We start from the raw sequence: 134281 nt of genomic DNA on the forward strand, positions 1-134281 counted from the left end.
CTTCTCTTTTGTACATTTCAGGTTCAATTCTTCTGCGAGAGCAGAGCTTATGAATGACTGGTCGGCTCCTGTGTCGAAGAGGATCTCCACTTCTTTCCAGTCATCACGCGCTTCATCCCGTACCCGCGCTACTCCTGTCAGTAACAATACCTTATTGTCCAGGGCGTCTACCGTACTATTCTGAAGGATAGATGTATCTTGCGGTGAGTGCTGCGCAGTATCCGTTATGTCCGGGTAGGTCGCGCTGCTGTCGGTAGTCTGCACTGGTTGTGCCGTCGCTACCGCAGTTTTCACATGTCGTTTCGTATTCCGAGGTACATTGGGTACCGGCGGTCTGTTCTGTGGAGTATTAGTGTTTGTCCTTGCCCTTGGTGGGGTTTGGTCTGTGGTCTCTCCCAAGTTGTGCCTCTGGGGGCAGAGGGTATGATGATGCTTCATCCCCGTGCAATACCTGCATCCTTTACTTGTGCAGTCTTTCACAAAGTGGCCTTCTTTCCCACAGTTGAGGCATCTCCTATGTTGTTGCATATAAGTACGTCGCTGGTGGATGCTTGGAATCCTTGTGCAATCAGCTGATTTGTGTTGCGTTGATCCGCAAAACATACATGCATTCGGGTCAGGCTTTGTCGTCGCATTCTTCATGAGGAATTTCTTCGATCTGTTGTTGTTATGAGAATCTCTGCTGCGATCATCACACTTGTTGGGAATGCTATCGATCATTTCACTGATCTGTTCTTGTGTGGTTATCAGATCGTCCAGCTCAGAGAGCACATCCCGCATAATCCAATCGGTTTCTTTCTTATTTTGCAAGAGGCAGCGTTCCAGAACTTGACGCTGCAATGTGTAAGAAAACTTGGAGAGAAGCTTCTTTGTAGGATACGAGCCATTCAGTGTTATTCCCAACTCTTCCAACTGAGTTACTATGGGAAGAATTTGTTCGAGAAGGCGACGTTGAGCGTAGATAGATTTGTTGTCTGCCTTCGTCATTTCAAGGCGCGATTGTAAGTCCGCGATGAGCTTAGATTCGTCCCCATACTTGTCCCTCAAAAGTTGAATGGCGTGCGTATAGTTGGCTTCGGTTATTGGATATCGTTTAATCAGTTCTCGGGGTTCTCCTCGCAAAGCGGTTAATAAATAGTTAAACTTCTGTAGATTGGTGAGTGGTTGTCTGTCGACGTTGGATTCGAAAAGTGTCCAAAAGTTGGTGTATTCCTGAAGCTTTCCCGTAAATATGGGTATGGGTATTGGCGGAAGTTTTGGTCTCATCATCTCTGTCCATCCTCTCTCGTCATTTTCCTCCCGGTCCCCAATGTTTTTTGCGTCGAGTTCAATCGCCATCAGACGAGCGCGCTCAATCAACGAAAGCGATGAGTCAATGTAGTCGTTCGCCTGCTTGTCTTGTTCTTCGGGTAGTTCATCGATCTCGTCCAGCGCTGCCGTGAAAGCATTCAAGGCATCTGCCGCTAGCTTTGCCGTGGCGTCGAGTTCAAACAGCGATGCTTTGATGCGTGGAGGAGATGTTGCGTCATCGCTACTAGCTTGCGCGGCGGTGTGAGCAGAATCGATTCTCTCGATTACCCGAGACAAATTATTGCAGTATCGTGTCAGTAAGGCCTTTTTTGTTCTTAGTGATGCTGGACCAACCATTTTTCACCAACTGAGAAGACCAAACCGGGCATGCGTATCGCACAAAACAAAAAAAATCTTCAATGAAGATGAACTGAGAAGAAAATAGCTCTGATACGGTACGGATGAGGCTAATGCTACTTTTGTTTCAGGCAGAATCTTGTGCCTTTTCTAGGTCCAGAAAATCGGGAGAATAGAGAGCGCTGTTTGTCTGGCGTCGCCCAAAATGGAGAACGCGAAATTATTTCAAAGGCGCAAAAAAAAAAAAAAACGGGGATTCCCGGAAAGAGAAGAGTGCAATCCAAGTGTGAAAGGAAAAAATGCGGACTGCAGCTGTTCGTTGAAAGTCCTGGCACTACAGCGTAAGAGGTGAGAAGGGAGGAAAGTGATGGCCTGTTTGTTCCTAGCCAAATCCGTGGGGTGTTAAAATTCCAAAATGTGTGAATGATTGGAAAAATCAGCGTTTTTTTTTTTTTTTTTGCGTCGTCCAAAGGGGAAAGCGAGGTTTTGCTCCAAAAGTGAAGGAAGAAGGATTGTGTGAAGTAGTGTGAGAGCGATCCAAAACGTAAAATCCACAACAAGAAGCGACAAAATCCGAACTTTCGTTAGCCGAAAATCCCTATCGTACCTGTGTCCGTGCGTCCGAGATCGAAATAGCCATGCACCATAAAGTAGCGGTTAAGCTCGTGCCTTGTGCCACGCGGTTACGAAAACGACACTCAACCACCCAACGCAATCAACCATTCATTACCTCAAACTTGGGTAATTAAACCTCATAAAAATCAACCAAAAAATGTACAAGAGAGAAAAGAACAAAAATGGAATTATTATATAAAAAAAAGACAATGAAACAAAGAAGCCTCACTGGAGGCTTAAGAAGGTCTGCAGGGCGGGTGCGCAGCACTGTTTTTTAGATGAGAGAGGAGATAAGCTGCGCACCCGTCCTGCTCACATACCATCGCGCGGCGAGCAATCGCGATGATCCGCGATACCCAAGATCTAAAAAAGTGGAAATTAACAATAATTTTCTTCTTTCTTTTTTCTTTTCTTTTTTTTTAATGTTTTTCTAAAGAACTGAGGTGGAAGTGCTCCACGGATTTAGTCTTCCTTTGAATGCAGAGAATGGGAATGAAAACGCGTCCTGCAAAAACCTTTTGCTGTTTAACAATATCTATGTCCCCCTTCTTGAAGCCTCTGCACAATGAAGTGGATTTATGTTTTCTTCTCGCACCAACGAGGTTTTGATGAAATATTGTTGGTGGGCTGGCGTGATGATGCCTTTCGTGACAATCTGTAAAAACGTGTAAAAAACGTGTAAAACGTAGTTCACCAGCCCCACTTGTGGAGAAACTGGCCATTCTTTCAGAACTTTCCATTTTTGGGCCCAACCCATATTGCACCATGTTGTAGTTGTAGAACATTCTCAAAGCTTCTCCACAGTGGGTGTATATAGCCGGGGGCTTGCTTAACTTTAATGTCAATCACGCAAAAGTAACTTCGATCTTTCATCTTCTGTGAATGGCGTGGCGTCATTGGAGCAACGGCAGCAGCCCGCAACATCAAAAGCAGATTGGGCGAGGGCGCCACTACCATCAGGACTCTCAAGCGCCGGTTTGTTCGGTTCGGAAGCGGAGACACGGTCGGGACGCCCTCACACTGTCGAAGTCTCCGCCATTCTCGACGCTGTCAAAGAGGATCGGGAGACCAACACCCGCAGTCTTGCGAGGAAATTCGGGTGTACCCATTCAACAGTCGTCAGTCGCGTCCAGGCCCTTGGTTGCAGAAAAGTGCTGGCCCGATGGATCCTTCACAAATTTACGGATGGTGCCCGGTTTACTCGGGTATCCATCTATCAATCTCTCCTTCTTCGCCCGGCATCGAAAAGAGTTTCTCAAAAATCTTATTACTGAAGATGCGAGTTGGGTCCCACGACTCTAACGCGCAACGCGCATTGTGGAGACCGAGGAGAAGACCCGCCGACTCAAGCCGAATCAGACCTCCACTCCTAGAAGTGTCTCTTTTGTTGGTTCTGGGATTTGAGGGGAATGCTGTGTTTTATGAGCTGCTCTCACAAGGCCACATCGTCACCGGTCCCATATACGCTAGTCAGCTTCAGATGTTAGCATCGGCGGTTCGAGAAAAACGAAAAGAGACGAGCTTCGGTGCACCTCCTCCACGATAACGCTGGGCCCCATGTAGCTAAGGAGACCCATGAAAAATTGGAAAGGTTAGGCTGGGACACGGTGCCCCATCCTACCTATTCTCCCGATCTTGCCTCCTCGACTTCTGGGAGAAAAGGATCGCTGGCCCTCCCATCAGGCGAGACACTGTTGTAGTTAATCATGGTGATTATATTATTGATTAATTTCTACTGTAAGGTGAGTAAAAAATTCCAGCCTCATATTTATCTATTTTCCTGGGGTGGCAGACATGTCGAACAGGTATGCCCTACTTTTTTTCAAGGTTTAGGGCATCTACCCTGTTTACTTGCTCCTTCTCTTACATTTTGCCGTGGGCTCTTTATTGCGGCAAAAGAGCCGAGAGGTCAACCGCTCAATGAAAGTCACGCCTCTTTGCAACCATAAGCAAGTTTGTTTTAATCGATTGGTGATCTCCCGATCAATCTACTCCAACTGTAGCTGCACGAATGAGACGTTGTACCTAGAAAATCATGCTCAGTCATTCTCGAAAACAAAACAAAAAAAGCCATGGAAATGATTTCCATGTGGCGATCATGAGTAAAACTAAGAGTGAATCGATCAGCGGCAGTTGATCTAAAGCAGTTGAACCAACAGGCTATAAGTTGCAAGCGCCCGTGTCTTTCACTGAGCAGTTTACCTCTTGGCTGCTCTGCTGCAATAAGTAGGCAACGATAAAATGTGGTGTAGAAAATAAGGAAAACAGTGACCAAGAATTGCCTTACATCTTGAGAGAAATAGAGCTATCTGTTCAAGATGCCACGCTCCCGAATTTTTTCTGGATCTACTAACCTCCTCTGTAAAGAATGGCGCAAAAACTTCCGTGAAAGGTTTTTCCGTGAATTGACTTTTCTCTTCTGGTGTGAAGTTTAGGGAAAGAGCTTCCAGTGTTGCTACAGCACGCAGAATCTGAAATCAGTGTTTGTACGTATAGTAGTTATTTAAAAAATAAAATATGTTTATAGTAGTTATCTAAAAAATAACTACTATACTAACACTAAAATACGTTGTTTTGTTTTCTACAAATTACGAATTATTTGATTCAAACACATATCACTTTAAATTCACCTCTACTATGGTTCCCAGAGAAACATTCTCAAACATGTGTACAGGTTTTGTATTGTCGAAGTGCTCCATGATCAAATATCCCTTGAGAGGATTATTTTTCGAGAATTTCCTGGCGTAATAAAGCTGAAATCGGCTTTCCCAATTATAATTGAAATTAATTAATTACACTGCCTATTTTTCTGGAAATTGTATATTGAAGTATATCAAATATGTTATTGTTCGAAGATATCCTACAAAACTGGAGATTTTAAGAAGAAAAACCTCTTCATTTCTATTAGGTTTATTAAAATTGGAGTGAAAAAATGCTTCTGCACTCCATTTTCTACACTCCGTAACTATTGGAGGAAGCGAACTGTTGTTTTCGGTTATTGGGACAAGCACCATTGAGGTAGAGCCTTATTTAAATAATAATAGCTCTGGAAGTTCCTGTCAGGGGTGGGCCGTGGAGCAGCTTTAGACGATCTTCTCAAAAACCATTTCTTTTTACAAGTACCTTCAATTGCTTGTACTACAATATAAGTAACGAAATATGAAATTTCTGGTTTTTTTTCAGCCACGTTATAGATAAAAATAAAGACTTTTAATATAATACTCTGGAGGAGGGTGAAAAAGAGTAAGCAAGTAAGTGTATGTATTTCGTGGGCTTTTATAGCTTTTAATGCATTCTACAAATTACAAATTATTTGATTCAAGCACAGGGTCAAATAATTTGTCATTTGTAGAATGACGTTAAAATCAATGGTTTTCTCAGAAGAATCAAGTAATCAAGGATTTTTTGCATCATTGTCATTGTCCAATTCCAACTTACAAACAAACGTGTTTGTCCTTCGCCGATTTCCTGGAAGTTGCAGAAGATTGTGTCTGAAAACAAACCTTTGGGCAAGGAATTTCTCCCAGAGGAAGTTTCTTCAGGTGGTCGTATACGGTTACTTCTGCATTATGAACCTAAAAGATTTCTTTCTCGGTCTAAGGAGGTAATCAAAATTTGCAACAGCGTGTTTCTGATGGGATTTTATTGGATTCGAAGTTTTTTCGACTCTCTTTGTAATCAATTTTTCTAATTATATTTCCATAAACCATTCATTAAACGTTACCCGCTTCTGAACGTCTTCCCAGGAGTCCTTGAATTCAGATGAATCGAAAAAGTTCTCTACGTCCGCTCCTTCTGGTAGTTCTGAGGTGAATTTCTGCATTGCGAGTTGACATGCAATCTAAATTTTTGAAGCAACCATTCATTTTAGTAAAAAAAGGCAAAGAAATTGGCATTAGCTGTTCAAAAAATCAATAAGAGACGTAGGATGACCTTGACAACGAATTTTTCAGGAAGTTCCTTATCTTTTTGCTGCCAATCTGGTTTAATAAGTCCAATTCTTGACATGTAACCCTAAAACAACACATCTTTCATAAAATTAATTTCAATATTCTTCAAGCGCTCGATGGTATAAATTCTTCCACGCTGAAAATAACAATAATTTTAATATATGCAACAATGATTAGCAAATAAACACTAAAAATGATGGAAATGAGTTATATGAAAATGAAAATAAATAATAACAATAAAATGATGATGATGAATGCGTAAATAAATAACAGTATAACAATTTATAATAATAATATGCTAAGCTTACGTTGCCTTCTCCAATATTCGTTGCACTTTTATTGGGACCAAAGAAAGCATCAGTTCCTAATTCCCTTTGCATATCTTCTTCGATGTCTTTCCACGTGACATGAGTCTCAAGCAGTCCATTGGATGGTGTGTACAGGTTCATAACAATCCTAGGAGTTGAGTTCAGTGATTACTGTAAGTATACTACATCAGGTGATCCAGGGTAGGCAGAGAACAGTCTCGTGACTCGATCAAAATGTAAAAATGATCCGATTAGTGAACCGATCCCCTTCAATCGTCAATTACTGATGAATACATTTTTGATTGGCGTCAAAGTAGATTTAGTTCGGTTATATCGAATTTTTCCATTTTCTCGAACTTCAGTACTAGTCACCATGTTATCTGAAGTGTTAACTACTCATAAAATATGGTTGATTTTTATCTTTTCTGCTATTTATTTTCTTAACGGCAGCATTCCACGAATCTGACGTGAAGTGAGAATTCGCAGGAAAAGTTAGAAATGGGGTTGTAGATTGCGCGATCAGAGGTGGTTCCACTCACCTCTCCTTGATCGTCTCACGCTACGGTTCCCTCAGCTGCTTGTTCAATGGTTTTACCTGAATAGGCAGTCAAGGAGACTTCAGTGGCTTTCGACCGCTCGCACTTGGATGCGGCGCGTCTGCAAGTGCGGGACGTTGCAACTGAAATGGTTCTCAAAAAGACGTCTCCTACGCCGTTTTTTTTACGATGATTAGAGAGAGAAGAGCGGAACCACTACGGATCCCGCCATCTACAACCAAATCTCTAGCTTTTACCATGGATTCACTAATCGCGTCAGATTTGTGGTATTATGCGTTTAAAGCGAATTCACTCCAGGTCATCGATTACCCCAACCACCTTGCGGAAAAATGACGAATTCATGTTCATGACAAGAATTAACGACTGCGAAATTTTGCGCTTTCAATGAAAAGTCGGTGAATTTTAGAAGGTATTTGTATATTTTAGGCCTTTTAAAATAAGACTGTGAGAAGTTCGGAGTATGCGAAATTTGCTATGTTTGTGAAAACTGCTTATTGTTCAGGAAATCTGAGCAAAAGGATGTGTCTTACAGCAGATTGTCGGTTTTAAACGGACAAAATTTAGAGTCGTTCAAGATCCTGAATATTTCAGGAAAACATCCAATATTCAAGGATACTAAAGTGACATCCATTTGGAAGGAACTAAGGAAATCAAATCATTTGATGTGTACTTTCCAAGCATGAATAGAGACAATGGTAAGGTGAGGATAGTGAACAGAACCGCCCTCAACTCTTATCAGCAATCGGACTGAACAATAAATCAGTAATTTTCCTTCACGCTTGTCAAAAGACGTATCAACAGAAAAGAAACACAAAAAATCGATGAGAGAACCGAATGAATGGAACAGAAGTCATGGAGAAATACTTTTTGTTAGAAAACTATTTTTTGTTCCTTCTAGAATATTGAAAAATGAGATTTCAATGGTAAAATTATATAATAAGTATACGATAGACGACTGGTTAAAGCAAAAAAAAAGGTCAAAGTGGTTCAGTGAGAAGCAGAACTTAAAGCTAAGCTAATGTCAGTCTACATTATAACAACACGAGTTTGTCACCAGAATTATTAATAATTAAATTATTGTATTACCAGAATTTTTTTCCAGTTGCAGAATATCAAGAAGAATTCCATCTACATGTTTGCATGTGATTCACCACATGTTTTCTTCATTATAGTGAGGGTTTAGGGAACCCAGTCTTTACTGATGTTAATTGTGGTCTTACGGTGAATGATATGGTTCTGCAAAACAAGAAAATATCGAACTTTTATTTTCAACTTTTTTCTTTGTTGACTAAACGAGAGAATTCTGCAGTTTGTGCGTTCCACTGGTTCGAAGTTCCAGAACGAAGCATGTGATTACAAAAACATATACAAAAAAACAGCCTCAGTGATGACCTTCCCTTGAGGTCATCACTGAGGCGATGTTCAGAGCCTTTCCTCTTAATTATGTAGTTCGAAAAGTAGAATTTCCTAGAATTTTTATGGTGAGAAAAATGAGGTTTGAAGATTGATGATGTAGCACACACTCAGTTTCACGTTCCTCAAGCCCTATCGATAGCAAAGTTGCCAAAATATTGACTCGGATCAAAGGCATCACCCCACGAATCTGAGGTGGTGCAGATTTCAGGTGGAGCATTCTTATAAAGAATAGTGGATTGTGGAGATGAGGGTGATTCCATCCATCTCTTCCTAATTGCCGTAAAAAATGGCACAAGGCTGGCGCGCTCCAGTCGAACTCCCTGTAGAAAATAGTGCGCCAGAACGCCCGAAGCCGTATCTTCCGGGCCGTTTTTTACGGGAATTAGGAAGAAATGGACGAAATCACCCTTCTCTCCATAATCTACGATCCCGTATACGAATACTCCACCCGAAATCCGTACAACGAATTCGTGGGGTGATGCCTTTAAACAGTGTATCAATTGTATGCCTACCTCATAAGAAACAAATCCGAGAAAAAATGTAGATAAGGTCACCACTGGTTAAGTTATCAGGACAAGAATATAGATCAGCTATTGCCCGCGTAAATTATTCAAATATCCCACTATTTATTCAAATCCCGTCAATCGGAGCGATGTTATTGCATGATCAATAAAATACTAAAAAAAAAGAATTGACCCGAGTCACCAACATTTCAAAGGTGTGTCTTTTTGAGTAGGACTTTCGGCTAAGAGAGCTTTGTATCCATTCTCATATTCACTCCTTTTTATGAATTCTCGTAACGCTTCAAGCCTGTCTTTTTTCGTCTTTGTGTCTATGAAGAATTCAGTTTCATTACTTCATCACAGTTCCTTCCACATCTTCAATAATTTGTCCTCTTTCGTGAATTAATTCTTTTATTAATTTCAGATGGAGTAAATTCGTTGTGGTCTTTTCTGTTGTGAAGGATTTCCTTTCTGGTCTCTCCTTGGAAATTGCTGGTGTCTATTCAATTGTGACCATCTTTTGTGAACTGTCATAAAAGCAGCAAGCTTTCGCCCATGGGGGGATGTTAGCCGAGATGACCGCGCAACCGTCACGCGTTCCATAAACGTCTCAGGGAACATTCGCGTCATCAGTGAGCATGCATTGTTACGCGACTTTATTTTACTTATTTTTTAGCTCGACTTTAATTTTGCTCAACTTGAACTCTTTCATAAGTGTCAACTTTTCCTTTCTTTTTTGATTCAAATTAGGATATTGAATATTTGAATATTTGCTGTTAATAGCCCAATAGCAATCAATATCATTTTGAGGAAAATGTAGGGGGGGGGGGGCGGGTGGGGGAGGACACTCAGTGACGCCCTTATTTCTCAAGGTAAATAATTAAATCAATCGGGCACTAAGGCCTAAGCATTGGTCTTAGAGTATCTTTGACAGCTTAAGTTACTAAGAGAAAAAAGTAAGAGCGTCGAGAAATAAGGGCCCCACTCAGTGCCCTCCACTACATTTTCCCCAAAATAATATTGACTGATATTAGGCTATTGAATAGCAAGTGTTCAATATCGTAATGTCGATCAAACAAAAAAGGAAAATTTGACACTGATGAAAGAGTTCAAAACAAACAAAATTAAAGTCGAGCGAAAAAATAAGTAAAAGAAAGTCGCATCACTGCGAGAACCGAGGCTCACTCTTCTATCTGCGAGCTCCCCGAAAGGAACGATGAGACTCAGAGAAGGATTCACAACACCCTGGAACCAAGTAAACTCTCAACGGAGAGGCTGGCGGGAAAATCTGTATTCTTTCTTACTTCCAATTTTATTTTTTTCGTAATGTCCTATGTACCGTCCGTGTCGACTCAATCGTATTCTATCGTTTTTTTTTGTAAAGCCTCAGTTTGGTGCTTAATTACCCGATATTCAAATAAATGTTGAATCATCGAAGAAATTTTTTACTCAATTAAATTAGAGGACCAGGTTCTGAAATACCTGGTCCTTCCAGATATATGACATTTGGTGCAAACAAATTGTGAGAAAAGTGAAGTCGTAGTTGAATGTTCTTAATGTAGGCTTGTCCTAAACATTTTGGTACTTCAGTCATATGTATACTAGAGAGTTTTAGACGGAAATGGCACATTTCAAGTTGATTTTGATACTGTACTTCCCAGTTAGAAAGGACTTAACACAAAATTTCACCAGGGAACTGATAAGGTTACCATCTCTAATGTTTCTTCCTGAAGAATACGTGACTTTTAAATACACAACTTTGCAGTTTTTCATTATTTACCCGAATTTTTGAGCAGCCGTCAGCGAAGTGTGCTAAATGTTTCAATCCAGAAACTTGGTACTTTTTTCTGTCTCACTCTTCCCTAAAATGCGACATTTGAATCAACAAACTGTCGAATGTCAAACGAATTCATACAGAGTTGAGAGGTGGATTTCAGGAAGCCAACGTGAGGAAAAACTCCTCTTGTTTTCAATAAAGCCTGGTTTCCGTGGTTTTCACGGAACATTCCCATATTTGAAGCAGTCAGTTTTACTAGCGACGAAATTATCCATTAAATGATATCCAACTCATTTGGATCTGTGAAGTTCGAGATAATAACTTCATTTGTATAAGTCAGAAAAGCGGAAAGGACCTGTATGTGTACGTTTTATTTTCCGCTTGCTCTTATATGTTTATATTTACGTTGACTTAGTTTTTTTCAACTTCACGTTTCGCTCGTGGAGGTCCAGTAGGTCATCCAGGAGGCATTCGATCTTTTCTTTTGCGATGTCCAAAAACTGAAATATGTCCATAAGGTTTTCATGTAGTTTTTGTGCACATTTTCACGTTCGTACCTTCTCTTTTTCAGAATCCCTACATTGCGATTCGAACAGAGTTCCAACAAAAGGCACTATCATAAACGCAAATAATGGGAACGCTCGTCGATAAGACTCTTTGAGCTGAAGATAAGCTAGCTTTTGTTTAACGTAAACTTACTTCTTTGCTGATATATAGAGGTACCTGTTCAAGTGTGTAAGGCATCTTTTTGTCCCCAATCCTCTCTTTTAAGAATTCATAAAATTCCTCGGCAAGTTCCTCCCAGTGTTCTCGTCGGTCTTTCCCACTTAAACAGGAAGCGAACAAACGTGCGAGGTCGGTCGCTGCGCAACCCATATGGCTAGCCTGAGACCAAATGAAATATTAACTTATGCTTCGATTGAGACAAGAACGTGGATGGATCTAGGACCCTTCAGTTCCACGTACAAGCTCTCGTCTTACTACACATATGTAACCACCACAGAAGAACTACATAGCTTACAGAATGATATACCAAATTCGTAGGTGTACTTTGCCTGATTATTTTGGCTCTAGAAAATTTACAGAAGGAAATCTTTTTTCTTGGTACTTCATCCAAACGTCTTCCCTTTCCTACATGACCGTCCTCCTGAAGATGGAGTTCCATTTCATATTCAAATATGAAATTTCTGCATGCTTTGAGCAGCTACTACTTTCTGGTGAACGAGCGTAAAATGTTGTTTAAAACTTCGTTTTTTTTTCTTTTTCAGCACCCTATGTGTGTTGATTCCATCTGCTGCAACACATGTATTGCTACCTTTGTTCAATAAAGTTACCTTATATAGAAAGCACAGGATAAGTTATCGTTGAAAGCAGTGCAACAACAGGAAAAACTTACTGAACTTGGTGGAATTGTAAACTTAACAAAAAGTGAACTTTTGATGGATGAATTCCCAGCACATTCAGTTATTGTTCCAACCGTCCTCTGAGGATTTCATTTAACAAAAATCTTCTAAATCGAAAACAGAGCAGTGCACTCTGTTTTAAAATAGAATAACTTAATGTAGATGTTGACTTAGTTTAGTCTGAAAGCATTAATTTGGTTCGGAAATATTGCACCGAAACTTTTTTCGATCAAGATTTCAGAAGGCGTGTTTTTTATTCTCAAGCACCGTGACCAGTCAAGTCTACGCTTCTCAAAAAAAAAAGAGAAAAAAAAACTTCTGCAAAAACAGGCAAATGTATTGTTTCTGAAAGAAAAGAAAATTGGCCGTGTTGCTCTAATTCACGACAGTGCCCGAGCTCACGTGGTAGAGCTTACTCGCCAGAGAATTGCCGACCTGGTTGTTGAAGTTCCACCATACCCTGCTTATTCTCCCTACAGGGACTAAACAGTACCTACGAGAGAAAAACTTATGATCAGAAAGACCTGGGAAACGAAATTCCCGTCAACCGCTAGAGTTCTGGACTTCTGGAATTGATAGTCTAATGAAGCGCGGTCATACGTAGTGGATCATGATTATCTTAATTTTGTGGATTGATACCCGTGAACAATAAAGTTATAAATGTTTGAAAACAGTGAAATTTGGTGTAAGAGCAACCTAGTGCATAAGACCTCCCTATAATCTAATGTGCTTTGAAGCTTTCTATAGATCCTCTCTGGGGAACCTGTCGATCTCCTTCACGTTCGTGTAAAAGGCGAGAAATCGGTTCTATACCTGAAAGTCTATCACTGCAGCCACGTTCAGGTCCTTTCCACTTTCCCTCCAGAGAATATTCATTGACCACATGTCTCCATGACACAGCACTCGTTCCATTCCTGAAAATGAATGCGAAATGTTAAAGGAAGAGGAGTAAAATACAGATCTTGTAATTTCATCGATTATTTCCTTACCGATATTAGTAAACGAAGTGAACGGTAGATGATCTTCCCAATCATAACACATGTCCAGCGCGATTTTGCGTAAGAACAAAATAAGTATGTAGTATTTTATGCCGGTGTTTTCTTGAGTTAGACGTCGTCTTTCCTTTCTTAACTTTCTCTTGGCCTTCTTTCTGGATGGTCTTCCATTGTGCTGTATGGAAAACCAGATTGCTGTCTGGACCAGATTTATTATTGGTTTCGACTAGTTCATTGTAGTCAGTGTTCTAAAAGTGACTCTTCACTTGTTATCTGCGAGAAATTCGTGTCCTATCTGTGGCCTACACTTCGCTTAAAGCCATCAGTCCACGAGTGTGAGATTTTACGGATTTCAGGTGGAGTATTCGTATACGTGATCGTAGATTATGGAGAGGTGGGTGATTCCGTCCACTTTTTTTGCTAATTGGCGTAAAAAACTTCCCGGAAGATGCGGCGTGTGCACACTACTGGCGCGCTCCAATCGAACTCCTTGTAGGAAATAGGGCGCCGGAACGCTCGAAGCCGTATCTTCCGAGCTTTTTTTTAAGGCAATTAGGAAGAGATGGACGGAATCACCCCCCTCTCCTTAATCTACAATCCCCTATACGAATACTCCACCTAAAATCCGTACCACCTCAGAGTCGTGGGGTGATGCCTTTAACAATATATGGTGTATAAAATCGGTTCAAGTGCGCTTTTTTCATGTATAACTCACTTCTTAATGGTTAAGCTGGAGGCTTTGAGGGTTTTTCTAATTGGATTTTCCGTCTTTTATGCCAAGGTATAACATTTTACAGTGTATAACACTTTCCAATTGGTGCTGGTAGACGATTTTGTGCTGTGAACGATTGACTGATCGCTCTGACTGAATAGGTGGTCGCTACAATTCGGCGACCCCTAAGCGATCGATAAGCGCTCCTTTACTCATTTACGTACTACGAAGTCAGTATTTCTCCCAGTAATGTGTAACTCGTTACAGTCCATTCCCTCGTACTACATTTCCGCACAGTAACCTACAACCTTCTGCTAAGAATGTAACCTGCAGTACTGTGCATTTTTATCGTAGATTTTTTAAATTGTAAGTTTCTGACCAACCTAATATTGATCCTTCTATAATTTCTCCTATTTTACGTGCCACTCAAAACTTACCCTACTTTCTATATGTTTGACAGTTAACAGTAACAGTAACAGTGTTTCAGTACCCATCTCATCAGGTAGTTGATCCATTGCAGATAGATCCATCAAATCCGGTATGATCTCTTGTAGTTTGTCAACTTTTTCCGCAAATGTTCCGTCTTCGAAATCTCGAAACATCTTCATGAAGCTTTCTGTTACCTAGAAATGATTCATTTAATACAATTTCTCTGAATTCTTTTTTTTGTTTAAGAAACAAAGGTTTTTACGGAAAACGCCTAAAGAATTGTTGCATAAGGCGTTGGAAACGCAGCTTTACTTTAACGAAAAGGTGTATCCTACGATTTTCCATGGAAAATTGTTGTCCTCATGGGAATTTTCACGAGGAGGTTAGAATAAAGTGTGTTTTCAACAAGCTTTTAATTATTTTCCCAAATTCTTGAGTATTTTCTTGGATTTTCGAGTAAAAATACAGCTACCAGGATTCTTGAGTCCACTAACCTCATCTGTATAGAAATGCGCGAACATTTCTGTGAAAGGAGTTGTTGTGAAACGATTCTTCTCTTCCGGTGTAAAATTAAGTGAAAGAGCTTGCAGAGAAGCTACTGCACGGAGGATCTGAAATCCGTACTATAAGATATAACATATGTCCAAGAATAGATTTTATGCTAAAGTGGATTTTCCAAATAAGTTCAACTCAGTAACCTCACAAATGACTTCAAGTCTACCTGCTTTATAGCCTTCAGAGGAACATTCTCGAAGAGATGCACTGGTTTTGTGTTGTCTAAGTACTCCATGCCCAGATATCCTTTGAGAGGATTATTTTCCGAGAATTTTCTGGCAAAGTAAAACTGAAATCAATCTTCCTTATTGCACATGTAGACACGTCCGGACGAAGTTTCCCAGAAGGAGTAGATAAATTAAATATTCTTTCGTTAGTACCAGTTCAACAAGGGAGATCACATTATATTTTACATTTATTTACATTTTTCATCTCTACTTAAGAACTCACAACGCACCTCTCCGCACGGAATTTCTCCCTTCGGAAGTTTTTTCAAGTAGTCGTATATGGTTACTTCTGCATTGTGAAGCTGAAAAACTAGATAGAAGATTTATTTACTAGGAATAGAGAGGTAGAAGAAAATTTTCATGGCTTTTGTGACGAATTTTTTAGGACCTCTCGGTGACTTCCACCTACTTACAATACCAGCTCTAGGGGTTATAGAGGTTCCAAAAAGTTTTGCTTAAAATTCTTATACCCACAATTTTTGAACGATTTTGTGAAATCGAAAAAACCTCTATTTTTATTTGGCAAGCTGCACAGCTTCCATCCATACATACGCAAGTACGCGACAAAATGTGGAAGGCTCGGAAGCCCGAAACATTCTAAGCAAGGACCGCAACAAAGCTGTAGTGAGACTAAGGGAAAGACTGAAGAATTTTCTGGATACGATGTGAAAGAATGGGGGAGGGGTGGACGTGGGTGAACTTGCAGGTATTAGAGCAAATAAAGTGAAAAATTGGAACTTTTCTGCTCATTGTTATGAGTACATAAGGCGTATGCAAAACTTTACTGAAGCCCAGAATTCCTATTTTCATTAGGGATGTCCTTGATATTACTATAATCATAGTATTATTACCCTCTTCTGAACGTTCTCCCATGTAATCGCGAACTTCGATGAACCGAAACAATCCTCAACGTTTGTTCCTTCTGTTAGTTCTGCTGTGAATTTCTTCATCGCAAGTTGACATACAATCTAAATTTTGAAAGGAACCATTAGTGATTAATGAAGACAACGGAAGAAGAAGAAGTTGACTTTAAACTAAACTTGACGACGAATCTTTCAGGGAGTTCCCTGTCTTTTTGTTGCCAGTCTGGTTCAATAAGGACAATTCTTGACAGATAACCCTAAAAACAATGGATTGATTTCCTCTATGAAATTAATTTCCACCTTCTTTAAAGGCATCACCTCACGAATCTGAGGTGGTGCGGATTTCAGGTGAAGTATTCGTGTACGGGATCGTAGATTATGGAGAGGAAGGTGATTCCGTCCATTTCTTCCTAATTGCCGTAAAAAAAACGGCCAGGAAGATGCGGTGCGTGCACAAGACTGGCGCGCTCCAATCGAACTCCTTGTGGAAAATAGTGCGCCAGAACGCCCGAGGCCGTATCCTCCAAGCCGTTTTTACGGCAATTAGGAAGGAATGGACGGGACCACAATTCTCTCCATTACCTACGATCCCGTATACGAATACTCCACCTGAAATCTGTACCACCTCAAATTCGTGGTATGCTTCCTTTAAGCACTCGACGGTATAAATTATTTTATACTAATAATAATAATTTTAATACACTACAACAGTGATAAATAAAAAATGCTAAAAATCATGAAAAGGAATGATATGGAAATAAAAATAAGTAATAGAAATAAAACGATAGTTGTGAATACATAAATAAATCATAGTATAGCAATTTATGATAATTTTATGATAAGCTTACGTTGCCCTCTCCTATGTTCGTTGCACTTTTACAGGGACCAAAGAATGCTTCAGTTTCGAATGCCCGTTGCATATCTTCTTCAACATCTTTCCATGTGACATGGGTTTCAAACAGTCCATTGGATGGTGTGTATAGGTTCATAGGAATCCTAGAGGTTGAATTGTCATTACTGTTAAATATACTACACGGAGGGATGTAGGGTAGGCAGAGAACTACCTCATTCACATGCCTATAATTAAATTTGTTAACTAGAACAAGCGTTGAACAGTGAAACGTAAGAATATTTTGATTTCAAGAAGTTTTTAACATTTGATTATTGAGAAAATCCTTTTGTTTGATCAGAATTCCCTTGGTTGACGGGAAAATGACGGACCAGGACGGAGATAGTTCAATGAGAGAAACGGTGTGAAGGTTAGGGAACTATGAGGTCAGAATTTTATCCTGCTTCCAAAATCTGTTGCAAAATTATTGATATACAATAAAAACGTGTAACTACAAAAAAAAAAATTGGGAAATTTCCAACTATATAGGAGAATTGCGTTCAGGTAATGTTGCACCACATTGCACAACAGCGATAGCGCGTCCATTCGATTACGATTACGATTAGTTGTCAGGCAGCCGTGAACGGGAGAGCACAGTTCAGTGTTATCATAGTTCACGTGTGTATGTGTGTGTGTGTGTGCACCCTAAACAATTACTCTCGCTACATTTGGGTAAAGTGAAGTTGGGAGGGGATTAACGAGCGGGGACACTCTACACTGCTCTGATTGAACTGTACTTTTGAGGGCAGGAACCATTCTTAAACGCAGAATACTGCGAATCTGACATGGTGAAGGAATCAGCGGGAAAATCTAGAGTTAAGGTTGTAGATTCCGGGATCTGGGGTGGTTCCACTCATCTCTCCTTGATCATCGTAAAAAACGGCGTAGAAGACGACGATTTTTACGATGATCAGGGAGAAGATTTCAGTTTCCTTGTGGACGCACCATATCCAAATGTGATCGGCCAAAGATCACTCTCACCAGACTTCTCACCAACTTATTCAAGTAAAAGCAATGTATAGGTGCTAAGGGGACCGGAACATGTGCATAGAGGGACGTTCTAACTTAACTCGTAATAACCAAAGTGGTTCCCACGCCGATTCTTATGACGATCAGGGAAAGATGAGTGGAACCACCTTTGATCTCGCAGTCTGCAACCCAATTTCCAGCTATTCCCGCGGATTCCCTCACTACGTCAGATTCGCAGTATGCTGCTTCTAATTGACAAATACCCCTCGTATTTGATAAATGTTTGAAGTGATAGTCCATCAATCGACAGGTTATCACTGGAAAAGAACAGCCACGCTAGTCGGGGCCCTAAAACCTGAACATTAGTCCTCGAGAACCCATGACATGTAGCTTGAGGCTACTAAGGGAAAAAAGGAAGGTAGAGATGGAACTAGTAATGCTTTAACTTCACCAAACCATCCAAATAGGCTTACTGGAAATCAGTAGCTAAGTCATATAGTGTATTACTTTTAACGAAACGGGAAATGGTCTGAGAGATGGTTTCTTCACAATCCGTGTTTGACAGATAAGAACGACTGCGCTGTGCTCCTGAGACGATTTTTCGCGCTCCAAATGCGGTTCGTAGCATAGTTCAATCAGAGCAGTGTTGAGCGTCTCTCTCCCAAACACATTTTATCTGTTATAATTTAAATTTAGTAGCACTTTAGCGTTATAATGATGGTTTGATGAGGTTTCGATGCTGTTTCTAGTGTTCCAGTGTTATCTAGAATCCGAATTCAGCTTGGGAGTTTGTTCGTGCAAAATATAGATCTCTTGGACAAAAGAAAAAGAATAGTACATTAGTTTAAAAAAATCATTTGTGGATGTATTGCTACCTTCTTACTGTAACCTTCAAACGCTTCATGTCTTGCAAAAATTATTTCCTTACAGAACAAGGTTCTGATATGGACTTTCGCAACATCTTTATTGTTTGTAAACTGTGCTATGATCGATAAACCACAGAAGAAAAACAATAATTAATGGCAACCATGGACACATTAAAAATGCTTTTGTTTTTTTTTTTTTGAAAAAGAACTTTAAACAAAACCCTTTCGCCATCATCTCTCCGTTAATTGAGGATTCGCACGGCAGTTCAACACTCCGGAACGGCAAAAGGAGGCCAGTAGGTGGATACCTGTCCTCCCTGTCTCCGTCACTTTGCCGTACTGTGCTACCTACACTAAACACTCAAATAATGTTGTTATATTAAAAATGAATACTGTGCTAGGCGATAAGCTCGTCTAGAACAAATCCCAACCAGCTTCTGACAAACGAACAACATCCTAGCCAACTTCTGAACATCGGGAATCGCAACGACGAAGGAAATCAGATTAGGTGACTTACTGTAGCGATGCAGTTGTGTACTACGACAATGGCCAACGATGCAACGAAACGAACATTTTAACAGTTTTCAATGGTATGTTTCTCCTTTTTCCGTTAAGATGCTTTTTCTGAGTTCAGCTATGACAACTAACCCAAATGCTTAGTATCTAATTTGAGATGAGGCTGGTTTCGTTCGTATTTTTCCCATCACGAGCAGAATCGCTTTGTTTTTTTACTTAGATAATTGGTTGTAGAATTTCGGTGTAAAACTGTTTGGAACCCCGAAATCCGTGTTTCCTTTTCTTTGGAGCAACATATGAGTGGGGAAAGTGGTCGAAACTTTTCCCTTCTATAAAGGTTCTCATTGACATTGACATTATCATTGGTGGCATGACTCAACACTGCTTTTGCGAAGATGCGTTCGTTATCGGTTTAGAAGAGGGGAGTAAAGATCATGGTGAAAAGAAAAAAAAACGTTACGTGGTACGAAAAAATCCCGCTGACTTTTTTCTGTAAAAAAGCGAACTTATTTATATACTATGAAGATATGCTTTAGACAAGGAGTATTTTATAAGTTTAGTCTAGTTTTCGGCTCACATGCGTCACTTTTTTCTTCACCCGATAACTGTGATATCGCGGACGGTCCAAGTTTCTGCCTCAAGAGCAATTTCAGTGGAAATTTCTCTTTTCTTTCTCATAGAAATGATATGTTTTTGTGAGTCTGGAAAGTTCCAGTTATTTCTTTGGTGTATGATCTTTTTTTTATTATTAGCATTATCAGTTGAGCGAATCAGCAAAATCTAAGTGCTATTTTTGCGCAGGGTTAGTTGTTTTGGGAATGATTTCCTAAGAACGTTAGTGAGTCACTAAATTTTGTCCGCCCTATATGTTACTGCGATAGCGCCGCCTATCTTTATTGTGCATTATTGTGCAATCGTGTCATTGTTTACACCCTTTTTCTCGCTCAACGTTTCATTCACGTTCCCTACTTATTGTGCCTTTTTCACTTCACTGAACTAGCTTTTCTTTCATCTTAAAACGATCACTGTTTTTACATATCTTATGGTCCGTCGTGATTCACTCGTTTTTTTTTTAGTCGCAAATGAATCAAATTCACTATTTTATTTCTCATTCCATTCTGTATAGTCTGTATTCAACTTGAAAGCTGGTTTTTTTTTCTCGATTGAAACACCTTTGGTTGAGTGACATGTAGGCTTCCTGTCCTCGTTTAAAGTGGGATAATGTGACAGATAACCGCACATATAACTGACATACACGGTCGATAAGCGCTTCATTGCAGTGCTGGTATTATTGTTCGATTTTATTCATTTTTACAAATGTACTCTTTCAACAGTTAGGCTTTTTATCTTTTATGCACTCGTAATGCTAATGAAATTTTGCTTCTTAATAAAGTTTCAGCATTGTTTTGCAATGATCACGCATTCCTTATCTACCTCTCCACTTCTTTTAGTGCAATTAAATCATGCAGTTTTGTAGTGGTTTTTCGAACAGAGGACCATGACTGTTATTGGTTAATACTTTAGAAGATTTAAGTAATTTGCATCGATTTTCTGTCTACTTTTGTCTGCTCATCTCAATGCTTCTATTCTCCTGATAGGAATGATATCAACGGAATTGTGCCAGTTTATAATTCATAGCTTAGTTTATAGAATTAGTTGGATTTCTTCTTCAATTACTTGCATTCTTCCGTTCCTTGGATTTTAAATTGTGTTTCAATGAAAGCTAGTTTTTTGTTCCGCCATTGCGCGAATTGTGCAATATTCTTATTCTATTCTTTCTGCAATATTCTTCTAATTTTATGCTTGTATTTAGATGGATCGAATAGAAGGAGAAAGCTCTAATATAAAGAAACAAGAGACCCCAACCAAATCGCCCAAGAAAAAGTCGCAGCCGGCGCCAGCGAGTATGAATGGCCAAGTTGTCAATGCAAAGAAAACCGCCGAAGGTTTGGCTGGACTTTACGGTGAGTTTTCATAAATGTTTATCAGAAATTACCTTATTTTGCCTTTCACATTGGCTTCAGACGCACTTTTCATGTAATATTTGTATAATACTTCAGATTCCTAAATAGTAATAATATATAATATTCTTAATAAATAATAATAATACCTAATCCAAAACTAGTGGAAAAGTCTATTATGAATTTTGAATATAAATTCACTCTAGTTCCAGTTGCAATCTTTTCAAAAACTGTTTGCAGTAGCAATATGTTACGTAAATTGTGAATTCGGGTTTTACCAATTTTTTATAGCGACTTATCAGTCAGCTTATTCCAATTTCCTATTTTTGAGATTCCGAAGAAGACGAAGCCAATGTCAAAGACGGTGGGCTCGATGCATTATTTCTTGTGAGAAATAAACCAGAAGAGGTATGTTCATACTCCAAGTTGGATTTTTTCTAGGAACCAGAATGAGACTGCATTTTGAAGTTAATTTATTATTCAGATTGAACAGTACGTTATACATCTCCGCAAGATGTTATTAGAAGGTGAAGGCGAAACGGTCATTGAAATTGGTGTTCCTATAGAGCTTGAAGGGAAAGGTTTGTTAGACTTCGTGATTAAAAACGTTGCTCCGGAAAGTTTTTGTTCGCTTTTTTTTTAAATTTTCGTCAAATGTTTTCTTTAGCATCTGGTATCCCAACCAAAGATTTGGAGATAGCTGTTGATAACCATGTGAAAGCTCTCGCAACTATTCCAGCCGTCGGTATGTCTATCATATATGCTTGTGATGAATGTTTCCAACTGTTCAGTTCTGTCATGTCCATTGTTTTACACTTTTTGCTTCGCCTATGCAGAAGTCGTTCCAACTTTTTTTTTTGCAATTTTCTTATGTTATTACTACTCGATCCTCAGAATCCTAATTTTCTAGGAACTAAAATAGAGAGAAGAACAACTGGCAACAAGTCCACTGAAGTATGGCTTGTAAGAGATCCTCCAAAAGGCGAAGATTTTATTGAGGTTCGAAATGGACACATCCTTCAAATGTCTTTGCTATTGATTCAATTAAAAATCTCTGGTCAGGTGCGAGTGGCTGTTGTGGGAAATGTAGATGCAGGAAAATCCACCTTACTAGGAGTGTTAACCCATAGCGCCCTTGACGATGGAAGAGGGCTCGCGAGAACAAAGTTATTCAGGTAGGCACATCTTATTTCTACTTACAGTTCGTCACAATTCAAATCCATTCTTAGGCATAAACATGAGTTCGAGTCGGGTCGAACATCATCTGTAGGTAACGATATTCTCGGCTTCGATGTCCATGGCGAAGTGGTTAATAAACCAGATCCACACAATAATAACCTTGACTGGGTGCAGATTAGCAGAGATTGCAGTAAGGTTCGAAAAAAGCTGTTCCTACTATCAGCTCATAGTTTCATATCATGCTTTTCCAGTTGATAACCTTCATAGACTTAGCTGGACATGAGAAATATCTGAAGACTACCATATTCGGAATGACGGGACATATGCCCGATTATACGATGCTTATGGTTAGTTAATTTTCCACTTCTGTTATTGCTTCCTATTCATAATGCAGTGTATCAAATCTCTTTTTATTTATGTACAGGTTGGTGCAAATATGGGGATTATTGGTACGACGAAAGAACACTTGTCACTGGCTCTCTCACTGTCAGTCCCAGTGTTTATCGTGGTGAGTATTTTCTCCAAAGAATTTGTTTGTCTTTCACCTCAGATTTGATCTATTATCCCTGAAAATTTGATTTATACTGCGGTATATTTGGTCTATTGATGACCATATATCTTTGTTTGTTCTTGTTTTTTCGTTCCTTCGAACGTTTGAATTAACTCCATTCTTCTAGATCTTTGATAAAGTTTGGCATGAATTCTAGGTAACGAAAATAGATATGTGCCCACCTCAAATCCTTGAGGAAACCATGAAGAATATCGGGAGACTCGTGAAGAGTGAGGATGTACTTTTCGAGCTGTTTTTTCTAAGTTAAAACCATTGTTTAGGTGCAGGTGCACGAAAACTTCCTGTGATGGTACGGAATACTAATGATGTAATTCATGCTGCCGTCAATTTTCCTAGTAAACGGTAATCTTTTTTTCAATTTTGCACCTACGATTCACTTCTTCTATGGTAAACTATTGCTTCATAGCTAGAAATTTCAGCCAAACTAACTTAACTATTTATGTGACTAAAGCGTCCCTATATTTCAGTTTTTATCATTAGTTCTTCATTTTATTGTTCTACTTATCCGGTAGCTGTTTCTAGAGTATGTCCTATCTTCCAAGTATCCAACGTGGAAGGAACAAATCTTGATCTTCTGAGACAGTTCCTGAATATTGTTCCATTGAGACGAACACTTTGCGAGAATGATCCTGCTCACTTTCAGGTCGGAACATACTTTATAACGTTGCTCTGTCATCATAGATTTAGTCAAGACAGGTAGTTTCTTTTCAGATTGATGACGTCTATTGGGTAGAAGGCGTTGGCACAGTTGTATCCGGTACAGTGCTCTCTGGAACTATTAAAGTCAACGACACACTGTTGCTAGGTCCCAATTCTGTGGGAGAATTCGTTCCCTTGCCCGTGAAGTCAATCCATCGGAAGCGTATGCCAGTGTCAAGTGTACGATGTGGACAGACAGCTTCATTTGCTTTGAGGTTGGTCATACGCGCCCATAGGAAAGTGAAGGGGGTAATTTCGCAAACCGTTTAAAAGTGAAGGAGGTCCTTTCTCCAACCGTTCAAAAGTGAAGGAGGTCAGAGCATCGGCTCCGACTATCGCATCTATGTATGCGCCACTTGGAGATATGTACTTCGTTGCTTCAAACTTTGCCGACTGAATTACACTCTTCACGCATTTGTAGTAATGATTTTCCGACGAACTTTAGTCCTTCACATTTAAGTGATATTTTGGCATCATGGAAAAAGTGTAACTGAGGTCAGAGGTTTCAATTATTCAGGAAGGTCACCAAACGTGATGTCAGGAAAGGGATGGTTATGTTGGACCCACGGATGAATCCTGTGTCCAGCATGATGTTTGAAGCTGAAGTATGCAGTTTTAACATATCTCTATTTACCTTCTAATGTCTTTTCCCACTTTTTTTTTGTGGGTCCAAAGAAGAGTTTGAAATTTCGATTGCTGCAGCTGTATACTGCAATCACGCTTTGTATTTTACCTTTTGTTCTAAATTCCGTTCTACTTTTATGCTTTTTTAGTCCTCCTTTCAACATCCAAATATTTCCAGATACTGATTCTGCACCACCCTACGACGATAAAACCCAACTATCAAGCTATGCTTCATATTGGATCAATTCGACAGACTGCAACTCTAGTCAGCATGACTAAGGTCAGATTTCATTACTTCAGTCACTAATATGCACATAAGGTTATGCTGCTTACTGTGCACACAATCATAAATTCTATAAAAAGGAGCCGAAACCTCCTCAGGTGAAGGGCCTGGCTCAAGGGGTGCAGCTCAAGTAATGAGGATCTTTCCCAAACCGCAAGAGTGTGGGGGTGAGGGGTGGGGGTCCTTTCGCCAACCGTCCAAAAGTGAAGGAGCTCTTTTTGCCAACTGTGCAGAAGTGAAGATGGTCAGAACAATAGCTCCTACTATTGCATGTATGTGCCCAATAATTGTGTTTTTTTTTAATTTTATATATGTTTCGCAGCTAAATGACTAGAAATGAAAGCCTATTCAATGAAAGGTAATCTATCATCATTTTTGCAAATAACTAGTGATTTTTTTCACTATTCCATCTTTGCCAAGGGTGCCTTGACGTTCCTACTTTCTTCTTCCTCATGCTGCTTCTGTAAAACCCATTATATGGTATAGAGGAAGATTGATGAGCACTGGAGAACGTGTTATGACGTATTCGTTATCATAAATCATACGACATTTGTTCAGAGATTTGGTACCTTTAAAATGGGGTTTGATGAGGCTACTTCGTTTGAAACATCCCTGGAGTCAAAGACTAGAACTTTCAGGAAGTATTACGAACTGGAGATCGCGATCGGGTAATGTTCAGGTTCATACGTTTGCCGGAGTACATTCGACCAGGTAAACGCATTGAAAGAAGTAAACCTCTTGCTCATTTGCTTTATATGACTTATATTCCAGGAACTAGGATGGTATTCCGCGAAGGAAGAACGAAAGCGGTAGGAACGGTGATAAATGTTATTCCACAAGCGACACTAGCTCAGCAAAGAGCGAAGCTTAAGGACAAGACGAACAGAACATGTGAGTGTTTACCCTATTCCGAGCCTCTATGGTGATAGTGGAGAAATAACTGTACCACTAACTTGATAATGGATAGTCATAATTCCTGACATTTCATCAATTAATTGATCATACGTGTATTATTCGTGTAGCGAAGAAGTCTAGAAGCCTCATTTTCAGTAGAGGAAGCTTTTTTCATTTGTTATTTTTGCTAGCATTGCTTTAAAAAGAGCTTTTTTTCATTTTGTCTTTTTTTGGTTACATTTTGCTTCCATCATCGGCGCTTGCCTAATCGCATACAAGCGATAGTAGGTAGCGATAGTAGAGTCGAAAATCACTTTTAGTTCTTACTCTTTACACTTTGTGTCTGTTTTTCTTTTTATGATAATTTATTTCATGTGTTACAGTTATTAAACGCGGGCCGAAACCTCCCAATGGAAAGCCGAAAGTGGAAGCAAAGGAATGAAGTTATCGGCGTGTTCCTGTTATTATAGTTAGTTTATGAATAGAGTGCGGAATTAAAATAGTCTGAGGAAAGACCATGTGTGTTTTTGCTGGTCACTTTGACCGCCGTCACCGTCGCACTTGGGGTTTTGTCCTTAGAGCAATCTTTATCACTTCTGTTTGCCGGGTTTGCTAAGATATTTGTGGAGTAGATCTCTATGAAAACGTATTTTTAATTCATTGTTGAGCTGTACATCTACATCATCTGGAGTAGTCATCATTTCTTAGGTGGATTAAGCTGAATAATCTTAGATTCATTTACTGATACGACGTGAAAGAAGTGGTATTGGCACGTGCGCAGTTCTCCTGCTCAGTAGACTCCCAAGTCTTCAGAGCATAGGAAAGGTGTCAATCGAAACGTGAAATACTATAGTATGGAGTTGACATACAACGTATCCGATGACCTAGTCGCCTTTTGTTTTCGGTAGTTTTTGGTCTTTGTCTGGGTAAACAAGTTCTTATCGCTTTCTCGGGAGACTAGGAAAAGAATTGTTCATGTAAATTACTTGTTCTAGCAAGTGCTAAATGACGAATGAGGTCTTCGACTTTACCAAACGTATTGTGTCCCTATAAAATGTTGTAACGAGGGATAATGGTCTCTTGACTTGATTGATTTTCAATTTTTTTCCAAGCTTATTGTCATCTGTATATTTTTTTCGTTTTCTAAGAAATCTAGTGACATCAGCATCGTACTCCTCTTTTTTTTGCGTACATTGTATAGTTTTCTTAAAACTGCTGTTCTTTTTTGTTCCCTATGTTCAAGTATATAGTGCTCTTGGTTATATCTGTTCATCTTTTTAAATTTTCGCTTCTGATGTATAATATCTTAGTGCAGGTTCGAAACCAACGATATTTATTACATGGAAAGGGTAGTCATTATGTAAGCACATAACTTCTGCTGTTGCAATCTTGTATATTTCTTCTAGTTATTTTGTCTCCGTCGTAGTCTATCAGTACAGCTTTTGAATCCCAACGGTTACGTCTCCTTTTCATTTTTTGTATTAGACAGCACACAATTGTGAGTAGTTCAGATATCGTTAGGTTGTTATGGATTATTCGTACTGCCGTGTTATGCATGCAGTCGGGGACGTTTTCTCTTATAAACCCAGTCGGTTTTTTATTTTGTATGATTTCCGGACTTTTCCTTGACGTTTCAACTTATATTGGTATTGCAGTCGTTAAATGCCCCCATAGCAAGATCCGATAACAAGAATAAACTGCAAAAGTGAACCTCGTGTAATTTATTGTTGTTTGAGGTATAAAGCCTTAAATGGTGATCATAGAAGTGAGCTTATTTGCCTTAGCTGAGGTTGCATTCAAGGCTTTTTAAGCTTAATTTTATCATAAAAAAAACAACGCAGAAACGACTGTCGTTCGCTCAACAATCAACAACATCAATATATCTGGAGGACGCAGACTCCTGATTCTTCAAGAAAACCCTGCAACGGTTGTTATCATGGTAGGATGGGGCTGCAGAAGTCATTTAAGCTGCCGAAACGGAAAAGGTCTAGGAGGACGATCATTACATACAACGCACGTGCGCTGGCATCGGAAGCGGCCATTGAGGGTATGATTATGCAGGCCAGAAAGATTATGTACGACGTCAAGGAACTGACTAAGACGAGACGGAGCCACCAAGTAAACGCCGTACATGGAACTGGAGGAGAACCGTTTTTAAGAATATGCTACAGTAGAGGAGTTGATGTCCTTGTTGACACAAGTATAGAACTCTCTCGAACAACACGACCCGAATTAGTCGTCGTGACTCATCTTCTTCGCTCACATCCAAAATCAATCTACAAGGATTTGAAGCTTTCTATATGGGCATAGGAAAGTTCTACAGAAACGGCAGGGCCTTCTACAAGATCATTGTAAGTGAGTTCAACGCCAAAGTTGGCTTCAGAAGAACTCAGGAACTTTACGTCGATATTCAATGAAACGATATGGAGGGAAGGCTTTCCGAGTTTACCTTAACGAAAGAAATCATCCTTGTAAAGTCGCAATTTCAGGTTCATGATGATCGTGATTTCACCATCAGTTGTCATGGGCGGGTGCGGCAGAGTCGGTAATAAGTTCCGCTGTGACTGCGCAATCGATCGTTGGTTCGAAATCGTCCTAGTCCAAACGCTTTCATCCATACAGGGTTGATAAAATGGTACCAGAATTGTCTGGGAGAATGGAAACACTGACGTACACATTGGCTAGCTCCTACAAATTATTGTAGGGCTGTACACGCGTTCATAAACCTCAAACAGTTCTGAATTAAAAACGAATGCGCATCCCCATAGGAATTGATCAAAATCGCGCACCTCTTCCTTCATCCTTTATCATCGTTAGTAAAAGATTTTACTTGAGGGATTTCGCTGTCGCACAAATGTCCTAACGTTGTACATCAGACCACCAATCCCATGTAGAATTAATTCGTGGAAAATTTCTCATCACAGAGAAGGAGGAAAAGCAACCTAGTTTTGAGGGCAACATCGACGAGGAATGCGATCGGCTCGTTGAACCCTCATCACTGCACGAGGAAAGTTGTGTGTTTTAAAACAACCAAGAGACGCCTATTTTCAAAAACTCTTGGGCAGATACGCCAGCGTGGAGCCGCACTAGTCGCTAACAAGCAAGAACTCACGTCTAAGCTTTCCAGGCTAAGCAAAGAAGCGATAAAGAGAATACAAAGGGAGAAGTGCAGTCGGAACTTCGCCAATCGTAGAACGAAAGCGGCTACTCTCAACCAAAACGGAACAACCATAGCATTGAAGAAAGGAGTGGGGGAAATCCTTCACGACTTCTAATCTGATTTCTTTGACAGCCATGTCCACCTGCTTTCCTATCCAGGAGATCTGAAGTTGGGTATGCCATTCTAACTATCGCCCAATCTGCTTACTATCTGTCATTATACACCCTTTACAATACAACAGCACAGGAAAAATATGAATGATGCAGGAGAGCTATGCGAGCAGGAAAGTTTTCGAATGGGATTCAACACGACTGACCACAATCACCTTGCTCGAAACTCATCAAGGTATCGCTAAGGTACAAGATCGCGTTGCGTCTAACCTTCATCGATGTAAGGAAAGTGTTCGACTCAGTTGGAGTGATATGGAAGTTTGTGGAGCCTTTGGACAAGCAAGCCGTTCTTACCCAGTACATGAAGTTACTTCAAGCTTAGTAGCTAAATATAACTTCACGAAATCTCGCTAAAAATACTTACGCCCTTTTCGAGAACGTAATGCGAAAGCTTGAATGGGACGACATGGGGGTGAAGTTTCATGGTCAACAGCTACACCATCTGCGCTTTGCTGACGACATCGTTCTGACAACATCTAACACCAGCCAAACGGAACGAAAATTTGACGAAATAGGTGGAAACATCAGTCTTGGGCTGACTCTGTCAAAGAAGGCGTCTTTCGAGTATGTTCGAGTCCCATTTGTGTCCACTGGAACGAACATACTCGAAAGATCAGAAAGATCTGCTATGTTTGTCTTGGCAGGGAAATGAACATGGAGAACGACCTTACCTCCGAGTTGCACACAAGGGAACGAATAACCTGGGGAACGCATAAGAGCAGGGATGAGCGAGGATGTAGTGAAGAAAAACAGGAAAACCTGGATCCGTGCTCCCTTTTTAGTACCACCTTCTTGCTTTGATCAATACAACAGAAACTTCGCTAGCAGAAAAAAATGGGGTCAGCATCATTGAAACAAGAATCAAAATTTGAATCAAGATCGAGATCATTATATATATATATATATATATATATATATATATATATATATATATATAATCAGTTATTCCGTGCTACTTCGTATTTCTTGCATTGTTTTCATGGGACAGATCGCGCCACGAAATGTTTTTGTTCTCTATGAACTAACAATTTCTTTCAGAGGAGATTTTTATGAACGATGTTTTGTTTTATGTTTTTGCAAAATACGATCGATTACCGTATATAAACAAACGCTAAAACGATGTAGTTCGCAGTGTGTCGATGCTATTGCGGCTGACTACATCGTAACATCTTTTTCAGCTTTCTTCAACTTCAACAATATGAATGTTTCTTCAAAAGTACTTCCCCCCTTTCACTTAAGAGATCCCCAAGTTTACGATGTCCTCAGTGAAAACTTTCACTTATCATAAGGAAATGTTAATCAGTTGCACAGTATCGATCGATCTCCTTACGTTGATTTTTTGTGCTGTCTCCGTTGAGAATTTCGCTTAGATCTTTCAAATTTCTCAATTTCATCGCGTCAATTTGTTCACGATTTTTGAATTATAATAGAAAAAAATGAGCAGTTCTACATTGCTGTTTTAGCAGTAAAGCCCATAGATAATATTTAAAAGAAAACTCGTAAAACTTACTTCTAGTCACCTGTCCGCCAGTGATATGTAACGACATTTCTTTGAAAATGAGTTTCGTTCGCAGAGAATATGAATTTTTAGAGATGTGAAAGAGGAATGAGAATATCAGCTGTTTTTTTTGACTAATTAGCTCTACTGTATGCAATAAGTATATAGTTCGAAAAGTCTATTGCGAACTTTTGCATTTTTCATGCAAATGAATAATTTTCAACTGCAGTGAAGGCCGTCAAGATATAAAACTCTTCAGCATGATAGAAAAAGAAAAAGTAGAGTAGTATAGTAACTTGTGGATGGACGTGACTGGCAGATCCTAACATCGCTGTACATTATTACTTATATTCGAATCACAGTTAGCAATCTTTATGTATCAAAAGAAAATAACTACTTGAAAAGTCTATTTTTATTTTTACATAGAGAAAATGAAATGAAAGAAAGTAGAATCTCACAAATTTTACACAGTCCTTCACTAAAAGGTACAGTTCTTAACATTCCAATGAATTCATATTCACTTTCTGATGCGATGATTGTGAGAAGTGCCGTCTAGCGGTATGAGGTTGCTTTACAGTCGTGTTCTGAAAATTGGAGTAAGGGAAACAATGAACCTCTTTTTTTATACAAGGCGCCTATCTTAACTCTTGCTAATCCATTACCAACTTATGAAACCCGTCAGCGGTTTAAATACCTACATTTACAAATGAGACTCAAAACGTGCATAACCTCGGTGGTAACAAAATAACATGACTTTTCAGCAGGAGGGATAATACTAAAGACATAGTCAAAATAGTCAAAATATTCTTTTTTGACACATAGATAAATTTATGCTATGTTTCTAATAATCAGTATGTTTTACTGCCTCTTTTGTCGCTAAAAGCAAATTCCAATTCTAGTTGTGGATTTTTGACTACGTTGTGCTACATTTTGGTGTTGCTTCTCCTTATTGTCTTCCCTTACATTGAGGACGGGTGCAGCGCAGTCGGTAAGAGGCTCCGCTGGCTGCACGATCGATCGGAAGTTCGAAACCGCCCTAGTGCTCTCCAAGCCTTTCATCCATCTGGGGTCGATAAATTGGTACTTGGTTTATCTGGGAAGATTAAAAAACACTGACACATCGGCTGGCCCTCGCAAGTAACTGTACGGGCCAGTTACACGTTCGTGAACCTCAAGCGATTCTGAATTGAAGCGAATGTGGTGGCGTATCTCAATCGGATTGGTTAATGCCAGAAATTTTATCTTTTATCCTTTATAGTCTGCTACATTTTGATGGAATCAAAATCAGAAATTGACTGTCATTGAAACTACCCAGAGTGGAGAATAAGTTGCTATATAACGTTAATACTGAGAACATGCCATCCAGAGGTTACAAGTAATTTTCTTCAATTTTTTTCTTTATTTGGATTTGTTTTCCTTGCTTATTTTCAGGCTTCACTGGTGTTTTTTTAGCTCTGGTATATCAATCAACGATTTTTATTGCGTAGTCCAAGCGAGCGAGGTGAATCCTGCACGAAACTCAGAACTCGGCAACATTTTTGAGTTCTTCAATGAATAGCTGTATTATTAGTGGCTTGATTTTGCTTTCGCTCTTCTAAAAATTTATTCTTGGTTTGTTTTATGAATACCTCATGGTTTGTTGATTTTTCGTCAGCTTAACGTTAATAAGATTGATGTGTTTTTGATTTTTTCTGTCAGATATATGTGTCAGTAGTGTCAAGGATCATGTTGTTGGACGACGACAGGAACAAAAATCATGAGATGGAGCTAATCTGATGCAAAAAGTCCAGTTTGGAATAAGTTATCAAAATTCTACATTGAAGTCAGTAGGGATGACTATAGAAATGTTCTTATTTCAACCGTTTTCGAACTAGATTTTTGGGCCGATCAGTCTTAAAATCACTCGGTGACGCAAAGAAACCTAACAGTTTTCAGAGAGGACCCACCTTTTTTGCGCTGTCTTCCTCAGAGAGCTGGCTAGCCTGTCTCATTGTGTATCTACCACAGCTATCTGTCAAATTTTTCTCCTCTGACATTCGCCCACCTACTTATTTGCTCTTTCAAGCAATACATCTTTGGTTAGCTCGTTATTTTCTCGATAAACTATAGTAGTAGCGTGTAGAAATATTATGTATTTATTGATTTCTCGTTATATGTAATACGGCTAATGCTGATCAGGTGCTGATTGATCACCGGTTAGCTGAGACATAGCTCCGCCCCCTATCGGATCGCTTCTTCCTCAATCCCTGGTGCGTTGCTCTCCGCACTCTCACTCCACTCATACCTGGATCTCTCGCACACATTCACGTCGGTTATCCTTTGAAAAGATGGTGGTGAGTTTTAAAGATCGACTATCGCCAATTCTACATACTTTTATTTATATTTTTTATTTGCTGTCAGGTTATAAATTAATATCCACCAAAAAAAAAACAAATATTTTTTAGACGTTTTAAATGGTTCCATGGGGAATGCCTGAACCTGAAAACTCTTAAGTTTGCACTAATTTTTACATAATATTAACTGTATGTTTTCCTAAATATACATCACCACATTGCAGAAGCGCAGAGCTATGTGTGAGCCTGTTTAAAGCAAATGATGTCCACCGCGTTTTGTTTTACGAATGTCGAAAATGTCGAAAAATTTTTATGACGTTGTTTCTTAAGTGTTCATTTTTAGCCGGGTCGTCGCTTGCTAACAGTTGTGACATATTACTCCCATGTAATAAAAAAATGTCTTCTGTAATTTGCTTAAAGCTACTGCATTTCAAAGAAGTAACGCTGTAAGCGAAACCAAGTATTCTGATGTACCCAAACATTCTTTCTTGGTTTCTTAAAAATTATTAGGATAATTAGTTAGCCAATGAAAATTTTGAGTTTTAGCTGTTTCCTTCCTAATTAACGACTTTACTGTTTTGTACCGAAAGTCTTCACATTTTTTCTTATTTTTTCTTATTTTCTTTCTTATTTTTGTTCTTATTTAAGTGAGCATTTTTATCTAGCGGAAATATGCACGAATCCAATGGTACCAATGATTTGATCAGCGACAAAAACACCTAGCCACTTTTCTTTTTTTATAATTTAATTTATAATTTTTTATACTTGTTTTATAAATATATTATGTATTTTTGTTTTTTATATTATATATTTTTTATAATTTTATAACTAATTTTTTTTATAATAGCTTATTTCTCCGTTCTACATGCCATATGCTCTATCAATTAGCTTATCTCGACTCTAGTAATAAAACAAAAAAAAAAAAAACGAAGTGTAATATGGCAAAAAGCAGCGATTATTACAGTTTATTTTCTTCTTTTCTGCATTCTTCAAAGTCTTGGAATTAAAGATCCATCTCATTAATAAGCCTTCCTTTCACTTTTGAAGCTTTTTTTTACTTTGCTGCAATGTAGTTATTTTGAAATTTTTTTTACTCGGATCACAATATAACATTCCTGCATATTTGATAACGTGACTGCGAAAGGAAGTTTTTTTTTTTGGGGCGCGTACCTGAATCATAGCAGCTCCTCACATCTTCCTCTGCCCCGAGATCCTGGATACCGAAATTCTCTACTGAAGAGAGATTGCTTACATATTATCAGCTTTAACAGTAATGGAGCCACGAAACTTTAAATTTTCGTTTTACGTTGCCGGCTTCTAAAAGGTTTCAACCTTGGATCCGTGAAACTTTAATTTCTGCAAAAACTACTTGAAATCTGCCACGTATGTATCTTATTTCCTTGATCTTTTCAGTGATGCGTGAGATTTAATTTCTGCTCATAGTAAAGTACAGAAAATAGAATTTTATTGATACTAAAATGCATCGAATAAAATCACATGATCGCATTCTAGCGAATTAATGTCCCTTATTCCTGGAAATATCTGTTGCCGATAACACAGTTCGGAAGAGGATCCTTGTCTTGAAGTACTTGAGTCTTTTTGCTTGTCGGCCACTTCAAAAGTAATACCACTCATAAAGTCCGTTCGGAAGAACAATTTCGATTTCAATAAATTGAGATCACAGGATTGTTATGCTTGCAAATCTACATGTTGACGAACATGTGGGATTTTAGGATTTTTACGAATATTCATTACGATTTTTTGAGATTTTTTTCAAAGCTGTTGATGTATTTCATTACTGTGTGGTATGTTCAGTCTCAATCAAGAAATATTTGCTTAGAAAAATTTTATTATATGCTCCAGACTCTCTCAGCTCCCCTCCCAGTTTTTGCTAGGTGTGTTGAAATTAGTCGTACACGTTCTAAAGAAAGGGTTTTGAATTGTTCTTTCGACCGTTAAGAATGAATATTTCCAGAAATTTCCTCTTGAACAAAAAGAAACACCATGTGGTATAAGGTATATCTGTGCATATAAACATGGTAGATAGAGATGACTGTAGTCCAGTGGGACCGACTGATTCAGAACTATCTGAAACTTCATAATCATTAGATGTTTCCACTTAGGATTCTTCCCAGTAATTCAGACCAGAATGAATGCCATATCCAGTTCGATTTGATAAAAGGTGAGTTGCTTTTTTTTCTGCATTAGCAAATATCAGTGGAAATCCTCATTACTTTTTAGGTAATTATCCACGACATTGCTCTTGCAATGTCCATAATTGATTCCAGCACATAGGGTGGAATGTGATGTGAGTACTAGCAACTTCCTGTACTTCATTCAATCAAATTTATTCTGGAAAAGTGGTTTCTGGATAAGGAATAATGGAGAACGATAACGATGCAATCTTTTGGAGGCCTTTGAGGGACCTCGCCCACGATATGAAGGCCCATTTTGAGGATAAATTGTGAAACTCCTCACAAATTAGAAAAAAAAATGATGTGATCATAGACTTTTGATGATATTGTTACATAAAATTACGAAGTATAAATGAATAATGATGTTGAAATTAAGTAAAGAAAATGCTCAATATTATTTTTTAAAGAACGACTATATATTACATTAGTTACACTGTTTTTAAACACCTCAGTAGGCAAGACGGAAAAAAATGGTGTCGATAATTTCGTGCTATCTTCCGTTATGTTCCTTGCTAATGTTTTATATTTTCAAAATTCAAAAATGAAGTACGATTATTTATTTTCAATAAAATTTTATGTAAATAAATTGTGAGTTGTTGAGTTGCTAAGTCGAGCATGCACTCGTCTAAGCGATCTGGTCCTGCATTTCCGGGGGTTTACACTTTTTTCAAAAAAGACGTTACATTTCGAGAAATTTCTTCCGTTAGAACGTTTTTTTTTCTACAAGGAGTTTGAATGTACTGTCTTTGTGGGTTCTGCGCTATGTTCATTCTTAAAGGTATCACCCCACGAATCTGAGGTGGTGCAGATTTCAGGTGGAGTATTCGTATACGGGATGGGAGACTACGGAGAGGAAGGTAATTCCGTCCATTTCCTGCTAATTGCCGTAAAAAACGGCCCGGAAGATGCGGCGCCGCACAAGACTGGCGCGCTCCAATCGTACCTCTTGTACAAAATGGTGCGCCAAAACGAATGAAGCCGTATCTTCCGGGCCGTTTTTTACGGCAATTAGGAAGAAATGGACGGAATCACCCCCCTCTCCATATTCTCCCATCCTGTAAAAGAAAACTCCACCTGAAATCTGCACCACCTCAGACTCGTGGGGTGATGCCTTTAAACTGAACGTGTGAGGAGACAAATATCATAAGATCTGTAGTCGTAAAGGATGTTCAGTTTTCTTTCTTGCTTTCTTTCTTTCTTTTTTATTTTCCACCTTCACATTCTGTTAGAAAAAATGTCATCACTTGCTGAGTTCTATGAGAATTCAAAAATTCTCATAAGGAAATGACCTAACAGAAAAATTTCTGCTAAAATTCGCTCAGCTGTCGTTTCTTTTTTTCGCCATAATTCTTCGAATACACCTGAGCGCAATGTGACGCTTCGGCTGAGTCACTTAGGTCGGAAAGATGAAAAGTTAAACAGTGCCGCGCGTCCGGCTGCCACTTTTTTCTTCTTATCCGTGTTTTGTGGAACACTAAGCTGAAAATTAAGCGATGAGGATCACTTCACGTTGTTTAGTACGTATAAAAAGATTTATTTTTTAGATACAATGCCAACTATTCTATAGAAATTTTAAATCAACACTGTAGCAGTTGTGTAAAATTTGAACTTTATCTTGTGACCTCAGAAGCTGGTGTGTATCCACAATTTGCTATTTTCGTAAGCATCCTTTTTTTCATTACGGACAACTGTTTCGTTCACATTTACATGGTCATGTGGTCATGTGTCATCAACTCATCTATCCGACGGAACTGAGGATCTATTTTATAACTGAGAAATCATTTCGTATGCTTCTTTTTTAGTTTCAGACAACGTTGATAGCGATACGGGGCTGTGGAAGCTTTATAGGCTGTGGGCTACCAATACATTGCTTACAAGATTGAAGGCAGCGTATCACGAAATTGACGTAGTACGGAAACCTCAGGGAGGCTGTGCTGTTCGGGTTGTAGATTAAGATTGTAGATTAAGGACAACTTTTCCTGATCATCGTTAAAAAAACGGCGTGGAAGATGGCGGTTTTTCCTACAAAATCACTTGCAACACTTGCTCGTGCACGCACTGCGTCCACGAGCAAGCGGTGGAAGGGTAATGAAGCCTTCTTATCGGCCTATTCAACGGAAACCAATGAATAGGCTGCAGGGGGGTCCGGAGTGCGTACTAGAGAGGGTGTTCTAGCGTGCCTCGTAGGAACAAATGCCATTCCCACAGACGCTTTTTTTAACGACAATTAGGGAAAGATGAACGGACCATGCTCGTATCCGTAGTCTGCAACGCGAACTGTACGGTTTTGTTGGTGTTTCCGTACTAGGTCGATTTTGTGATACGCTGCCTTTAAAAGAATAAAGTGCAGGACGTGGATCAAACCCCATGGAGTTGCGTCAGCTAGTTCGACTTCACTTCAGAATTTGTTTGAGGTTTACGAACGCTCTCGAACCGAAGTGATCGTGCAGTCTGAAGCGAACGTCTTACCGATTTCGTTGCATCCTCCTGCGCCCTCGTAAGATTAGGATGGAATTCTTATTTCTGATGGCTATTGCTAGATGGCTGGCTGGGTGCGATTGTTTGTGATGTTCACAGCATCAGTTTTTATAACACTAGTAAAAAGCCCACGGCAAAGGAACCTGACATGAACTAGAGTAACGCTGTCCTACTGTATCAAGTAAGAAGGAGGCTTTGTTTGAACTCTCTATGTACATTCACTGTCGCATTGCTACGGTGAAAAAGTAAATAGCTAATGAAGTAAGAAAAACTCATGGGTTATATCTGACGTCTCTGACAGGATCAATAGTTTTATCTTAATTCTTTAGTTTCTTCATTGGTTTATTGTTAAAGTGTTTGCTGTTTGAATAAGATATGAAGGAGAGAAAGGGGAAAATTGGAGTCGAACTGCGCGAAGATGCCTGCATGTAACCAAACATAATCGTTTTGGACATTCTTTTGGATATTTTGAGTATTCGTAAACGATGGAAAAACCTGAGAAATTTTTGTCTCTTTTTTTTTGTGACCTTGGATGTACGAGAAAGACATTTATCACTGCACCAGGGTACTCTGAGCTGTCTTGAAATGCCTGGAGAATGATGACCCTAACGTTTTTCTTCGAACCTCACATGTATCACAGGAATCCTTTTTATTGCAATTTTACAATGCCGGAAAGAGTAGTTGCAGCTTGTTCCTGACATATTTTACTGAAAGAATATGAAATAAAATTAATTTCTCAAGATGTTCAGCACGAAGGATCAGAAGGTTCTCTTCACGAGAAGTCATAAAATAATGCATTTCTTAAGCAGGATTTACTGTTGAAAATGGTTCTCTTAAAAAATATATAATAAATAAAATATATAATAAAAATATATAAAATAAAATATATAATAATATAAAAAATGTGTGTAAATAAAATATATAATAACATGAAAAATATATAATAATATAAAAATAAAAATTATTGCAAACTTAAATCCGATGAGTTTTCCTGTTTTTGGTGAATTTTTGTCTGAGCTCACATGGTCTCTAGACTATTTTTGTGTCGGCTAACATGACTTTATGAGGTGAGTGGTAGCCATTTTGCACATAGAAAATTTTAATTCCACCTTGATATTTAATGAAGTTTTTGAAGTCCTCGGATCCTACTCTAAATGCTACGAACAAAGATTTTGAGGCAAAGTGAGAGACTGTGAGTGAATCCGTAAAATTGCTTAGGGGATATCAATTCATTATAATTTATGAAGAATTTAAATACCTAGAATTTGCATTCAATTGAAGTCCTTTACAAGAGTTTTTTTTCCTGCTCAAACGCTTTTTTCATTTGTTGGAGAATGAGCGGGCAGGGTTACGCTCTCAAATCTATCTGATGGGATGAGGATCTCAGCTGCCATGGATGAGCTTGAATCCGAACACAGCTCTTGGATTACCTTCTATGAAAGTGATCGGTATACGTCTCTTTGCGCACTCATTAGTTGTTAAGATTCTTCGATTTCTTTTTTTATTTAAGTTAAAAAAGTACTTTCTAAAATTTTTCATAGCTGGGTGCGGTGGATACGGTGTACAACATTTCATTTCTAAAAGGACAAATTAAAGAGCGAAATGTGGGCACTGAACGACAATTGACTCGAGTCTAAAATAAACGTTTACTTTGAAATATTCGAATAAAAAGGACTAAAAGTAGGAATAGACTAAAACTAATAAACCCTGTAAAGAGAACTTTCCCTCTCATTAGCGCTATCAATTTTTCCTTCGCAGCAACGCTGCTAATCTATCTCTCACTTCTATTTCGTCTTTCTGGATGCAACAAAAGAAAAGAGACAGATAAAATCCTTTGCAATGTAGGATGACGTAAGCTGTGTTTAGCTATTCACAACCGTTCAAAATCGTTTCGTTTCCATGTGGATGAACTCCATAAGTTTTTTCTTTGGTTCCATGGCAAAGTTAAAATGTTTTTTTTCCAGAGCTTCATTCGTATTTACCATCACACTCCGAGACTTTCCAAGACTTGTTGTGGACTTCCTTTAGTTTTTTTTTGCTTTGTTTTTTGCTTTTAAATAGCCCAAAAAAGAGAAACTCATAACAGCGGTGATCATCCTCATGAGTCCGCATGCCTCTGCATCCGAAATTTTCATGCAATTAATCATGACACCGGATTGATGGTGGCTATGTCATCTATATTGTTCTCAGTCATTAGAAAAAAAAGCTCTGTCAACGATGTGACTTCCTAAATTGAATTTAAGTTTCACATGCATGCGGTGAGACATAAATATGCATTTTTCTGCCAAAATTTTAAGTTATTTTTATTTTTTTATTTTATCTAAAAATCACTGGCGTATCAGTCCTCTCGGGATGCGCCAACGCGTTTTACTGCAATTCGTAATCGTTGAGGTTTTGGAACGCGTGAAGGGCCTATGCAGTGACTTACGGGGGCCAGCCGGTGATCAAGTCAGTGTTTTTATCCTTCCAGACACATCTGGTACCAATTTATCGACTTCGGAATGATGAAAGGCTTGGTTTGCACTAGGGCGGTTTCGAACCATTCGAAACACTGTGTGGCTACAGCGGACCTCTAATTGACTGCGCTACACCCGCCATATTAATTCTAGTAAATAACAAAACAAATAAATAAACATAAATTACTAAATTGAAGCGACACGTTTGAGTTGACACGTCTCTAAATAAAACAATGGGAAAACAAATCAATTTTGAACACTTTCGTTCTAATAGATTTTTTTTCTCCTCATTTCCTACAAAAGCCACTATTATTTTTGAAATTTAATCAATAACTTCTTACAAAGGATTTGTGTTGTTACACAAGCAAAATTTTTCGTGCTATGAAAAAAGTGTGCATCTTAAAATAATTATTCTAACGGATAATCTTCTGTCAGTTCTTTTCATACTCATGAATCTCCTTTTCCGTTTTTTTTTCAACCACAACCGTCATTGTCCACACACACACACATACACATATCAGTGTGTGATGCCCTGCGGTATCAACAACGCCAGTTGTTGCATGGTGGAATTTCATCGACATGAGCATATCGTTGTGCCAGAGATTGATTGTACCGCAGAGTTCGTTTGCAGAAGCTTGGCACCGGATCACGCGGTGTTCGCATACCAATCGTAACTTGGAGGGGGCGAAGGTGAGGCCGAGAGGAGGTTGCAGAGTTCCTTCGAACTGTGAATCTGGAATTTGTCCTCTTACGCTGGTGACGAACGTAAATTCAGAATTATTTTATTCCAAATTCTGACTGCGCTCGACTCATTTACATCAAATATTCTTTGCAAAGCAAAAGAAATCTTAACCTAGTTACTAAACGGAAACTATCTTGCATTTTTCTATTTAAAAATAACGGGAAAAGAGCTTTGGACACGTGCTTTCTTATTTATTATCTATTTATTATTAAAATTTATTATTGTTTATTATTTCATTAGCATGTACTTCATTATAAAATAATGACAGACAAATAGGAGATTAAGAAGGGTGACACTCTTTCCCTTCGAGAAAATTCGAGAACTTTTTCGATCATTTTGTTTTTGAAAGTTTATTGCTATGTAAACTGTAGATGACATATTTTTTGATGTTCATTCATCAGAATTTTCTGGGAAATTTAGTTTCATTTTTCTTTTCAAACAAGGGAACAGCAACTAAAAAGGTACCATGTGGATGGAGTCAAGACAATGGACCTAAGAGGCTTTGGGTGGCGCCTTTAATATGCTTTTCATGCCTTGTTCACTGCTTTTCGCTGATGTTATACGTCTCGTTTCCAAACCAAAGTGAGGAATTAACTCTTCTGATGGGGATCTAAAGAGATTATGGCCCAAAACACAACAGTTCATGTCTTATTATCCGATCCGATGACGCGTCAGAGTTCCTCCGTCGCTATGAGTGTTTTCCGAGGAATTTCTAATTGGTTATGCTATAATTTACTAACTTATGTTTTGAAGAGTTTAAAAGTTTCTAATGATCCTACTTATCCAATGTTCATATGAACCGATTATCTATGAAATTGCCTGGATATGCTATCCAATTCCACTCTATTGATTCGTGAATAATTCACTGATTATTTAAAACTATTTCAAGAAAATAGCAATAATTATTAACCACTGTATGTTAATTTCTCAATGATTAAATTACTAGCTATAGTTTTATGTGACCTTATTTCTAAGTAGAATATTTTTTTGTATATTCCAAAATGTTCTTTTTCCTGGTTTTATTTTCTTCCATGTTTTCTTTCCGTTGTTTCAGAGAGTTAAATTTGCGAAAGAACAATATGATGTTATGAAGAAGTTTGAAACTCAACATCATCCGGATATTTGGAAATGGATTATGGACAAGGCAAGTCTTGAAGGGATCTTTTTCACTCAGCACTGGGATTTATTAAGGACACAATTATTTGCTGCAGTTATTTGAATTTACAGGAAACATCTTGATACTCATCTTATCTACATTCATGTTTTTGGAGCACTTAATGAGTTTGTATTGATTTTCATTGTGAATTCTTCAAAATTTACATTTCAGGTGGGCAGAAGTGAAAATTTGGATATTTTGGATGTATCTGAAGAGGCATGCGTTTTTGCCATATCACTAGCGGAAAAACATTCGAACAACAAGTAAGTGATTTAATTGGAGAGTTGAAGGAATCTTTGAGTGGCGGCGCTTCACATATATCCATGAAGTGCACCACGTCAACTAACCAAATCCATGACAATCCATATATCGGGTTGTCGGAGGGTTATTGGCCCTAACTCAGCAGTTTCTGAGCCAACCTTTATATCCGAACAATACAAAGCACATCATTTCTCAGGCAAATATTAAATACCGGAATATTTAGAACCGTTTTTTTGGAATTTCAAATCAAAAATTTTTTATTCATTAACCAGGAGATTAAATGATATATTCACACCAAATACACTCAATAACACTTTCCCATCTAGCGGTAAGGGACAAAACCCCACATTCTTAGAATTCGAGGATCTTGGAGTCTGGGAAAGACGATAAAGAGGTCATTTTGAAATTGTTTGAGGAATGGTACTTCTTGCACATTAAAAAGATAGACAGGTGGACAAAAAAGATGATAGTCAGTTGGACTAATGTCAGGACTATATAGTGGATGATGTAAAACTTTCCAGCCCAAGTGAGCAATTTTCAAATTCTTTTTTTCTAACAGACGTTGAAACGCGCCGTTTTGTTGCCGGGCAGGTGACGAAGCCATTGATCGAGATTTCTTCTCTCGCCGAGTTCCAGTAGCCGTTTGCTCACCGTCAACTCACCATTCTCGAAGTGCTTTGCCAGTTCAGCACAAATTTGGTACGGTCCACCCTCGACCAGTCCAACTAGGACCTCTTCTTCTATGGCAGTTGACGACATTCCCCGAATCATGCTGTTAAGATCCTCGTTGCCTTCTCGAAACCTCTTGAGCTATCGATGAGCATCCCGTGTGGTGACAGTGACCTCGGGAAACCAAATATCACTTCGATCGACGGATTCTGTAGCCTTTGGCCTGACTTTGAAGTCATACAGTAAGCACATGCGAAGTTGTACACTGGACCGAAGATTCTAAGTAAAAATTCAAAAAATACAAAAGAGAAATAGAACACCAATAAATACAATAATAAGCAAAATATTAAGCAATCATAGCAAAAAAGCAAAAAAAAAACTTCAAAATTAAAAAAAAACAGCAAACAAAAACTTTAAAACCCAAAAAAGACACTAAACGTAGTTCCGCTACCTAATAGATGCCAATATTGTCTGGGAGGATAAAAACACTAACTATATGCATCGGTTAGCCCATAAAAATCCTACTTTTCCCGCTTCTTGCTTCCAATAAACATTTGCGATTCTGGAATGAGTTCGAATGTGTTGGCGTATCCCGAGGGGATTGATCAACGGCAGCCACTTTCTCCTTTTTTCTCTTGTACATATTCTCAAATATTAGAGTTTTTTCGTCATATTGTTCAGAAATTTTTCTTAAATTGAAAAACATTTACTTTGGACGTTATGTTTGTCATGCTAAGTTCCGACACATTACAAAATCCAGATATACTATTTTTAGTAGATTATTATCATTCACGTCCTTAAATATGTATTGCTTTTATACTAATTTTTTCTCCTAATTTCTCCTATTTCAGACTTACCATCGCCGCTAGAGGTGATAAGCCGAATTTCGATCTGCCCTCTAATGTAACCTATAAACAAGTGGATTTTCATAAGAATTTCACAGATATTGAAGACGTAAGTGACGGTGATTATCGTTAACCACTTTTAATATCTTACTGCTCCATTATTGTGTGAAAAGTAGGCCTTGCACAAATTTGCTGTAATTTTTTAAGCTTTTTTTTTGTCCCACAAATCAAGACTATCATCTTCATCTTTAGTTACCACATTACAAGAAAATCTGAATTAAAAATACGCGATGCTATTCATCTCACTGAAAAATTGGATGGTGCTTACAGATATTTTCCTACTTCTTCTGCTTGTTTTTTGTGCATTTCTTCAAGGATAAGATGTGATGCAAACACTGCTTGAATAACATGTGCTGGATTATTTATGTCGAAAACCAGCACAATGTTTGATTGCTCGTGTCTTGGATGACATTTCATGTAGCTACGACTCCGATATGTTGTAATTTTTTTGTGGGTAGAAGGGAGGAGAGGAACAGTTGGGGATGTTCATCCACACGTGGAGCAAGCACCCTTGAAGTCAGATCCTTAGAAAAGTCAAATAAGATAAATCCATGAAAAAGTTATCTTATTCAAGAAAAAACAACAAATGAAGTCCATGAGGTTATTAGGTTGTTTCCTCAAAGAAATAATTTTCCTACTACTTTTCGACTATCTTCCCTGGAGCTCTCAGCTGTATTTCTACGGGTTATATGAGATCTGGATAATCGAGAAAATGAGTCTCGTGAGGATCCATTTTTGCTGATCATCCAGATCTAAACTGTAGTTTTTTTATTGTAAAATTTTCATCTAGTTTTATGCGTAGGTCCATGTAATTCTACGTGTATTTGGTAATAGTAACTTTAATTATAAGAAACAGCACAGTTTGCAGTACTAACTACAAAAGCTGCTCTCCGAGGACCGTAGGCACATCTTCAGCTAAGCATTCCAGGAAACCCTACAGGAAATATGATTATTATTAGTGTTAGCGAAATGCTGTTTTTTTTTCCAGAAGTAAACCACAAGATCCATTTCAAAAAGTTCACGTTTATATGCAAGACGTGTAAGATAGCATTTTATTCTTTCAAGTAGAAGAAAAATGTTATGTGCTCAAAATAGGGGCTATCTTCTCTGAAAATCCGAAGTCGTTGCCTCTTTTCTTATCAAAAGTTAGTAGAGTCTGAAATTGATTATCCCGAAAATATGAGGCCCATTGTGCGTACGAAGGTGTGAATCTACCTAACGCCTTTCCAGGAATAATTGCTCTCCGTTTCAGTCACCGTGAATGACGAAAATGAAAGAAAAATCCATTGTTAGCGCAAGTGTAGTGGCATACGTTTAAATTTCAACCTTTCCACTAATTGTGATAACTTTTCGCAAGGGATTTCACTAAATTATGAGCAGCTTCCTGAATTATCATGGACGATTCCTTCAAAAACACCTTGTCGCTTGGTTTAGCACAGTCCTAGGGCGATGTATGTACGCACATGTACGTTCCTTACGTTATGTACCTTACCTCACAAATGGCGATTTGACAGCCATCATCTTTCTTTAGCGAATTTTTCTCACTTATTTCATAGTTTGGAAAGAAAAAATCCTCTAATACAGATGCAACTTGTACTGTACTAATCGGAGAGTCTTTCGTTCTTTTTTTCGATTAGTAACAGCTAAAACCTCCTAATTTGATTCAAAATTTGTTGGGATAGGTCTCGCTTAATTTTTCTTGTGGTGACTGTGAATGAATGCAACGAAATGATTACTTGTTTGTGTAAGCCGAACTATTCCATGGAACTTCTCTTACGAATTTCACACTTTCATTCGTGTACGTCACATTTTTGTTCTCTGAAATACTATACGAGTTTCAAGAGTTTGCGACAAGGACCTCTTGGTCTTTCCGAAGATCAACAAGGGTCAACATTGTAGAAATGTTTGCAGTAGTTTTCCTTGAATGAAAAATGAGGAATTCTGGGGATCAGCTGATCCAAACAACCAAATAATCGCCGTCTGTTTTAGATTGGGATGTTTGACTTCATTATTTTAAACGAGATGACCCACGAATTACCAGATATGGCAGCATTTTTCAAAAAATTAAAGGTTCTTTTAAAAGGTGACCGCGAGCTTATAACTCTTTGCACTTTTTATTTTACACTACTTCAAACGCATTCGTTTTTTTTTTCTTCAAGAAAATGCACCGATCGTTGTTATATCCCGACCGAAGAATCCGCCACTTCCTGTGCCGGAGTGTTGTTTGATGTTGTGGAGAAAACTGGCTCCAACAAGGGAAGAGGTGCAGGCAGCGGTTAAAGCTGTGAGTTTAAGAGAATTTCACATTCACTTTCTCAAGTTTAGTTCAATGAAAATGTTCAATGTTTAATGGAAAAGAGATGTTCCTCCCTCTTTTTGGCTTCCAACGGAAACTACGAGCGTTAATTTTTGTTCTTTGTTGTTGTTGAGCAAAGATTATTGATAGTAAATAGGTAACGAAAGGAAAAAAAAAAAAAAAAAAAAAGGTAAAAAAAAAAAAAGAATTTTTTTAAAAGTAAAATTAAAAAAAAAGAAAATAATTAAAAAAAATTTTTTAAGGTAAATTTTTTTTTTTTTTTTTGTCAAAGCTGGAAAGTAAGAACATTTGAATATATCCTCTAAATATCCAGAACAAGGCATCATCCCCTAGGATATTACACCCGGAAACAAAAACCAAAAAAAATCGTTGTGCTACTTAGTAGCCGCGTTGCCGTGATGTTAGGGACGGGAAAAAGATGACTCCGTAGATAAAGGTCTTGATACAGACCGTCGTTGGCACGGTAAGACTCTTCTTTCTATTCATTTTTTGACCTTTTGCATTTAACCAAAACGCTTCTAAAGTTTGCGAGCTATAATTTCGGGTTCGTACGATAGAATTGTGACAGCTACGCAGAAAGGAACGTTTTTATGACTTATTTTTGTTTCATCCCCTTTGTTGTTGTTGAGCAAAGATTATCGATAGTAAATAGGTAACGAAAGGAAATGACAACATAAATAAATAGGTAAAATGACAAAAGGACATTTATGAAGGTCCTTAGTAAAATCGAAATGCTCCTCATTGGTACGAACAAAAATATGTGACTGAACTCCATACGCATATCCAGCTCGCCTTTAGTTTAGAAAAAGTATATAAGCCTAAAAAATCTTCGAATATCAAACAAATATCTGCATCTTCAACCTGTTAGCTTTCTTCCTAATTTCAGGCTGAACTCACCTCAACGATGTTCTCTGCTGCCGTACCTGTCTCGATTGACCGATTTGATTGGGAGAAAATTCTGTACTCAGGTAAACTATAGATCTTGATCCTAGATACAGCTTTTATCCCATTGCAACTTTCTATCTTTGATGCCTACAAACTCCTGATGTTCTTTTTTCGAAAAGAATCATGAGGAAAAGATCGGACTTTAGTGATTTTTTGTTTTTTTTTTCTCCTCCTCATTTTCCTATAAATCGAGAAGGATGAGGGAAATATAGAAAGGAGAAATTAGCGGCAGAAATTTCTCATTTTGATAGAATTGTTGCACCATAATCAAAAAAGAAAACATACTGCAAACTGTGTGGAATATTAAAGCGGGTTAGGAACAAATCATGGTAGGTACTTCGGCCATAGCGAACTTTGGTTTTTTATGGATAAGCAAAAGCATGCTCGGGACTCCTTTGTTCTACCTTTTCCTATGATCAGTTTTTTGCAATGCGTCTCTAAGAGGACACTTAGAATGACAAAGACATAAATCCAGGCTGTAATAGACCTCGCTTATATCTGCAAGCGATGAAGACATCGTTATATTTGATTTTTATTGGCTATCCAGAGGCAGATTACGAGTGTGAGTGTATTCACGCTCGTAATTCCTCCTAATCGTTCTAGGGAACATCGTGGAAAACAACCTTTCTGACGAAACGAATTTTTCTACGAGAAACCTTATAATGCGCCAGAGACTCCTGGGGTCACAGAAAAAAGCGTTACGAGGAGCCCCGTAGGAAAATTCGGACCTGAAGATCATTTTCCGCTGCGTTTTTCAGGGTGATTCGGGTGAATTGAGTATGACTGAATCTCATACTCGTAATCTACACTCTTGTCTCTATTGTTTCGCGGAGACATAGGTGCGATGGGGAGGAGCCGGACCCTCTTAAGGTGATGGGGGTCTAGCTCATGTGGTGCAGCTCAAGTGGAGAGGGTCCCTCCGCCAACCGTCCGAAAGAGAAGAGAGTCGGAGTACCGGCTCCGAGTACTGTATATATGCGTTGAGAGATCCCAACATTTACTATTTTATGGTGAAGTGCCTTCAATAAGGCTGGTCTTCAATTGTTGTTCGGGCTCTAATTATACTATACTATCTAATTATACTTATTACTTCTAATTTCAACAATTCGTCATTCTGCAGTCTGCGGCCAGTTTTACATTCTTTATTTATGGAGCCACTGAGCTGCAGAGTCATGTGTCAGCCTTTCAGAATTAACAATGTACTGCTGAAAGTCAATACAATGGTTAATACATTTGTTAATAAATTTCCAGGTTGTTTTCCTGCAGTAAAGAACACACCAAAATGCGCAGAAAAGGAGATTAGAGATTACTGCAACAACATATCTGGCAAAGTGGCATTCGAGGAAAAACTGAACATTTTCCTTCTCAGAAATCCATCATAATGACTCGATCTGTTAATATTTTTCAGTGCCAAAACGCAGAAGAATTGTGTGATTTATTTTTTAGTGTCATTCTCACATGTATAGAATATTTATTATGTACTTTAATGCATAACGCACTACTGTTCTTCATACATTGGATTTTTTTTTCTCCTATTTATTTTCTCTAAGATTTGTGTTCTTTCAATAGAAAAATGATGATCATTCGAATAAAGAAAAATGTGCTCGAAAATGTTGAGAGGAAGTGAGTTCTGGCAGGCTATTTTCGACTTTAAAGGAAAACGCAAAGTAAGTGAAATACAATTTTTGCAAAAGATCCAAAATTATACGAATAACAAAATCGAAAACGGTCGTATGACACTGAAAAATATATCCAGGAACCACACACACTTATGTGTCGCTTATCGCTTATGTTCTGCTGACTATTAATAAAGTAAATTTCGCTTTTTTATATGACATATATAGAGGATGAAAAGTGATAGTGATATATAGAGGATTGACCACGTATGTAGATTGTGTGAAGATGCAGAATTAGATAAGATATAAAGTAAAAAATAGATAATAATAGATAGATAAAAGTAAAGTAAGATATAGATCGGAAACATGTGTCAGTTCAGCAAAACTACGTGAAATATTGCTGCTGAAAGTGAGGTAGAAATGTCTGAGTTATAGTGTCTAGAGAAATCTCTAGCATTCAGAACCTTTCCTGTGTTCTAAAAACACCGAAGAAAATAGCGCTAGACATATATGTGTCTATACTGACAATTAAATTTTGTATTGCCTCCGATGAACTATCGCTTAGACAACATGGACAGGAGTAATATTAGTCTAAACGTAAAATATGGAATTTGTGCTCCAGAAAAGAGTTGAAACTGGCCCTTACGCCTTACGAAATCACTATCACTAGAACCCCTTTTTGTTTTCATAAAGATAACGTTAAGAGAGGCATCTTTTTTCCGTGGAAGGGACTGAATGCTACTCTTATCACTGGCTAGAATGTGTTTTCTCGTTTGATGACCAGGAAGCTATCAAGATAATCACCAGCTCCTTAGGGACTTCAGCGGATAGCAGCCTTGGCGTGTAAGACGGTGAGCCTGAAGACCTTGATCCGGCAATGGTGCAGATGTGCGGAGTCTGTCGGTGATATTGTGCGTCACGGTAGATCGAGAAGCTGAAAGGCATCACCCCACGAATCTGAGGTGGTGCGGATCTCAGGCGGAAAGTTCTTATAGAGTAGATTATGGAGAGAAGGGTGATTTCTTCCATCTCTTCCTAATTGCTGTAAAACATGGCCCGGAAGATGTGGCGCGTGCACAAGGCTGGCGCGCTCCTGTCGGACTCGTCGCAGAAAATAACGCCCGAAGCCGTATCTTCCGGGCTATTTTTTACGGCAACTAGGAAGAAATAGACGGAATCATCCTTCTCTCCATAATCTACGACTCCGTGTAGGGATAACCGACCTGAAAACCAATTCGTGCCAATTCTGGGCAACATCATGAAATATGGGTCCTTCGTGTACACCATCTACGCTTATACAATATATATGACAAGAACATTACCAATGAAATTTTGAAAACCTTTTTGGATCAAAAAACGGAAATGAATCAAGAATATCAAATGATAGAATGACAGTGTTTGTCTTTAATCTTTCCCCTTGGGATGCACCAACGCACTCACATCAATTCAGAATCGTTTTAGATTCACGAACACATGCCAAGCCTATACAATGACTTGCGGAGGCTAACCGATGTGTCAGATGTTCAGTGTTTTTACATCATTAGCCCATAATAATAATAATTATCATTAGTACAAAATTGTCCCCCTTAATTAATGTCACCGGTCTATTACTAGTCTTTAATATTGTCCGGTCCACAGTATTAAAGACTACTAATAAACCGAAATGTAAAGTAGTAATATAAGTATGATGGATCGCTCAACACTGCACCAACAGCTCATTCATTTTTTTTTAAATGTGAGTTTGAGGCATAAAAGAAAAGAAAGACAACACGTGATGAGCGAATTATTGTTTGAGTACTTGAGGTATGGTCTTTTTCATGTACCATATAATTCGCAACCGTACACATTACCTTAGTTATGCAAATGCACTATATACCTCACATTTACGAGTCGACTCTTATAGCTGGGTCAATGCAGCACAAAGCACGGCGCACTTGCGTAAGCGGCTACGCTCCAAGTGGGGCGGAGGCGCCTAGCGGTTAGGATCGAGGACCCTTGATGCCACCATCCATCGTTGCCATTCGCGATGGTCCCACTTCGATACCAATCGCCGTCCCAATCGCACCGCTTCCAGCGGAGCCGCTTAAAGACATCACCCCACGGATCTGAGGTGGTACGGATTTCAGGTGGAGTATTCGTATACGGGATCGTAGATTATGGAGAGAAGGGTGATTCCGCCCATTTCTTCCTAATTGCCGTAAAAAACGGCCCGGAAGATACGGCTTCGGGCTTCCCGGCGCGTTACTTTCTACAATGAGTTCGATTGGAGCGCGCCAGCCTTGTGCTCGCGCCGCATCTTCCAAGCCGTTTTTTTACGGCAATTAGGAAGAAACGGACGGAATCACCCTCTTTCCATAGTCTAGTATCCCGTATACAAATATTCCACTTGAAATCCGTACCACCTCAGATTGGTGGGGTGATGCCTCTGAGGAACTTCACGACGCTTCATGTTGTTTTGGCCAAATTATATGTACAATTACATTTGTACGACCTTCCTTTCCAAAATCATCATGGTCACTGATGAATTCTAAACTCATTGCACTAATCTCCATAATGAAGTAGAAGTTCAGTATCCGTTCCAGCGCTACCTCAAATGGATTTCAATTATCCTCAGCAAGAGTACAGTAGAAAAAGTGCAGGACTACTAACTGTTAGTTTTTTTTTTGTTGTGGTTTGTGTGGTGGGGGGGGTGGTGGTGTTTTTGTGGGGTGGTGGGGGGTGGTGTGGTTGTGTGGTGGGGGTTGTGTGGGGGGTGGTTGGTGGTGGGTTTTTGGGTTGGGTTGGGGGGTGTGGTTTGTTTGTTTGTTGTTTTGTTTGGTGGTGTGTGTTTTTTGGGTGTTGGGTTGGTTTGGTGGGGGTGGTGGTGTTTTGGGGTTGGTTGGGTGTTGGGGGGGTTGTTTGTTTTTATTGTTGTGTGTGTTGTTGTGTTGGGTTTGTTGGGTGTGGTTGGTGGTTGGTTGGGGGTTTGTGGGGTGGGGTTGTGTTTGTGTTGTGGGGGTTTGGTGGTGTGTTGTGGGGTGTGTGGTTGTGTTGTTGGGTGTTTTGGGTTGTGTGTTTTGGTTGTTTTGTGTTTGTTGTGGTTTTTTGGGGTTGGTGGTTTTGGGTGTTGTTTGTGTTGTTTTTTGTTGTTTGTGGTGGTTTGTGTGGTTGTGGTTGGTGTGGTTGTGTGTGTTGTGGTGGTGGTGTTGTTGGGGGGTGGTGGGGGGTTGGTTTGGGGGGGGGTGGGGTGGGGGGTTGGGGTGGTGGTTGTGGGTGGTGGGGGGGGGTGGGGTCAATGTACAGTGAAAAAGGGTGAGGAACTCCGTTGCCCCTTGATAATCAGCTCAACAAACTCATTTCCAGAAATGCAATGCTACAAACGGGTTGCCCCTTAATAATCAGCTCAACAAACTCATTTCCAGAAATGCAATGCTACAAACGTAGCCGAAAATAGTAGGATTATTTTGAGGAAGTACTTCACTGATGAAGAAGTCCGATGTGATGGAACGAGACCGCAAAGCAAGCACTGATGCACAGAAATCCTGTTGCGAAGGACTGTCTGATACAAACATCCGCCGGAATTCTGCATTTACGTACGACTGACGCCTCTTATTTGACGTCTGCAACGTGCACTTTGAATTTTTACTTCTTATGTGGAGTTTTTGTTGATATTGTTTATTTCAATGTTCATACATTTATTTGTTGTAGTTAGTAATCTATTGAACATTTTAAACATATGTCATATTGCATTAGATATTTTTGCTGGAGACCAATTCTATCTTTTGCTAAGGGACAACGTACAATTCTACTACATGGTTATTTTACTTTTTCTGAGATTTTTGGCAGTTATTTTCTATCCTCCTTACTTCCTTACTACCTTAACTAATGGCACTGTTTCTGCTAAGGTTTAATTGCGTCATAGAACTATGAACCAATGTTTATGGTTAAACGTAGCTTTGATGTTCACTATTCTGTTACATCATATTCACTTTTTTGGTCGACGATCACGAAATCTGTAGACACGATTCTCGGTGACCCATTGATCCGCTAGCAATACTGTGATCGATCCATAATAGATCATATTCATCCAAAATGCGAACCACCAACATTTCGCGAACACTCCATCACCAATTGCTTCCGCAATTTGACGATTCGTCTCCTGTGTTCCATAAGTAGCATTCATATAGACATATCTACTGAAATAAATGATCCACGCTATGCAACAGCGGAAGTCTAGCACGTCTTCCCATTCGTTAGATAATGGACGTGGATAGCTCCATTCTGTGATTCTTTTCCAACCATAAGATTCGAGTTCATAGTCTGTACCGCATATCTGGCAGTTCGTATTATGTGTGATTTCAACCCATTTTTCTAAGCATGAGGAGTGAGTTTTTGCAACTGTACCCTTGCAGTTACATGGACATATCAGCTTTGAGTGTTCCTGACTGTCATCCAGGCAGATTCGACAGAGAGCCTTTCCATCCGTGGACGTTTTGCTTCCACCAGCTGTTGACTGCTTCTTCACACTTCTTGCAGTCGGTGTAGCGAATGCCGAGTCTGTTGTGACCGGATCCACTGGGAGGTTCTTGGGGGAGTTCGAGACCGGTGAGCTCAGCATGTCAAGTGAAGCTTACCACGGTTGGAGAGATGTTTTGAAAATATATCAAAATATCAAATTGTTTCTTACCAATCTTATCCGGCACGTCAACAATGACTTCTTTTTCTCTAGAACTCGAAATAAATAACCTTTTGACAGAATTCTTTTTTGTCAACACAACTTGAAATAAGAAAACAGGAGTAATTTTTGAACCCCTTGAAATCAACAATGTATGTGTCAACAATATACAGCCTAATGGGAACATCTTATTTCGTCCTATCTGGTAACCTATATCTGTGCAGTTACGGCATTGAAACGTCTGGAAGCAATTGATTTATTCATGAGAAATCCTGCAATTCTTTCAGTGATTTAGGATGATCGCTCTTACGGTTTGAACCTGCGATTCCGTTATCGTTTTGACATCTGACTCCTTGTTAATAATAGCGTTTCGGTCCTTTTTTCAGGGGTCCGGTTTCCTTTATACCGGGCAGCTTCATTGATTTTAAAACCAGTTTCCCGTCGTTTGAAATCGATCGCAGATTGTGGAACATTACTGCTTTTCCTTCCAAAACATTTCCCATTCTTCTCACTTCGATTGCTTTTTCATCGGTTTAGAAATCAGTCTAACAGTTTTGTTTTTACGTGCTATTTGGTGGTGATGTATCACTGGTAACGGTTTACATCATTATTCCCCGACTTTTCAAGTCTTTTCTCGATAGACAGCTTCCTAGCCCTCATATTCCCGCTTCTTTTTGTTATTTGCATCCACGTTATGATTTTCATAGTTATTTTTTTCCTTGAAAATAGCTTAAGAAGCGCTGAGTGATTTCATACTATTTGTGGATACGCAGCTACACTCTTTAAGCAGGGTCAGACATCGGCCCCTACTTCCTATTGCTAAACGGTATCATCCCTATTTTTAGCCGGAACTTCGTTGAAGATGGCGTTTCGGCTCGTCTTGGATTGTCTACAACAACAGGTTTCGAGACGAATATGTAGCACTATAGTTAGGAGAACGTACTGTAACGAAAAAACCTTTAAATCTCTTCTCGCTGACACTCGTGTTGTTAGTCCATTTGCGGACCCTTCGAGAAGCGTAGGTTTTTGATTGAAAAACATTTGAATTCAGTTTTCTCTTTTCTTCTTGCTATTTCTTTCACACCTGTATTTTGGTCAATGCTTAATCCATTCTGGATTCAGACTGTGGTCCCAGCGGTCACAAATGGTGCCAAATATTTTTCTGTTGCACAAGAGCAACCTAACAAAGATCATGAAAGTGCTGAAAAACGGAAGGATCTAGCACGGCCTTCTGTTTCGAAATCCGAACCAGTGGTAGAAAAGGGAAAAGAAGAGGTTGGTTACGATTTTATTTATTACCAGCTACGTAGAACTCACTTTCAACTTTGTTCGCTTTTCCTTCTATTCATTTCTTTTTGATATCATGCTCATCATCATAAATCTTCTTTTTCGTTGTTTGGTGAACTGGTGAACTTCAGTTTAGGTGCCAATTACGACTCTTCAATTTTATTTTGCTCTTGAACACTATGAATATTTAAAGTCAAGTTAGGCCTTTTAGGAGAGTGTTCACAAATTTTTTAGGTGTCAATATAAGATGCGAATTTGCATTTTGCTAGTTTTGAATTGGGATAATAATCTGATAATGATGATATTTAATTGCTACGGGGTCTAGATATATCTTTTGTGAGAAGTTGTCCTCATTTTCATGATTTCCGTTTTTTATCAGAGGATATATCTACTACTTGATTCAAATACCGGCCGTAGTTCATGTTTTTTTGTCAACTAACGAGTGTCCCTAATGCTAAAGAAAAAGACAGAACGTGAAGTCTTCGTTTAGCCAAAGAAATCAACAAAGCCAGATGAAGCAGGAAGACTATCGGCTATTGAAGAATTGAATTTACTAAAGGAGACTTTGTCGAAGGCCGAACAGCAGTCCGAATCTGGTGGATCAAAAGGAGCTGATGACGAGGTTAGAAGGAAACATATTAATTTCTTAAATCAAAATTCACTCGACTTTGAATTTTGCTTGAGTGCGAGCCGCTATGATATATTTAGTGTCTTCTTATTCTGAATGGGTGAATCTCGTTCTAAACCAATATGTTTTTTTATTACACATCTTCGTAGTTCAAAGAATCATTTTTAGCATACATTTGACGAGGAGGCAGAGAAGGAAAGGCGACGTAAGCGGTTAGAGCGTAACACGCGTATTGGTGGAGCTATACTGTTCGGAAGTAGCATTGCTGGTCTAGTTACCTTCTGTTTGTACTATGGTAAGCTTTCATGATAGTTAATATTATTTTTCTAGAACATCATTTAGGTAAATGTTGTTGTTCTCCTTTTCATGCGCAAACTTCCAGGCCGGAGTAAACGTGATGAAGCGGGGAATATTGTTCCAGACGAATTTTCTGGGTCATATCTTGCGCCTTTCTATCGCATCGCAAATAGCTTTAAACTTTGGAGAGATGTGAGTCTTAGCTCAATACTTAAACTAATTCTTCTTACTTCTTCTACCTACCATTTAAGCTTGTTTTATGTTTTGTTTGAAGAGGGAGTGCATAGTTTTTTGAATCAATTTCCATCACCTTTACTATTGCTATTATTTTTCAGTTTGTGGTTGAGCCAGCTAGAGAACAATTGCTTCCCGATCCCCTGCCTCATCCATACATTCAACCAAAATATACTTTAGTCATAGAAATGAAGAATGTTCTGGTTCATCCAGATTGGACATACAAAACTGGGTATCGGTAAGTATTCAGCTGTTCTTTTTTCTCCGGATTCTATTGATTAGAATCTTCTTTCCCTTTTGAACATTTCTCACTGTTCAAAATGAGTTTTGTTAAGATTTGCTAAACGACCAGCTTTGGAATACTTCCTTGATGTTGTCGGCTATCCTAATTTTGAGGTTGGACTTCACGAGCTTGCATGGCTCACATATTTGAAATGCTTCGAGTCCATATGCCTTCTTTAGGTTGTAATTTACACAAGCGAGGCCATGATGACGGCCCATCCTGTCGTTGACTCCTTTGACCCCAAACAACGTATAATGTACAGGTTATACAGGGATTGTACTAAGTACATGCACGGACAACATGTCAAGGTACATTTTTTGCAATATCTTTTCCTCTTTTTCTCTTTTCTTGAAGCAAGCTAGATTCTCAAAAAGAAAAGAAAGGAAAAATAGTGCAGCGTGATTGTTACTTTAAATTGTTGTTCATCAAAGTTTTCTGTGAAGTGCTCTAATATATAAGTCACGGACTTTTTCACACCATCACTTCCATTGGTACCACAGCTTTTACTGTTATTTGAAGGTTCATATTACTCAAGAGTGGAGGTTTGAACTTTTTTCCCCGCTTTATTTCAAAATGATTGTTTCAGGATTTATCAAAACTGAATCGTGACCTCTCTAAAGTTATTTTCATTGATGTGGATGCTAAGGCGGGTCAGTTAAATCCAGAAAACATTCTACTTGTGCCAGAATGGAAGGGTAACATGGACGACACTTCGCTCGTCGACCTTGCCGAACTGCTCAAGAGTAAGTTATATTCCAACTTTTCAAAACCGGGTTTCTCCACTAGATTTTCTTATTGTTTCTGTTTTTTATAATACACCTTTGTGGTACAACTAAATGCACTATCAGCTTTTGAAATTGCGCTTCTCGAAGGTCAACTACGTTGATACTACGTATTAAATGCAGTTACCACATGACGAAATATTTTGGTTTTCTAATGTATTGATTGGTAGTGAATAATCACTCAAGGTACTGCTCAAGGTCTATTCTGAAATAGTTCATCTAAGCGTTTCCTTCTTAGTTTTTATCATCATGGTGATTGCAAGATGGACAATCTATTGAAATTTAACCGAAATATATAGCGGTATATACAGTCCTTCAAATCGTGTCCATTCCGTAAGCCGTGTCTTCTGAAGTCTATTATTGCTAGTAGTAGAGTTGTCTGTTTGTGGAAGTTAAGGATCCCTTCAGTCAAATTTATTGATGTAGTTTCTTCCAATACTTCATACTTTCTCCCATTTTCAGCGATTCACTTATCTGATGTAGAAGATGTACGACCAACGCTTCAGTATTATTCTCAGTTCCCTGATCCAGCAAAAGAATTCCGGCGGAGAGCGATCTATCTAGCAGAACAGGTTTGATATTCGCGTTGTAAACAATCGTTGTATGGAATCCCATGAGTTTGATACTGTTTCCAAGTTATGCATGTAGAAGAATGAATTGTAAGGAGAATCTAAGGGTGCCGATCATTTTGTTGCAATCAGTAGTCTGAGCGAAATTCTTGTCGATTTCTTCATTTTAGGAGGAACAGATGAAACACCAAAGAGAAGAAAGTAGTCATTCGTTATTGAAGAAGTACTCCGGACGCCTATTCGGGTATAGGCGACACGCACCGACCTAAACCGATTAGAGCCAGGAAAATCCTACTAAATTCGTATCATTATCTAGTCTTAGTCACAAATGCATTGTCTCGGTGCCTAAAATTCTACCATACACCCTTTGTTATGTCATGGAGGGATGAATCGAGTGTCGTTTTGTCTTTCTTCGAAGAACTGAGTCTTCTCCCGAGCCACAGTTAAGATTCCGTCATATCTTGAGGAATTGTTCAGGTTGTTTCGCAGCAAATATTCAGGGAAATGTGGTATACAGTTTGCTGTTGGGTTTTGTAGATTTTCAATATAAATTCACGAAAACAACTTTGGAACTGTCGGGAGGTGAAAGTTATTTTTTGGTAATTTATAACATTGTAAGAATTCTATGAAGTCTTCAGCAACAGTTTGAGAGAGCGTAGTGCTCTCAGTGAATATTCAGCTACATGCCCCTGGATATATTGCTCGGCGCAACACTTCCATTTATCTCCGTCACCCTTGTGCCCATTCAGCCAGCGAATTTGTTAGGTGTTAGGTGTTTCCCATTTGTTAGACGTCGGATCGTATCCTGACCTGATTATTCTCTCATTTCGTTATGTTTCATTGCTCACTCACTCTCACTACTCGCTTGTTCCGTTGAAGCTTTCCATTTCATATGCCTTTGTTAGACCATGTATGGAATGTCATCCGAATTTGCATTGCCTAATTATGTCGTATGACAAATGCAATCGCAACCAGCCTTTTGTTAACGATGATCAATTGCTGCTGCTACTGATGGTGTCATCGTTAGAGTTTATTAGTAGTCAACACTAGAGAATACAATAAAGCGTGGACTATACCACTGCTACCCTCTGATGAAACATCTATAGTCCGATTCCTTGGTCTTTTCAAGTTTTTGTTTGTATTGATTGTTATAGCTTAGTTGTTCCGTAGTTGTTTTCTTTTAAATCCCTTCTTTTCGCGTGTTTGTTGTTGAAACTTTTGCAAATTTCTTGAATAGACGTGTAATTGGAATAGGTAATTGTTATTGTTGATGTACTCATAAAACTTATCACATCAGGAAGAAAATGTGATTCATGGTTCCAAAGTTGTGAATTTGGTTCAATGATACTTTTTCAGAGTATTTTATTTAAGTAACTGCTCGCTTGAAATGAGGCCAAAGTCGGGAGTAATCTGGCAAACCACGTTCACTGAAGAATTCAAGATTTGTGATTTGAAAACTTTTGAAAAGGGTTTCTTGTTAGGTGCGTTGTGCTTTTATTTCCTCCCCGAAGCATGGCTGGGAAGGAGCGCATTGGTAGAATGGTCATTCTGTTGTAGAGATACAGTTGTATGCATAGACTTTTGCCAATGAATTACCCATCGGCAAAAGTCTGTTTGGAAGTAACATTCTTATTCTGAACTAAAAGAAAACTTTATTGGTATAAGCACATAGGAACTTGTGGTGGATATCACTCAACGTCTCAAATACTTTTCGAATATGTCACTGCTATGGAGAAACACACATTTTTTATAGTGTATCTGGTTCTCTTAGGATCCCTGCTGCAATGCTAAGGAGATTTGTATTTTTTTCATTTGAGAGACTTGAACATCCGCTACATATCCAAAACCATCAATCTTCCCTGCGAATTTTCAAAGCGTTGGTTTTTTTTTAAAAATATTCTCTGCCACATGACAAATTTTTGAGCCAGTTCGGCGTCATGGTTGTCCAGTTTCACGAAAGTGTCAGCAAATAAATCATCTAAGCTGTCATATGTCTTTCGTGCAACTGCTGACAATTCATAACGGGTCGCTGAAGACGGTAACGATATTAGTGGGAAAAAGAGCACACATGCACATCCAAGCATGGAATTATTCTATGCTGTGCCATGAAGGCCTTTCCTTCTTGTTTCGGCTTGTTTTGTTTTGCTTCCTCTCAACACTCTCTGCGACAGTGAGGAGAAGTGTTGGATGGTAACAACAGAACAGAGCCACAGTACTTTCAGAATAAGTATAGTAAAGCGCCTATACATATATTTTTTACCTCCGCTCACCTTCATACAATTTTAGTGGATGCGACAGAAAATATGTTTATAAGAGAGTGCAGAATTGTACTTTCGCCCTAAGTTTAGTTGCGAAGGTTCGTATCTATCATCGCTTGCTTGATTCAAGAACATTAATAAGCATTATAACATAATATAACATTAATTGTATGGAAGAATATTTTAGAATTCTTTCAAGATTACATTAGATACAGAAGAATATTATAATTTGTCTAATTCATTCGGCATCTTAGCAAAATATTCTATAGACTGACAGTTCATGCATTTATAAGTTCATTTGTCTGTGGAAATTATTTATTTCCATTTATTTCATTTTTTTGGGTACTTTTAGGTTTAATTCACATACATTTATAGGTTGTTCGAAAAGTTATTGCCGTTTATCTTCGTACATTTCTTGCAACTATAAGCTGTTAGATATTCATGTACTTTTAAAATTCACTTAGAGGAATGTTTTCTGGAGCGCTCTCCGACATACGTAATGTCTATAGTTGCTTGATTTTCAATGCAGCCATCATTCTAGAAATGATCCATCAAAATATCGAATACATGATTTTTTGTTCTATGGTAACGCAGCTGAATCATATCGCATTAAAGAGGCGTCATTAGTGAAGGGTGATGCCAGAATTAGTTTTGGAATAGTTCTTAGGAGATGAAGAAAACGAAAGGTGATCAACAGTGGTTGACAACGATGAGTTGGAGGAGTAGTCGAAGATCCATACATAGCCATTTGAGAACTTATTACTTTGGAGTTGTGATGTTTTGGCTCTGACATCTATAAAGCACAATGGTTGACCACCATAATTTTGGTCTGTCCTTTTGAATACTCATTTTGTGGGAGAGGGGAAATCAAGACTCGCGAGAAGTGCAAAATTAGGAGCCAAAGTTCTTTTGCTCAAGCCTAGGCCGAATGTTTCAAGTAGGGAATCCATTCTTTGCTTAGGTGATTGTATGAGCTATTGATGAAATTGAAAAACTTTTCTGAAATCAAGCCGTTGTAGCTTTGTCTTTAAAATAAATTCTGTCCTTTGTTAAAACGGCAGCATCTTTATGAGTAACCCTACATTCAGTAACTTTGTCGTAATTTTGAAGCAGTTTTTTTTTTTCACGGCCCATAAGAAGAGATAGTAATAACTTGGAGATATCAAAAGAGATTTTTTTTCCAGTGACCTGTCTTGCGTATTGTAGAGAAAGAACAAAGTCTATGACAAGGAAGTATTCGATACAATTTTCTCCCAAATAAGAAAGTTATGTATAGAAAATAAACGTTCTTAGTACGAGAAATTTTGTGAATATGTATGATGTAATGCAGTGAACTGCATGATTTTTTCTTCTCTTAAGTTGATTTTCGAGAGTATCTCAAGCATTAATCGGTCAGACTTCCATACTGAACCTTCGTTCAAGGATCGCTACTGCGCGAACTAACCCAAGCCCAGTTTTTCCTCTCGTTAAATATTTGCTCTATGAACTCTGTGTACGTCAACCACTAGAAGTAATTTTTCACACGAATGGGATCGAAAGTAGAGCTAGTGACATTACTACAAAATGAAATTCATGTTGCAATCCAATGGCAAGAAAAGAACCGATTCAGATCAATAGAACGTACATAATCCGTTTCCACCATCGTACATTCACTATTGACAAATCGATTCGATTTTTTGAAATAGTCATGCGACAACAGTGCAATAGAACAGAATAGATATACTAAAAGTAGAACCATAGAAGAAGCTTGATTTCATGGAAATTTAAGAATGAACTGTAAGATGTAGTTTCCTCTGCCACAGAATGACTATCTGGAACTATGCTGCGTTGCATTTAGAAAGTCGTACACCCGAGCACTCATGTGGACATTTGGACGCTTTTGACTTCCAAACTGCTGAAAGCTTCGGATATAACGAATGAGAAACACTACATATTTTTATGTAATCTGCTGTCGAAACCTCCGCACTTCGTTGCGGTTTTGTCACAACGGGGTCCTTGACGTCCTCGTAATTTTTAAATTGTAATTTTTTTTTGGCACGAATTAATCTTAGGAGCAGCTCTCAGCGTTGAAGCGCCAATTTGACGTCATTTCAATCTTGAGAGTCGCAGTAAAAAAAAAGAAAACATTCTGATTGCTAGTTTAGTCTTACTTCTGTTAATGGATTCTGTTTGTAAGTCTTCAGTTGCAACATATCCAGGATTATCCGAAGTCTATTGTGGTAGTGAGATTTCGATTAGTGATTATGTAATGCGTCCCATTCGTTATACTCCAAGCTTTCAACGTATGGCTATTTTTTGTTTGTGAAATGCGGTTGCCCAGGTAGCGTTTAGCAACAGAGAACGATTAAAACTGGCAAGACTTCGTGAAATTACAGTACAGTTGCGGCGCTCCCAACATACATTGGTCATTCAATAGGTGTCACAGCCGGGTGCCGTTTCTGTGTGCGCCGAGACCGGCGATTGTGCATCCACTTCGACATCGCTACGCGTATTTGCCTGGTGGCATACGGATTATTAAATGCGAATAGGCGCTTAATCTATGCTGATTGTTTGCCGCTGGACTGGGATCGTTGGTCGCAAAAATGGTGAGTGTTGTTCTTTTTTTCGCAGTGTCTAATCGACATTGTTTTGACATGATTTATTCTCGTCTGTCATTGGTCATTGGTGATGCTTGAAGCTGTTTTCGGTTTGTTTCATTCTTTGTTTGGATATATGCAAGCAGCTACTTTGTCCGTTTTTGGTTTGTTCCTTCATCTAATAGTTGCCTACAAATAGATAGTTGTATTTATTTATTCTCGTCTCTTTTATTCGCGACCATTTCTATATATTCTTGCGTCTTCGTCTTTTAGGCAAGTAAACGTGAATTTGTTTAGAATGAACCTAAACTTACGCTTTAGCGTGACTATTGTTTCTATTTTCTATTTCACGCTAAAGTGAATTAGCTGTTGAGTATCCCGATATGTAATTTTGGTCGTGTTTCTCTTTTATTTTTTTTCGTAATACTCTCTTCGTGTTTCTAAAGGGGTAAGTTTCAAATGAGTAGGATTTCACCTTATTTGTGAAATCGGCATGTAGATGTGCGTCGCACTGACAGTGTGATCGATTGACTATGTATGCACGTAGTGAATCAGATGGATTCTCTTTTTTTATAGTTCTTTTTTCTTCGCTCTGAAACAATCCTATCTCAAAAATAGCAGTATAAGTAGAGTCCAGTAGAATATTTGGGACATACCTCTGAGCTTTTCTGCCCCAACATCTCCTTTTTTCCTAAAGTTATCGTTATTGATAACATCTTTTTTTTTATTCGATTTCTCCACTAACGTTTTCTTCTGTGAAAAACGTCTATCTTTTTTTTTTGTTGATCTTTTAGTTTTGTTACCTGTTTCTAACGTCGTTATCAGGGTGTCATTATTGTCCATGACATAACGGCCTACGTCTGAACAAAAAAAAAAATCAGACCTAAGCATTGGCGACATTCTTCCGGGTCAATGGTTCAGGAGGTTCAGTTTAGTCGAGAAGTAGTAGTAGGATTCCGATTTTAAGTTGATTAACGGATTATAGCTTACTTTCCAGCAAACGGTGCGGCCATTAACGCTGGAAACTTGTCCTGGTTGAACCAGCTTCTGTCTTCTTACCCAGTCTTTCAAAAAATCCTAGATCTAGTAGTCACCAGTGTTCCCTACTTCAACTAGTAATTCTGGATCTTCAATTACAGGGAATTTCAAAAGGATAGGCGGATCCAACGTACGCTATTAATCGTTGAAATCATTTTTTGACTCGCCGAAACATTTCATTGGCATGATTTTGTGGTAATTGGCAAGATGAGAAAGATTCAATGGCATTTATGGAATCCTCTTTAAAAAGGCGATTTATCTTTATAGAAGTGTTTGAGTAGAGGTTCTACTTCAAGGGTGTTGTGGCAAAAAACGGGTGTATGAATGGGAGGGCTTCGATGCGGTCACCTTTTCGTCCAGTTTCCACTAGTCGTGATTGTCTCGAGATATTCATGATAAAACGTATGTTAACAGCTCTTTCATGAGATTTCAGGAATGGGAATTCCTATGGAAAATCTACAGTTTCTTGCTGCGGTGTGAATTTGAGCGGATTCTTATGATTAAAGGCATCACCCCACGAATCTGGGGTGGTACGGATTTCAGGCGGGTAGTGCCTTTACGGGGTCGTAGATTAGGGGAAGAGGGAGACTCCGTTAATCTCTCCATGTATCAGTGTAAACGGACGACCCCGGAACGCTGTTTCTTATGACGTCCTCCATTGCAGCACGCCACCCTTGCGCCCCGCCCCTCTGCGATTCGTCCGAATTTTTTTTTCGACGAATCGCAGGAGGGGCAACGGTTGCGCACTGTAACAGAAGCCGTCGTAAGAAACAGCGTTGCGAGGTCGTCCGTATACACTGATACATCGGGAGATGAACGGAATAACCCTCTTCCCCCAGTCTACGACCCCATGTAGACATTACCCGCCTGAAATCCGTACCACCCCAGATTCCTAGGGTGACGCCTTTAACAGGTCCAATAAGAAGCGCAAACTTCTTGTTATGAGATGCTTTTACTCCGTGCTCGGACCTAGATCTGGTTCATCCATACTAAGGTTGCAATTATTTCCGTTTAGAAGTCTTTCTCTAGTCTCTGCACTTTCTTCCCTTACTCTTTTACCTCTACCACAATTTTCGACTTCTAATATTTCACATGTTTGCAGAAACTATTTATATTTGGGGTTTGCACAATATTAATTTACTTGATGATTTGTGAGACTTCAACTTCAGTTGAGAACGAAGAATTTAGTATATTAGAACAATACATACTGTTTAACTTGAGAGTAATGCCCAAAAACTAGTAAATACAAATGCTGATCACACATCTTTGTTTGATATTTTCAATATGGAACTTTGTTAAATTTGCGTTTTATGTTACAAACATAAAGTATGAAGCTAGTACTTAAAAGGCGGAGAAGGCGTAAAAATGTTATGTATTTTTTTATATTACGTATTTTTTACTTTTATATATATTTTTTAATTTTATTTTATAAAAAATGGTTTTTGGAGGTTTTTTCTGCGTCTGATGATTAATCATGTCTGATCTATTGCGAGTAAACGTTTAACTGTAAATGAATCACCTTAATGGACAATATGATGGTGCCGGAAATGCTAATTGCTTGCAAAGTTGTATGTCGGCAGTTGTAATTACACTTTCACATTCACTCGTTTAACTTCTCGACCGCACTGCGATCTTGGAAGGTTGATCTTTTGTTGGCAAACTTACCATCTTGCATTATTTCTGTGCAGTTTCACGAATTTTAATAACTTCTTTATTCACACAGTTTTCTTCATAGACTTGAGAAGAAACCAGTAGATCATCCTCAACATTCACTGTTTTCATTTGGACTACCAAATTTAGCAATAATTTGTGGAATTTCTGTTTGTTTTCTACCATTTCTTCATTGTCCATAATTCATAGTAAAATTTATAGAAGAATTTCGTTATTTCAATGTTGTCTTTTCGTCGTTTATCAATAGTATAACAGTCAATCTATAACAGCGGAAGCAATCTATTGAAATAGTTCCCATAAGACTTTATTGCTTGCTAGCTGCGTTAACACTCTGGCTGGCACTTACTATCGTTCGTCCTTCGCAAGAATTGCTGCTGGTTTTCAGGGTTATAGCTTGATATCTCTGTGTTTGATCGTTTTCTTTCCCTTTTGAGTGACCTTTTGCGTTCAGTGAATCGTCCTTTCCGTTTGGATTGAAATTCTTGGAGATTAAAGGTGCATTATATCGTGCGCAGCAGAGCCTTGTCAAAAATTCGACTCTTAAAGTAGAGGAGTGGAAGAAAAAGTGAGAAAGAAAAGTGGATAGAGAACAAAATGTGAATGTTTGCAAAAGTATCCTATTTTGAGTGGAGCATCGGGAGAAGTTAGATTTTATGAATAAATTGATAAGTTATTTAGGAAATGTCTAGGTGATTCTACTAACGGAGATGAGATAGGTCGCTGTCGATGTGAATAGAACGGTGAGAAAAGAATATGTGGGTTGCTGTTGTGAAGATGGAGTTTCCGATTGAGAATCAAAGTGAAAAGTTGAAGGGCCTCCATATTTTTTTTTCGAAGATGATCTGGTTTGCTTACCTAGGCTGCTTCGTTTTTTTTTCATACAATTTCGTCTATGCAATTTTATTGGTGTAATTCTTGCTTTCGAATTCGATTGAACATGATATTAGACATAATCATATGGGTTTGCAGTGATTGATGTTCAACAATAGAACATTTTTATATGTTCAAGGTGTTTATGGGTATATCTAAAGACGACACACGCATAGGAGCGATAGGGAGGAGCCGGACTCTCCTCAGGTGAAGGGGGTCTAGCTCATGTGGTGCACCGCAAGTGATGAGGATCCCTTCGCCAACCGTAAAAAAGTTTAAGGGGGTCGGAGTACCGGCTCCGAGTATCGCATTTATGGACACAGCGAATATGCGGATAGCCGCGTTAGACCGCGACGTTCAAGTGAGAAAGTAGAATATAAGAAAAATTAGGTACTAAGGCAGAGTTCCCTTCAGGACTAAGTTAATTTTAACATTCGAGAGATATTTGAGCACTCAGTTTAGTACCTTTTTACGGCGATTTTTGAAAATTTCATTCATAGAAGCTGTTTTACTATTCTTCTATCTACTCTCTATCGTTCATTTTTGAGAATTTCACTCATTATGTTGAAAATTATGCTGAATTAAAGGTTCTGTGTCAAATCGGAATTATATTACAGCTTATGTTATTGGTCCTGTGAGGTATTTATCTTTGGAGGAAGAAATTAGTACTATAATTTCTGGAATGCTCCGTTGATGAGGAACAACACTCTTCAGTTAATCTGTTCCATTTCAACCGTTTGCGATAGCCAGACGTGACGGCTGTAATGCATATGTATTGTCGCAGCTGCACCGATCCCTTGCACCACCCCATAGTGGCGGAGGCGTTTGTGTGTGCGAGAGAATCAAGAGCGAGCCAAGTTCTGTTTGCACAACGTTCGCTGAAAGTCAGGTTTCTTTGCTGGTTTACTTTTTCTCTATGATTAAATTTCGTCACGATTGTTGACTGGTCGAGGCTGGACAGAGTACGCGGACATCTGGTGCAAGTTCTGTTATCGGCCACCTTTTTCTCCATGTTCTCATGTTACGTAGATGTTGTTCTCTAAGAAAGGAGTATATGTGCGCCTGTTAAGTTATCCATCTGTCGTCACTGTCACACTATACACTGCAACAATCCCTTAACTATAACACGGACTTTTTTGTTGTTCTGGCCTTCTGATATCGTTTACGTCTCAACTCCTTCCTTGGCAGTGCCGATTCTTTCGGATTTCTCATTATTCACTCAAAATTGTGGCTGATTACTTCCATAGTTATCAGCTGTGGGTTTTCTATCATTGTTTTATTCGTAATAGTTGTTATTTATGGATGTTTTCATTAAAAAAAACCCTAGAATTAACTCACAAAATGAGTCTAAGTACTCTGATAAGCCTGTTTATCTGGTCTTATTTAGCCTGAACATGTTTAGGAATCTTCTTATGGCGTTATTAAAAGGAAAGTTTTTGACGAAGAGATAATCTCGCTGCGAAATAGAGCTATCTGGAGGAATTGGCTGTTAGTAGGGAACTAAAAAAGGAACAGAGTAAACTCTGAAAAATTGAACCCGGTTGAGGTCATAGATATCGCAACGGGTATCTTCGAATCTATGTGAAACTCTCCCTTAAGGAGTTTTCACGAAAAAAATCAGAATAATTTGAAAGGACGACTGGTCAATTCAGCAATGGTTTGACGTATTTTCGCGCACTGATTGGTCCTGGTTTTGTTGCTATTCTATATGTTGCGGTCCAATCTAACGTAAATCTTAAGTCTACCATTAATAATCCGTTTTTGTTCTCGAGACCAGTTGATTTTTTTCCACAAGGAAAAGGAGTTTTCTTAATCCCCGTAACGTTCCAACTTCATCTGTATCGTTCCACTCGTTGTTCAGGTGGATTAGCGATCCACTCTGTCATCTTAATCCGTTAGTAAGGTGAAATAGTGCATCTTAGGACAATAAAGAAAGTGTTGAGAAGTTAAGACAATTGACGGGAAATCTGTCTAAAAACTGGTAGAGGAGTGGAAATACACTAAGTATCGAGTACGTCAAGTTTTTAACGAAAACGAGCGTCACAATTCGCTTTATGTTTCTGAAGTTAAAACTAACGTTTGCAGTAACTTCCAGTGTTCATTTCTATTGGCTTACTCTTCTTTGGGTTTTTACAGGTAATGGGGTACGAAATCGTTAACTCTTAGGTAGATCAGAGGAAATTACGCAAAATACAACAGTTTGCACCCGTTTAAGTAGTGCATTTCAGTTTACGCGTTATTCTTCTGTTGATTATGTGCGTGTAGAAAGTTGCTTCGTCGGGCAAACTGATCAATGTGGTTGCTACCAATCCGTCTACGGATTTGTAGTCGTTGTGTCGTTTCATCTTTTCGTTGTGGTACTTCCAAACCACGTTTCGATTCCTGTTTACCACTGGAAAGGACATACCGTCAAATATTTTCTCAAAATTTGATTTTGACGAGTTCTTTCATAACGCTCTCTGTTATCGACTTTCATATAATAGATTCAACGTGTAAGGTCAGTCTAAGAGCATGTTGTGTCATTAACTTCTTTTATATTAGTCAACACATGGTGTGGGTTGAAATCCTGAATATGAAATCGTGAAAATAGCGGTATATTGTTGCACTCGGATGTTTTGATATTGAGATAAGCTCAGGGGGATTTTCCGTAAAATATTGGCCCTGACCGTGTGTGCTCGATCTATGGGATAAAATCCGGTTTTTTGTTTGCCTAATTTTCGTGGGCAGGTTTTTTGTTTGCTGGAACAAGTTATGGATAGTTGCATAATACTGGTCATAGCAACTAGAACTTCTGGTTGTCGACTCTTCAGCGTTATTTAAGAAGTTTGGATAAGAAGATGTTGAGATAAAAAGTGAACACTTCATGAGCGACGACTTGATGATTTATTGCCTGGGACTCTTGAGAGCTGGAATCTTAGCGTAGTTTTTCTAAAGAAAAGGATTCAGGAGAGTGGCGAAATTTGATAGCTCACACCTATCCAGATTGGGATATTTAGCGGTTTCGTTTCAGAGAGACTTTTCTTCTGGAAATGTTTTGATTTCTTAGGCTTTGACAACAGTAAAGTAACTAAGTACGTTAGGTATGTCGCTGTTACTTCTAAGTGATTCGAAGTATTCCAGGAATAATATCTCGTTTGAAAAATTCTACATTCAGTGTGTATCTGTTTTTCTCCCCCAGTGACATGATTCTGTGTGAGGATATTATCAGTGTTTATTCAGATAAACACTGATAATATCCTCACATGTATGTATTATGGGGACGTTTTTACTAGGCCTGTAGAAAGGTAACTTCTGATGGGGCGGATATTCTTGAATTGAGAGGCCTTTCAAGCATGAAATCATAAGTTTTTCCATCTCTGTCGTTTCTTTCCCTATGTCGAGAATTATGGAAATTTAATCTATTCGTAGGCCTCGAAGCCTTATGTGTTTTTTTTCCATACTTTCTCCTTCGAAATTTTACGGTCACCTTAATTTCTCATGTATAAGACTTAGTCTTCAACACGGTTGAAATTATGATCATTTCTTCATAAGTTAGCAGAGATAAAGTTTTTAAAAAACCATAAATATGGACATAGGAACAGATCTTTAATCAAAAATTTATGTCGACGGAAAATTCTGTCATTTTCACATCCAAAACTTAAAAATCTTCCTGTTGAGATCAGACAGCCTTATACACGGGAAATTATACAAATTATAGCAAAGAGCATAATTTCCGTAATTGTAAGTAACGGAAAAGTCTTCTCGTTCCTCTGCAGCGTCTGCGATAATTTATAGAAGGAAGGATAATGGGAAAAATCTAGTCAGAGGGCACTCAATCGCGCTATTTTCTGGATTTTCTATCTTCTTTTTTCTTATATAGTACCTGTAGCCCACATGCCGTAGATCCTTCAAGACTAATGCTTAGGTCTCAGGCCTGCGAATGTTTTAAGTATTTACTTCCACAATTAAGAGCGCTACTGAATCTTCCCGACTACGCTTTGCACAGGATTATGAGGATCAGAGATGGAGAAGATAAGATTTAGAATTGGTCTTATTTTAGTATGTTATTCAAAATATCGCAGCGCTTGCACTCTCACTAACACGTTTTTACTACAAAAATAATTTTCGCCTCGTTCCTTCTTGTTTTTTTTTTTTTTTTTTTTGATGAGAGGCTCACGTTCTTTAGGGTTTGTCTCATCTCGGTGTTCGTTTCGAAAGTTCTGTTGACTAAGTTCTGTTGAAAGACTACTTATGTCAGCGATGTTTATTTATCGGATATTTGTTAACGGTTCTCCTGCAAACTATTTTTTTTTCTGCTGAAAATCAGGGACAAATTCCGAAACGTGTTTCTCATTGGAATATTTTCATTTCCGTTGCGAATAGAGGAACATGGACAGATGCTTGTTGTCATCCAGCGATCACGTGGTGACGTCTAGACGTCCAGCCAATGATTTGATCTTAAAATTCGTGCAATTAATGTCTTTCGATTATTTTCCAAATACTTTTCCTTCATTGTAGCAGGTAATCGTGGCGAAAGAGCTAATCGTTATATGAAAATAGGTGAAATTGATGTTTACTTCCGTCTGGATATTATCTTACCATGTAAACAACGCTCAGTTTTTGCTTCGATTGTTTATTACGCTTATTTTCATCGAAACAGCATCCACCTTTTGAGGAGCTATGGCTATGACTTCGTTTTCATATTTCATGTTCAAAAATCATCTAAAATGTTGACTTTACTTGAATTTTGTCTTTTACATTTGGACATTCACTTCACGCTGCATTATTTTGGACTAGTTCTACGGATTTGTTTTCAAACAATATCTTGAATATCATGTTGTCCTGGATGTACTCGCTAAGCATATGTGGTGCAGAGGATGGAATTTTGTCGAGAAATTCGGCTGTAACCCTCTTGCCGATAAACAAAACATCGGAACTCGATTTGCTAACGAGATTCCCACGAATTTATGAGGTCTGCTGGGCTCTAAACAAAAAGTCATTTGCTCGTAGAATGGCTATTTGTTTAGATCTTACCCACCCAATTTCCGTCACGAGAAAATTAATCAGTGGATGAAATACATGGCGGGTTTCCTTCGTCAGTTTTTGCTTTGCTGTTCAGCGTTGGTGGTCGAAACCGTCACTTTGTACTCCTAAACTACAATGAAATAAGAACAAAGATTTATAGTAGTTCAAATCGAGCTCCAATAAAATTCCTGTTACTCGTACAATTACTCTTTTCGGTATTAGTACAATTGTTGAAGGGGTTTCAAATTTTTAATGTGAGACAGACTTGAAAAAGATTTTTTTCCTCTTCTTTCTTTTCAGATGAAAAGAACTTGTGGTCAGGAAATGTAAAAGTTAAGTGAAATTAGTAGGTAAAAACGACTTGCAATTTTTTTATTTGTTAATTCTTTCTGTTTATTCATTTTTTTTCTCGCGAAGGAGGCACATGGAATTCATTTTAAGACATTTTGGTCGAGAATTAATATAGTTCGATGTTTGATGCTATTAGGGTTCAAGAGCACATCGTCTCATCTCCGCAAAGGACGTCCCGCCTCTGCCATGATGTCACTTGATATTCTCGAATGAATTCTGTTTCTGTCTGCACCTTTGTGTTTTTAATTTCGTCCCTTCTGCTCTTTTGTGGCAGCTAATTCGAAGCTCTTATGAATATAAATAACCAGCTACTATTTTTAATATAAATAGCTACTATTTTTGCGGGGTGTTACAAAGTGGGGAAGAAGCTTTGAATAGATGGATTTTTGCCGAAGAGAAAAACATGCGAGGAGCTTATGTTTGAAGGAGAAAGAAATAAATAAGGTTATCAAAAGTGAAAAAAATTCTTAAGTTTAAGAAATTATATGATCAAAATGTGTAGAACTATTTAGCAAGGGTTGAGGAGTTTGAACTATTCCCTTCACTTATTCTGTTTTTTTTTTCTTTAGGAATCTAAACGAATTTTCGTTGATCCTTGTTAAGGAGAAATCTTTCTCTTCGATTGTTTTCTCAGCAAGGATTAATGAAGAGTTGAAAGGGATAGACTTCAGCTAGGGAAATTAGGATTTATTTTCTTTGAATGTTATCTTATCGTGCTAATTACGCTGTAATTATTGCTAATCTTCGATCACGGTCTAGTTTTGCTTGTGGTTTTCTCTAAATCCTACCTACGCTCGATACGTTTGACGTCGTTGAGCCGCTTTTATAGAAGAGATTTTGCTGACCAACGAAGCATTTTCGGTGAAATGACCGAAAATGCTTCGTTGGTCAGCAGAATCGCTTCAAACCGAACAACCGCCAATTGAAACTAATTCTCTCAGACGTGGGACTTCACTAATCGCTTCTAAACGACAGTGGCTCCTGTCTCAGTCTACTACAGTAGTTAAGGATTCGTTCATCTTCGAAGGAATTATATTCGAGTCATCTGATTAATATCTTGTGCATCGTTGCATAAATGCTGGACTGCACCTGCTCGTATAAAGACTATTATCTTCTTGTATTTAAATCTATTGTAGCTTTTACCATGAACAAAAAAAAAAACTTCTTGTTTTTCTCGGTTTCTTTCTCTTTTTCTTTTTCTTTTCTTTCTTCTCTCTATCTCGTTCTTCATTTCTCCTCATATTTTCTACATTTTCTGACTTTTGCTTTTTTTTTGTAATCATGCTTACTTCATTACACAGAGATTATTATCTCAAATTTCTGAATTGTTTCCAAACCTGAGATTTTCTCTTCGATTATGTTAAATGTCATAGTAGTTTTTTTTTTGGCTTTCTCACCGATTTCAAACATCTCCGGATCGTGCGGAATTCATTATTTTTGTGGATTTTTGCTATTCAGGAATAAATTGAGGAAAAAAAACACTGTTGAGGAATATAATTGAATGATGAATTTCTCTTTCGTTGCTTTTCTGGTGACTTCTATAATAGCGCCTTATGATTAGTGTTTTTTTTGCTTTGTTTACTTTAATTTTGTTTACTTAAACGTGTAAAGATGGGACATCCAACAGGGTCAGATTATTATCCCGTATTGTGTGCTACTTAATACCGGGGATCTTCTTCACATTTATTTACGATCTCTTGTAAAAGTTCATTGAATTATTCGTTAATCTACGCATCTCTGCAACTTTGCTGAGGATTCATCTGTGGAAATTGAATTGGATGGGTAGCGGTGGCTGTTTGGAAATTAAGATTTTCTTCTTTTCTGGCTTATTACTGCTATCCTCAGATGTTTCTCAATGTCTCCCAGAAAGTGCTGCATCCGTGGAACTCGGTTGTGGGTTCGGCTGTGAAAATTGAGAGGGGCGGTCACTGCTGGCTTTTCGAAGTGCGACGGAAGCCGCATTCGGTTGGAACAGCTGATGACTGCACTTCTGTGTGGAAATGACAACTTTCTTGTTTTCTTGCTCTTATTACAGCTCTCCTATGCTCGCATGCTTCTGTTTTTCAATGTCCAAAGAAAAAGTTGGTTGGTGAAGTTCGAGTACAGCTAATTTAGTTAAGATCTCGAATTCCTAACAATTAGTGCAGAATGTCCTAAATGTTTTTTTTTTTCGGTCAGCCGACTTTGTATTTTTGTCGTTGCATTGGGGTTGGGGTGGACGACGTGGGTGTTGTGGGACAGCTTTGTCGAGAATGACTGTGTGTGGAAATTTCTCTCACATGAAATTCATATTCAGCACAGCTCCCCAATCTGTACGCATCTAATATGTAGAATAGTTTCCCAGCGTTTCCTGATTTTTATGGTGAGCCATTTTATTAGATTCTCCTTTTTATTGTTATTAGTATTATCTTAGTTTTATTCAGTGAAATGATTGATGGCGTCAATTATTTGTTCATTTGATGAGAAAATTTTCCTTTGATTCACTTTCTTCTCACATCTCTGTACTTGTTTTGAGTGAGAAAATCTGGTATGTGAGTGTAGGAGCCAGCTGTCAAGTGATTTTCTAAAAGAAATTGTCAGAATTGATCGAAGGTTTCTATAAAAGCGAAAAAAATGCTCATAAATTTTTATGTCAAATTTTTCGTCTGGGATTTCAAGTGGATAAAATGCACTAAGTTGATTGATTCCTTTGAAATGCGCATACAAATCCTTTTAAGCAGTTATTTAATAAGAAATTTATCATATTTCTCTAATCAGGTCTCCAGATACTGTATTTGTTGGATGATGTTCTACTTATCTGTTTTAATGCTGAACATTTCCTGCATCAGATCTATTTATATTATCTACCTCATGATAATACATTTTCGTATAAATCCAGTAAAACTACCGATGAACACATTTTTATTGGTTTTTGCACCGAAACTGGTACTACTTTGGCGAACTGAATTAGTCAACTATACTTTGCGAAGATAAATTACTCAGAAAGTTGATTTTTTCAGCGTCCTTGAACCTTGTTTGCTGATAAATGCCAAGAATGAATTTACATGTAGGAAAAAATCTCTTATAATTCATGACTATTTTGAAGAAGATTGGTTTTTCCGCAAATATTTCACAAATAATTGTTGCCCTGGATACATTCGGGAAAATAAGCGTTCTCGCTAAGCTATCCTTTTTCACATTTATGGTAATTTTATAATGATTAGCGCTTACTTTTTGCTGTCAACGCAATTGAGGAGAATCATTGGTCGAGTGAGTGTCCTGAGCGAAGTCCTAATTTCACTGTCTCTTTTTGATTGACGCGTTCGAAAGAACTTTCTCTTTCTTTCTCCGTCGGTCTTCTCACTAATAGACTAACGTTCATTGTTAAGGCACCGAGACGAGACGGACGGGATCCTATATTTACAAACCACATGTGTTATTCTACCTGTGGTACATTGACCTCTCCTTCTATGTTTCACAAAATTCTTCTATTTTTTCCATGTTTTTGTTGATATGCAAACTCTTAATATTGGATGTAAAAGTGATGCATATGTTTGTTGAAATCAACCTTAAGATGTTTTAACTCGCTTCGAATTTACCATTTTTGTTTGAGTCATCAGCTTACAATCTTTTGCAATCAGTACATTTTCTTTCTATTGAGAGAAATTCCGGCAGATTCAAATTTCATAAAATCTGAGCAGGTAGTAGTCGAAATTCAAGCTGCCAAAATCGATATGCTCTTGAGACGCATTTCTTGCAGTACTCTGTGTTAAAAAGCGTTTCTCGCCAGGAATTTCCCAAGGAACCAGTAAAATGAAAATAAAATAAATTGTAAAATGGTCCAGTTAAAGAGGTGAATAAGGCAGATCCTCGCAGACAGTTTCCGTTCTCCTGCAATTTTGGTTGTGCGAGTCAAACGTTTCTATTTTTGATATTTTTTGGTCCGCTCATAATAACGTTGCAGTTTCCGATCTAATTTTTCCATTATGACCCTCTATTTTGATGGCCTGTTTGTTTACGAAAAAGTGAAGTGATGATTTCGGCGTCTGTCTTTTTTTGGCTTCGCTCGGTTTGTGTACTCTAGTCGAACGTTTTCGCCGCTTCAATTTGTGTCAAGTTGAGCAGAATGGTCTTAAAACGGTCAACGCAACTTTTTTGAATATAAGTTTGAGGTGTACTTTTGAGAAGATCGTTTCCGATTACTACCATTTCTATCTCGTGAGCATCTCCAGAACTACGACGGCCGTCAAAAACCACAAAAGGACGACAATGGCCCTCTCTAGCTTTGAGAGCTTTCGGGAATTCCATTGTCAGCGTGCTCTTGTTAACGGCTTCCTCCTCACTTCCTTACTCCTCAAAATATGATTAACTGCATCCGATTCACTGTCGCCGAATCTAATACTTGGCGTACATCTCGCTCATCCTGTTTTGGTGTTATCTTCGAGAAGTTAAAAAGAAGAAGTTTAAAAAAGCTAGAGAAGCGAAACTGGTAATGGGTTAGAGAAGGTAAATGGGTTGAATGGGAAGGGAATTATCCCCTTTTAAAAAGGAGTAGTGAATTATTAATTAATAATTATTATTTGGGGGCGGGTGTGGCACAGTCGGTTAGAGGTCCGTTGTAGCCACACGGTCGAGGGTTCGCAACCGTCTCGGGTCGATAAGTTGGTACCAGACTTGTCTGGGAGGATAAAAACACTGAATTGATCATCGGCTGACCCCTGCAAGTCATTGTATGGGCCAACACACGTTCCAAAACCTCAACGGTTACGAATTCCAGTAAAACGCGTTGGCGCATCCCAAGCGGATTGATACGCCAGTGACTTTATCCTTTTTTTATCCTTTTAATTATTATTTAGTTGGTTTCAAAATGACATACAATTTTATATAAAAGTATAGAATCATTGTAGAACATCTATATACAAGAATCAGCCATTAGAAACCTTTTTTTCCTCTTACAGTTACCTATTAGTTTGTACTGTTCTGATACCGAATTAGATGAGCTATTGAATTAAGTGGTTTGTTTACATGAAGCGAATCATGAATTTTTTTCAAAAATACAGCTCTTGGGAGTACTTTCAGACATTAATCCCGTTTCTATGCGAAAAACTCCAGCAGCGGCTCACCTTTACATCGTCTTGTGATCATAAGATCTTTCGGAATATAAACTCGATTTTTTTTTCCGCTAAAGTTTTTCTACTTCTTCTACTAAAGTATGTATGCAAATGACAGCGAATGACTGCAAATGACTTCTGAAAGCAAGTGAATTATTGATGAATTTCCACGTTAACTTCATTTTATTTGAGTAATAATGTCCTTGGTTCCGTCTTAAATAGTGATCTCCGACACACGTGCACCGTCGAGACCTTTCCACTCAAAGAGTCGTGCGTGAATTTTAATAGACATTTTCAGAGCATAATCGTTATTATTGATTCCGCACAGCGAAAATGAAAGTAGGAATATTCTACGAATGTTACTTACAGGTTTTATTGTTTTGTTTGTAACGTTACAAAGATTTGCGGGACAAAATTGTACTTCAGAGGGGAAGGGAGCCTCGTAACTATTGTTGCACAATTCGAAATTTTGTATTCACTGAAGGAATTCCTTGTAAGCATTGAGAAATTTCTGTGTTAAGTAAACAGAATTGTAGCTCTCACTTAGAAATGGACTTTTTACCTATGAATAATATTTTGGTTAGGAAAAATGTTCTTTAAAATATGCAAACACGTATGACTCTCATCGTGAGCGTTGGAACAGTTACGGAATATTATGGAATATAATTTATGTATTTCTGGTGTGGATAGGGGTTATGGTGAGAGGTTCTGCTGTAACTGCTCGATCGATGGTTTGAAACTGTTCTAGCGCCTACCAAGCCTTCAATTGGTATTCTGGATCGTCAGATAGCACTAGACTTGTGTGGGAGGATAAAACAGTGATGTGATGCTTCTGCTGTGCCCTGTCGCTAGTCATTACAGTGGCCAAACATACGTTTATAAACTTCACACGATCCTGAATAAAAGTCGGGCATCTGTGTGTGGATCAGAAGCGGATTGGGCAGCACAACACCATTTATCCTTCATCCTTTAATTTATGGACATCATGACCGTCCATGGAGCGGGTGTAGTGTAGCGATTAGAGGTTCCGCTTCCTGCTCGATTGATCGGAAGTTCGAATCCGCCCTAATGCCAACCAAGCTTTTCATCCCTCCGGGGTCGATAAATTGGTACCAGATTTGCCTGGGAGGATAAAAAACACTGACTTGACACATCGGCTAGCCCCAGCAAGTCATTGTATTGGCCAGTTACATGTTCGTGAACCTCAAACGATTTTGAATTGAAGTGAACGTGGGGGCGCATCCCAAGCGGATTGATTAACGCCAGAAACGTTATCCTTTATCCTTTGTGACCGTCCAAGCCTTATTTGAACAGCCGTGACTGATGTCACGAATTGTTCCATTTGATGACGTGTTCTATGTGTGACATAGGCTGTAGATTATTTCCAAACATTTCCAGTTTCCTTCCAAGTATGTTAGTTTTATACCTATGGATCGGGATGCGTCTCCTCAAAGTTGTTCAAAGTTCTTAGAAGTCTTTTTTTCCTTTCTTGAACGAAAAATTCTTGTTGACCCTCGTAGATTTTTACTAAAGGCAGCTTGGGACGAAATTGACGCCTTGTGCAAACCTGATGGAAAACAAGTGAGTTCGAGTGTAGATCACGAATATGAGCGTGGCTCCACTCAACTTCGCTCATCATCCTAAAAAAAGACACTTGTTCCGAGGTACGTGAAAACGCGCCACCCTTGCGCACGCACCGCGTCCACGAGCGAGCGGTCGAAGATCGATGAGGTCTCCTCACTAGCCTATGTGATTAAAACCAATGATTAGGTTGCTGAAAGGACTGGAGCGTATAAAAAGGGACGCTTCTTAACGTACCGCCTAGGAAAAAACTGTTTCTCGCCGTTTTTTAGGACGATTAGAGGGAGCTGAGTGGGGCCGCCCTCGTACTCGTAATCTACACCCGAACTCTATTTTTTCTAGCAGGTTTCTACAGTTTCGTGATACGTTTTCTTTGACAAAACTTTACCAGACTCAACAAGAATTTTTCGTAGTTATCGCAGCGACTGTCCTTCTCATTTCTTTCAGAACCAGATCTTCCTGAGCCATGAAGGACGTTGTTTTCTCTCTTTATTTATTTATTTTTTTCCTTGTAATGTTTTCTGTTTGGCGTCAACGTTTCGCTGGTTGAAAAAGCTTTTGAAAAACATCTGTCTATTTCCTAAGAATTAATCATTGCTTTCTCAATGAGAGCTGCCTATGAAGAATGAGTTTTTGTTTGTGAAGTTTTGATTTTTCATTGCTCATGACTTTCACATTAACTTTCAGTCTTCAAAGGTTGGACTGCGTTGTGCTCTCAAATTTAATCCTCCGCCTTTTTTTGTTGTTGAAAACTTTGGAAATAGCTGGGCTGCATGTTGGATTGATTTCTCCTCAGAATTCAGGACAACTATAATGAAATTCCGTGGATTCAGTTTGTCGTTGCCGACTTGTTTTCGGTCATTTTTAACATTTTGCGATTTTCCTGCTAGTTTAAGGTTTCAAGAGTTGCAAATAAGTTGTTTATTGTGTACTAGATTTTCGGTGGAATTGCGTTTCTCTTCCTAGAGTTCGATTATAGAAAGGAGCCGTATGGTTTGCCGCTGATCCATGTTGTTGTGTACTATGCTTATGTTTACTATGTTTTGTATTTTTTAGAACAACATGTTTCTCTTCATTGATTTCGTTCCTTATTTATCTTTGTTTTATTTCACAAAGTAATTTTTGCTATGGAGTGTTAGTGTTGCATTGAAATGCCGACTCTGACGTAATCCATGACTACTACCGAATTGTGTGTGGGCATTGTTTCTATCATTCCCAACGCCTCCGCACGAAAAGTAAAAGTGAAGGGGAGGATCGATTTTTTTTTCTTCTCTCCCAACATCACTCGTTTCAGTGGTCAATCGTCGAAATGCAGACATGCCTTTTGGTGATTATCTCGCTGTCGATGTCATCTATGGCGTGGGGTCAATGGAGAACTTACCAGGTTCGTGGCTGAAATAAAATTTGGGGAATTGAAGGAGTCAAATTTCCAGTCTTAGTGCTATCGAAAACCATCAGTGGATGTCATTTTGAACAATTTTCACGGATTAATTTCTATTTCCGTTTTTCTCTCAACTCAAAATGTGGCCAAATGTTTTTGAATTTGATGCGGAAAAATAGTTTAGGTGTAATGTTTCGGACAATAAGTGATTTTTGTCTGTCTAGTATGAAGCTAATTTAGCAGCTTTTATAGGTATGAACTTCTAAATTTATGAGCTATTCTCCAAAAGATTTGTTAATGATGGCTGTAAAATTTTGCGTTGTTTTTATTCTGTTCTGAGAATTGGTTCATTAATACATGGGGAAACTTCTTCCAGATTTCCGTGAATTAAAAGTTTTCGCAACATTTTTAATGAAAACCTTGCGAATTTGAATAATTTGTGTAAAAAAATAAAATGTACATTCAAATTTATCCAAATTTCAATTTCAAATTTATTCAAATTCAATTCAAGTCGATTTTTTTCAGCGATCTCACACGTTATCTCTACTACCGACAAACTCCACAATGCGATTGTGTAGAGATTTCATGAATCCGAGCAGGTTCCAAAAAATCCTCAAGCATTTCTTAGTTCCACGGGTGGTGGATACGCCTTCGCATCGACGCGTGGGAGAGGTTTGTAGTTTGTTATGTTGGAAATTTTTTTTGAAAGTGGTGATGTCCTGAGGACTAACCTTTTCGGTTTTGGTTACGTACTGTCATGACGAGCAGAGTAGAAAAGCTTCCTTGAGAATATTCCAGTAGGAAGAAAAATTTGAACGTTCCTCTTAATTGAACATGCTTTATGTTCTTTTCAGTATATCCACAATTACTTCGTTAAATTGGGATGGACAACCGAATGGGATCAATTTGAGGTGATTGGTGGTCTTTTACCATTTGTAGTCAATTGAAAAAAAAAAAAAAACTTATACTCGTTTTTCTTGTATTGTGATGAATAAGTTTTAAATTTTTAGGAAAATACACCATACGGTCGCAAAACTTTTCGCAACCTTATAGTGACAAATGGAGTGAAGGCACCGCGTCGCCTGGTACTAGCGTGTCATTATGATTCTAAGATTTTACCAGGGTTCGTATTTCAGTTTTTTTTTTTGCTTTTCTCATTGAGATTATTAAAATTTAATTTGTAAAGGAAGATTCGGCAAGACTGATTTTATTGTGGGAGAAATTCGATTTCTATAATTCCGCATATGTAAGGTATTCCTTTTCAAAAAAAAAAGCATAGGAGTCGCTCAGATAGCATATCTGGTTTTTTCGTTCATCTAAATTTTGCTTGAAAAAGAAAAAGAAATCAAGGGGATAGAAATGAATGGCTTCCTGGAGGATTCTCATTTGTTATGAAAGTTCTTAGCTTTTAATTTTATGTTCTTTTTATTATGGTTCTATTACTATTAAGAAGGAAATACGTGAATTAGTGTTATCTTACAAATCACAACCGCTGTGATTTGACCGAAATTTGAAATCGCACCGGAAGGGAAACCTCACTTCCTGTTCTGATAAAAAGAGTACTCAATCAAAAAAAAGCGGTTGCCGCAAAGAAAAGATCAGGTTTTTCTTCCGTACTAGTTGGACACTAGAAACCTACGCGGACCTTTCATGTCAAAAAGAAGACTTGTTTTCAACCAGTGAGACGGAATTGCACCGGAAACCATCTGATACATAGTAGGCGATTAAAATTCAGAGGAAAGAGTGAGTGCAAATTATTTTTCCCATACCTCCAAAGTGTGTTTTCAATTAGAGCCACTATCTGAGCCAGCTATTCACTTTCAGTGATTATAAAATGAACCTCGAAGGACACTCGAAAAAAAAAATCATTCACAGAGTCCGGTAGCCGTTATTATTCTTCCATTATGTGCCTGAATTCCATTGATAACCCTTATTATTGAGAAGAAAAGTAGAAGGAAAAAAGGGATATGTCTACATGTTAAGCTAGGTAGAAATAGAGAACTAATGGCAAGCACGATGAAGAAATGACGGGAACAATTTGTACAGATAATTGCCAAAGATGTCCTTAATATTATTAAAATAACAATTAATACCGGTTCAGATAACATTTACTTCTTTCATCATAGCACTCGTTTGGTTATGAAGAAAAAAAAAGTGAAAAAAGACGAATTCCTTAAATAGAATACGAATTAGGAAATATTAAATGTTCTTCGTAGATGTCACTGTGTCAAGTACCATATTAAACTCAGTTCCTCTTTTTCAGAGAATTAAAAAAAAATGTGTTAGAGCCTCATATTTGTTAGGTCGGTCCGAAAGTCTTGCACCTACCTTGCTTTTTCGATCCAGAATTTCAGAGACCTCGAATTAGAATTTTTGATAATTGAATTTGGTAGAACGTTCTAGAAGCTAACATCAGAGGTGTATATAAGGGCGCGCATTTCTATTCAACCATGACTTCAATAAACCAAAGTGAAATTGGAACCATCGTGTGCTACGAATTCCTGCAAGCCCACAACGCAATCGATGTCAAATCTTTGCTTCAAGAGAAATGTAGTATTCCGCTGGACTGCCGCCTATTTGTTGCAACACTTCGAGTCAGGAGATATTTCGTTTGAAGATCGATCTCGCTCTGGTCGCCCGACTGACTGGAGTGATGAAGCCCTGCGTGATGCTACCAGAGCCAGATGAAGCCCAATGTCACTTCGCGTGAACTCCCGACGACACATGGATGCGGCCGAACAACAATCATCAGGCGTCTTCAAGCTCTGGGTTACAGAAATGTGATGTCGATTTGGGTCCCCACGAATTGAGTGCCTCGCAACTGGCGACATTAGTGGGTGTGTGTCAGCCTTTGCTTCTGCGCTCACACAGGAAGGATTTCCTCCGCCAAATCATTGCAGAAAATGAGAGTTGGGTGCTGTTTCTTAATAGTACACAGCAGAAAGTTGGCTCCCGTGTCGCGAACCGAAACCTTCTTTTCGTGCTATCCTCATTTCATTTCATTTCGTGCCTCCGAAAGTGTCGAAAGGAGAATTGCAGGAAAAGAAAATTTTGCTGTGTTGTTGGTGGGATTCAAGGACGTACTATGGTCTGCTCCCATCTGGCTACGCCGTGACCGTTCAAGTCTTCTCTTTTCAGCCGCAGAAATTGGCAAACGCAGTTGGCCAGAAGCGGAAGAAAATTCCCCATGTTTCCCTTCTTCATAAAAATGCCCGACCTCACGTGGCAAAATTTGCTCGCCAGAAAATTTCCGAGCTTTCCACCGCACCCTGCTTATTTTTCCGAATTGGCCCCATCTGAGGTCAATTTGTTTCGGTGACTGAATGTTCGTCTACGAAAGAAAACATTCGATGATCAGAAAGATCTGGAAGTGAGATTTCGCGCTTCTTCGACTCACACCAGACTTTAGTGAAGCGTCTGGCATACGTAATAGATCATGACGGTCATTATTTTGTCGATTGATATCTATGAACAACAAAATTATAATTGTCTGAAAAAAGTCGGAGATTTTGTGCATGGCTTTCATACCAACATAATTTTTGGCATCTTTGCTGTGATGCTTTTATCATCGTTGTGAAAGATTTTCTCGAATGGTTGTTTTCATTTTGAAATACCATTTTTTCTTCTTTTTTTTAATCTTTGGGTTGCTATTCTCAGATTAGCCAGAATCTGCTCCTTAAAAATGATAAGATGGTAGTGCTGAAGATGAATTGGTAATTCTCTTCAGGATCTCCCAACGCGCTCCGCTTCTGGTATTTATGAACTTATTTCTTCCTTGTATCTCTGGGCAGCCAATATCGCATTCTCAAAAGGACATATCTATGAAAAAAATGCCGCCGTTGCCCATCGGTCTGCGAAACGTTGACCTTCAACAGACCGGTTACCTTAGCAGCATGACGTATCGTTTGCATTGTGCCGTAGGCTCCCAAATGATCATTTGATAATGATAAGCAACTATTCATAGAGAACAGTAGCGAAAAGATGAAAAGATGGTCATTGATTTCCGGATGAACCAATCAAAAGTGTAAGCAGGGGAAGCAAGTTGTAGATTCTTAGGTACATAGAACCCCCTGAAGCACTCTTTATTCGAAATTATGGTATTTATTTTTCAAAAGGTTTGTTTCTGATATAGAAATTACGTTCCTTCACTTAGTTTCATCTGTTTTTCTCAATGTCACTTTTACATGGAAAACATGGAGAATTTTAACGCCTGTCTATAAAATAAGTTAGAAATACGGAGTGTAGCGTTTTTTGAATAGATTTTTTAATATCAGCTGTTTTGTCGCTATTTTCTGGTGTTTGATATATTTTTTCTTTCATCCGGTTTCTATCCTAGTATTTCTTTTATGCTTGAATTCTTTTTCCAAAAGACCTCCCGTTCAGGAAGGTGATGATTGCCGCCACAGATTCAGCAGTACCATGCGCTATGATGATGGACATCGCTAGAACTCTTACCCCCTATATGTACAGGAGAGTTGCCGCTGTAAGTTTTCCTTTTGTTCGAAAAACTAGGATGAAAGCAAGTGTGAAAGTTTCCGCTGCTTTTTTTCTTCGGGAAATCTTTGGAATTGTAGATTATTTCATCGTTGAACTGACATCGTCCTTTGAAATTCAGGATGTTGCGCTACAACTCATCTTTTTCGATGGAGAAGAGGCTTTTGTTGAATGGTCAGCCACCGATTCTCTTTATGGATCTCGTCATTTGGCAAAAAAATGGGAGGCTAAATGGTATCCGACGACAACCGGTACCAATTTTGAACTGAGTCGCGAGATAGATCGAATTGTAGGTTCCTTGAGTATATTTTTAATTCTGTTTTTTTTTCTATTTTTTTTTCATTTACTCTTGTAATCCAAGTATTTTTGCTCCTTCTCTTTCTAGTTATAATTTATGCTACCTTTAAGGATGTCATGATGCTTCTCGATCTTATCGGAGCTGCAAACCCAGGCTTCCACAATGCTGCTGGGTTAGGTGCTAATCAGTTGTTCGCGTATTTACCTGCAATAGGTATGTGCGCATAATTTTATTCATTTATTGCATTTTTTTGCTTGGTTTCGTCGTCAAAATTTTAAAAGCGGTTTTTATATTTTTTGTTAGTTTTTCAGTTGCGTTTTTATTGTTACATATTGAATCACATCCTCATTAATAACAGTGGAAAATCTCACTTCTACATTTTTTTCCCTTATCTTCTGAAAAGTCCCTGCATATTTCCTGCATTCGACTAAAACCTGGTCATATCGATCGTACATTTCTTTTTCTTTTTCTTTCTTCTTTTATCTTTTTCTGAAATTCTTTAGCTTAATTATGAAGGACTAGGTGATTTCCACACTCTTGACTTTCCACAGATTCCACACTCCTGACTTCTTAAATTTGTTCTGGATGAATGCAAATCATTAGCTATTTAGAAATAAAAAGCTAGTTTTTTTTCTCCTTCCCTACGTGATGTGAGATTTCTTGTCGAACTCCTCCTAGCAATTTCTTCAATCGGTTCAAATTTCGAATAGTCTCGGTCTTTTAATATAATAATTTTTTAGAAGCCGAACTTCTGCAACTTGGCTGTCTTGGAGCTGTACGCAACGTCTTTTACCCGCAGCTATCCTATCATGCAGTTGAAGATGACCATGTTCCATTCATGACGAGGGGTAAGACCTGTTCTCGCCTCCAACAGCGTTTTTCTTTTTACCTTGACGGAACGCGATTGCATTCTATACATTTTAGGAGTTCCTATCCTTCACTTGATCTCGGTACCGTTTCCAAGAGTGTGGCACACGGATAAGGATGACGAGAGTGCTCTCCACTATCCTACGATCTATCATATTACCTCAGTTATTAGGGTATTTGTAGCGAAATACCTAGGAATTGCTCCCATATAAGAATTATTTATTTTAGTGAGGTTAGGGTAAGGTTGTAAATGATTGCGAGTACGGTAGGACAGTATGGTGTGTAAATAAATGTTGGCAGTTAGAGGGTAAGTAGTACTCACCGTAAAGAGCCAGCGGAAAACTTACTAGAAGCCCGTGATTAATTTCTCATAAAGTTGGTCGAGAACTTTCCACTTTTCTTCGAGAGCTAGTCCTCATTCGATTGGAATGAAGCCGAATTTGTTGAGAGCTTGCACATTCGAAGGAAGTTTCACTTATGATAGTCTTGAGATGCTGTCCAACCTCTTAAAATTAGAAGAAGAGCATCTAACAAATGATAGATAATTTTGGGACTAGTTCTCGCATCTCTTGCTCTGCGACTAATCGTGCATTTCTTATTTCCATGCAGTTCATTGCAGTTTATTCATTCAGTATATTTATTTCTATCTCTTCTCGTATTGTGTGTTATTTTTTTTAAAATGAATTATGGATTAATGCTTTAAAAGATTAGTACGTGATCCTTGAGCCCTCTTTCTTGCATTTGCTTTGCAATGATTTCCCAGCAAACTCCTACAAAATTGTTTGTTACTTCCTTTTTTCTTGGAATTATTTGCTCCTTTTCATCTAGTCGATGAAATTTCATCTGTATCATTTGTTCCTTATCGTATGCGGGGTCGAAAAATATGTGATAACATTGGTAATCATGTACACCTATGAAGGTGTGGTGGAATAAAGTTTGCCCAAAGAAATTGTTTCACTCAGGGTGAACTCTGCGATTACGGACATTGTTCACACTTGGGACTGCGATGATTTCCGATTTTATCGGGAGCACTCGAGCAGAAACTCCATTTCACACAATTAACTCGTTAAAATTTGAACAATCACCGTTCATTTTGATTCGGAAGCAAAGCATTTTCCACGCTTTTCATTAGGTTACATGAGCGTAAGCGACGAATGAGTAACAAAGTAAAAAACCGGATGTTACTGTAATATGGGCATGGCTAATCACCAAAACGTGGCTCCGCCCACGTCCCCGTTTATTATTGGACGACACTCCTATTGGCTAAAATCATATTTTTCATAAAACATTAAAACTGAACGTAACTTAGCATGGCGCATAATATTTCACGAAAATTACATAAAATGTTCAGTAGAATGAGGTGAATTGAAGAAAAAGAAAAAATGTGTCACTATAAACTACCGTAACCACTGTAACGTCTAATGATGCGGCCCTTTAATGTGACATTCTTTTGATTTTGCACAGATTCTGGGCGCCAACCGCTGAGCAATTATAACAGTAGCGTGAAAACTGCTGTGCGAGGGGTCATTGGGACTTGATCCATTGATGACGGGCTTGAGATCGTGGAGCACATGCACTGCGCTATGGATCTCATGGCGAACGTCTCGCCTTAATCCTGTTGTATTGGTTACTTCAAAGTTGACTAAAGTTTCTACGACTAGAGGATTCAAAAAAAAATCTATATTTTCAGAAAGAGAAATAAATGTTTGTGTCGTTTGCCATTTTACCAGCTTTCTCCCAAATTTTCATGGCCATACCTGCGACCTACTTGACCTACCTCACAATCTCCCACGCATTTCAAAGAATCGTGCGGTAAATGTTTGAACGTACTTTCGTTTTGTTAGCATTGACGCGCACGTTTCGCCGAAAGCTTTTTGGTATGTTTTCTCTTTTTTTCGTTATCTGATTCATCGTGTTCCCTTTCTCTCTGTTTATCTAAAGTAGTGCATATTACGATCGGGAGGCAGCACTGAGTCTTACTGACTTGTCTACAGAAATCAAACTGCAAACTTTTGCAGAGTTGTACCTGTGGCCAATCAAAAAAAAAAATAGAACTCTCCTTATCCATTTCCTATTTTCTTCTAACGCATTCTCTAGTAGAAATCATTTCAGGACCACTCCATATTCTATTTTGTATGTAGAAGATTAGAAATCTACCCCTTTGCTCTTTTAATTTTATTTGAATAGTGAGATTTCGCTTCGCTTCGAGGTCGAGGATAATCGTGGATGACATTTCACTTCACATTTACAAACGAATTAAAATTTATAATAATCTTATCATTGATTCATCTGTATGCATGGTTAAATCATTCAGAATCTCCAACAATTCCGCTCATTGGGATGCAAAATTTTAGTAATTAATTTTTTAGCACTTAATTTTGAGTTTGTGAGTTTCCGCTCAATTTGGAAATTGAGGATCATCGCAGAAGACGTCTTATTGTTTATATTATAATTATCTTATCGTTGGTTGGCCAGTGTACATTATTTGACCATTTAAAATTTTGAGCACTTCTGTTCTTGGATTTCTCTTTCTTTTCTTTTCTTTCATTCTTAGATTTCTTGAACCATCAATGTTCGGAAATAAAAATTCTTTGTATTTATTTGGTTCAGTCTATCTATAACATTCATTCTTTTTCGAGATACTTTCTAATCAATTCTACAGTAGTTTTTAAGCTAATTTCTGATTCCACTATTTATTTTCTTGTGTAAAAATTTCAGACTTCGCTTATTTCGAGACTGCTATCCTGCGACCAATGCAGGCTGCTTCTTTTCTAATTTTTAGTTGTTCATTTTATTTACTTGTTCATCTAATTTTTATTAGGTTACTTATCAATTTATTTAATGCACCCAAAATGTTCCACCACATTGGATGGTGACATGTAACGAACACTACGAATGAATTTTATCTCATTCCCTACCAATGCTTCTCCCAATGTACTTCCTGGATCCTGGTGGAATTCGATTACAAGCTTTTACATATTTGTCGTATTTTTGCTACTTCTACTTTAGAAGTTCTTTTAAAAAATATTCATGGTCTTTTTTAGCTGGCTAAAATTCTTCGGTTTCTTTCCCTGAGTCTTAAAGGCATCGCCCCACGAATCTGGAGTGGTGCGGGTTTCAGGTGGGTTATCCCATACGGAGTAGTAGACTGTGGGGAAGAGGGTGATTCCGTCCATTTCTTCCTAATCGCTGTAAAAAACGGCCCGGAAGATGCGGTTTCGAGCGTTCCGGAGCGCTGTTTTCTACAACGAGTTCGATTGGAGCGGGCCAGCCTTGTGCACTCGCCGCATTTTTCGGACCGTTTTTTTACGGCAGTTAGAAAGAAATGGACGGAATCACCCTCTTACCCATAATCGACGACCCCGTATAGACATAACCAACCTGAAACCCGCACCACCCCAGATTCATGGGGTGATGCCTTTAAACTGTTGCTAAAGCCATCTCTATTCCGCGAGCAGTAGTCGATATTCACGGCAGAATCGCTTTATATCGGGAACAAGTAGAGGTTCTGAAGATGACTCGTGGACTTATTTTTAATGATTGATATGAGGTGGGATCTATTGTGGTGGGCTGCTGCAGTAGCGATCAAACCTTGGCCAGGTGTCACTGCTCAAACCAAGTTATTTACTCTTCAGTTCATTATATTCTCGTTTTATTTACGTGTTAGTCATGTCAACCCTCTTAACTTTAACGTGTGTTTTCACTCCTCATTCATTCATTCACTCATTCATTCATTCATTCATTCATTCATTCATTCATTCATTCATTCATTCATTCATTCATCCATTCATTCATTCAATCAATCAATCGTTCTTTCAACCACACTATCACCAAAGGTTACATTTCTTCTACTTTCGTAACGTTTTTTTCGCTCTTAACATTCTTTTATCTGCTTTATCCGTGAACTCGAGATGCTCGAGAATTTATACTTTTACTCTCCTTCTCTCTCTCCTTTTCTCTCTTCTTCACTATTCCTACATAGGCTTGCGTTAATTCTGGTAAATTCCAGAAGTTGTGTGTTTCAAAATGTGCAGTTCCTTTGATATATGGACAATATGAAATATAAATTATAATCATACTCTTCAATTTAGTGCTATGTATAAAGAAGTAGTGGGTTTTACGGTAGTGCTGTGAAGAGTACTGTGGTAAAAATTCAAAAAATTAAAAAAAAAATTTTGGGAATAACATGAAACATAATTTCAATTAAACACCAGTTTCATTTCTATTTCATCAACATTTGGAGCAAAAAATGTAATGGTATATGGTAGTAGTCGACGAATGTTTAGTTGAAAGACTTAGAAAATAGTATAAGTGCATACACATTATATTTAATTCATTGTACTCTAAATTGTATTTATTTCATTATTTATCAGCTTTGATTTTATTTTAATGAAGCGATCTCGACGGTAAGAGGTCACAACGATGACTGACGGTTAGTACTGTATTCGTTTTAGTAGTTTAAAGGCATCATCCCCCGAATCTGAGGTGGTACGGATATCAGATGGAGTATTCGCATACGGCATAGCAGATTATGTAGAGGATGGTGATTCCGTCCATTTCTTCCCAATTGCCGTAAAAAAACGGCCCAGAAGATGTGGTGCGTGCAAAAGGCTGGCGCGCTCCAGTCGAACTCTTTGAAGAAAATGTTTGACATGTTGGACTTGTAATGCGCCGCAAAAAAAGACAGGGGAAGTCTTCTCTGACAATAGATTGGGTTCCGGTTTTAGTAAGGTTTGCAATTTTTTTTCCTTCGTAAGATTCTCTGAATCAGACAAAGTGTGTTCCATTTTTTTTTTAATCTTTCTTTTCCGGTGCACCATTGATGTATGTGAATAAATAAATGAATAAATAAATAAATAAACAGATAAATAAATAAATAAAGTAGTGCGCCAGAACGCCTTCAGCCGTATCTTCCGGGCCGTTTTGTATGGCAATTAGGCAAGAAATGGACGGAATCACCCCCCTCTCCATAGTCTCCCATCCCGTATACGAATACTCCACCTGAAATCCGTTCCACCTCAGATTCGTGGAGTGATGCTTTTAAAAATTAGGACTTGTCCTGGGGAATTAATCGATGCAACAAATTAAACATCACATTAGACGTCGGCTGTCACTTCTCGTGTTCATTGGCGTCTGCTGTACCTTCGACTGCTACCTGCTTTTTCTTTTCAAATAACAGATATCTCGGATTTCATGGTTTCTATCCCGCTTCTTCCTGTTTTTCTCCCCGAGTAATCGACTTTTAGATTGGATTTTTCCTTTGTTTCCTGCAGAACCGTAGCCAGATTTTAGTTAACCATATCTTTTTGCTTAGCTGGGAACATTTTAAAGACATTTAAGGTTTGAAAGCAGTTAATATTTTTTTCTTTGCTTCACACGATTGCAAATATGACTACAAAGTTTTGTATCTACAATAAATTATAGTTCAACATTCTCTTTATGATTATTTAGCATACTCTTCATCGACACTATTCCACAAATTCAAGGATGAATAAATAAATAAATAAATGAATAATTAATTAATTAATCACAATCAATTAATTGAGCGAATGTGTACCTAAGACTGGCAAGAGTTTATTTCATTTATTTATTCACACAACACCAATGGTGCACCGAAGAAAATGGAAACATGTTCCGTTTGATTTGGAACAAGGATAAAACAGAAAAAAAAACCGCGCTCAATTAATTGATTGTGGATTTTTTCTCTTACATTGGAATTTAGAAAGGTACATAAAGCAATGGGGATGCTCTTTTTTCTATGCAAAAAGATCCTTCAAAGGAGTATAAAAATCCCTTCCTGCAAAAAAAATCCATCATGTCAAAGTTCCATGATATACAAAAGATTTTATTGATAACGTTTCTTTTTATGGATATAACATATGTTTCGGAGAAGACAAAGTGTTTTTTCAATGTGTTTGAATGTAAATAAATTCTGGCCGCAAAAGACCTCCTCTGTAATTGAAACCTTGTGCATCCACTTTTTTTTGAGACACGTCCTTATGAACGCCGAATAAACTAACCAGATTTTACAACCCGCTCACCTGGCACCGCACAGCTGAGCGCTATGAAAAAAGAGAAATAGCGATGAAAAATAGGAGTTCAACTAAAATGTAATGACTAACTTGTGATTCTCATCTGAGTGTAAAGTAAGTTATCCACTCGGAGAGAAGGTAAGTCCTCCAGGGAGTCATTTCATTCCATTTTTCCAAGCCATTCAGGCATCCATCGGCTTTTACTGCGCTCTACGTATCTAATTTTTATTCAGGATAATTATAAATCTTAATTCTATTCATTTCTCCTTTCCTTAATCATTAAAGTAGTCTTTCAAGCTCAGAAAAGGTACTAATTAGAAAATGATACTTCAAAAACATAGGTAGCATGTTTGGGTTTTGCTCAACGACGAAGACGTTTTGTACATTTGATGTATATTGTATGTATTGTATAGTATGTACATTATACAGTACCGTAGGATTTCTGTTAAGTACTGCTTTGCAAATTTGTGATGCTCGTAGGTTGTTTTTAAGGAAGAAATCGTCACGGAAACACCCATATTATAAAATATCCTTTAAAAAAAAAGTACATCAGATTTGTTATCTGCCTTTAAGTACAGCTTTGCAAATTTGTGATGCTCTGGTTCTTTAAAGGTCGTCACGAAATTTATTTGCCTAATTTCTTGAATTAACGTCCTTCAGAGTGCTGTTGTCCAGCACGCTCCCAAAGCCCACTTCATATAGGTCAACTATCCAAAGGGACCGTGTAATCTCAGGAAACAGCTCTCCGTTCCGTTACGCTGGATATTTTTGACTTGAGGCACTCGGATCAGTCGGTATTGGTAGACAGTTCATGTGAGGTGATAAGTCTCATCCAATATGGAACAACGGGGAATGGATGGATTCTGTGCGATCTCATACTGTAGATCAAAAGGTTGGGCAGAGCCGTTTTCAAGGACGACACACCACGGCGAAGTTGCGGGTAACAGCGTTGGGCGTTGATTAATTCAAAATAAGTCAAGTCACTGCTTTTAAGGGCACAATCATATTCATGAAGAGGCGTGCAGATGAGTTTGCATGCGCTATGATGATGCAGGATCGCGGTCTGCACGTCGATGCGGCAGAAAGTTGCCATTGAACGACTGACAGAGCAGGAGAAGGGGCTTGCGGTTGCCTCCAACTAGTCATCTTCATCATTCGTCCATTCCGTCAGAGGCTGGCAAGCTACCGATGAGTTATAGTTATCATATTAGATAAGATCAACAAAGTGAGTCATGCAACAAGGAAAGAAAGTAACAAAAATAAACAGCAAACAAAAAAAGAATACCGGGGCTAAGTACTTGGGAATGTAAAGATACTTGCTAAGAAAAACTTTACGTTAATTTTCTTTCCGCGAAACTATTTTGCTTTTTCACCCTTATTCTTCTTCTTGATTTCGATCCTATCCGGAAGCTGTTGAACCATACCATGATCAACCCGTGGTGGTGAAGCAAATGACACAAAACCTGTGCTTCCTCTCCATTTATGTGATTAGGCATTTCCGACAACGACATCCACTCTGGATAGCTGTCACAAGGAGCGTTGAATCCGCTCAGAAACTCCGCAGGTAACTATGAATTATACTCCAGCAAGCTTTCTATATGTCTTTCCGTCAGTAGAGTCCTGTCGGAATTTCACTGCTTCTGACACGTGGCTTTCTTTGGGTCACGTCTCTTTCCTTGGGGAGTCACGACTAATTTAGTCCTGGAACTATTACCAATCACCAGATATGCTGGAGTGAAGCGCATATGGTCATCTGGAAGCGGTTTAAAGTCGCGTCGATCGTTCCCGCTTACCGTAGATTGCACCATAAATTCGACTGTATTTTGACGGACTGAGACAATAAAGAGTAATCTGCTGATTTCGAGGAGGAGCTCCGGATACGAATACGCCAGAAAACATGAGAATATAAAATTGGCGACGAAGAAAGAGGTCCCCAGAAATTTCCGAGCTTTGTCGTGGGAGGGTCTGCGTAGAGGCTCTCGAAAATAAGCTGATCACACTTAGTGAACGCAAGCAGCTGCAGGAGCCCCGCTGCTACCAAGGCTACCAGGAAGAAGGAGATGACTATGGTGATGATTCATACATAAAACGCACGCAAGCCTGCATTGTAGCGGAAAGGAATTGCGATGCGCTAGAACCTCTAATCAATTGTTCTGATCCAGTCAATTCTCAATTCCATCCCTCAGTTTTATCTCATAGATGTTTTTCCTGCTATTGCAATAATTTACTTTTATTTCTTTCAAAAATACCTAGAATTACATAACCAGATAAGAATTATTTTCTCGGGATTCTGATTTGACTGACTCCGAGCGCTTTCGCACAACATCCAAGCACTTGGATATTGTGCGAAAGCGCTCGGATAACTCTGAAGTTCGCTTTTGCCGGAACAATGTTTGTTAGAGACAGTATATCACAAAATTTACTATGTTCCCTCTCATGATCTTCCACGAAAGAATAGGTTTAGAGATGTAAATCTTGAAAATGAGCGAGATCACTCCTTATTATGTTGAAAGACTGCGTAAGAACGGGCTTGGGGATCGAATTTTCCTACGAGACGTCTGGCAACGTGCTATATCTCCAAGCGCGTCATTGAGCTTCGTATCTGCAAATGTGCGGAAGAGACAGCGTCAATAGCACATTGACTACCCGCTCGCTGCTGAAGCAGGCACGTTGTTAGGCGCCTCGTAGGGAAATTTGGTCGCCTTGTCGTTCTCGAAACTATTGTACAGGACATTTAAGGGAGAAATTGAGCTTGATCGCGTTCATACTCGTGATCAACACCGCTAATCCACTCTTTTCGTGGAGAGATCCCAGTTTCCTGGAATGCTGCTTTAATTGATAAGCACCGGCCACACATGTGACGTACGCGTACCTTTACGTCTGCGGGAGGTTTTTGTACCGCAAAGCGTGATAATATCGTTCCTAAAGCTCTCCTCACGCCTCACACTCACTGCGTAGGTCTTATATTCTCCGAAGATTATGTAATTTTTAAACATTTTTATGTGAAAAGGACTTTTAAAAATAAACGTAATCTCCATAGGTTTCAATTCAAAAAGGAGTTCCTCTTAAATCTTCCCAGCACCTCTCAAGCAGCAAGATGGAGGGGAAAAAAAAGGAGATGACACTTCACAATAACATCCTACACTTTCCAAAAATATTTTCCCGAAAGAATTACGAGGAAATGACTGAAATTTATTTCTGCTTATTAAAACAGAGTTCATTTCATTTGTTATTAGTTTATTTTAATTCACACAAAGATGGTTGTACGAAAACAGGACGCAAAGGTTTTGAGAAGGTTGAGAGTTCTCCACCCAATAATCGTTTACCTCTTCACATCTCTTCAAAAAAAAAAAAACGACTTTAACCAATTTGTTTATTAAAATCGCCTCTATTTTTGATTTCAACCGCTTTAAAAGCTCATTTCATAAAGTCGAAGAAATCAGTCGATATTTTTAATATATATGGTGAATCGCTTTCTCTACAAATTTTCCTCGAATCCTGTTTTCAAGGTTCATCTGTCCTGTCGACAGTGTAGAGGAAGTCTGGATTAGTTTCCCTGCATGAACTATTTTTGTGATTTGAGCTTGTAAATGTGAAGGATTGTTCGGTGAAGACTACAAGCCATATTACTTGAACAAATACAATAGTACAGGTATAATTTATAGGTTTATTTTCCACAGCTGTTATTCAAACAATGTCGTTATAAACTTGTCCACACTTTAAAATTCACTCTTTGAAATTTTAATGCAAAAGAAAGAAAATTGTCTAAATGTTGTTAGAGCACGCAGAAACTTATTGTCTTTCATTCTGTTCTTATTCTCACGAAAAGGCGGGAGTAGCACAATTGGTAAGAGGTTGCGATTTAGCCACACGATCGATTGGAGGTTCAAATCCGCCTTGGTGTTAGCTAAGCATTTCATCCTTTAGGAGTGGATAAATTGGTACCAGACCTTGTCGATAGTCTAATTTAAGCAGCAGCCAAGATTGTTAACAACTTATTTTTTACGGCTAACGTTTCGGCGTTGTCGCCTTCGTCAGAGCCTCGCCAGCGTCAGGAAAGTAAGAACATTTGCAATATATCCTCTCAAATGCCTCATCCAGAACAGGTCATCATCCCCTAGGATATTACACCCTGAAACAAAAACCGTCTGTTAACAATCTTGGCTGTTGCTTAAATTTGACTTGAAGGAAGGTCAAACTTTCGCACTTCTAGTACCAGACCTGCTTGTGAGATTAAAGACATCACCCTTTACGGGAAGGAGAGTGATTCCGTTCATTTCTTCCTAATTCCCGTAGAAAACGGGCCGGAAGATATGGCTTCGAGCGTTCCGGTGCACTATTTCCTACAAGGAGTTCGATTGGAGCGCGCCAGCCTTGCGCGGGGTCACATCTTCCGGGTCGTTTTTTACGGCAATGAGGAAGAAATGGACGGAACCACACCCCTCTCCATGATTATACGCATACTCCACCTGAAATCCGCAGCACCTCAGATTCGTGGTTCACTTCATCGTTCGGCTTCGGCTAGCCTCTGAAATTCATTTTAAGACCGCGCACGCGTTTGTAAACCTCAAGCGAAGTCTGAGTTGATGTCGAACCGTAGGCGCATCCCCATTGGGATTGATCAACGCCACACACCAAGTATCTGGAGTGTAGCTACCGCAGTCATAAATCCAGGAGAACCTGGCTTGCTTTTGAATAGTTGCTATCTGCGTCAATTCTTTTAAATCTTTTTTTTCGAAACACGAGCTTGTCTTGTCACTTCTAGCGTTCATTTGAGCGTTAAGTTCTTCTCAATGCTATTCAGTCTTCATTTTTTTTTATTCTGGTGCGCTCTATACGCTAGCATTCCCTCCATTCCATGATGGAAAGTTATTGCGTCCTCATCTTTAGCACTTTCAACTATCTTTGATTAGTTACAGTTTAGAGTTATAATCCTCCATAACCACACAAAAATAACTAATTCCAAAACAAAATTTGATGAGCGCTACCCAACTTTAATTTTTCTCTAGATATGCGGCTAAATTTCTAGTTTTCTAGAGCGCAGCGTCGTGATGTTCTACATTGAAAACTATGCTGCTGTATGTTATCAGCGCTAGAATCGGTAGATATTCATAGGATCCATGAACATCACGCTTTGAATTCTATGATTAGTTTAGGATGGGTATTCAAGTTTTTTTTTTCACTTCTAAGCTGGCCCACAATTAAAAGATCCCTCCACGTAGCATAAATATACACAAAACATTCTGCCAAAATATCTCTTACTTTTTAAGGACATATGACTACGATGCGGTTTCGATTAAAGGCATCACTCCACGAATCTGAGGTGGTACGGATTTCAGGTGGAGTATTCGTACACGGGATGGGAGACTAAGGAGAGGGGGATGATTCCGTCCATTTCTTCCTAATTTCCGTAAAAAAAACAGTCCGGAAAATGCGGCGCGTGCACAGGGCTGACGCGCTCCAATCAAACTCGTTGTAGGAAATAGCGTGGTGGATCGCTCGAAGCCGTATCGTCCGGGCCGTTTTTCACGGCAGTTAGGAAGAAATGGAAGGAATCACCTTCACTCCTTAATCTACGATCCCGTATACGAATACTCCACCTGAAATCCGTACCGCCTCAGATTCGTGGGGTGATGCCTTTAAGGCAGTGCAAAGGAGAGATGGAGTTTGTGCGCGCGTCAATCAGAGAAGGAAAGTAATTGCAGCAAAGGCGTCGCGGTCATTTGGTTGATAGCGTTGGCAAGCCAGCATGCCACGAAATTGACAATGTTGAGATCTTTCATGGACAAAACAATGTCTGAGGTTCCGAACACGGCAATGTTCACGCTTAATCCCCTTTAGTCGTTATGAAAATTAGCGTTGGAAACAACTCAGGGGCGCGGCACGCCCTCTAAGATATCCTGGAAGTTCCCACGCCGTTTTTAAGGACGACTAAGAGAATTTAGCATACGCACGTTCACATTCGTATTCTACATCTTTAGCTCTTTCTTTCGTGGAGAGCAGCAGCATCGTTGTCGTGTGATATGTTGCTTTTATAACACGCTTTTTAATATTAATAGGATCGTGGGACCAGAGAGTCATTTTTCGCATCTCTCACATATGAGCTTCCGTGGGAGTATTGTCCCTAATAGCAGAACTTTCAAATTAGTTCTTTTTTGTTGTTTTTGATATTTTTCTATCTTTTTCAATATAATAAAGCATGGATAGGGTTATGTATGTATTAGACTGGCAACTAGTTTCTGTTACACTTTAGAGATTATGCTCTACGAATTTATTTAGTTGACTTGTTGCCCATGTATTATTAAGGCATCCATCTGGGGTGATGGTGGGCGATACGGGTCGTATTATGGGGCTCATTTAGTATAAATGATTGATCTATCCTAAATAAACGCGGCCGTTTTAAATTAAAGAAATGGATAGAACCACACCCCTCCCCATAATCTACTATCTCGTATACCAGTGACTCCCCTGAATTCCTCAGTTCTTGGTGGCTTGTAATCTATCCCAAGTAACATTTTGTGCCCAGGTTTATTCGTTTCTTTCTCTATGTCGTGGAAGGAGATCCAACTCTCCGATCGGAGTCCAATAAGATCGTGTTATCTTGCTGGTGGAATGTTAAGGGAGTCTTTCATTGGGAGCTTCTGCCTCATGGTTCACCGTAACAGTGCTGAGAAATACTGCGAGCAGCCGAACCAGGTGGCTCTAAAGTGTTGAGGGAAACGGAGGAAAATCCTTTTCATGACATTCATGCATGACAAAGAGCGCCTATGTGTCGCAAATTTCATTAGAATAAACCTGTGTAGCCTCGACTAGACCATCCTTCCCTATCCGCCATACAGTCCGGACTGTCCCCTCCGATTACCATCTGCTTCTATCTCTGGCTCATCACGCAGAAAGACGACACTTCTTTGAAGAGGATGAGCTCAAGACGGTATTTCAGTCATTCTTTGATTGCAGTTTCTCGGACTTCTTTATGGAAGGAACCTACAAATTTCATGGACTTTGGCAACGTATTTTCGACAACGATGGAGGATACGGCAATGATCGAAAATAAAAAGTGCGAGTTTGCAAATGAAATGATGCAGAGTGTAACAGAAATTACTTACCGGCGTAATATAAATGAATGGAAAATGAGAAATACGAAATGAAAAAAATAAGAAATGAATAAATAGGATACATATATAAGATGAAGTGACTAGTGTCAATTAATCCGCTTGGGACGCACCACTGACTGAACCCCTAACACAATCTATCCGTGAAGAGATCCTAACGTCGTCAAATTCTTCATACACCACTTCTAGTTCTACTAATTTTATTTATCAATAGAGCTCCGTAGTCTCCTAAGAGTTTGACTCCATTCGTCTGAGACTTTCCCACTGAAATATCTCAGACGGCGATCCTGATGCAAATTTTGGGTTTGGAATGTTTATTTTCGATTTTCTGGTCTCACATCTTTTTGATTTCCATTTCAGCGAATACGTGCTGCCGCATCGTCGGGGTTTTTTTCCTTCGTTCATGATTCGCTATAAAATATCATAGTTTTAACTTTGCTATGAGCGTTTTCTGAATTCACCACTTTTCATTCAGGAGTTTTGTTATCTTTATTTTAGAAGCTAAGAGAAATTGCTATCCACTTTAAAACACATTTATTTACTGCTTTGTTTCCCGGTGTACTTGCCGATGCGCCGTTAAAAACAATGCTTTCTTGGAAATAGTAAGCACAGGAAAGATGTAGGTAAGAAATAGCGAAATTATGGATTTTTCTTGAACGTTGCTGAATTAAAACAAGTTGAGTGCGTTTTTTTGTCGTAGTTAACTTCTAACTTGCAGTTAATGTTCACTGCGGGATCCTACGGTAAGTAGAGATTGCCTTAAAGGCATCACCCCACGAATCTGAGGTGGTACGGATTTCAGGTGGAGTATTCGAATGCGGGATCGTAGATTATGGAGAGGTGGGTGATTCCATCCATTTCTTGCTAATTGGCGTAAGAAACAGCCCGGAAGATGCGGCGCGTGCACAAGGCTGGCGCGCTCCAATCGAACTCCTTGTAAAAAAATAGTGCGCCGGGACGCTAGCAGCCGCATCTTCCGGGCCGTTTTTTACGGCAATTAGGAAGAAATAGACGGAATCACCTTTATTTTCATGATCTACGATACCGCATATGAATACTCCAACTGAAATCCGTACCACCTCAGATTCATGGGGTGATGCCTTTAAACAAGAAATTTGAAAGATGGGCAAATGTCGCGGAATTCTGGAAAAAGAACTCTGATTACTTTCGTGAAAACTCTATTGACCAAAAAGAACAATGCACCAAAATTTTACATTCGTGCCGTTAGCCTGGATATATTCGCGAAAGCTGCCATTTCAACATTATTGTGGTTTTTTCCTGGAATTCTGCAGAAAAAAAACTCCGAAAAGTTTTTCTTCTCCGCTCAATGCAATAGCTATCAGGTGACACATTATGTCTCAGTTGAGCACAGTGTACAACATTAAGTGGTGTTCTTCTAATGACATTTTCGTCCGAAACTGTCACTTTCACGCAGTGATGAGGGCAATCTTCGATTTTTCTGTGTCCATCCTTTATAGAAGTGCTGAAATTCTTCCTGGAAATTTTTAACTTCTATCATTTTCCTAATTTTCTGACCAAGATTAATTTGGTTTTTCCTGGTTTCAGATTTTCCTCTATCAAAATGGAAACTTTTTTCACATTTAAAATACATGATAGAGGTAGCTGCGATGGTTTCCGATAGTGGAGTGGTCGATAAATGGAAAAAAGAAATACTGAAAAGAAAAAAGAACGCAAATAAATCCGAATAACCGATAGAATCGCTATTAAAATGCGTGATAGCGATGACTTTAAACTTTGCTCTCTCCTCTGTGGAACTCATTTCTCTTCGAGAATTCAAAATCGAGATTTCGGGGATTAAAAGTAAGTAACTTCCCTACTGTCTGCCATTCTTCCCTAGAAGAATTAATCATCAACTAAGGACTTTTCTTATCTTCCTTTATTTTCATTTGCTTTTCTTTTCCCTCCAATTCTCCGTTTCTCCACTTGTCCCTCAATCCATTCACATATCTATCTGTTCAATTATCTGTGTTTTCTGTCTGTCTGCGTGTCGGGGAACCTCGCTACCGTTTCCCGTCATGTGTGTTCCTATGACAGCACGATTTTTTCCTCACATACCTGTATCCCTTTGTGTCTGCATACCAATCGATCAGATCATCCCACACCTCGCTATTTTCGTTCATCCCTATAATTTTCCCTCATTTTTCTTACTTTCCTGTTTCTCAGCAGATTCCTTCTATCTTTTTTTATTCTGTTCATTTTTCTTATCACCCCATGTACTCGCTGTTGACCAGAAAAAATTGGTTACAGACAACCATTCAGGAAAGATAAACTAACTAGCTTATGTTACTATTTTACAAAATATTTTTAATGGTTTTCCTATTTTTTGGGGGGATAATCGTTTTATTTCAGTAACGATTCACCTCATTTCTTTGAATAAACTATTTTTTAGGTCTAAATTTTAAGAACGGAAAAGAAGGAAAGGAAAGGGAGGAAAAGGAGAAAAGAAAAGGTTTAGAGGAGAAATCAATTTTGTTTTTCTGAGATGATGCTCTCTTTTAAGTCACTCTCCCAAGGTCATGCCTCTCTATTATCAGCGTTGATTTGAAAATTTTAATTCCGAATTTAAAATGTTTTGAAGAATCGAAACGAAGTTTCTAATTGCCACAAATTTAAAATTATAACTTTAGAAAACTACTATTTTCCGTCTCTTTCTATATTATTTTCTTGTTTTTTTTTTGTAATAAGAAGTAGGAATTTGGTAAAAACCCTTCTATATAGTATTTAGTGAGACTACAATCGATTTTTAATCATCCAAATAACGACAATTTTCTTGACTGTGACTTATAAATTTGATTAAAAAAACATAATATCGAAAATTCTTATCAGCAGAAACTTTCCCCTATTTTGAAATAAACGTGCTTTTCCAGAAATTCCTTTGTATTTCTTTGACTTTGTTCATGATGTATATGATACGTGCAAGGCAGTCTTTTTCGATCAGTAACGTGAACAATTTCTTCCAATCTTTTCAATAATCTTTTTCTCTTCAATGCTGGTTTTTCTGGAGGAGAAAAGTGAACGTTTACTGATTTGGTTTGCAGAGAAGTTCCACTATCGATAATTCTCTAATCATTCCTTGACGGAAACCAGTACCGTCCAATCACAAGATGTTCCCCAGGTCTTCCTATCAGCGAAATTTTCTAGGAATGTCAAGCTGTTGTTTCTGGAGTAGCAAAAAACGCAAACAACAGCTAATTACTGCTTTTCTTCCAGCTTCATTTGCTCCTCAAAGTTATGCTTTTCTGGATGTGAAATGTCGCTGAGACTTTAAGCGAGTGGTGAATATCGGAGGTTAGGATCACGAGGAAGAAAATTTAAATTCTTTCGAATCTGTCATAGTAGCGGAGCATCACAAGAAATACAATAAATAATCATTCGAATGTGAATTCAAGCTGTATTTATCTATGTAATTTATAATCCTTTAGAAAGTAAAGCTTGGAAAATGTTCTGGAAGTTTCTCCAAGAAGGGGTGGTTGTGGCGTAATTGGAAAGAGGTTCGGCTTTGATTGCATGGTTGATGGTTCAAAATCGCCTTAGGCTAATCTGTGCTTAGTCCTCGTGAGTCGATAAGTTGGGACTATACAAGTTTGAAAGGACGAAAACACTACCTGACGCATCGGTTCATCTCCAAGACCCATTGTACAGGTTTTCCGTATACCTCAAACGATTTTGAATTAAATTTGAAAGCGTTTACGAATCGACGGACCGAGCGGATTCGATTAAAGAAAGACTTTTTATTCTTTGTTTCTTTATCCATCTGCAATAAAATTCTTCCTGCGAGTATGTGAATGAACGAAAACACACGACGTCACGAATTTCAACATCTATGAATTGTTTTTACTGCGTAATACGAGGACTGTAATTCTTGTATAAATAGATTTTCAGTGAATGTTTGCTCTTGTGCTGATTACGGACCTCGCAATTGTCGGAAATATTGCCTCTGAATGTGTACTCTATCTAGTATTTTCATTTCACACCATATTTTTTCTCAGATTTTTATTAATGGTGTGATTTTTACTTCAATCTATTCTCGAAATAGTTTATTTTGCAGCAATGTTAACATGTAGCTTTTTAAAAAAAAAATTTTGCTTTGTTTATTTAGAACAAATTACTCCTTGTTTGCTTTAGTTTTCCTGAAGAACTTGTTTTTTTTATCAGCATCCTTTTTAGTTATGCTAACTTTCACCGTCGAACTTTTTTATTTCTATTTCTAATATTTCTAAAATTCTCATTCTCTTCTTCTTTTTTTTTTGATTCTTTCGTTCAGAGGCACTCATTTATTTGAGCAAATTCACAGCGCGTTCAGCGCTGACTCTCGTTTTTCTGTGTACAAACATCGTCAACTGCATCTTTATCTTTTTGTTTATCTCTTCATGTTGTTGTTGTTGTTGTTGTTTTGAATCGATGAACCTCCTTCTAGTTCTTTTCTATTCATGCGAGTTTTTTCTCCACAAGTTCTCAACGAGGATTTAAGTGATTCATTGCGCGGTGAAGGATTTTGTTGTTGTATTCTGCACTTTACCACTTCCGTATGAAATCCTAGGCGTGTTCCTGTGTATTCCAACAATAACAAGCAGCTGCTGCATGAAAGCGTTATTGGAAAAACGATGGATGGATATTAAGCCAAGCTCATGTTTTTCACATTTTCCAGGATTTTATATCCGTTAACATTCTATAGAATATCGTTTGGGTTAGTCACTCTTCAGCTCCTGGCCTACCTCCTGGCAAATTCATCATCGTCAGCAGTGATTTGAAGGTAGTAACAATTATTAAGGTGTTTAGAGTTTCCGTAGCTTATTTTTCTCAAAAGATTTTTTTTAAAGAAAAACCATCAGAACAATAAATTATATAGGGGATTGGCAAAGAATCTTCACATATGAGAGAAAAGACTGGAATAACCCTGTTACAATTGTTAATTGTAATTATTATTTTATTTTATTAGTTTTATTATTATCCCATTTTGTTTTATTCTACTAATAATTGTTCTGCAGCTATTTAATTCTACAATATTACGCATTGAGATGAGTATCTGCGAAAACTGTTCCCTGTGAGGAACTCGAGAGGAACTCGAGTGCACAGCTTTTTAAAAAAAAAAAAAAGGTTCTTCGAGTTCAGAGGAGGAAAGAGGAAGGAACTGGTCGATTGAATAACTAATTAATATTTTGTAAGTATTGCAGTTTTTTCGGGAAAAAAATTAACAGGAACATACGCGAAAAAGCGCTACCTCATCTAATGATTGAAGAGAAAATCACTCCCTAATTGTGTTTTTAAGACCGAGGAGGCAACTGTTTCTAAAATTGGAACGTTCCGCTGAGATACCGGTTCTGCGAAGGATCCCTTATGCAAATCAGGTACCGCCCGTGCACACATTGAATGTGAAAAGAACTCTTCGGGCATTCTCACCGCACAATGGGGATTTCTTTTCGCTTTTCTCGCTGCACATTCGCTGTTCATGAAATAAATGAATAAATAAATATTTACGTGCTTTAATAAGTGAATAAACGAATTTTCACACGCATTCAAGTGACGTGTCTGACGGTTCTGTTCGTCTCCGAATTTCTTAAAAGTTGCCGTACTTTCTGTCTTTTCGTGTGTGATGCACAGTACAGTACTAACACTTGCGAGTATTTTTTGTTTGTCTGCGATTTTACGTAAGCGATTGAAAGCGCAGGCGAACAAAGGATTTTTTTTTGCCCTTTTTTCTTCACTTTTTTGCTGAGCAATGACGCAAATAGTACTTTTCCCGAATGGAGAATGGAATGAAAAAATTTTCTTCAGTTTCTTTAGCTCCTCATATTCTAAAAGTGCATGAGTATCTTGGACATCTTGGACAAGTTTATTTCCTCCGTCACAAGATTTCTATGTGGATTTTTATGTTTTTTTAGAACCTTTATAGGAAGTGTTTTTTCAAATAAAACTTCTTTTCAAACTAATATTTTAATTATTATTATATATTGATTATTATTATAATCTTCCTATATATATTTTTTTCATTATTTACTTATTATTTTTTCATTGTTTTTCTGTTTGATTTTTTTGCGCCACCGTTCATAGGGAACAATTCATGCCCGTCTACGAGTGTGGCCTTGAAAGGTTCACGATTTTTACGGGCCGTTCAACTATCGAAGCGTAGTTTTCTTCTCCTTCTTCTATTTGTTTGTCGATTTGTTTATTTACATAGCAAAAACGCGAAGCAAACATATCTTTGCAGTTCGTATGATTCACCTCTTTATCCAGAATCAATAGGTTCCTTGAGATGGACTTAATCCAGTCAAGAAAGTGCTTCAGCAATTATTTCTTCTCACAATGACCTCATTCAATCACGCTTCTATGTAGAAATCCAACATTTTCTTCAGGTTTAACCTATTATTTATTTATTTATCACTTTGATCATAATGACGTTAATAATTATAGTATTAAAAGGTATAAGTGTGGTCCATGACAGTATTTTATTCTGATACAGGCAAATTTTAGAAAAATTCTTGTAGTTTTGAGGTGACTATCAGAAAATATAGAAAATGTTTGTGTTCAAGAAAATGACATAAATCAGTTGTTTATTTGGAAAATTTATCAATAAACATGTTAAAAAGAAGGTGGTAAATTCGTTTTTAGTAAGATGTCCAGAATATGGAATACGGAAGACTAAAGTCATTTTTACGAATTACAATAATTTCATTTCTTTTCATCAAACTGGTTGCAACACATACAAAATGCGATATTTTTATCCTTTTTGTTTTCACTCATTCAACTTTCGCGAGATCCCATTCAAAAAGGCTAAAGACGGAGAAGATCCAATTATTATCCGGAGTAGAGCTTCTCCTGCAAGTTCGAGCTCTCCTCCGCTTACATCTTTCGCTGTTCTCAAGAACGATTGGGCCCGTGTTCTCCTGAGATTTCCACGAATTCGTGGAGTAATCGTATAAATTGGAGGACGTAGTGAAATGTCCAAGCGGAGCTGTTCTTCTCCCAAAAGAGTTATCCAGAATTCGATATTTTTTCATTTGAATTCTCCCTACAGAGTACTTGAAAATTAATTAATAAAAATCAGTTGTAAATGAAGTGAATCGATAATAAATAGTGATCAGTAATAACTGAGCGATTCATGGGAAAAATAACAATGATAATGAAACCAAGGTATTTTGGAAAAATGGATGAGGGGGAAATTGCCGTGACTACCCCTCTTTGTCCTTTTCTCTACAGCAAATGATGTGCACTTCAATGACGATGTCGATCGATCGATTCAGTTCCAATCCGGCTCCTCAAAAATTATTTAACTCCATGGACCGTTTTTTGTTCATATTCATACTTTTTCTTTAGAAAAAAAAATTGGTAAAATTTGGATTGGGTTCTAGTCAAGTAGTTAGGTATGGATTTTCGGATAGATTTCCGTATGGGTTTTTTCTTTGAATTTAAAATTTTGTGGTGAGAAAAAACACCGCTTTCCATATGAAGAGGATATAACGATTCTTGGATCTCGAGCCAAACGATTTGAATTCTGGTAGCGAAGTTTCTGCTGAAAACTTTGTAAAAACGGGTCAACAATAGTTCCCATCAGTCTCGGGGAATACCCAAAAAAATGCAGACAAATAAAAGTTCAATTAAATTTATTATTTAACGTCAGTCCAAATAAATCTGAAATTTAATGCTGATGTCGCATCTGAGATGCGCTGTAACTTGGAATTTGGAACTTGGAAGCACAGATACATGTACTTAGACACTCTGTGAAAAAGTCAAACTTCACTTTTTTCGATCGATTTAACTTCGTTCTAATTATAAGACTTTTTTTTGTGAATTCTCCCCAACCCAAATTTACCTTCTGATATTCGAATATTTATACGAAAATCCGATTACAACCGATGAAAACAATTCGAATTGACACTTTCACGTTTTCCTACAAATAACGGCAAGGATCAAAAAACATTGAGAGGATTATACAAATATTATTCGAAAGGCATCGTGGTATTGTAGTCATCTGGAATGTTTGAATAGCTCTCTTCGTGGAAATCGTGAATGTTTTCTTAATTAATTGATCGCTATCTATTTTCTACGTATTTCTCGAAAATATATCCAAAAATCTCTTTTAAACTTCGTTTATTTAAGTATTAAGTATTCGAGTATTTTGAGTTTCATTTTATTGATTTTTATTTTTCAGTTGTTTATTTCAATGTTTCATAATCTGGTTAAGAAAAAAAAAACAATTTCTTGGTATCTCAGCGCTATCGAACCAATCATGTGACTTTTGATAATGGTACAGAATTCCGTAATTAATTTTTATTTTTCAATTACTTCCTGCCCTGCGTCACGTTTTTTCGGGATTAATTTTCCTGTTATAGGCATGTAGGTGTTCTGTTTTCGCGTTATCTCATAAAATCATCATTTTCTCGTGCGTGCACGGGCGATGTTCCTTTTTTTCCGCCATCATAAATCTTTTACTGCCTGTTCAGGGTGGTATACCTCGTTTACTTCCAGATTAACTCAGAAAATGATTTTTTTTTCTTACGGTTACTAGAGTTTTATGCCGTCGCAAATGAATATAAACAGCGTTGAGGTCGGTCATATTTGGCGTAGTTTTACGATAAAACCTGCTCTTCACAGGTTTACTTCCTGAAAGGAAGTAAACTTTTGAAGAGCAGGTTTTATCGTATATGCGTATATATATATATATATATATATATATATATCGCCAAATATGTGAAGAGCAGATTTTATCGTTTCTTCTTATTTCAGCGTTGTCTGTCTGCTTAGGTCACCTCAGGAAAAGACAGGGAATTTTAAAATAACTTCAATCAGAGCTATTTTCTTCCATTTTTGATTTCTGGTTTCAAAAAATTGTGATTTTTCAAATCGTTAAGTAAGAGAGACGAGTAGTAAGGGAGACGAGAGAGTAAGAGAGAGAGTAATTGAGGAATTTCACCTTAGTGCCTCACTTTGTTATGCGTTAAGTACAGGTCCAGTTGTTACTGCTCTTCACTTTTATAATGTTTAGTTTTCTTTAGTTTTGTTTTTGTTTTGTTTCTAGTTTTTTGTTTGTACCCCAGTGTTTTCGTTGCAGCTTAATTTTTTTTTAGAAAAAAAGAATAGTAGAAATTTTTTTGAAAAGTAGAAGGTTGCTCTTGAGAGACAAAAAATAACATTCGTGAAAGAAAAAAGAGACAATTATGGGTTTAGGTTTAAGGTACCTGAGCCTATGCGATATGTTTAAGGGTCTTAACTTTAACTTAAAAGTTTTTAATTAAAAAAATCCTCAAGTTTGGATCAGAAATCGAGTTCGTCGTTACTGTTATTTGGTTGAAGTTCGAGTTCCAGTCCAAACAAGCTTCATGATTTTTTTCCTACTAAGCTGCCAACAACACAGCAATGCCATCAATATTCTCGTACCCGTCGATTTCCAGGAATTCCCTAAGATTTCCTTTACTGTATCACTGAGGTTAAAGTGAGGAGGGGAACTCATTCTCGCCCCGGATTTGCTTACATATGTGCAAGAAAGAAAATCGCGCTTTATAAGGCTTAGGCGAAACTCTGGTAAACTCTGTTCTTTTATGTTTTTGTTTTATGGTGCACCTATGGAAGTTTTCAAATAAATAAGCACTCTTGGTATGTTTGTTGCTATTTGAAAAGTAGAAGATTCCTAATGTCAGTTTATACGAAAAAGTACAAGGGAACAACAGTGGGAAGGGAAGTGGTTTGGCTTCACAGAAAATTATCAGGAAGTCTCTGCAAAGGATTAGGCCCGCAACCACGTGCTTCATTGAAATTCACGTTGCTTCAGCCAAATGATCTCCTACATGCACATCAAGACTTATTTGTGGTAAGGAAAAGGAGCTCAAAATCCTATTCCTTATTCTAAAATGGCGTTGAAGAGACCTAATTTATTCTTTGGTAGAGGATTGGTTATTCTCACAGCCCAATTAGCCGTCAAATATTCCTACAGAGGTGGTCTCGTCAATGAAGAAAAGTTTCATATTTATGGATACGACATTTTTTGGAATTGTGATATTTCTAAAAAAAATCATGCGGCATGTTTAGGTTTTGAGGATAAGTTCTTTGTTGTTGTTTATTTAAAAATAAGTTGATTTTGCTTTTTGTTGTTTGCTTAAGAATATGTTCTGTAAGTTAGAAATTACCAGCTTCTTCATTCACAATGCCATTCTCCGTTGGAATGCTCGGCGGATATGTAGCTTGAGTGTGAAAATAACTAATCCTCCACCAAAAAAGAAAATTACTTCTTCGGCCAAACTCCAGACTAAGGAAAGGGATTTTGTGGTTTTTTTTTCTTTTGGTCATCGTATTAATGTCTTAACGCATGTACCTAATCATTTGGCCGAAGTGGTGAGAACTTCAACGGAGAACGTGAGATTCCTAAAATTAAAATAAAATAAAAAATAAAGTTTCCGGATTCCTACGTATTTTTATAGTTCTTACAGATTTGAACGATCTCACCATACTTCAATGTTCATGAATAAATGACGAGACGAGACTAGGAGTTTTAACATTTTTTGTTGCTAACACGTGCATGCAGTACAAAAGAATTTAGTTTAGAAAAAAAAAAGAGAAAACCGTCGATTTCGCTTTGTAGGTTTAAAAAAACACTTCAGAATACAATTTCATAGCTGTTTTCGAATTTTGCAAATGTGCATAGAACATGCATATTTTCTTCTTTGTTACCTCTTGGAACCTCTTCAACGGACTCATTACAGATAGATGGAAAATCGTGGATTGAAATTTCTATTTGTCGTTGTTCTCGCTTTCTTCTTCGAAGTTCTCTGGGTTTTGCATAAATTTTCATGTAATCTCTTGCCAAAAATAATCGTTTCGCTGAAGAATAATCTTTGTGTTGTGTCGCCGGTTGCAAGTGCGTCATCCTAAAAACTTCGGACGATTCTGCAGCGTTCACCGAAACACTATTTCTTTTCATCTTTGTGCCACTTTTTATCCTTTCTTGGTCTGCAGCTAATCTTCCATGAAAATTCTGTCTGTTGTGGATTCGAGCAAATTTTAATTAGAAATTGATGTTGGCTTCGCAAGGAAAATGAAAAAAGCCATTGTTATTAGTTTTGTTCATTGGTTAGCAATTGAAGTCACAAAAATGGTGATGTTTGAATCTTTGCACAAAAAAATTGCGGTGTAGATCACGAATTTATGCGCGATTATTCACAATTGCTCTCAAAAAAGGCGAGGAGTTGGCCTTTGACGATCGAATTTTCCTACGAAGGACCTGACAACGTATCATCTATGCCATGAAAGCACATTCATACGTCACCTTCTGAAATCGAGCGGTAGAGAACAGGTCAGCGAGCCATTGATTGTTTGCTCGCCCATGGAGGCGGTGCGTATGTTTGCATCTGTGTACGTGATACGTTGCTAGGTGTCTCGTAGGGGAATTCGATCGACAAAGCTATTTCCTCGTCCTTTTTCAGAACATTTCGGCTGAATTGAGCGTAATGGCGCCTTACGCACGTTATCTATACTCCCAGCTCTATTTTTTCAAAATTTGAAAAAAAATGTGAAAGAACTACAACGCGATCAATTTCTTCGCATGCTGCTTTTAATGTTGTTTTAATTTTAATATGCTCAAAAAAGAATAACTACTGCTTGGGCTTATGTCGATAAACCATGGATTTCACTTATAAAATAGCACTCCTGCAGAGAGTTTACAATTTCTGACTCATCGCATCTTTTTCTCCTCTGAGAACTCATTGAAGAACCCCCTTAGCATGTGTTTGTTAACAACATGTCTCGAATCCTCGAAAATGATGGCAGAATTTGGGTATTTGTTCTGTATAGTGTGCAGTCACGTCCTTTCTTCAAAGATACGGCTAGGTCTTTCGTTGTGTTCACTCAAATTCCTTACAAAATTAGCTCAACTCTTAAAAATGGTGGGACGACAAGAAGAAAAGACGAGCCTGATGAGCTACAGCTAAGATCGGTACGCTCTGACTACTGTGATCATGTTTAATAAAACAAAACTATTCAAAATAAAATGAGTTGTCGTTAATTAATCTCTGAAGCGGCTGCTCTCCTCTCTCTTTCTCTATTAAACTTAATTTTTATAAATTTTATTTAATTTCATACGAAGAAGTTCCCGATGAAAAATCAAAAATTGCTCTATGGCCTTAGGAAAGGAGTTAATGAGGTACATTGAAGTAGATGGTGTAGAATTCTGGCGATCGGACTTTTCCTATTAGAGAACAAGTGGGAGATCAAAGAATGGTCTTTTTTTTGCAATTTCCTTCATTCTTTCGGGGTACTCCGTTCAAAACTGCTCTTTTCATGCATTCCCAGTCTTTTCGTAAACGATTTTTAATCCTCTTATCCTTTAAAATTCTTGAACAGTTATTGATTTTTTGCAACGCAAAGGGTTAGGATAGCATTTACCTAAAATTTCTAAGCGACTATTATAATTATATTATATTATATAAATATTATTATTGACTATTACATTATATAACTATTGTTCTATTTTAAGCGCTAAAATCTTCCTGTCCTGCGACACCTGTTATTTTCTATAAATTTTGCATAAAAAAATCACTTGATGTGGGAAAAAACATCTTTGTTATGCTACAGTCGACATAAAAACAATCTTTCCAGCTTGACAGAAAATATTGAAATATCTTCTGTTTTCTGCGCTAAATTGTAGTGTTCATGTGAATTTTAAGGGAAGTTTCTGGAACTTCCCGTTGTCCTCTGTTTCTCTAAAAACGTCTTTTGCAAATGACATCGGCTGAAAACCGAACATTCAATAAATTGCTCTGTCGATTTGTCACGGAACAAGAAAACGGAGGAAATTTACTTGGCATTGGCAGTCAATTCAATGACATATCTTCGTCACCGCAATCGCTACCTCTATTAGCATTGATCCAGTGAGAAATCCATAAATATTTGCGTCGGTGTTGTACTATTCTTTAGTTCTTGTTTATTATTTTATTTATTTTGCTTTTTTATTTTATTTTTATATTTTGTTATTTTATTTTTTTATTCTTCAATTCTTCTTCTTTATTTTTTTAACACGAATTGACAGAGTTAGAAAAGAAAAAACCCAAATAATTTGATTTATTTTGTAGTTTGAACTAAATTCATATTGATTAGAATGTATTAAGCCGTTTTAATCACTGTTTTTTTCTTGGATTTTTTCTTTGCAAAATGAGTGAATGAAGAGTGGATGAATGAATATGAATTGTGAAGAAATAAATTAAATAAATATGATGTCATTAACAAAGCAAAAAATGAAATATATAGTATAATGTAAAAACTACTTTTGCCAGGCATCAAGGCGTTGTTAACGCGGCGGTGCATCCATCAACACCAAATTTTTTTCGTCCCATGATGAAATAGAACATGAAAATGAAAATAAATGGATTAAAGTAAAAAGTGAAATAGATATGTTCTCTATAGGAGCATATTTAAAGTGTTAAATCATGCGATTTGATGGAAATTCTGATTACAGAAATACTCTATTAATAGAAATACTTAATATTTCTATTTCCTATTTCTATTGCTATTTCCATATTTTTTTTTCTATTTCCTATTTCTAATAGAAATACTTCCATTACGTATCGCTAGTGGCCCTATGTGAGATGTGATTCTTACTATCCGATCCCATCCAACATTTCTTTCTGGATGTTCAACGGTCCATGTGACGTCGTCTCCGGTTCAAATCAAGGGACGGGCGGCGCTGGGCGCCGACGAGCTCCGCCTTCCTGGCGGCGACGTCCTGCTGCCGGCGACGAGTGGAACCGCCCTCATTCCTATTTGATTTGTTGTTATTCGACGATCAAGCGGATTTTTCCGCTACATTCGTGAGGTGATTCCTCACCGAATCCAGGGAACTGGTTTCGTATGCAATTGAATGAGTTCTTACTAACCAATAGGAATAATGTTACAGCCTTTTCTTTTATTCAAAGATTTAGGCGAGTTCTCTGAGAGAACCAGTTACTAGCCGAAAATCTTGTAGTTTTGAGGCAACTTTGCTACCAACCTAAAAAAGATGAAATCTACAAGCAATTTTTACTTCTCTAAATTTTTTCTACATTTCATCCCTTCGAATATACATCTTTACCATGTCCTCTATAATCCGATACAGTCGCAATTCAAAATTTATACAAAATTTGCATTTGTTGCGTTGTCCAATGGGAATATTCCTTTGTTTTTTTTTCAAAATGATATGTTTTCAAAAATCTAAATAATATCAGAGAAACGAGGAATTAACGTTCTCGAAAAATTATTTGACCGATCCTTGATATTTTTCCTATAAATTTATTATTTCTATTGAGATATCCATTTTTAGAGCCTATTCTTCGTTTCTTCTCGTTTTTTTTCTCTTCGAGTTCGTTCCTTTTCTCTTCATTTCTCTAAACATACCTGATTGAAGAGAGGACAGCAACGAATCTCAGTAGCATCCATCTCTTCCAACTCGCTCGAGTCATATATCAGCAGCGAACTCAACTTGTCAATTTTTTTTGTTCCTTCGAAAATTCCAATCGCGTCGCACCTGCTGTAAAACCATGCCTCGCTCTTCGTTCATCTATTCAACCGTCATTTTATTTTCTGTGCCAACAGATGTTGGAGGAGTCATCAAATATTCTTTAGAAGTCGTTTTTTTTTTCCTCCAGTCGAAAACAATGAACAAGGAATGTCAAGGGTTCGCTCTTGAAAATTCCTTACGGAGTTCTTTCGTACACCGTCCACTTCTGTGTTGAACGGGAACGGGGGGAAATTTTTAGAATGTGAGATTTGTTTCGAGTTACTGCAGCAGTCTATTCAAGGGAATAAAATAAGTTAGAAAAATAAAGTAAAAATAATGCAAAGTAAGGAAGTCAAATATAACATTATAGGAGAAAAATATACTTTAAATGTGGTAAAAATTAAATTAAGGAAGTAGTAATTTTATTATCTTTTCTCCAGTTTAATTGCAGCTTAAGGAGAATTTAAGTAAATATCGTACAGAGGATAGTTAAGACCTCAATAATTCAAATTATCACGGGCGTACTAGTAAATCTCCAGCGTAAATTCGAAAAGTCACTATTTACCCTTGGTCTTACGCAGTATAAACGCTTTCGAAGTGTCTTATGAGTGACCCTTGATCTACCACTAATCCACAATCGTTGTGCTACGATATTTCCTATTTGCTCAATGCCGTGCTGCCATTAAGGATTCGTCCGTCTCTAATTGCATGCCCTTTGATTCCATTTCAGAGGAGATAGCTAATCGAATTCGGATAGATGCCGTCAGTGTTCAGCGTTGCTCTTTCTCCATTCCTTTTTTTAAACAATTTTTTTTTATTTTAAAAAAAGAAAACAGTAAAAGCAAGTATTTTTATCTCTGCAAAGCATGAACTATCTCATTTTTGTTTCCCTTCTTTTTATTTTCATCCATATGTTACGATGATGGCCTATAAAATTTGAATTTCAGAAATTTTTAAGCTTTAGCGACTGCGATTCAGTGGATTCGCTGCGCATTGCATTTCAAATGAGTAATATGAATCCATGAATTCTTAAAGACTTTAAAATATTCACACTTTTATCCCGAATCTCCTTTCTTTTCCAGGGAAATCATTAAGAGTTCTCTTAGAAGTAGTGCACCTTTTTTCAGAGTTTAGTTAGGTCTACAGTTCTGGAAATTTCCTGCAAAATAATGGACCTTTTTTACATTTGTTATCTTATTCAAAACTCCAATCTGTAAAACCAGTCCGTTGCTTGAGGAGGGGGAGAGGAGGGAGCTCGTAGTTAAACCACAAAAATTATTCCAGATATTTTTGCTTTGTGATAGTCTATTCTGCATCCTGAAAATGCCAACTGATCTCTGCTGGAAGTTGTTTTTTTTTGTTTTCTAGTCCTAGAATTATGTGGAATTTCATAGCTTCGGTCAAGAACTATAAAAAAATTCAAAAATTTTTCTTGGAATAGCTTTAGGAAGCACCTTGACGCTTTTTACTCTTATGAAGGAGTTAATCCAAAATTCTTGGATGACAGTTTGTTTTTACAAGAAGAGATGCGCTACAAATTATCTTCTAAGTTTTTTTTTCGTATGTATTTTTTCTCTTTTTCTTTGTCTTTTCCTTGCAAGTTCCTCGTCCCTTCCTCCGAATCGCCCGCATTCCCAGTTAAAACCTCTATGCTGAAATAAGCAAAGTTTCCGCCACTAACGACAAATTTCTTGACTTTTTATCACGACGCTTTTTTTAGTTTTGTTTGTTAGTCAGCTAAGAACAAGCTTCAAATTTTTGATCGGCGCCAAAAGTGCCCAAGGTCACGGTGACACATCCGTTATCTCCGAGGGACAAGCGGCTAAGCGCAGTGATTCACTGTGATGGAATGTAGCTTAGATGATGGTGTTCGAATTTATTCTTTGAGAAAATCGCCATTTTTTCGTGCCTCTGTCCCTATTTTTTTCTGCATTTTTGCATAGGAAATGGTTTTGGAAGTGTTTTGCATAAGAGTTATAATTTTTAAACTGAATCCCACTCACCAATTAATCTACCTGCTGTCTATTTTGGTGAAAGTTGAGATCTTGGAAGACCTTTCTGCTCCATTTCTTCAGCAAACTGTTTTTTTCAAAATATGTTTTGTCTCCTTCTTGTTTGTCCACTCCTATTTTTTTTTGGAAATTTCAAACCGTAAAGGATGATTGAATCTCTTTTTGAAGTTTAGTTGTGATTTAACTTTTCATTTCTGCGATTTTTTTTGGAAAAGCCCCAGGTTTTGTTTTTAAAGGTCTGTTTTTATCTGACAATGCTTCTCCATAAGCATAGTATTCAGGAATTTTTTCCCCTTTGCAAATCCTTTACTCCTCTGCGTCTCATTCCTGACATACATTCTAATTCATTCCTGTTTTCATTTATAGTAACTATTAAGGCTATTCCTGACGTTTTCCTTGTCAGAATTTCCAACTTCGGATTATTGTAGGATTTAGGGAAACAAAGAACTTACTTTATTTTTTTTACTGGACTTTTTTTACTGGAAAATTTTAATGCCGCTCGTTCCTGTCTGCTAAACATTATTGGACTGAGGATAGGGCTCTTGTATTTTTTCTTCCCTTTTTTTATATCTAGGATTATTTTGTGTTCTGTGCTTTGATATTTGAGCATCTGGCCACGAGTTCAAACATATTTTTTCTTAGACGAAATTTGCCTTTTTTAAACCTTGATCCTGTTTTTTTGAAAGAATTACTGCACAAAATTTCTAAACGTTTTTTTCCCATTGTCCTATGTACCTGAGATTTCGGATTGGGGTGAAGAGCAGCAAAAACTTCGAGAAAGATTGATTTTTCGCGTTATTTACTAAACAACGGTGATGTATCGTGTAATTTTTGAATTATCCAGTACAATTATCCACTTCAAAAGGTAATTCAGTCAGTTTGTACTTTCTGAGTTTCAAATTGTGTGGGAACAGTTCTTACCTTCACCTACATTGAGGTCAACGAGTTTTTCCGCTATGTTTTTCAGTAACTGCTGGGACTGCCTTAAGAACTTAAAATGTTTCGTTCCACTCTGAATCGTTTAATCGTTAACTAGCGGTCTTGCCATCCTCATCGCTCTTTATTGCGATCGAAGAGGTTTTGAAAAGGTTCGAAAAAAAAACAGCAAAAATATATAGCAAAAATTACTACAACAGGACAAAAACGACTAAGTAAACATGTTTGAGAACAACAACCACAACAACTCAAAGAGTTGGAGGTATTCTAAAAATTGATAAGGAAGAATATTGTTAGTGACAAAATTCCTGAGCTTTTGCTTTGATTTACTTACCCAACTTTAACAAGTTTGAGCATCCATGCTCTAATTTATGTGGTATTGTCACTATATTCTTGATTTACGTACTCATTCCTCTTTTTCAAAAAAAAACGATGAAATATTCTTCAAAAGAGAACTTTTTTAAAAGCAATTCGGTAGCCCTCTTTTTCTTCTAATACTTTTGAGCTCTGTCTTCGAATTGAGATCTTTAACTTTATTAAATATTCGTCTTAATTTTGAAGACAGATTAGAAATTCTTCGGTTGTTTAAGTTTGCATACATATCCTTTTTAAAGAACTGATGATTATTGATTGAAATCTTATTTAATCGCAGATTGTAGAAAAACAAGAAAAATTCACACAAATAAATACAAATAAGTAGAAATAGAAATAAAGGAATTAACAACAAAAATAAAGACTTGAGATAATTATTAGTAAGCATCTATAAGAAAGAAAGAAAGTGAAGAACAACAAGTAAAAAATCCAAAGAGCTGAATACAATCAATAAAATTTATTTTAAGAATAAAGAAAATAATGTAAATAACGAAATTTCGGACTTTTTGTTCCAAGTCATCTTTCTACTAACGTCAACCGTAAGAGATCATGCGATTTATCCAGAAAACTTTCTTTTTTCCTCTTCTAGTTTTTAGCAAAATCTGTGCTTCTAGAATTACTATAATTCTCTTCCAGTTTTCTAGAAAATTTTAAGACATTGTAAATATTTTGCAAGGCGCGTATTGTGTTTACTGACGTTATTTTTTTGCTGGTTCTTTTTTTGAATACATAATTCAAGGAGATTCAAGAATGTCACAAGCTTTTTTTCTTGCTTACTTGGCAGGCAAAAAAAAAACAACAAGTCCGTTTTTGTTTTCCGGTTCAACTTCCGATTTTGTGAGCGCAAAGTGGTCTTGTTTGTGAATGATTCATCCGGTTACACACTAACAATACCACCCATTTGCTGACTTCAGTGGATTCTCTGATTTTTACTGGCGTTATTTTTTCCCATTTTTTTCCGCCAGCACTTTTTTCTGTTCAATAAGTTCAAAGCAATCGAAATTTCTAACTGTTTTTCTCGCTTGACACGAAACACATTTTAAAATATAGGATCCATCCATAAATTTAAAATATAGGATCCTCCCATAAATAATACGGGACTCGATCTTCCGCTTTTTTTTTGAGAAGAGAGGCTAACGAAAATTTCTATAATAAGGAAACTGGTACGACTTAAAACAGGAAAAAGGACGTTGTTTATTACGTTTGGGGCAAGTTGTTATAGGAACGATAGGAATCAATTTTTTTTCTACTTTTGTACGTTTGTATGTAGTTATTTAGTTGTTGCAATGTGACGTAAACAAGAGATCTATCACTATATTTCGAAAAAAAAATGGAAAAAATCCTAGAATTCATTAGGTAGTCACATTGTTTGGATTATGAATTTTTCTTTTGATTTCTCGGTCGAACCTTATAATTGTGTTTTTCTCAGGTAGCTACCAGGACTTTTCCTGTAACTTTCATCTATGTGGGTTGGCACCGATGCCACCACAATTCTTAGACGCATTATCCAGCTGGGAACTTTGCGCGGCAACTATGGCGATAATAATTATCTTCGTAGAAATCTTGAATTACTTTTCTCGGAACTTCATGCAGACTCCTAGGGGTCGTTGGAATTCTATGTGTCAGCAACGGAAAAATCTAGTGAGATTCTCCCAAGAGGCTGCATTTCAGCAATTATTCTCTCTTTAGTTATTCCACGTTCTTTTGAGTAAAACACACTGAAAATTTAATTTTGGAGGTGGAGAAAATCATGGGTTTTTTTTTCTTTACGATATAAATCATTTTTTTGCAACCCGCGTCTGCTTTCCTAAAATTCCACCAATTTATCCAAGTTCCACAGCTATTCTCATTTTCACAGTTATCAAAGAAATTTTCGATGAAATATTCATTTTTTGTTGCTGTTTTCGAAATGCCTTGTACGTAACAAGTAATTCATAATTCCTGGAATTTCTGGAAAAATTCCGAAGTGATTTATAGCTCATCAACTATTCAGAAAGTTATTAAATTGATATTTTTTTCCTTTTTTTCTTACACTTTCCAGTTTGGTTCAGTTATGTCCTTTGAATTGCCTTCGCCGACGAAAAATTCATCTTTGATGTTTTAACTCTTGCCAGAGATATCGTTCATGTCGGACCGCGAGTCAAACCACGAGTCAAACTTGTAGAAATTCAAATTTCGCGCGCAAAACCCTATTTTTTGAGGTAGACTGAGTTCTGTGGAGTGTTTCCGGTACGGTTCATTTACTCAAATCGTTGTTGTCCATCAATTTCTCTGCCTTCCCCACAATCTCGTCGGATGACCTTTAAGGAAATGTGGCTGGCACTGCTGCACTAGCTGTGCTAGGGCGAATTTGCCTTGAAACATTTCCTCTGCATGAGTGTGTTGTCCCGCACTCGCATAATAAGGGAAGAATCGTCGAAGCACCAGCTACGTGCTGGCTGAACGAGGAATGACATCCGTCAACGCTACCACGCACTTTCCCCTTCCCGCTGGGACCAATCAATCTTAGCGGAGTGTTTGAGATACGGGGCGTGGCATCATGCTGTATAAATATTTCATCTAGTTTTTACAAACGTTTCCCAGTTCTCCATTAATCCTAATCGTTGATTTCGAGCGTTTCGCATGGATTACGTCTGTCTGATGGGCGAGGTTTTGTTCGCTCAGGTTTTTCATCCCACAAAAAGCATTCGGACCTCCCACTGAACTCTTCATCTTTAAGGGCTTCGCGTCGTGAAGGCGATCTTGGGCAAATATAGAGTTCAAGGTATAGACGACGATTATGTCCCGCGTCCCGCTCATTTCTCCCTAATCATCCGTAAAAATGCCGTGGGAAACAGCGTTTGTCCCTACGAGATACGTTAGAACGCGTCGCATACGCGAGCCAGCGGTCGAGAATCAATAAGGTCCCCTCAACAGCCTAATCAAACAAAATCAATGAATAGGCTGCTGAGGGAGCACTCATCGTAGTAATCCACACCCCGAACACTATATTTTCCCACAGAGACGTCAATATTGTCAGTTTCGTGATGCGCTCATTTTGACCGAGTTTTGTACGTTCTTCTCTCCGTTCTTCGTCCCTGGATTTGATCGATACTCATCTTTTCTTCTACTTTCAGAAACGGAACTATGTCCACCGAAATCAAGCACGCCAGATTCCCAAAAGATGCGCAAACAAGACGGGTAAGCTTCTCTTTCGCCTGTTTTTTTTCTCGTGAATATTTTTTTGCTGCTATGATTTCATAAAACGATCCGTAAACCTACATGCACGAATTTCAATAAACCTCGGGATGTTGGTGTTTCAATAATTGGTTTCTTTAATTGAGCCGAACACGAGATTATTACTATCCTTTGTTTGTGGCTAACGTTTCGGCAATTTCGCCTTCTTCAGATCCTGAAAAGGTGAAATCGAACGTAGTTTAACCGATCAAACGCCTAATACGCCCTACAAAGAAAGTCCTAAGTTTAATGTTGGATCTCGAACTTGATCTGTAAACCATCGAATGTCCACAAACAGACGGGAAGGACTTTTCTTCGTTTTAGAGAGAAAGAATGTGAGGGAGAAAAAGTGCCGAATCCTTTTTTTCTCAATTGAACGAAGTGGATATAGGTGGTTTACCATTTTTAATTGGTGAATTTCAAATACTAAAATAAAACGCTCGTTTTTCCGCGACTTGTGAGAATTTTTCTTCTTCAAGCATTTTTCATTGGGTTTCCTCTGGGAATACTTGATTCTAGTTCGTGTTCCATTTCTACTATTTTAAAATAAGTCTAGAGCAATTTTCGTCCGTTTAGGAAGAGTCATTTTCCCGGTTTTTGTCGAGAAATGTTCCCCAGACGCATCCTAAAGCTAAGATTTTAGCTGCTCTTTTTGACAGATATCGTACAATGCCTCAGGATTTCCTTAGAATATGAAGGATTGTGGCTTATTGTTTTTTTTTTGGGACAAAATCTGGAATCTAAAAAATCCGAAGGTTTTAATTAATTGAATTTCTCCATTGTTCTTTGGTCGACTTAAAACTCACAGTCCAAGAATTTCGAGGTTTAAAAAATAATGAAAAACCAGAAAAACGACAAAAATAAAGATGAGGATTTTTTTAATAACAGAGATCTCTCGTGAGAGTTCTCCAGGTTCATCTTTGACCTTATTTTTCTCCTGATTCCGAATCTCTTCGCGAACACCTTGTGAAATTCGCAATTGCTTGAATCAGGGTTCAGGTGAAATGGGGCGCATTGGATTTTAAATTGTTCACGCAAAACCTACTCAGTAAGCGCACATAGCAATTTCTTGTTTACAGTAGTCAAAGTGGATCTCGCTTCGGTTTTTACAATTTACATTTATTTCTCGTTAACCTTCTTTAAAAATTTACGAGTCTTTAAGTAACCTTAGAAAAAGCTAAGGATTACGGTCATCTAAACAGACCTAAACCCAATTCTGGAAATAGCTTTTACGATTTTACGAATGTCTTCGTGCGCGTTGTTTCTGTCTTTTAAATGAGGTTTACGACGTTGATGTCTCTGCAGTGTATTCCTATCTGTGTACGATTAGCAGAACCGTTAGCGGTTCAAGCGCAGCACAATGTAGCGAAAAAATAGCTGACTTCTTTCACGATTTCACGTTGTTTATGTACCGCAACGAATAATTCGATGATCGCTTCACATCAGCTGCTTGTTCGGACGAGTTCGCTCGCTATCCGATAGCACTTGAAGTGAAGAGGCAACGTCTGGCTAATCACACACCGCATGCGGTTGTATTTCGTCTTGTTGATCAGTGACGAGATTTTGGGGTGGCCAGGATTTTGGAAATGGATTCTTTCAAGGGATTCAGCATAGAAAGTATGAAGAAGGCGCAGATAAGCCTTAGACCTTTCTCGAAACTGCTGATACTCTTGGAATGCTGCTTTGGAATAGGCGGATGTTCTTCACGTTGTTTTCCTTTCACACTCATTTTTCATTCTTTCTTTCTTTCATTCTCTGCGTTTCTTTCTCTGTGACTCCGTAAATTCAGTTTTTCTTGCGAAAATTGACAAAGCAACACTGTTTTGACAAATGAACAGTGCAGTGCAGCGGGAAATTTTGCGAATTCGGAGAAAAGGGGCATAGGAAGCAAAGGAACTGGTCGGCTATCAATTGGTTTGGGGCTTGGAAGTTTGTTTCGTTGCTTACCTCCAGTATTTTTCGGTGCTCCCTTTGATTGAGACCGAACCATTCCTTTACTATTTCGCTATTCTATGGTTGTTTTGAAAAGCAAAAGCATTTATCCTCCAAGAGTACTCTGGGTAATACCGAATTAAGGCAACGGTAAAAGGCATCACGAAACTGACGTAGCAAGTATACCTGTTGGGAAATATAGAGTTCTGGGTGTAGATTACGGTTATGACGGCAATTTCCTTTAATCGTCCTGAAAACCGGCATGGGAAACCACTAAATAGGCTGCTGAGGAGACCTTACTGATTTCCTACCGCTGCGCGTGACGAAGGATGAAGCGTTCTAAAGTATCACGTAGGAGGAAACGCCTTTCTCACGCTGTTTTTTTGGGCTATTAGGGAAATTGAGCGGGACCACATTCATATTCGTAATCCACAACACGAGCTCTACATTTTTTCATAGTTTCCCTACTATATCACTACTGTGATATGCTGTCTTTAAGCAGTGAACTTTAGAGAAACACACTATTGTTCTACGACTTTTTTTTTGAAGTTCTGGATACTTTTACTTCCAAATCGACGTGGAAAATCAGTTCTGTAAGAATTTGCAAATGTTCTGCAACATTTCAGAATTTTATGCTAGCGCAGGCATTCTTCCATTGTTTTCCCAATATGAGTTTAATTTGAATCCAGTTGGCGCATTTTAGCGTACTGTAGTCCAAGGAAATCGAAATTTCTCCAGAGAAATCCATTTAATCCTTCTTTTTCTCATAATTACTACTGTTTTCTCGAAATTGTTATCCGTATTCATCCAAATCACTTCAAACTATTTTTTTCTAAGAAAAAAGTACAATGTTGTTTGAAGAAGTCTTTGCAACACAAAACTTTCACGGATTCGAAATTCGTATTATTTGAAAATGTTGGTGAGTTGGCTGAGACGGAAAAAAAACGTGTGTGTGTTCCAGTTATATGATAGTTTCCTTCACTATGTTTGCTTTTGACGCGTTTTTCAGCTGACGCCCTATTCATTTTTTTCATCCGACGTTTCGAGAACAAGCGTTACTACGCTAACACATCCGCAATCACGTCATCACATAAAATACGGCTGCACAAAGGTTGTGCGGTAGTGTAATGTTTACTTTTGAAGCAATCGTTGGAAATATTTGTGGTGGAGTTGAATGAATGAGTGCTTGTAGAGGGAATTCTGTGAAAATATTTATTTTCAACCACTTGTAATCAAGGGGGAACGTCGGGAGGGAACGAGTAAGAGAGAGATTTTACCACGGAGAGGGAATAGAAAAAGAAAAGAAACAAACAATAAATAAAACAATAAGCTTGTATGTGAGAATAAAGCTAATTGAAACGAATGTTACACGATGAAAAACTGTAGATTTAATTTTTCCAATTCAACTAAGTCAATTCAGTAATATTTTAAACAAAACAATTCGAAAAAAATTCTTAAGGAAAAACGTAGACAGTGGAAACCAAATTCTTGGAGTCGTAGTAAGAAAAAGCACTTTGTCGGCTCCAGGGATCTGAGTTGGCACACTGTTGTACTTATGACACGTGAGTGACTGACATCGACATATGGTAGTCTGAAAGAAATGGTTTTTTTTTTACTTTTTTTCCCCTCCGGCAGATTAACGATTGAGCAGAGATATGAGGAAAAACGGAAGGAATCATTGACAAGTGTTTGAGCTGGGCATTTGATTTAAAATACACTAATGTATAGTGAATGGAGGGATGAATGGATGATTGAATGAGCGAATAATAAAATAAATAAAAATTTTGGAAAACTAATTAGTGGATTCTTAAAGAACCAGACGGAAAAAATAACCGGGGCTTGAAAAAGTAGATGAACGGATGGATGACTGAAGAGCAAAACAAGTTGAGATGAGCAGGAGTAGACGAATGAAACAAATGAATGAATGATTGATTGAATGAGTGAATGAATGAATGAATATTTGAATGAATGAATGAGTGAACCAATAAACCGACCAATCAATCAATCATCCAATCAATTAATTGGTGTGAACGAATGTGAATAATGAATCAATGTAGTTCAATAAGTAAGTGAATGACTTTCCAGTGATTGAAAGTATTATTGTACAAACGACTCGCCAAACAAATGGATGAGTACGAATAAATAAATAAATAAATAAATAAATAAATAAATAATTAAATGAGCAGGCGAAAAAACTTTGCGGCCAAAAATCGTCCATCCATTTCCTACTTGAATTATCCTGAGAAAATCGTATTATTTCCGGTAAGAAGACGCGTGGGACTCAATCATCATCTTTCCTCCTCCGCTACTAATCGAGTAACGCCGACGTCAGCGGGGGATGCTATATTTGGTTTAGCAGTGCTAAATTTAGCCGAGCACACGTACACATCTTCGATGATGCGATTCGCGGACAACTCGTACACAACCCTCCAACCTTCATCTCGGACGTTCCCAGGGGAGACCGTCCCAGATTTAGTGGACCAAAGCGCGGATCGAAGATGGGGTGCATGACGGGCACTCCGCTCTTCCGAGAAAAAATAATTAATGACGAGAAAGTTGTTCCCGGAGGACACATATACGATATCACTCGTTCTTGTTCAGTTGAGGACAAGTTCGTTCGGCATTACGGATATTCCGAAAAAAATGCGTCGTTTATGTGACATGAATTGAGTGGATTGCAGATGTGCGATTCTTTTTCGCTTCAACTAAACAAAATGTAATTAAGCTGCATTTATGTTCCGTTGTAATACAGTTATGAATTAAATTTCACAGTAATTCTCCAAATATGCCGATGTTTTGAAGTGGTTATTTTCCTCTGAGTGAATGGGAACCATTTCAATGAGGTAACTAACTACTCCTTACATGTTCTCACTTAACTCATGGATTATATCGAAACGAGTCGGATAGCTAAGGGGTTCTAGCTGAAAAAAAGAAAGATTTGATATATGTAAGCCAAGTACGTGTCACTTATATGCACTGTCATTCGAATCTTCACTTCAGAGTTCTCGAACATTCGAACTAGTAGGTCATTCGATTTCTCGAGTCACTTCATTCTTCATAATAACATTATTCAACCCTTCAAAAATTCAGTTGGACTCGATTTTTGATGTTGGAAAATTTCTGGTTCATTCGAATATTTCACTCAGTTTGAATGTTCCTTCGATTACCACTCGCATATTTATTCGATCGATTGATATCTTCGTATGTCGTTCCTTGGAACAAAGAAGAAAATATGAAGACGAAGATATTCTTATTTGTGAAAAAATAGTTACGAGAGCAGGGAATGTGTGAGGGTTGTACCGCCAAAAGATGACCGCAAAAAGATGTTCGAAATTTTTGGCATGAAATGCTCATAGAGGAAATGACCCCTTCTGTTTTTCTCTTACTTCTTCCTTACCTTTCATCCTCATTTGCACCAATTTTGACTTCTTTTGGGAGAGTAGATCTCTTTTCTTTAAAATTAACTCACGTTATCCATGCCTCACCTCTTCAGCACTAGCATATTTCCTGCGTTGACCTACGCTTCGGAAACCTTGGGGTGACACAAGCAGGAAAAAAATGCGATCAGCGCCACAGAGCGCTCAATCAAGGGACTATTGCTAGGAGTGTCCCGCTACACGCAAATGAGGGACCGGATTCGATGTTCTGTTTTACGTCAGCAATGAAATGTTAAAGACGCCTCCACGCTTGGCAAGGAAAGCAAAATAAGGTGTACCGGACACGTGATGCGTTTCAACGACAAGCGACAAATTTTCAGAGCAGTACTTAGGAGAAAATCTAAGGTACTGTATCATCATCAAATGTACAAAACGTCTCCGTCGTAGAGAAAAGCCCAAACATGTTGTCTTCTTTTCCTAAGCGAGAGCTGTGAGCGAAATGATTTCGCACGATATTAAAGGCATCACCCAACGAATCTGAGGTGGTGCAGATTTCAGGTGGAGTATTCGTATACGGGATGGGAGACTGTGGAGGGGGGGTGATTCCGTCCATTTCTTCCTAATTGCCGTAAAAAAAAACGACCCGGAAGATATGGCTTCAGGCGTTCTGGTGCACTATTTTCTACAGGGAGTGTTGAAACTGAGTGCGCCAGAACTGTCCTGGCGCCGCATCTTCCGGGTCGTTTTTTTACGGCAACTAGGAAGAAATGGACGGAATCACCTCCCCCCCTCTCCATAGTCTCCCATCCCGTATACGAATACTCCACCTGAAATCCGTACCACCTCAGATTCGTGGAGTGATGCATTTAAGCCCACTACTCACTGACCCGATGGTCAGACTTCTTTACGAAGTCCTTCAAAGGTGATTTTGGTGCTCTCCGTGTCCCAAGCGAAAGGAGAAACCTGAGGGGGACTCTGGCATGCGGTCGGGACAAATGGAAGCATTACTGGCGCCCGCTCGATCAGTTCGAGGAACAACTGGAGTCAAGGTGATCAACGTGATCCATATCTCCCCACCTGTAGCTTGTTACATCCATCTATAACAGGCAAAGTTCTCTGTTTTATAAGTCAATTATGTCCTAAACGAGTGATGAAAGGACGAATTAAGCGCCGGAAAAAATAAATGAGTAAGAAATTAGTAATTAAGTTAGTAATAAGTAATGGCTTTGCTGAAAAACATTGCTTTGCTAAAAAAAAAGAGTGCAACTTCATTATGAAAATTAGTTCGAGTCAACTAATGAAATGGAAATCGAGGTGTGTTAGTCGAAGCCAGTATTGAGAGGGAGAGGTACATAGATTGACGCAGCGGCGAAGGAGTGCATAGCGATACAATTTCTAGATTTTGTCGAGATTTTTTTTATTTCTAGATAAATTTTGTCTGATATATTGATCAAATTAAATAATTTATGTTACAAATTCATTTTACAACAAATAATCTGAACTAGTAATTATTGGATGGAATACTCTACAATACTGTATTTTTTTCTTAGAAATTATTAGAAGGTGGATCAATAAAACATACTTCAGAAACGTTTTTCCTGGAGTTTTTCCAGAACTCTCATAAACTACGTAGCCATTTACTCGTGAGGAGTCTGATTAGGTCTACTGATTCTGAAGATCTTAACGATCTTCTGGAATAGCATTTCTGAACCACATTTATTAATTTTTTTCTCCGCTGTTCACGACCCGTTGCGTTTCAGGAAGAGCGCAATCGAGTACTAACGATGAAGTACGGTAAACAGCAAATGATGTTGATTCGCAAAAGGATGAAGGTACGGAAGAAATAATTTGAAGAATTTGTTGTCTTATTTTTTATCCATTCAAAAAGGTCCACATTTATGTGAAATGTTATTGAAAATGATCAGAACCATTTCACCAAAATTCGAAATTGTTTTTGTGTGAAAATCCCTTCTAGCAAATATATGGAATTATTTGTTCGAAAAAAAAAACAATTTTGCTTTGATTTGCATTTGATCCTCATGTCTTCTCATTTCGGTAATGCTTCTGAACTTTTCAAAATGTGACAAAAATAATGAGCTTGTAGTGGCTTTGCAAAAATTTTTGCCCGGATGTTTCTTCAGGAGAATAAACATTTTGTCAGAGAATTCCTATGTGTAACAGAAAGAAAATGAAATGTGTGACTTCCGTTTAAATAAACAGCTACGATACTCTCACGTCACTCCTTCAAAATGCATTATTCTCTCCTGCGCTTTTTCTACAACTCTCATTTCCAATCATCGTCAAATTATTAGTTGTCTGTTTTCATTTTTATTTGAAATCGTGATTTTTACAAGGACAACTCGCAGCTTTTTTCATGTTTTCAACGTAATCGAACTTCTCTTTTTCAGATTGAAAACTGGATTGATGCTGAGGTCGCCAAGCTGTTTAACGGGAATGAGAATAACGTGAGTCCTTGGGTTTTTTTTCTTGGAACAACATTAAATTTTTTTGTGTCGATCCATGAACGTCTGCGTTGTTGGCGATGCTAATAATTCCATAGAAAACACGTTGAGGTGGTTCGCAGGTGCTATCCAATAAGAATGAATTATACCGATGGTGACGGTATAAACCTAAAAGTTCGGATGGATTTTACCGTCTGTGTCAGCTGCGTTTTTTTTTCCTGAAAAGAGGAATTCCGTGAATGCTCATGCGCGACTTCAGAATTTTTCTGGTTCCACTTCAAGAGTAATAGATTTTGAGACGAAAATCTCCGTTTCCTTGTTTTCACCGCCGGAAAAAATCCTTTGAATTATTGAATAATCGATGAAAAAAAAGAGAACTTTGACATGCTAATATCATCGACACAGTATCTCAGTGTTGAACTGAAAGTTGAAATTAATGAAGCTAATCACAAAATCTGTACAAAGAAGTAAAAGTTTAAAAAAACGTGGAAATAAAGTATAATAAAGTAGTATAAGTAAAAATATAGAAAAAAAGAAAGAAAAAGAGGAGAGTTCCTTCAGCTTCAAGAAAGCAATGCGTATATGAAGGTAATAGAGCCATATAAGGTTAAACTATTTCTCGTGTACAACATAAAAGTGATACGGTAATAGGGCTGATAACAATCGTTTTGGGATACACCAAAAACTTTTTTTTCATATATGTAAATCAGTAGAATAGTAATATGTATAATATGAATAATGACATTAAAATAAAACAGTAGTATTGATAGTAATGCCGAGAATTTTCATGCTAATTTATGTAATTTTGTAATTGAATTTACCTCGACTTCGGAAGAAATGCTCTCCCTGGTAGTTCTCGTTTTTTCCTTACATTTATCATGTTTTTTAGTCGAATAATTAAAGCCAATTTTTCGATATGTTTTTTATTTCATTTATTATTTTTATTTATTTTTATTGGCTAATCTATAGGTATTAATGTTGTGGTAATCAATGGCCCAGTTAATGTGACGGTAATCTACAATCAATCAATGTCAATATTCCCATATAATTATTGTTCATACTATTCATATTGCTAGGCAAGAGAGAATTTCTTAATGAGAAATTCTCAGATTGAAAAGAAATGAAGAATTAAAAGGCTGAAAAAAAACTGAAGACGGTACCGTAGAGGATCGACGGTGGAAGACATTGTGTTCGCTTATAGTACCGACAGTTGCACGTGATTTCATGAGAAATGAAAGCTAATCTTTTTTAAAGGCATCACTCCACGAATCTGAGGTGGTACGGATTTCAGATGGAGTATTCGTATACGGGATCGTAGATTATGAAGAGGAGGGTGATTCCGTCCATTTCTTCCTAGTTGCCGTAAAAAACGGCCCGGAAGATACGGCTCCGGGCGTTCTGGCGCACTTTTTTCTACGAGGAGTTCGATTGGAGCGCGCCAGCCTTGTGCGGCGCCGCATCTTCCAGACCGTTTTTCACGGCAATTAGGAAGAAATGGACGGAATCACCCTCCTCTTCATAATCTACGATCCCGTATACGAATACTCTACCTGGAATCTGCACCACCTCAGATTCGTTGGGTGATGCCTTTAAGTAGATCATTGTAGAACTACGAGCTCCTACCACAAAATCATAGTCAATCAAATCCCTCTCCCTATCGTTGGGTAATCGCTCCGATCCTCCTTCGATACCTTCATAGCAAAAGTGAAGCAGGAAATTTTTCATATAATAAGAAAATAAGATGATTATATGATAGCCTTATGTGTATTTGAAACTTTTGATAGTTTTTGAGAACATACAACATTTTTATACAGCTCTCTTTGTAGTTATTAAAAAAAAAAATTGCCTCATCTTACAGTAAAGGTAGTAAAGATTACGATAAAGTACAAAGTGGCTGGCGTTAATCAATCCGCTTCGGATGCGTCACCACGTCCACTTCAATTCGGAATCGTTTGAGGTTTAAGAACCATTGTCTAGTTTATATAAAGACTTGATAGGGGTTAGCCGATGTCTCGGTGCTTTTATTCTCTCTGACAAGTCTGGTACCAACACATCGACACCGTAGGGATGAAAGGCTTGGTTGGCAGTAGGGCGGTTTTGAACCATCGATTGATTGCAAAGTCGCAGCGAAACCTCTTACCGACTGCGCTACACCCGCTCCCCCCTTTCTTACAGTATCTATTTTAATACTAATGTCATTTTGTATCTTACTCGTATTGATTTTCTTTCTCGTATTCAGTTATTTATTTCTCTATAAAAAATTGGTGCCTATTTTCAACTATTATGTAACAAATTAAAATTGAAAAAAATGGTAAAATTTTGTATTTGGGGTAATTTATTTCACCTGGTAAACAATCGTGAATTTTAAGGAGTTGTTCTAAAACTGGTGCAGAGCTGGTTCACTCGAATTTTTGCTTTAAACTCTGGAACTAAATGGAATTTGTGCAGAAGAGAAGTGAAACTTATTCTCAAGGATTTTCTTTTAAATTTGTTAAATTGATCACAACATAGTGAATAATTATGATTTTTAGAAATCCTACTGAAAAGAAATTAAAAATAAGCTTGAAAAAGCAAAAGAAGTAGAATAATAAGGCGCAAAAAGTTATCAAGCAGAAGGAGGAAAAGTGTCAAATGATGAAAGGAAGAAGCAGAAAATAGTTTACCAGTTAAATAAATGAGTAATTAAAAAGCGGCATTGTTCCAGTTATTGATTAGACGTATTGATTGATTACGTTCACGTTTAGGGTGTGGATATCGACGTGGACGCGCTTCTTGACCTTGACAGTGTTCCAGCTAAACGCAAATTTGTATTTGTAAGTGGATCTTCTATGAACTCCCCGTGGTAGATCAATCGATTATCGATCGACTGATCACACTGAAGAGGTCAGCCGAACTCGTCCTCTATGGAATATATACGTATCTTTAGGACAATCTACAGCGAAGCCATTGCCCTGCGTCGATGGACAAGATAACCATGTTTTTGGACGAGATGATCGATCAACTGAATACCCTGTGAGAAAACCACGCCCCTCAAACATTTTCGTACCTACATGTAACAGTTGTCCGCGTTTTTTTTTTTGTCAAAATATGTATGTTACATACTACGAATTATTTGTTGTACAGAGACGTGTAAAGGAAACGACATAAACAAATATCGGATTAGGGGACGGTAGTAACGTACTTTGACATACATACAATATCGACCATAGGTCCTGAGACGATTATCGTAATGCTGTTGCTACCGGTCCCCGTCAAGTGTTTGCCACGTGAACATCCTATGATAATAATGTTATCAAATGTGTCTTTTGTGTGTTTCACTACTGTATAAAAATATTTCTCGTTCTATGTTATTTTTTTTTGAGATTACCACAAAAGTATTGTAGTCAGAAGCGCTATTTAATTTTTTTTACAAAGGAGAAAAGAAAAAACAAAAATATCATCATTAACTATAATCGGGATCGATGACAATTAGAAGGAAAGAAGGGGCGGGACAGGAAAGTCGTAATTGGTTGTTCCCACATCCCCTCCATATCCTCAGAAATAACTCCTTTTCCACACAGATTGATTAGTGCGTATATAGTGCAGTTATGCGTGGAATTATGGGACGAGTCAAGGCTGAGGTTAGAATAGAGGGAACTCTACCACAAACAAATAGAGATGTGGAACTCGGACTTTCTCCTTCGGTACTTCCGCTGAATTTTCTCCTTGTGGAACTGATTGGTCATGAAACTAAACGACGGTTTTATTGTTTCACTGAGCTGCTTGCGGCCTCAACGCAACGCTGATCCATGCGTTACGTCGACTGTGGTAGCCGGCGCGGTATCTTACAATCACCGATCCCAACCGCTGATCCGGTTCCTACCTATCTCCGCTCATCTAACAGTTCCCCTACATGAACCGCCCACGTTTACAAAATTATTGATCGTATTGAGTGCTCCGGTGTTTGGCTCGATTTTCTCTCGAACATTCGATTGATCAAGTTTTCGAACTCCTTCAACGAACTGAGTATTTTTAAATTCATTGTGTTTTCAAAGTTGAATATTCGAACATTCAAATGCTCGAAACTTTTAATGCTTGTCTCAACATTTTAACATTTCCTTCTCAGGTTCAACTGTACAAGTACACGTAGCTTCTAGTTCTATTGACCCGATCCTATCTCGATTTTAGAAATTTTATTCTGGAAAAATTAAGGTAAATATTGTATTGTATTCAAATAATATGCAGGTCATTACAGCGCAACTATCTTGTGTACTGTACAATGACGAATTTCCAAAGTGTAAACATCGTTGAGTCGACCCGTTAAATCTGTCGTAAACAAAACAACCCGTTTTCTTTTATCGACGTCTATGCGCAGCCGCATCATTTTTTTTATTCTCCTTGAGAAAATCTAAGCGAAAATACATTGCTCTAGTATCAAAAACTAATGACAGGTTAAATAATAGATTTTTACTCTTGACAAGAAAAAAATTCAAAAATACAAATATTCATCTTCGATCCCTGGAAAATTTACCGAATTATGCCATGAGAATTTTCTATCATTTCTCTTCAAGTCGCATTTCTACAAGTGGTCATTGTGTTCATTTTTTCATAACCTCAAAAATTTCCTTCTCTTGAGGTAGAAAACAGAAAATAAAGGAAGGCAACGAGAACTACAATTCTTTCATTATTGCACTCCTTCTTAGCTTACAGTAAGATTAAGATATTTGAATTTTATCATACCATCATCATGAGATTGTTTTTGTTTTAATTTTACTTTTTGTTTTTCTGTTTTTTCTAAGTTGTTACCATTTTTTCTCTTCTAGAAGTTCACTTCACTCTCTCTTAGTCTGTCAGGGATACGAAAGTTCCGAAATCTTCACATACGAAAAATCCACGGAAAGAAAGTGAAAAGAGTGATTTTTTTTTCTCAAAGTCTGATTCTTAGAAAATTGGCTTAAGCCATCATCATTTACTGTACCTCGTTTTCCATTGATTGCCGCTTCAGAATCGTGAAAACATCGATAATTCCTCTTAAAATTGTCCCATGTGTTTCCGTCATTTCCTTCTTATCAAGAATAGAAAAGGTAGAAGCATCTCTGCCTGAAATGAACTTGGATTAGAAAATGACAAGGATGGAGAATGAGTCTAGCTGTTGCTCCACTCTTTGTCCTCAATCCCTGAATTTCCATGACGTTCGTATTTGACAACGTTGTTGTGATTTTTTCAGAAGTACAGGAATAGGATTTTCGGAATACTTACTTACTAATGAGTGGGTCAAAAGAAAATGCTGTAGAGTTTTTGTCTACAAAACAGTTTGGTTCGCCTTCTTTCGGAAAATACTTGACTAATTAACAAATCCAAACTCTATGTAATTTTTCAATTTGTTTTGAATTTTTTCTTATAAATTACGGTTCTATTTTATTACAGATCATTGATCATTTTCTTGTATCCTCACTGGATTATCCAACCGAACAGATGTTTAAAGATGTACTCAATGTTCTACGATACTTTTTATTGTAACATTGACTGGAAACAAAGCTTGTTGTCGTTACAAAACCTGTTCAGTTGCGACTGGTGCGCAATGCAGAAGGTGTGTTGGCTTAGAACCAATGCTTGATAGAACTATGACTAGTTTTTCATCGGTAAACTTGAAGTAGAAGTCGTTTTACTTCTTTCCCTCTGCAGTGGTTGCTGAACAGCTATCCTAACATCTTTAGGAGAACGTTTAGAAGAAATGAAGGAAGAATTCCTAGTGTTTCCTCTGTTTACTCGGCACTCAGATTCGCTCACTACTTTCCTCAGTGAGCTTCTCATCGTGATGTTGCTCAGTACAGTTGGCGGGTGCTGCAATAATCGTCATATTCTTTTCTTTCCAAATTCAACCTACTTAGAATTAACCTCATCTCAATTGCAGCAGAAACTCTTGGCAAATGTTCTTCTCCATGCATTTCCCTCAATTCTCGTGTGCTGCGCTCCATCCGAAATTTTCCTATCCATTTCCTTCATTCTTCTCGTCTCTCATTCTACGTGAGTCTCGTAGGAAAAACCATAATCGCCATACCATAACCATCGTCCGTTGTTCGGAGTTCCATCACTCTTACCTCTTTTTTCTCTTTCCCTCTCTCTATTCTCTCCTCTCTTTCCCTCCCCTCTTTCGGGTTTTCTCTAGAGACTTCATATATTTTTCTTTGCTTTATTCGTTTCCTAAAAATTCTGACATAGCACGGCTTCACATCTTCGGTCCCTTCTTCTACTTTTTCATTCGTAAATTTCCCAGATGTCTAACGTGTCGTTCCGAATTTGGTAAAATGAAACCTTGTTGTTTTTTTAGTCGCTTGTCATGAGATCTGCTCGTGCTTATCGCCTACAACGTTGCACTTTCGATTTGACAAACACGTCATATTAAATCCTGAGAAAGTACGTGGACAACTGTCACAATTAGTATTTGATTGATTGTTGCCTTGCATGCTAGTGTTTCAAACTAATCGTATTTGTTTTTCGATCCCTTTTTTGGGTCTCTTCCCTGATTTGTCACATTTGCTGCAAATCTGGCGCTATCACTGACTAAGATCTCACTTTTATTAGTGTTGCAATGTGTCGAAATAAAAGATATGACCTTCGAACATTCCAGAAAAAAGAACGAGATCCGTATCTCAGTTCGCGCTTTCCTGGCATCACATTTTCGGACAACTGTTACAGAATTGCTTCGTTTTGAATTCCTCGACGGCAGCTTTACCTTGATAATTGCGTTTTTCTTATCAATAAAAGAGCGTAGAAGTCCTGCATTTGTGCTAGTTGTCGTCGTTCACATTTTGGTCCCAGGAGGATAAGTGAATCTTAGTTCGTGAAGCTGAAAAATATTCTATATAACCAATTTTTTGCTGCTTTTTGTGACAGTTGTCCTTGTTTTTAACGGTTCTCTCGCATTATTGAAAACTTGCGGAATTTCATAATGATGGTCCTGATTTTTTTTCCGATTTTCTTCACGGTCATTTTTTTCTCAGATATCAATAAAGCTCTAAATCAACCCTAAAAATTTACTTTTCGGCAACTTTTCTTCTTTATTTACCCAACGAAGAGATACCGTATCCTATGCTGAATGGGGAACGTTGGACGTTGTTCTGATCCCAGAACCAAACCCTTGCTGCAAATATTATGACATTTTCTCCTTTATGTGGTACATTTTTCTTAAATTACTTCAAAAAAATCTTTTTTCACTTTTTTTTAGTATTGATCTGCGATCGATATTGGTGGAAGCGATTTTTCAGGGAGTTTTTCTATGACTTAATTATTCTAATGAAATTAGCGTCGACTGTCACCGATCAGTGTTCATTAAGAAGTTGTGAGAGCTCAAGGGACCTTGATCTTTCTCAAGGACAACTCGGACTATAGTCTACGTGAATAGTGCATCTTACCGCATCTCACCTTCCCTAGCGCTGTAACGTCCCGAACTTTTTTCGGCCGCTGGATTCGTCATTTTAACAATCAGAATATTATTTTCAAGAAAAAAACCAACTATAACTTAATGATGAAGTCAATTGTGAATGATTTTGAGTACTCGCAGTAACTACTTTTATAAGTAAAGAACTTAACAGTAACCTAATTATTGGTCGTACTGTATTTTCACAATGCATCTTCCATGCTTTTGCATCTTTTTTTAATTGTTCGACCCATTTATTGCTTTTTTTTCGTTTGAAATCGTTGAAACCTATCCCAAAGAATTTTTCTTTTGTGTCTTTTCATTCAGTGATTCTACTTTTTCCACGTATCCTACAAACATTTCGAGCTCCATTCTTCTCGCCTCAATTAAAGGTGAAAAAGTATTTCATTTCCGGTGCAAATACCAATTG

At 38.0% G+C, this 134281-nt stretch overlaps 11 protein-coding genes across 21 annotated transcripts in view; 7 read left to right on the forward strand and 4 right to left on the reverse strand.

The window, feature by feature from the left end:
* The window catches only part of RB195_013494 (uncharacterized protein), a gene marked incomplete at both ends in the record, with an annotated part of 4426 nt that extends 2779 nt beyond the window's left edge, over positions 1-1647 (reverse strand). The window contains one exon of the mRNA XM_064203336.1: positions 151-1647. Within this exon, the coding sequence (XP_064059217.1) occupies positions 151-1647 (1497 nt within the window). The remainder of the gene's footprint in view (positions 1-150) is intronic.
* Positions 1648-2345: 698 nt separating this feature from the next.
* Positions 2346-6661, reverse strand: RB195_013495 (uncharacterized protein; the record flags this gene model as incomplete). 3 transcript variants are annotated; one of them, XM_064203339.1, is made up of 9 exons in its annotated part: positions 2346-2377; positions 2583-2625; positions 4617-4733; positions 4893-5015; positions 5701-5730; positions 5766-5837; positions 5987-6103; positions 6196-6276; positions 6521-6661. In XM_064203339.1, 9 exons carry the CDS (start codon positions 6659-6661, stop codon positions 2346-2348), a joined length of 756 nt encoding a protein of 251 aa, XP_064059219.1. The 3 variants fall into 3 exon arrangements, with proteins under 3 accessions (XP_064059219.1, XP_064059218.1, XP_064059220.1); XM_064203338.1 differs by lacking the exon at positions 5701-5730; XM_064203337.1 differs by lacking the exons at positions 2346-2377; positions 5701-5730 and having other exon boundaries at positions 2575-2625.
* A 4513-nt stretch (positions 6662-11174) lies between these two features.
* On the reverse strand, positions 11175-16946 carry RB195_013496 (uncharacterized protein; the record flags this gene model as incomplete). 2 transcript variants are annotated; one of them, XM_064203341.1, is made up of 11 exons in its annotated part: positions 11175-11273; positions 11331-11435; positions 11497-11658; positions 12990-13090; positions 14374-14506; positions 14807-14923; positions 15034-15156; positions 15325-15396; positions 15946-16062; positions 16143-16214; positions 16806-16946. In XM_064203341.1, the coding sequence occupies 11 exons, from the start codon at positions 16944-16946 to the stop codon at positions 11175-11177; spliced, it is 1242 nt and encodes a 413-aa protein (XP_064059221.1). The 2 variants fall into 2 exon arrangements, with proteins under 2 accessions (XP_064059221.1, XP_064059222.1); XM_064203340.1 differs by having other exon boundaries at positions 16140-16214.
* A 2322-nt stretch (positions 16947-19268) lies between these two features.
* RB195_013497 (uncharacterized protein) lies at positions 19269-25850 on the forward strand (the record flags this gene model as incomplete). Of its 3 annotated transcripts, none has more annotated exons than XM_064203342.1 (20): positions 19269-19271; positions 21011-21161; positions 21490-21566; positions 21643-21739; positions 21826-21903; positions 22069-22157; positions 22221-22333; positions 22388-22532; positions 22589-22684; positions 22762-22845; positions 23045-23117; positions 23169-23250; positions 23431-23551; positions 23620-23665; positions 23714-23822; positions 24125-24212; positions 24410-24511; positions 25153-25225; positions 25286-25405; positions 25792-25850. In XM_064203342.1, 20 exons carry the CDS (start codon positions 19269-19271, stop codon positions 25848-25850), a joined length of 1806 nt encoding a protein of 601 aa, XP_064059223.1. The 3 variants fall into 3 exon arrangements, with proteins under 3 accessions (XP_064059223.1, XP_064059224.1, XP_013304194.2); XM_064203343.1 differs by having other exon boundaries at positions 23175-23250; XM_013448740.2 differs by lacking the exon at positions 19269-19271 and having other exon boundaries at positions 23620-23822.
* Positions 25851-27352: 1502 nt separating this feature from the next.
* RB195_013498 (uncharacterized protein) lies at positions 27353-27718 on the forward strand (the record flags this gene model as incomplete). The annotated part of the gene is made up of 1 exon (XM_064203344.1): positions 27353-27718. The coding sequence occupies one exon, from the start codon at positions 27353-27355 to the stop codon at positions 27716-27718; it is 366 nt and encodes a 121-aa protein (XP_064059225.1).
* A 1402-nt stretch (positions 27719-29120) lies between these two features.
* Positions 29121-48075, forward strand: RB195_013499 (uncharacterized protein; the record flags this gene model as incomplete). Of its 3 annotated transcripts, XM_064203345.1 has the most annotated exons (9): positions 29121-29302; positions 36309-36423; positions 41495-41584; positions 41768-41859; positions 43378-43480; positions 45421-45514; positions 45591-45715; positions 46635-46716; positions 47945-48075. In XM_064203345.1, the coding sequence occupies 9 exons, from the start codon at positions 29121-29123 to the stop codon at positions 48073-48075; spliced, it is 1014 nt and encodes a 337-aa protein (XP_064059226.1). The 3 variants fall into 3 exon arrangements, with proteins under 3 accessions (XP_064059226.1, XP_064059227.1, XP_013304192.2); XM_013448738.2 differs by lacking the exons at positions 29121-29302; positions 36309-36423 and adding an exon at positions 32564-32569; XM_064203346.1 differs by lacking the exons at positions 36309-36423; positions 41495-41584; positions 41768-41859; ... (3 more) ...; positions 46635-46716; positions 47945-48075 and having other exon boundaries at positions 29121-29390.
* RB195_013500 (uncharacterized protein) lies at positions 31592-32421 on the forward strand (the record flags this gene model as incomplete). The annotated part of the gene is made up of 4 exons (XM_064203347.1): positions 31592-31611; positions 31668-31737; positions 32172-32314; positions 32415-32421. 4 exons carry the CDS (start codon positions 31592-31594, stop codon positions 32419-32421), a joined length of 240 nt encoding a protein of 79 aa, XP_064059228.1.
* Positions 48076-51583: 3508 nt separating the features above from the next.
* RB195_013501 (uncharacterized protein) lies at positions 51584-57312 on the forward strand (the record flags this gene model as incomplete). Of its 2 annotated transcripts, XM_064203348.1 has the most annotated exons (14): positions 51584-51600; positions 51711-51728; positions 52745-52893; positions 53809-53981; positions 54086-54238; positions 54741-54872; positions 55047-55173; positions 55261-55367; positions 55511-55647; positions 55745-55805; positions 55872-56000; positions 56279-56435; positions 56937-57046; positions 57214-57312. In XM_064203348.1, 14 exons carry the CDS (start codon positions 51584-51586, stop codon positions 57310-57312), a joined length of 1569 nt encoding a protein of 522 aa, XP_064059229.1. The 2 variants fall into 2 exon arrangements, with proteins under 2 accessions (XP_064059229.1, XP_013304190.2); XM_013448736.2 differs by lacking the exons at positions 51584-51600; positions 51711-51728; positions 52745-52893 and having other exon boundaries at positions 53826-53981.
* Positions 52274-52906, reverse strand: RB195_013502 (uncharacterized protein; the record flags this gene model as incomplete). Its single annotated transcript, XM_013448737.1, has 1 exon — positions 52274-52906. The coding sequence occupies one exon, from the start codon at positions 52904-52906 to the stop codon at positions 52274-52276; it is 633 nt and encodes a 210-aa protein (XP_013304191.1).
* Positions 57313-61883: 4571 nt separating the features above from the next.
* RB195_013503 (uncharacterized protein) lies at positions 61884-84734 on the forward strand (the record flags this gene model as incomplete). Of its 2 annotated transcripts, none has more annotated exons than XM_064203350.1 (10): positions 61884-61886; positions 78777-78866; positions 79389-79535; positions 79718-79774; positions 79874-79986; positions 83247-83346; positions 83479-83646; positions 83766-83868; positions 84396-84503; positions 84580-84734. In XM_064203350.1, 10 exons carry the CDS (start codon positions 61884-61886, stop codon positions 84732-84734), a joined length of 1044 nt encoding a protein of 347 aa, XP_064059230.1. The 2 variants fall into 2 exon arrangements, with proteins under 2 accessions (XP_064059230.1, XP_064059231.1); XM_064203349.1 differs by lacking the exon at positions 61884-61886 and adding an exon at positions 78655-78717.
* A 30238-nt stretch (positions 84735-114972) lies between these two features.
* On the forward strand, positions 114973-129468 carry RB195_013504 (uncharacterized protein; the record flags this gene model as incomplete). Of its 2 annotated transcripts, XM_064203351.1 has the most annotated exons (6): positions 114973-115022; positions 118582-118645; positions 125751-125822; positions 126399-126455; positions 129197-129265; positions 129379-129468. In XM_064203351.1, 6 exons carry the CDS (start codon positions 114973-114975, stop codon positions 129466-129468), a joined length of 402 nt encoding a protein of 133 aa, XP_064059232.1. The 2 variants fall into 2 exon arrangements, with proteins under 2 accessions (XP_064059232.1, XP_064059233.1); XM_064203352.1 differs by lacking the exon at positions 114973-115022 and having other exon boundaries at positions 118592-118645.
* Positions 129469-134281: the final 4813 nt, after the last annotated feature.

This window comes from Necator americanus, chromosome V, assembly GCF_031761385.1.
Source record: "Necator americanus strain Aroian chromosome V, whole genome shotgun sequence".
Taxonomy (NCBI): Eukaryota; Metazoa; Nematoda; class Chromadorea; order Rhabditida; family Ancylostomatidae; genus Necator; species Necator americanus.